This window comes from Crinia signifera, chromosome 4 (genome assembly GCF_055691185.1).
Source record: "Crinia signifera chromosome 4, ASM5569118v1, whole genome shotgun sequence".
NCBI lineage: Eukaryota > Metazoa > Chordata > Amphibia > Anura > Myobatrachidae > Crinia > Crinia signifera.
Genome location: NC_139220.1, coordinates 276,886,650 through 277,017,765, shown reverse-complemented (window position 1 = coordinate 277,017,765; position 131,116 = coordinate 276,886,650). Strand labels below are relative to the sequence as shown.

Sequence of the window (131,116 nt, the reverse complement as noted above, 5' to 3'; positions counted from 1 at the left end):
TAATATACTGGGTCGTTAATTTGCGGAATGCCTTTATGACCTGTGCTATACAGCGGGAGAGGGTTGGCTGTGAATAACCGCATGTTTGGCTTAAAGTGGGCTGGAATGTGCCCGACGCAAAAAAATGCAACGCACCCAACAGTTTCTGGAAACCGGTGAGTGCGTGATTGCCCCGTTTCCGTGCTACCAGGTCTGGCTCCATGAGATCGTACAGCATATGGATTGCCGCAGACGAAAGGCGATAATTAGAAATCACCTCCGCCTCGGTGAGATCACCCAGTTCACGCCTAGTACGAAAGTGGCGTGGACGTGGGACTGAAACCCGCACCGACTCACCTAATGGAGCTATCGCCGGAATACTAGTGTCATGTTCCATCATATCTACCTCCTCCTCCACACTGGCATTCAGCATGAAAACAACAATAGTATCCCTGAACAGCTCCATTACTGTAGTCAGTGTTAAAGAAATTGCAGTGAAATGCAAAAAAACGCAAATTACCCTACAAAAACGTTTCCAATACAGCAGACTGCAAAAGCTGTGTAATCTCCTCAAAGGCCAAACGAAGGAGTGAGGTGGGGAGGAGAATCATGGGTAAGTGAGGTGCACCATGGGTAAGAACAGTGCGTTGTGGGAGAAAAAAAAAATACCAGAAAAAATTAAATATATATTTGTATAGCACTTCTACGACCATCACATCACAACAGGGCAGCAAATAATAATACATTACACTTGCAGAGTTAAATTGAACACTTAAAACCAATTATTTCACAGGTTCCTAAAAAAGTTCACCATAAAAAGATGACGAGGGACACTCGGTGAGGAACGGCGATATGAAACAAGAAATAAGAATCGCCAACTTCTCATTGAATACACTTTTGGCGATTCATGGGTGATTCCCGTCGACTACCGGCGAATCCCCATGAAAATTCCTATAGACAAATACCGGCGATTTGTAGAGAATCACATTTGGCGATTGGTGCTTCATTCACCGGTCATCAGCGGCGAATAGACAACGTTGAATAGGGTGATTCGCTTATACAGCTCATAAAATCGCCGGCACACATGAAAAAAACACAGAATCGCCATAAAACTTGGCGATTCTGGCTCATTGAATACCGCCCTTAGTGTCACTCCGAAGATCTTCTAGTCTTGTATTCCTAATGTTCTGTTTAAAGATGATGGATCCTATTGATTATGGCTAAGTTCTCACATATTCCATGTTGCCCAAGGACTGAGACACTTTATTATTCTCATTACTCTTTGCTGAGACTGAAGCTAATGAATAAGATGCTTACTCACTCTAGGTCTTTCTTTTGGCTAAACGTGCTATTTGACGGAGTCACATGGGAGATGCTACGTCGGACATTATTTAGCCAGTTACAGTAGCATTACTTGTTTTTGTCCCTATATTAATTGTCCAGACATGTTCCTGGTTATCATTTGGACTGTTCTGTTACTGAGCATGTGCTCAGACCGCTCTATTAACGTAATATAATCCAGATAAGGCCTGACCATGATTCCTTGTATCCTTATACCCCTTTCACACCGGAAAATGCAGGGACCTCCACCTGGGAACTTGACCCAGGGATCATGCCGGGGCATTCCCGGGTTGGCCCCTTTCTCACCAAAAAAGTCCCTGCATTTTTTGGTGTAGTAAGGAGGCGGGCAAGAGGTGGGATGGTGGTGGCATCAGTGTGGACAGTACTGACCCTGGAATGCCGGTCCTCGGTGAAGGCCGGTGATCCACACAGACGGCGGGCGCAGATGACACATCTCTCTGGCTGCAGTGCGGGCGCTGGAGAGCTGCGTCATCTTCATCCTCTGCCTGTCCTGTCATCTGTACCCACCGCCTGTGTGGATCCCCAGCCTGACCGCACGCACTGAGGACCGGAAATCCGGGGGGAGTACCCCTTTCACATCGGCTAGGACACCGGGTTGAACCCGGGAACAACCCTGCCTCCATAGCAGGGTTGAAATCTCAGAAAATGTTGGCCCGGGTTTTAGACAACCAGCAATTTGGTAACAATTCTTTAATCAAGCCAACCTGTTGTTCTTCAGGAGTCAGCATGCCTTACCTTAGATTTGCTATTAGAGAATACTAAACTGTGATGGGGCCTGCTGGGATGTATCATTTCACAACCACCAGGGAGCCCCAGGTTAGCCAATACTGAAGCAGACAGTCCAATTGGGGAACAGGAAACAGCACCCCAACACAATGATGCATTTTGATACAAGTAAGTCTCCTTTCACTGTTTATATATAGGAATAGACTGTACACAGTCCCTGTGAAAAGGTCTTGCATTTCATTGATTAAAGGTTGACACATGAAAATGTTGGCACAAGTTTGATTTTTTGTGTCGATATCGACACCTGAGCACATGGACACCCAATTTGTGCACCACCTCACCTCGCTCACCATGCTCCACTACTGTTGAGCACTGCACTTTCCCAATCAAAGTCCTCCTGGATGGTAAAGTATAAATAGGTAAAAAGAAAACACTCATGTTGACCTATTTATGTGTCGACCTTTCACGTATCGACCTAGACATCCAGATTACCCCTTTATGTAATAGAGCCTGACTATTGTGCGGTAACACCTCAAGCTGTACTTACAATAGTATAACTCATGTTTTAAGAAGTATGTGCTCTCTGCGTACAGTGACATTGTACTGGTGACTGATGGTGTTGTGAACTCATTGGTCTTGAGTAGCGGGTATCCTGCATACTTTGAGATCCTGACACATACAGGATTTGGTGGGTACTGGTCTGATAAATGGTCCAAACAGAAAATCTCCAACATTTAGGAATGAAGTTAAACGATTCTGCAACCAGAAAGTGATTCTGGCCGCCGCTGGTGGACTTTCTGTATGAAGCTTCTCTAGACAGAATGTCACCGCCTTCTTGCATTAATTAAAAACTTTTCCATTAAATGTTGTTTATTTTATCTTAGGTGACGTTACAAAGCATTTGTCCAAACTGATTGCTCTGAAAACTGAATCCATAGCTCTGTAGGGCTTGATAGAACACTCTTCCAGAAGTAATATGGTATTTATCAAAATAACTCTATTTTTCTATCCATATTTAGTGGACCGCCGTCTTCTAATGCAGTAGTTCTCAACTTCAAGGGGGAATATTTACTAATACCCCTTTCACACCAGCCTAAATTCCCGGGTTGGGTCCGGGAACAACCCGGGACTAGAGCTGGTGTGAAAGGTTCCAGGGACAAATTCCCGGATAAAATTGGCAGCAATTCAACCCTGCTAGGTAGCAGGGTTGCTCCCGGGTCCCTCCAGGGTTACTGGCTGGTGTGGAAGGTGCAGGGACATGTCCCTCCTTCCCGTGTTGCCTCTGCTAATGCTGATTTGCTAGCAGGGCAACTTCCTGTTGTGGTGGACGCTCACAGACATGCCCAGAGGCAGCATACAGCGTGTAGGGAGACACTGCATGTTCTGTGGCACCACAGACCCCAGAAGTGCGTTTTAACCCCCTGAAAGCCAAGAATGTCTGCATTGGCAATCACACAGCATACAGGAAGACACTGTGCAAGCTCTGTGGCACAACAGACCCCAGCAGTGCTAGGTCAACCCTGAAAACCTGCAATGTCTGCAAAGGCCCTCCCTCTCTCCCTTTACCCCTCTCCCTAATTACCTCATCTTTGTGAGCCTAAAAAAGGCCATTTTCAATGATATTCTCATAGAAATGCAGGGTCATCCCGGCTTCAGTGTGAAAAGTGCCGACCCGGGTTGTCCCTGCTTCAAAAGCATGTGTGAATGGGTCCCAACCCGGGAATGTCCCTGGAATTTAATTCCCGGGTTGGTCTCTGCATTTCTGGTGTGAAAGGGGTATAACCGTCGGGTTCTAAATTCTGGCCGTTCTAATCATGTTTGTAGTGGGAGCTGTTGGCTGGGTGGAGACAGGATTAATTATTATATAGATGTGATTAGAGATCTAAGCAAAGGTCTGATTGGGCTTTGTGACGCAGGTTGTCACATATTCATTAACATAGTGAGGAGTCAGGAAGTTTCCCAGCAGCATTTGCAAACAACTTACACTGTGCTCACATGCGTTTACATCACATAAATGAGAGACAGGAAAAAGTCATAGAAGGGAAGGAGGGAAGGAGAAATCACATTGTATACATTCCCAGTATAGTTTTTTCCCCATCTAGTCAGCTGGCTGGGGTATTAATCCACCCTTGGATGGCTGCCATTCTTTAAAAGGAAATAAAAGTAAGCCCTTCTGGGGAAAGGATTCTCGTGAACGAATAGACATTCTTGCTATAGAATGCTGCCACTTTATTATAGATTATTTATACCCATTGTTCCAAAAGGCAGCTTGCACAGTAATGAATACCAATGCAATCAGGTTATGCGTTACCCATATGCTCCATTGACACTAACTTTGTAGTATATAAATAATATATTGCTTTAAGCAGGGCACATAGTAAGCCACACAAATTGCTGTTATAAATCGCCTCTGTTCACTTGCAGTAATTTAATGGAGACTGAGGACCTGATTTAAGTTAATTCGCTAAGCACCGGCCAAGCGAACACCCGCCCCCCCCTCGCCGCCGCTGAGGGAAAATACGCTCCACTATGTAAATGTATGTGTTCGCTCAGACAGCCATTCGTGTGCGAGAGTACGGCCAAAAAAATCAGTTGATAGTCGCTGACCATCGAATGATTAATTTTTAGGCATTCGCAAAAAAGTCAGATCAGACTGTCTTATTTGCCTCGGAAATATCTGAAAACAGGGCAGGCGCTGACGTCCTGTGCTGTCTTATTATTAGCACCTCTTATTATGTTTGAAATTAGGGTGTGCAGTCCTGCACCCCCCCCCCCCCCCCCATCCCCATTTTTTTCTACCGTATTTGTGTATATATTTTACACTTGAAGGTGAGACTCTTGTCTGGACTAGTCATTAACGACCACTCAGATGCTTTTCTAGACTGGCACTTCACTCTGGGTTCAGATGCCATTTGCGCTGTTCTTACAGTGGGCGGGGTACAGCACTCGCTCTGGCTTCATCACAGTCTCCCTGCGCCACGGTCGCTGAACAGAATGTTCCATTTCCTCTGGCAGTTGGTCTCACCACTCCACAGCAGTCCACACCTCCATTGTCATAGGACGCAGGCCTGTTTGCTCCTCCTGTCAGAATTCATACATGAGAGCTGCTCATCCAGGGGTAGATTTATTATAGCGGTGCCTATCGCGCCGCTATAACAGTTCCTGCTTCGCCTCATTAGCGAGGCGAAGCAGGAGGGGACACCGACAAGATCTACTAAGATCTTGCCGCTGGAGTGGGGGAGCGCTAACTCCCCCCTCCGGCGATGTCCCCTCAAGCTGACAGCACGTCAGTTAACACTGACCCTGAAGAAGCCTGACCCCAGGTGAAACGATCGTAGGTGATTTGATTTGTGGAGTGACGCCCTTACAGCGCGCCTCCACACAGCAGCAGTAACAGCCAGCAGCGTCTCAACCTTCCCGGGTAAGACGCACGCACACCGAGTGGACGAGACCTGACTACCGGTGCCCACAGCGGACAGCAGCAGCGTTCCGACCGCACAGACACACACAGAGAGGTAGACAGTGATAACAGACAGTGGAGGAGATCACAGGCGCAGCAGCGCGCCTAAAGGTACCATCCTTTTGCCGGCATGTGAATGGTCTCGCGTGCAGTACATGCCGACCAAATAGCACTGCCAGCAAATACCCACTACCAAGCCATATAGTCACCTCCAGTGTACCCCCCACTTTTGGTTTACCACCTGGACCCACAGTTACAGCATTGGTGGGAATAGTTACCTAATTCTAGGTGTCACACCCTATCATTGTCGACACAGGGACAACCACCCTTCCCATTTTTCTTTTTCTTTTTACCAACTTATCTCTTTCCGCCGGGATCCTTCAGTATCGCTCACCCTCCACCTCTGTACCCAGTCACATGTGGAGGACAGCAGCATACGACCCGACATCACCTTTTAGCCCCTCCGGGGTTTCTCCCTGCTTCGGGGGCCACTCACCCAGAATATATTCCTAAAAACCACCCTGTGTTTGAGTTTCTCTACACAGGAGGACATAGGGATATTACTGGACAGCAGTACCCCCTCTTTTGGCTCCAAAGCTAGGAATCCCCTTTACGTGCACACAGGCCCGCTCACCCGCCATACCCTAAGGGCCCTCCCGGACAGTACGGGTGGCAGCCAGTCAGTGGTGTTGAAAGCACTTTCTGAAGAAGGGAGACCTCTTCAGAAAACTATGTATTAATTCCACCCTGACAGAGAGGTATATAAAGCTGGGCAGCAGCCGCCTGTCACCCAAGGGACCGCTGAGCCAGCTGTATTTTCCCTGAGAACCCCAGGGGGAGGTATTCCCCCACAATACCCTTAAAAGCCCACCAAGGTGGCAGCTAGACCATTGGACGAGGGACCTGCCTGACGGAGAGGGAGACCTTGAGGTTGAAACCAGGCCCCACAACCTTTCTTGCTCGGGTATATAAAGTCGGTTTGGGAGCACCTCATTTCAACCCCAAAGGATCTTCAGACTTTCTCATTATACTTTTTACTTTGGTTTACCCCTTCCCGAAATACTAACGAGTGACACCTAAGAGATTGGCATATTAATCCACCCCCACATTAGACCCTGGGTCCACGTGGGTGAGTAAGCGGTTAACAACCACACAGTCATTTAAACAGACGGGAGTAGATACCTTATATTGATATCCCCCCAAAAAAAGTGTGCATAGATTTTTGTTATATATACTGACTGCTCTGCTGTACTGTATATTGGGTATAGAATTTTAGAGAATTTCATGCCCTCCGTGGCAGCAACAGGACCACAGTATGCAAGGAAAATTCCTTGCATAGAGAACCAATCAATGCATTTTTTCTTTTCTTTCCTATTGTGGTAGAATCCAGCTGTAATTGATTGTATTGAACACTGGTACCAGAACACTTCAATGGTGGTTGTTTATGCCCTCCGTGGCAGCAACAGGACCATCAATACAGAGGAGAAATTTATGATTATTATTACTATGTATATTTTTCTTGGTGTGTATATATGAGGGGCACAAGCTCTAATCAGCCTACACACTAAGCTACATATAGTAGCAATTCTCTAGCTAAAATTGTTGACTACATCTGGTACCAGATTATTCTGAACTGCGGTTATATATGCTCTCCGTGGCAGTGACAGGACCATTAATGCAAGAGGGTATTTTCTGACGTGTGTATATACCAGGGTTACATTCCTTTCCTATTTAGGAGTAACTGTTTTGGAAACTAATCTTGTTGTCAGAAATCTTTGTTGCAGGATTTTAGCAACATTTGTTGAATGTATCAAAACCTTTGCACACCAGATCCTCCTACACAGGCCCAGTCACATCTAAACTGAGGAACGCATTAACTGCTGGGACGTAGGTGAGTGTGAGCAGCCTTGCAAGGGGATCTCACACTCACTACACTCTCTCTCCCTGTTCCCATAGTCCTCAGGGCATATCTGGCCACACACGCGGAGACATACATACTGTTGCATACATGTTTGTCTAGATGTATATATGTCCATGTTTGTTTACATGTTTGTCCAGCAATTTTTTATTAAGTGCTCATTAAAAGTTATATTTTAATTAACTCTATCCTTACATAGACAGGACTAAGAGCTTGAGGGATCTCCAACTCTGCTCTCCTGTTAACACTGTTTATTAGTATTTACAGTCCGATGGCGTCTTGGCAGCGTAGCGTTGAGTGATTTGTGTGGTTCACCCACCCTCCATCCATGTGATATTTTTACAGTAACATTTAAACTTTAAATCATCAAAGAGTGCCCCAACAAAGAGAGAGTCTTTTCTCTTTCCCCTCCAGTAACACTGACGCGCTGTCTGCTTCTCCCCGGCCGGCTGGACTGCGCATGCGCGGGATCTCGCTACTCACGCGAGATCCCAGCGCAGCTCAGAGCCAGCAGCAGGGACAGCGCTGTCCCTGCTGTAGACATAGGGCATCGCCGCCTGCAGCTGTCGAAGTCGATAGCTGCAGGCGGCGGAACGGTCAGCGATGCTGACCGTTCATAAATTAGATATGCAGTATGCGCCCTGTACTAAAACTAGTACATGCGCTATGACGCCGTCCCCCCACCGCCGCCGTTACTGCACCGTGTGATAGATCAGGGGAAGCGCTATCCCCTGCCATAAGGCACGGGGATAGCGCATATACCCCTGATCGTCAGATCATAAATCTACCCCCCAATCCTTTATGCTTCCCACCTGACTGTTACAACCAATCATCTGGCACTGGCTGCTATAAAGCTATTCTGGAAATGCCTATCAAGCTGCCAGTTTTTTATGACTCCAGCCTAGCTGCATCATTGTAGTGTAGCGCCTACAGATTTTATCCTCTAAGATTGGTACCATTACATCCTGTCGCACTGCCTGGCTTCCGGTCAGTTCAGCTGTGCACTGTTGCCTCCAGCATCGGTATTTCAGTATCAAACTTTCTAAAAGGTGCTGTCTCATCGTTATCTCCAGCAGTGCATTCACCCCAGTGGCGCTACATTGGAATCTTGTATTCGGTATGAAATCCCGATGGTTAAAATCCCGACAGGGTCATAATACCGACAAGGACAAAATCCCAACAAGGACAAAATCTCAACATTTAAAATCCCGACATGGTCAAAATACCTACATATAGAATGTGCAGGTGAAACTGTCAACATGACTTTGTGTCGACAGGTCGCGAGGTCGAAATGGGTTTTTCAATGTTTTTTGACCCGAATGTCGACATGGACACAGTTGGAGGTGAACCGCAGCCCCTCGCAATGCTTCAGGCACACTATTTTATTCTCCCACCACACCCTAGTGGATGGTAGGGCATGAAATACCGCCTGTTGGCACGTCGGATCAAAAAACGGGAAAAACCCATGTCGACCTCGCGACCTGTCGACCCAAAGTCATGTTGACAGTTTCACCTGTACATTCTATATGTCGGTATTTTGACCTTGTCGGGATTTTAAATGTCGGGATTTTGGCCTTGTTGGTATTATGACCCATTCGGGATTTTGACCGCATCCCGGAATTTTACCATAGTAGTTTCCCACCATTGGTTTCCATCATCCCTCAGCATCGCTCCTGCTGGTGTATCTCCTCTGCACTGTACTACAGAGTCTATTGCTTATTTATATCATTGGTCATCTCCATGGATTGCTCCATCTTTCCAGCTGATTTGGTCAACTTACATTCTGTTGTATATTTTATATCTTATATCTGGACTCTCTAATTGTTTAACCATGCCTTCGGTTATTGCTCAGCTAGTGTGCATACCTGTATACGTGGAAGAACCTGATTAATATATTGTAAGCTTGCGAGCAGGGCCCTTCTACCTCCATGTTGGTTTGTTTCTACCCAGTTTGTTTAATCACTATTGTTTCCAATTGTAAAGCGCAACAGAATATGCTGCGCTATATAAGAAACTGTAAACAAAAAATTACACCTTCATGTTTTAATGTCACTCCAGCCTCAGCATCTGTAAATAACTCACGTCAGACTCAACCCTCAGGCGTTACACCTTCATAACAAATTTCTTTATAAGATTGACATACCCAACTGCAAATCATGGGACTGATTTTGGAGTTGTGGGTAAATCACATTTTTTCCTCAACTACAGTATATTGGCATTTGCATGTGCAACTGTGGCGAAATCAGTTGTACCGATCGCCACCGCATCTAGGTTGCTGCTTATTGGGCATTACAAAGGGAAGTTCCCACACTGTGTGTGATCCAAGAGTATAGAGAAGGAATTGTGGGCAATGGAGAGGTGGGGTACACAGATCCATCTTATTTCAGATAGATCACTAGCACCAAGTATAAATGCACATTGATAGTGGTAGTGGCTGCATAGGGAGGGTGAGGCTGACTATGAATACAGGCAGGAATCAGCATTGATTTTCAAGCACAAAATGCCTAGAAGCTGAGCGAGATCCTGAATCAGGCCTTGTGAGCTTCAGTGTCGTGCCCTAGAGGAGACCCACACAGAGCTCTGTTCTTTGTATCTCCTATTTTACTATAGTAGATTGTTAGGGTGGACTTGTCTTCCTTCAGTAACCTAGAGCCCACTTTGCTCTCCTGGTTACAAAGGGCCTAATTCAGACCTAATCGCTGGACACATTTTATTTGCAAATGGACAAAACCATGCTGCACTGCAGGTGGGGCAGATGTAACATGTATAGAGAGTAAAGGTGCGTACACACAGGGGCGATTTTGTGCAAAATCGTGGGAAATATGGTCGCTGAGCGACCATATTGCCCGCAATGGGAGTGTGCACCGGCGATATATCGCCGGGTGCGCGCTCCCATTTTTGCCCCTGTGGTGATCGCTGGTCGCAGGAACATGCTCCTGCAACCAGCTGATTACCACTGCCGGGCTTCCCCGGCAGTTTCTTTTTCATCAGCGACCATCTCTGGTCGCTGATGTAAAGTAGAAACTGAGCAATATATCTCCCCCGTGTGTACACAGCATTAGATTTGGGTAAGTTAGTTTGTTTATGTGCTGGGTAAGTACTTCTTTGTTTTTACGCTGCAATTTAGATTTGAAGTTTGAACACCTCCACCCCCAATCTAACTCTCTCTGCACGTTACATCTGCCCCACCTGGGGTGCAACATGGTTTTGTACCTTTGCAAACAAAATGTGCCTGCGGTCAGATCTGAATTAGGCCCAAAAGAAGTTTGTCCACATATTGACCACACATTAGTCGCGCAGGTGAATACTCGTTTTACAGTGGCCCATGATTTATTGCATAGTGAACCCCTCCACTCACATAACCTTAATTTATTGTTGTATATGATGTGAGTTGTAGAAGTTCTTTTGATATTTATACTTTTGCTAGTTTCTTGATTATATCAGGGCCACTTGATATAATCCAGGCATTCCCAACCACGGTCCAGGTTTGAGCACAGGTGACTTAATTAGTACCTGAGTGATTCTGATTAAACCATCTGTGCTGAAGCCTGGATATCACTAACACCTGCACTGTTGGTGTGCCTTGAGGACCGTGGTTGGGAATGCCTGATATAATCAAACTGATAACGAGAGAGACCATCTGTTATTATGAATAACAATCTATTTCACAATTAAAAAAACAACACGTTTTGACGAGTGCTGGAGCCCATAGTGCAGGATGGAGCGAGCGATGGAGCCCAGCAGCCCGTCCCGGCAGTGCATGAGCTCGGACCAGGTATAAAAATGTCTCATAGGATTAGACAGGGAGGAGGGAAGGCCTCCATCAAGTATACATTGCTCCATGCAGATTCTCCAGCCGGTGCTCCCTCTGCTGCCTTCGTGCCTGTAACCAAACCCACACACACAAAGAGGGTCATATAAATGCAGGAAGTGACTGGAGACCAAAAATATACTCTTACTTACGAAAGAGAAAATAAAATAGAGAAAATAAAATAAAAAAATTGAATAAATTAAAATGAAACAACATTTTGTCTAAATTAAAAAAAATGCAAAAACATAGATAATCTCACAGGTTCTCAAAGTCGGTCCTCTGAAACCCACACAGTGCATATTTTCCTGCTCTCCTCACAGAAACAAGTGAACTATTTATCTGGAAAACGTGAACTGTGTGGGGCCCTGAGGACCGAGTTTGAGAACCACTGGATTATCTGATTAATATAAAATTGGGTACATGTGTATTATCACGGCGCCCATCGCATCGCATACCTCTAATTAAGGTATGCGATGGACCCAATTTGAGGCTTTTCCCGGGCAGAGTGTACAATTTTAATATCGCGTTGCATCGCATGCCATTATAATGGCATGCGATGCGACGCGATTTCAATGTTAAATGCCCAGGCAGACCCGATTTTTAATTGTATCCCCACCCTGATGGGTAATAAGTATGTTAAATGTCCCCCCATTGTTAACGCCACCCCACTATCAACACCAACCCGAAGCGCGGCGAGCGCAGCGAGCCCGCGAGGGGCGGCAGTACGCATCCTCCGACCTATATAAAATCAACTCCACGCTGACGTGGATAGTGGGGGTATGAAAAGGTCGGAGGACGCGTACCGCCGCCCCTCGCGGGCTCGCCACGCTTCGGATTGCCGTTGATAGTGGGGTGGCGTTAACAATAGGGAAGCATTTAACATTGTCAGTACCCATCAGGGTGGGTGTACAATGTAAAATCAGGTCTGGGTGCGTGTACAATTTAAAATCGGGTATAATCGCGTCTCATCGCATGCTATCATATGGCATGCGATGCGACGCGATTTTTTGGTTGTACAATGGCATGCGATGGAAACGGGGGCGCCATGATAATACACAAGTACCTAAAATTGTACATTGAAGTGTTGCTAATGTAACGTGTGTGCCCGACATCGCTATCTGACTTCCTGTGTCTGGTCGTAGCGTGTTATTGGTTTGTCTTATAATCCCCACAAAGTGCAGTGCTGTAATGTTAACTTAAAAGAAAGTAATAATTCATAAATACAAAAAATGTCTTTACAATAAATCTTGTATATTGAAGAATATAAAGCTTGGGCATCAATTGCCAATGTTGTGTGTCTATAATTTAGGCACATGCATAGTGGTCACATTATTAGGTGCACCTTTCTAGTACTGGGTAAGACCCCCAAAAACCGCACAGTCTGAGTTCATGGTGGCATATATTCAGTGAGGTGCTAGAAACATTCCTTGGAGCTGGATCTTCGACATGTGGCACTCCAGCTGCTGTGCAACTACATATCTCACCACACCATACACAGTGTTTGCCTGACCGAATTACAAAATTGTGTCATGACATGCTGGGATGTGTGGTTCAGGAGAAAGAAGGAAAGACTCTTTTTTTGTCTGGTCACTCTTTAGCGGAGATTATGTAACATAATCTCTATTTTTAATGCATAGAATTGCGATGATGAATAGGACAGTACAAATGGCCAACTAATAAATGGGGAGTGTAGTTCCACAGCAGCTGGAGGGTCACATGTTGAATATCCCTGCTTTACAGTTCTGGCCCATGGTGACATCATGCAGTTGCTGGGATATAAGAGCTGTACAATGCAAACCTCTTCTCATTGCACCATATCCCAAATGTGTCCTACTGGATTGGGATCTGGTGAATGTTAATACTATTGGAGTATAATAAACGGTTTGCCATTTTTGTGTGCTTTGTGGCATTGTGCACTATGCTGCTGGAGGTACCCATTACTTGGGTAGACTACGGCCTTAAAGTGACACATGGTCAGCAACAGCACTCAGGTAAGCTCTGGGATGTAAACAATCCTTAATTTGTATAAAGTGGCCTGATGCGTACACGGTTGCGGCTAGTTCCTATTTTGTGAATGCAGTTTGGACCATGTGACCAAAGGAAAATACCATGTAGCATGCAGCACTGAGGTCATGGGTTTGATTCCCATCATGGTCCTAACTGTGTGGAGTTTGTATATTCTCCCCGTACTTGTGTGGGTTTCCTCCGGGTACTCCGGTTTCCTCCCACAATCAAAAAATATACTGATAGGTTAGTTGGCTCTGACAAATTGAACCCTAGAATGAATATGTGTGCATGTACATGTGGTAGGGAATATAGATTGTAAGCTCCACTGGGGCAGGGACTGATGTGAATGTTCAAATATTCTCTGTACAGCGCTGTAGAATATGTATGCGCTATATAAATAACTGTAAATAAATAATGTGGCAGCAGCAAGGTCGCTGCAAAACCAATTTTGTTATGCACACCACCACCGGTTTTTAGTGGGTGCCGGACGGCTCCCCGATAGTCGGGATTCCGACAGTCATTACTCCGAAGTCGAAATCCTGACTGCTCCCTCGTGGGGGTCCACGACCCCCATAGAGGGAGAATAAAATAAGCCCGCAAGGGGCTTCATTGCACTCCCCCCCGCTGTGCAGTCGAGATTCGGGATACGTCGGAGAAATGACTGTCGGAATCCCGACTGTCGGTGTGTCATACCACACCCGTTTTTAGTAACCAGGTTGTCAAGCGAAGCGAGCCTGCAAGCACTTTATGTGTCCTCTTAGCTACTTTCAGGCTCCCCCTGCCCTCCCAGCTGACTTGGTATATCCTGTCAGTTAAACATTTATTCAGGAGGATATATACACAATCTTGTGTGCACTACACCATAACACCACCAACCTAAATTGTTGGTGGCAGGATCGATCCTTATAGGGGAATTCGGTACTTGTGTATTTTGGCGGCGCCCATCGCATCGCATACCATAATGTATACGATGGTATGCGATGCGACGCGATATCGTACGATAGTGCACGATGGCATACAATTTTGAAATTGTTTCCCATTGTACATGGCATACAATGCCATACGATGCGATGCGATTAAACATTGTATAAGCACCCTAATGGGTGCTTATACAATGTTAAGCACCCAATTGGGTGCTTACAATGTTAAATGCACCCCCACGCCACCCCCCCACTATAAACGTGAACCCGAAGCGTGGCGAGCGCAGCGAGCCCGCTAGGGGCGGCGGTACGCGTCCTACGACCTTTTCATACCCCCACTATCCACGTCGGCGTGGAGTTGAGAATAGAATAGTGTGGCGAGCGCAGCGAGCCACCGAGCCCGAAGCGTGGCGAGCGCAGCGAGCCCCGCGAGGGGACGCGGATACCTGTGAAGCCCGCGAAGGGACGCGTTTACCTGTGAAGGTATCCGCGTCCGCTCGCCACGCTTCGGGCTCGCTGCGCTCGCCACACTATTCTATTCTCAACTCCACGCCGACGTGGATAGTGGGGGTATGAAAAGGTCGTAGGACGCGTACCGCTGCGCTCGCCACGCTTCGGGTTCACGTTTATAGTGGGGGGGTGGCGTGGGGGTGCATTTAACATTGTAAGCACCCATTTGGGTGCTCAAAAGCACCCTTTAGGGTGCTTATACGATTTTTGGTCGTATAGGGGGTCAAAATCGCGTCGCATCGCATCGTATGCCATCGGGTGCATGGCATGCGATGCGATCTGTCCGTCGTGCGACGGACATCGGGGGCGCCGTCAAAGTACCGGGAATTCAAATGCCGGCAGGATATGTGAAAATCCTAGCCACTGCAGTATTTTTCCTGCAGCCAAGGGGAGCAGCTATTCAATTAGGGGACAGAAAATGCTCTGCCCCCGTTAATTTTAGCAAAAACATCAGAACTTGTTCTAAGGAGAGACTAGTAAAGTAGAGGCTAATAAGGAGCATGGTGAGACTTTATCCACCCTCTAATCCCATCTTATTACCTTGTCCTGTTTGTATTCCTCATACTCTGGGCTGTCTGTGGGTAACTCATCTCTGCACAGGGGACATGAATTTGTCTGCAGATGAAGAGAAGTAAAGGTCAGGAATGTATGAATATACTTGGGGGAATTCAGCAAAACTGTCCTATAAGAAGCAATTAGGATGAAGAGAAAACAATATATTACCTTCCCAAGCCATGGCAGAATGCAGGCAGAATGGAAGAGGTGTTCACAGGGTAACTGCCGAACTGTTTCGCCCTCCTCAAACTCCAACAGACACACCGGGCATTTAAGCGCAGCATCTGCAAGCGACAGGTAGAATTCATAAGGATTCCCTTCCCATGTAACCTCCAATCAGTTATTCTGTAGTCGGCCCAATCATATTCATGAAAATTAAATTGGATGTCAATTGCTTCCATTATATCAGGGATGGGGAACCTTCGGCCCTCCAGCTGTTATTGAACTACACATCCCAGCATCCCCTGCTACAGTTTTGCTATTTGGCCATGCTAAACCTGTTTGCAGGGCATGCTGGGATGTGTAGTTCAACAACAGCTGGAGGGCCGAAGGTCCCCCATCCCTGCATTATATTAATACACTTCATTGCCATGCGTACTATTTCACCACAGAAAATGGCTGCCTCTACGTTGTGATGGCGACTGGCACACTTTGAATACTAGTTCTGCCTCTTACCTGCTTGCTTTGCTGTCACGGTAACCTTTGGCAAGTTTTCAACCACTTTTTTGGATGCTGGGGGTGGAAGCCTCTGGTCCCAATCTGTGAATTCCATAGCTCCAAGATCTATATCCATCCCGCCGAGGAGACTCCTAGGCAGAGATAAATATTTTAAAGCCAGATGTAATACAATGCCATGCAAGCTGTTCCGTTGTGTACGCGGATCCTGTAACATTTACTGGTATACTGGCAGACATATCCCTATCACTCAAAAGCCAATCTGTATACTTATTTCATGATATTTAAGTTTTAATTTTGGGCTTGGCATGGCCGCCTATTTTAGTCACCAGGTCTACATGCTGCCGACATGATTCCGAGTTCTCTCCCACCTTGAAGCTCCTGAATATATAAATTAGAGATGGACAGAATGATTTCGGCAATACTAACATACAGCAAAACGGCAGAGGTTTGTCACAGTTGTTCAGATTCTCCACATTGGATTCTCCACTGATTCCACTGGAGAATCTAGACAATCAGACTTCAGTGAACTTATGGTGTGTATGGTGCGATCAGATCGCATCGCACAGCGTGCATGCTATCTGCATACAACTTTGACTATATATAGTGCAGATCTGCACTATATAGTCAATGCAGCCAAGACTTTCTGCTTGCGATATGTGAACGCACATCGGGATCGCAAAGGGTAAAAAAAAAAACCATGCGATCCAGATGAGATTTTGACTATATTGTCAAAATCTCATGCTGATTGTACCCATGTGTACACAGCATTAAAGTAGCCAATCAGCAAGCATCAACAAATGTCACATGTCTCATTCCACCTGGATGTGTTCCGTGGCTATTAGCAGCCATGTTTACTTGTGACCCCTGGCATTTCCTGATTAGTAAATTCAACGGATTTGGATCCTCCTGAGCTGACTGATATACTGTAGTACAAAGTACGAGGTAGTATGAGGGGTTTTCCACCTTCTAATGACTGGTACGTGTCATCCTGCAACTTTTGATACCTTTTAAGCTTTTTCTTTCATCTCTCATTTCCAGTGATGTATTGAGGAAGGAAGGACCTCAAGTGATGGCATATTTTAACAATGATGCATTATGGTTTATCGTAAGATTTACAGCAAGTAGTTAAGAGAAGGGAAGTGGCTTAGGGAAAAAAAAAAAAAAAAGACTTCAAATAATGATTTTACCTAGGAAATGGAAAGAGTTGGCTCGTCACTGAAGGCAAAAGTGCAAGTGTAAGCAAGTGCTTTCCCCATGACAGCAAGGTTATCTGGGATACTTTCAGATCTGATATGCTCCATTCTAAACACATACACGAACATAGCTATTTGTCTAGTAACAACCTATAAATCATACTTGGCAGTACAGCAACCTCCTTGTTTTCATGATAAAAATATGGCTACTTCAATTTAATTCATGGAAAAGTACCATGCCAAGGACTCCTCCCTGGCAGGTGGCCCCACCAAGGGCTCCTCCCCAGCAGGCGGCCCTGCTAAGGGCTCCTCCCTTGTAGGCAGCCTTGCTATAGTTTCCTCCCCGACATGCAGCCCTGCTATGGGTTCATCCTCGGCCAGCAGCCTTGCCAAGAACTCCTCCCTGCCTGGCAGCCCCGCAAACCGCTCCTCCCCCGCAGACAGCCTCTCTGAACGCTCCTCCCCGGCCAGCGCCCCGCTAACTGCTCCTCCCTGGCAGGCAGCCGTGCAAAATGCTCCTCCCGGGAAGGCAGCCCCGCTAACCCCTCCTCCCTTTTAGGTATCCTCGCTATAGGTTCCTCCCCGCTATGCAGCCCGGCTAGGGGGTTCTTCCCTGGCCTGCAGCCTCGCTAAGGGTTCTTCCTCTGCAAAGGGCTCCTAAGTTAAATAGTACTTGTTAGATTACATTTAAATAATTATATATTTCAAATATATATATATATATATATATATATATATATATATATATATATAGACAGACAGACAAGGGGCATAGGCACTCGCGGGACTTAAAGAAAATGATGCAACAAGTCAAGGCTTTGTTCTTGACTTGTTGCATCATTTTCTTTAAGTCCCGCGAGTGCCTATGCCCCTTGTCTGTCTACATGTCAGCTTGGATTTATCCCTGCTGAACTCAGTGCACCAGGGCACATTACAGCTGTATCTACCAGGGAGTGCCGACCCTCTTTCCAATATATATATATATATATATATATATATATATATATATATATATATATATATATATATGTCTAGTATCTGTTTGTGTGTTATATATATGGAGTCAGTAATAAACTATTGCATAAAGGAGGGGGAAAAAATCATCAAATAATAAACTTAAAAATAGAATGTTATTAACGTGAAGATTTATTAGATAATATAGAACTATACAGTTTCCCTGTCCGACACACAGACAGTTAAGTCACTTGTTAGTATTATATGAAGTATTAGTACTCCATGGGGTTATGAGTGGGTTTATTCGAGCAGTATATTCAGGGTAACATCACCAGTATTAGGAGCACTCCTCATGGATTAGTAAACTCACTTTGTATTAGAATTAGACTACCCGGCCTCTCTAAGGTCTCATCCATGCCAGGCTGAATCTAACAGGTCGCTATGGCCAACACTTTACACATTTGATAATCCACACTTTAGTAAGTGTAATCCTAAAGTCCCATACGCCCTAGACAATTTACACCGGGAGCGATAGCATTAATGTTATCGTCGGAGCACCCTGAGCGAACGATAGAACGCATAATCCTTGGAGGATATCATTAACCCCTTCAGTGCCGAGTGAATTTGTCATAATTGGTGTGAAAATTGCCAAGCAAACATTTTTTGTTCATCATAATGACCTATAATAACTATATCGTTCAGTAATGTCACCCGCCCCTCCACCCCCGCTGCCTCGTTGACAATATTGCCAACAATGAGCATAAAACACAGGTGATGACAGGAAGGCTGTAGATAGTGATGTGTGGGAGCGGCGCATCTTATCGATATTGAGCATAATGATAGTGTAAACTAGATTGCTGAGAAGGTCCAAAACAGGATCGCTTAGTGTGTAACTTGAGTAAACATTATAAAGCTGGATACACATTTATTCTTATCATGAACACTTGTGGTTTGTGTTCACACACAAAAGACCCAGCAGTTCAGCCTTCAGCTCATATGGACAAATCTCATTACGGAGGCCAGCATACGGTCACTCGCACAGAGTAATGTTCTGTAGGTTGCTATATTGATTTATGTGCATTTTAAATATGGTTTAGAGGAAGTAATATTCCACATACTTCTTATAATTGCATACAGATCACGGTCATAGAACAAAACATGCTTGGGATAGGCATATGAATATCCTTACGAAGAAATAAGGATCAAAAAGGGTTGCGATTACCTGAAGGATAAAAAGGGGCAGACTAGATGGGCCATATGGTTCTTATCTGCCGTCAAATTCTATGTTTCTATAGTATACACTGAATGGCACCCATATGAAGCACGTTTTCTATATCCATTTATCGTGTCAGGGCATTAGGGTTCCCCTAGTGTTTCACTACGCTTGCATACAGTACATCCAATGAAGAGCTCAATTCGTTTTCCCTCACACCTAAGCTGTCTGGCTAAATAGATTTATTTTGTAGTGGGAATAGTGGTGTCATTCAGTGGATGCGGGCTGCACCTGGGTGTCACCCTCTGAGGGGCGACACAGTACAGGCTAAATTGAGCTATGGGAATGATTATATGGAACTGTAATTTACATTGGTTCCTTTATATACTGTACAATAACTTGTCAGCTAGTGACCCTTAAACTGTGGGTTAAACAGATTTGACTGCATGCAAGTCCAGAGAATGTTTCTTACTAAACTGTTCCAAAGGACAAAGAATTATTTATTTAATAAAAATACAATCTTTTTAATTAGAATCCACCAGTGGGAAAATATGTGCCCTTGCTCCTGCTCCCCTGATTGTGCGCTGAGTTCTCATGCTGCCTCTGAGGTCGTCTTCGGCCGTCCAGTCATGTGAGCCAGCACAAAGCCGACATTGTGAATGACTGTGCTTTCCTGATGCTGTACGAGGGAGGAGGGCAGCAGGGAACAGGCCCATTCATGTGCGATCCTGCAGGGATACAATATGATGTGATTCCAGCACAAGACTGTTAGCATATCATGAGACCCGCTGCATCAGAGATACTTCAGCTAGGTCACCTTTATTTCAAATCTGCCTTCAAATGAAATAATGCCCTCAATGATCCCAAAGGACCTGAAGAAGAGTCTGCTGTGGATGATGTGATACAATTACAATATCTGCCGTGATACGGCCCCACCTTTGGTGCTGGGATTTTGCTGTTAACTGACTCTTGCTGTAAACAGTAAAGAGTCTGATTCTCCCTATGTAATGCATATCCACCCAGCCCACCCCTACACTGGCACATCATGACTACCTCAACGCACTGATAGGTGGACAGACCTCGGTGGCTGCATGACATCACACGCACCTGCTGTGACCCAAAACATGGTGGCCCAGCGCCTGCCTTGCAGCTAGGCTGCGCAGGCAGGGGACTACCACTAAAATGCGAGCATTTCCATTACTCTCAAGAATAATAGAACCGGTGATACTTGAATTTAAAAAGAAGGTCCCCTTTGGAAAAAAGGTTCCACTCACAGTTATGGGCTGTATCAATGTAATCAAAATGTCTATTCAACAGAAATAATATATATATATATATATATATATATATATATATATATATATATATATATATATATATATATATATATATATATATATATATATATATATATATATATATATATATATATATATACTTACTCCCAAAAGGGAAAACAGCGCTCACCAGACTTCTGTCACTCAGGTTCATCAGCGTCGACGTCCAGTTTAATTGTTCAAAGGAAATAGCCTGCCGACGTTTCGGTCTATGAGGACCTTTATCAAGGCAGCAAAGTGTGCAATGAATACAGCAGTGGTCAAAGTATAGGGTATATACTTTGACCACTGCTGTATTCATTGCACACTTTGCTGCCTTGATAAAGGTCCTCATGGACCGAAACGTCGGCAGGCTATTTCCTTTGAACAATTAAACTGGACATTGACGCTGATGAACCTAAAGGTCCATACACACTGGGCGACTATGCCCAGCGCGTATGGACAGTGATGACCTCTGTCATCGCTGTGGGGAAAGCCGCTCAGTGCATACACACTGAGCGTATTTCCCCCTGCCCTGCGCTGACGGAGGGTGGGGGGAGACGGCGTTGCCTGGTGGAGCGCTATGCAAAGCCGTCCTGAAAGCCGCTCATCTGCTGGTATAACCAGCAGATGAACGGCTTTCCCAGCGATGTCGCGGGAGCGCGCAGCAGCGCTCATCGCCAGGCCATACACCCTGAGCGGCTTTGAGCTGAAAGCCGCTCAAACCTGCTGTTTTGAGCGTCTTTCAGCTCAAAGTCGCGAAGTGTGTATGGGCCTTTAGTGACTAAAGTCTAGTGAGTGCTGTTTTCCCTTTTGGGAGTAAGTCTGTATCCATATAGTAATGTATGTACACTACTATTTATACGGCACCTCAGCGGCTACCTAACATCAGAGGGTGAGTGCAGGTCTTGAAGTTCATGGGGACAGAAACGGGATGTCACTGTGTGGTGCACCCAAAGAATACGTATTAAAATGTAACCTTTATTTAATTAGATAGATAAAATGTTTCGAAAATATAACAGACACAAGACATTAAACACATAACATGTAGTAAAAATGGATATCTTTATCCATGCGACGTGGGACCCCCGTTCCCTTACTAGTAATGTATTCACTTTCAATTAGTGTTCTGAGAAACTGTCTTTTAAATAAGCTTTATTAGGTACGGTATATTAGGGAATAAGTCTCTGTATAGTTAACTGTGTATGTGACACAGAGTACAGATAGTAGCGGCTAGAGCGCAATCATATATGCGGCATAGGAGCACAATACACAGGACACACGGACCTAAAAAAAAAAATTAAATAATAATATATATATATATATATTTTTTTTTTATATTAATTAAGCTAGACAGATCAGAAATGCATTCAATGGGTAAGGGGACAAGGTCCTGACAAAGCTAGTGGCGAAGCGTACGCCGACCGTAGCCACGAAGGTACGGTCGGCGTACGCTTCGCCACTAGCTTTGTCAGGACCTTGTCCCCTTACCCATTGAATGCATTTCTGATCTGTCTAGCTTAATTAATATAAAATATATATATATATATATATATATATATTATTATTATTATTATTATTATTTAAATTTTTATTTTTTTTGGTCCGTGTGTCTTAAATAGCACCAGAGTCAGCGAGGGAAGCGCAGTGCGTGACGCGTAGCACTGCGACCCCCTGACTTCTGAGGCATTAACCGTCCGCAAGGCACAATCGTGATCGAGCATTGTGCTCCTATGCCGCATTTATGATTGCGCTCTAGCCGCTACTATCTGTACTCTGTGTCACATACACAGTTAACTATACGGAGACTTATTCCCTAATATACCGTACCTAATAAAGCTTATTTAAAAGACAGTTTCTCAGAACACTAATTGAAAGTGAATACATTACTAGTAAGGGAACGGGGGTCCCACGTCGCATGGATAAAGATATCCATTTTTACTACATGTTATGTGTTTAACCCCTTCCTGACAGAGCCAGTTTTTGCGTTCCTGACAGAGCCCTTTTTTTCAAATCTGACATGTCTCACTTAAGTGGGGATAACTTTTTTTTGCTTTTACTTATCCCAGTGATTTTGAGATTGTTTTTTCGTGACACATTGTACTTCAAATTAGTGGTAAATTTGGGTCGATACAGTCTGTGTTTTTTTGTGAAAAATACCAAAATATCGTGAAAAAATGGAAAATTTAGCGATTTGCAAAATGTTAAATTTTCTGCTTGTGAGACAAATAATCTTACCACTCAAAATAGTGAATAACTAACATAGACCATATGTCTACTTTATGTTGACATCATTATTTCAACTTCCTTTTAATTTTTTGGGACACTAGGAGGCTTACAATATGAATAGCAAATTCTCAAATTTTCAAGAAAATTTCAAACACTGATTTTTTTAGGGACCAGTTCAGTTCTGATGTGACTTTGAGGGACTTGTATGTGAGACACCCCCATAAATGATGCCATTTCAAAAACTGCACCCCTCACAGTATTCAAAACAGCATTTTGGAAGTTTGTTAACCCTTTAGGTGTTTCACAGGAATTAAAACAAAGTGTAGGTGAAATTTCAAAATTTCTTTTTTTTTGCAGATTTGCAATTTTAATACATTTTTCTAAGGAACACAGTACATTTTACTAGAGAAATGTGACTGAAAATTGATTCCCCCAATTCTTTTGTTTTCATAAATATCCTATATGTGGCCCTAGTGTGCACGGTGACCAAACCACAGGCTTCATAATAGAAGGAGCACCTACTTGATTTTGGAGCCTCCTTTTTATGAGATTATTTTTTAGGCACCATGTAGGTTTCTAGGCACCATAAGATGCTAAAAGTTAGGAACCCCCCCACAAGTGACCCCATTTTGCAAACTACACCCCTCAGGGAATTCATCTAGGGGTATAGTGTACATTTCAAACCCCCAGGGGTTTCACCAATTGTGGTACAACTGGGCAGTGAAAATGAAAAATTATTTTTTTTACACAAAAATACAGTTCTGGCTCCAAATTTGTCATTTTCAGAAGGTATGAAGGAGACAAAGCACCCCAAAATCTGTGCCCCAATTTCTCCCGAGTACGGCAATGCCTCACATGTGACCAAAAAATACCAGTTGGGTGCATGGCAGGACTCAGAAGGGAAGGAGTGATTTTTGGATTTTGCAGCACAGATTCTGGTGGAATGAATGGTGGGTGCTATGTTGCACCAATACAGTGGAACCCCCCCACAAGTCACCCCATTTTGCAAAGTACACCCCTCAGGGAATTCATCTAGGGGTATAGTGTACATTTCAAACCCCCAGGGGTTTCACCAATTTTGATACAAGTGGGCAGTGAAAATGAAAAATTACATTTTTTTACACAAAAATGCAGTTCTGGCTCAAAATTTTTCATTTTCAGAAGGTATGAAGGAGAAAAAGCACCCCAAAATATGTGCCCCAATTTCTCCCGAGTACGGAAATGCCTCACATGTGACCAAAAAATACCATTTGGGTGCATGGCAGGACTCAGAACGGAAGGAGTGATTTTTGGATTTTGCGGCTCAGATTCTGGTGGAATTTTGGTGGGTGCTATGTCGCATTAGCAAGACCCCCCAAGCACCAATACAGTGGAACCCCCCCACAAGTCACCCCATTTTGAAAACTACACCCCTCAGGGAATTCATCTAGGGGTATAGTGTACATTTCAAACCCCCAGGGGTTTCACCAATTTTGATACAAGTGGGCAGTGAAAATGAAAAATTACATTTTTTTACACAAAAATGCAGTTCTGGCTCAAAATTTTTCATTTTCAGAAGGTATGAAGGAGAAAAAGCACCCCAAAATCTGTGCCCCAATTTCTCCCGAGTACGGAAATGCCTCACATGTGACCAAAAAATACCAGTTGGGTGCATGGCAGGACTCAGAACGGAAGGAGTGATTTTTGGATTTTGCAGCACAGATTTTGGTGGAATGAATGGTGGGTGCTATGTTGCACCAATACAGTGGAACCCCCCCACAAGTCACCCCATTTTGCAAAGTACACCCCTCAGGGAATTCATCTAGGGGTATAGTGTACATTTCAAACCCCCAGGGGTTTCACCAATTTTGATACAAGTGGGCAGTGAAAATGAAAAATTACATTTTTTTATACAAAAATGCAGTTCTGGCTCAAAATTTTTCATTTTCAGAAGGTATGAAGGAGACAAAGCACCCCAAAATCTGTGCCCCAATTTCTCCCGAGTACGGCAATGCCTCACATGTGACCAAAAAATACCAATTGGGTGCATGGCAGGACTCAGAAGGGAAGGAGTGATTTTTGGATTTTGCAGCTCAGATTCTGGTGGAATTTTGGTGGGTGCTATGTCGCATTAGCAAGACCCCCCAAGCACCAATACAGTGGAACCCCCCCACAAGTCACCCCATTTTGCAAACTACACCCCTCAGGGAATTCATCTAGGGGTATAGTGTACATTTCAAACCCCCAGGGGTTTCACCAATTTTGATACAAGTGGGCAGTGAACATGAAAAATTACATTTTTTACACAAAAATGCAGTTCTGGCTCAAAATTTTTCATTTTCAGAAGGTATGAAGGAGAAAAAGCACCCCAAAATCTGTGCCCCAATTTCTCCCGAGTACGGCAATGCCTCACATGTGACCAAAAAATACCAGTTGGGTGCATGGCAGGACTCAAAAGGGAAGGAGTGATTTTTGGATTTTGCAGCTCAGATTCTGGTGGAATTTTGGTGGGTGCTATGTCGCATTAGCAAGACCCCCCAAGCACCAATACAGTGGAACCCCCCCACAAGTGACCCCATTTTGCAAACTACACCCCTCAGGGAATTCATCTAGGGGTATAGTGTACATTTCAAACCCCCAGGGGTTTCACCAATTTTGATACAAGTGGGCAGTGAACATGAAAAATTACATTTTTTACACAAAAATGCAGTTCTGGCTCAAAATTTTTCATTTTCAGAAGGTATGAAGGAGAAAAAGCACCCCAAAATCTGTGCCCCAATTTCTCCCGAGTACGGCAATGCCTCACATGTGACCAAAAAATACCAGTTGGGTGCATGGCAGGACTCAGAAGGGAAGGAGTGATTTTTGGATTTTGCAGCACAGATTCTGGTGGAATGAATGGTGGGTGCTATGTTGCACCAATACAGTGGAACCCCCCCACAAGTCACCCCATTTTGCAAACTACACCCCTCAGGGAATTCATCTAGGGGTATAGTGTACATTTCAAACCCCCAGGGGTTTCACCAATTTTGATACAAGTGGGCAGTGAAAATGAAAAATTACATTTTTTTACACAAAAATGCAGTTCTGGCTCAAAATTTTTCATTTTCAGAAGGAATGAAGGAGACAAAGCACCCCAAAATCTGTGCCCCAATTTCTCCCGAGTACGGCAATGCCTCATGTGTGACCAAAAAGTGGCAGGACTCAGAAGGGAAGGAGTGATATTTGGATTTTGCAGCACAAATTCTGGTGGAATGATGGTGGGTGCTATGTCGCATTAGCAAGACCCCCAAAGCACCAATACAGTGGAACCCCCCCACAAGTGACCCCATTTTGCAAACTACACCCCTCAGGGAATTCATCTAGGGGTATAGTGTACATTTCAAACCCCCAGGGGTTTCACCAATTTTGATAAAACTGGGCAGTGAACATGAAAAATTACATTTTTTTACACAAAAATGCAGTTCTGGCTCAAAATTTTTCATTTTCACAAGGAATGAAGGAGACAAAGCACCCCAAAATCTGTGCCCCAATTTCTCCCGAGTACGGCAATGCCTCACATGTGACCAAAAAATACCAGTTGGGTGCATGGCAGGACTCAGAAGGGAAGGAGTGATTTTTGGATTTTGCGGCTCAGATTCTGGTGGAATGAATGGTGGGTGCTATGTGGCATTAGCAAGACCCCCGAAGCACGGTGAAATTATGAACCTAATATTCCATAGATGTGTGGTATATTTTAAAACACTCCTTTATACATAGGCCGGGTTTGTCGGGGCAAGTGTCACACTGGAAAATAGTTTGCTTTCTTATTCCCTTTTTATAGCAAACTTTGCACCTTTTTTGTGTCCTGCCCTTTTTTCCAGTGGAGGGGATTTCATCAGGAAAATGCTGCCCTGGTACAATACGGGGGCCAGTACTAGAAGTACTGGGGCCCTCTGCCTGCTGGTTCCCAAATATTAGGCCCTTTATGACTTCCTCTTGAAAGTGCATAAATGTCCCCCTCTGGCCGGTAGAACGGAATAGCACGTAAGCGTTATACAGTGCCATCTGGATGATATACACGGCCACCTTCTTGTACCAGATTTTTGTTTTCCGCAGGGCACTGTACGGCTTCAGTACCTGATCTGAAAGATCCACTCCGCCCATGTACCTATTGTAATCCAGGATACAATTAGGTTTGGAGGTGTGGGTACTGGTACCTCGTACAGGGACGGAGGTGGTACTGTCTCCGTGAATTGTTGTCAGTATAAGGACATCCCTCTTGTCCTTATATTTGACCAACAACATATTTTCGTTGCATATTCCCCTGCTTTCACCCCTTCTCATTACTTGGGCAATGTGCGTTTTTGGGAGGCCTCTTTGGTTCTTGCGCACAGTACCGCAAGCTGCTGTACCTCTTGAACCAAGGGCCTTAAACAGGGGGATGCTAGTGTAAAAGTTATCCACATAGAGGTGATAACCTTTATCCAGGAAGGGGTGCACTAAATCCCAGACAATTTTCCCACTAACACCTACGAGGGAGGGGGGGCATTCTGGCGGTTGAATTCTTGAATCCTTCCCTTCATAAACCCTAAACCTGTGGGTGTACCCTGAGGTGCTTTCACACAGTTTATACATTTTTATGCCATACCTTGCCCTCTTACTGGGAAGGTACTGGCGGAATTTAACCCTTCCTTTAAAATGTATAAGGGACTCGTCGATACAAATAAATTTTTCAGGGATGTACACCTCTTCAAATTTGGCACTGAAATGATCAATGACCGGCCTGACTTTGAATAGCCGGTCAAAGGTGGGATCATCTCTGGGTGGGCACTGTGCATTATCGGTGTAATGTATAAATTTAAGAATTGTCTCAAATCGAGTCCGGGGCATGGCCATACGGTAAAATGGAGTACTGTACAGAACATCTGTACTCCAATATTGCCTAATTTCTGGCTTTTTTACTATGCCCATATGAAACACCAGACCCCAAAACGTCATCATCTCTACTGCATCTACAGGGGTCCACCTAGCAAATGATGACGTGGGGTTTTGAGCAATAAACTGCTGGGCATATAAATTAGTTTGGTCCACCATTAAATTTATAAAATCATCAGAGAAAAATAATTTGAAAAAGTCAATTTCTCTGAGACCTGTGGAATCAAATTGGATTCCTGGCATGGCCAAAAACTCAGGAACCTGGGGCTCAAAATTGTCTGGTGGTGGGGTCCATACTAGATCAATTATTGGGGGGGGAATCTCAGCTGATCTACGGGGGCGTCTTTGAGGGGGTCCCTCATCACCAGAGGAGGAAGAGGAGCTTAAGACGAATCCTTCAAATTCCCCGCTTGCATCACTGCCTGTGTCAGAGTCAGAGGCAAGCATGGCATATGCCTCCTCCACTGAATACATTCTCCTGGATGACTGGGAGGACATTTGGGAGGACATTTGGGAGGACATTTGGGATGCCATTTTTATTTTTGTGTTACTGGTAGTGAAATGTTTCAACACGTGTATAGTGTAGGGGGGGGTACAAACTTTATTTCAATCCGGGGGGTATGTAGTGTGTATGTGGTGCAGAAAAAAAAAAATACTTTATACCAATAAAAAAAAAAAAAATGAAGGGGTTAAAAATAAAAAATTGAAGGGGTTAAAAAAAAAAAAAAAAGGTCCTGCGCCAAAAATTGAGCACAGATGTTGGTCAGTAACGTCTGTCACTGAACAGCGCTCAAAGGCAACAGGAATCTGATCAAAAAAAAAAAAAAAATTGATCAACCCTGTGCCGAAAAAGCTGATCAGTGATGTACGTCACTGATCGGCGCACAGTGGCCACAGGACACCCACAAAATCAGTGTGTGTAAAAAAAAAATTAAAAAAAGACCCCACAGCACTCACAAAAAAAAAAAAAGGTGATCAGTGATGCGACACTGATTACCAGTGAGGGACAGCAGGTGCACAACCTTTGGTGCAACTGACAGTGCAACTGGCAGCAACTGACAGGTATATATATATAAAAAAAAAACCTCTGCGCCCCCAAAAAGTTGCTGATCAGCACAGATATACTGATCAGCACAAAAGGGGGGGTAGCAGACACAAAATATACACTCTCTATCACTCTCTGTCACTATCTCTCTCTATCTCTCTATCTCTCACTATCTCTCACTATCTATCACTCTAGGACACTGCAGCAGCAGCACTGACAGTTATATGTATAAAAAAAAAACTGCACCCCCAAAAAGGGGGGGTAGCAGACACAAAATATACACTCTCTATCACTCTCTGTCACTATCTCTCTCTATCTCTCTATCTCTCACTATCTATCACTCTATGACACTGCAGCAGCAGCACTGACAGTTATATATATAAAATAAAACCCCTGCACCCCCAAAAAGGGGGGGTAGCAGACACAAATCTCTCTATCTCTCTACCTCTCACTATCTATCACTATCTATCACTATCTATCACTGTATGACACTGCAGCAGCAGCACTGACAGTTATATATATATAGAAAACCCCTGCACCCCCAAAAAGGGGGGGTAGCAGACACAAAATATAGCTCTCTCTGTCACTATCTCTCTATCTCTCTCTATCTCTCTCTATCTCTCTCTCTCTATCTCTCTATCTCTCTATCACACTGCAGCAGCAGCAGGAAGTCTCAGGAAGTCAGATCCAGGAAGCGTCCAGCACGCTACAAGCAGTGATAAGGTGATCAGGTAAGGTATTTGCAAGGATCAGGTAAGTATTAGCAAGGATCAGGTCGGTATTCACGGCAGGCAGGCACGGTGACCGTTCTGCACGCTATTCCAGACCGGAATGGCGTCTGCAGCGCAGTCACCGTCAGTTTAAATGTCGCGCCTTGGCTGTGATTGGTCCGTGGGTCCCACGGACCAATCACAGCCTTGGGGGCAGGTGGGGTGAGGGTGGGGTGAGGTGTCATCGTCACCGATGACCCCCTCATGCCCCCTGACGCCCGGCGGTGATTGACACCTGTGTTACCGAGCGTCCGATTCGCTGGTAACACAGGAAAACGCTGTGAATGGCTGTTCACACTGAACAGCCAATCACAGCGATCGCCGACGGGGGGGCGACATCGCAGCCCCCCCTGGGCATGCAGGGACATGTCTGCTGTCAGGGACAGCAGACATCGTCCCTCTGTCACTGCGTCTCGAGACGCAGTGACAGTTTAAACTCATGACGTACATTTATGCCATGTGTCGGGAAGTACCTCCCGGCCATGACGTAAATGTACGTCAAATGTCGGGAAGGGGTTAATGTCTTGTGTCTGTTATATTTTCGCTACATTTTATCTATCTAATTAAATAAAGGTTACATTTTAATACGCATTCTTTGGGTGCACCACACAGTGACATCCCGTTTCTGTCCCCATGAACTTCTGCTCTAATCAGCTGTCCAGTGGTAGCACACCCTCCAGACTTTATTGAGTTGTACTCCCAATACATACATGAGGGGCCGATACTTATGACGAAAACTTACCTCCTGTGCGATTGACATACCCATTTCCCCCTTCTCCCCTTCTATTGTTCTATTAGTGCAGGTCTTGTGTTTTATAATATATATAGCTCTACTAGCTTTCGAAGCTTTGAGCAGGCTTATTATTATATGTATACACTTTTTAGAGAACAAAGGAAAAGAAAGCGGCCCTCTTCGGGCTTTTAAATAGACAAATATATTGCAATATAGTGCAAATGTACATCTTACGCCATTACAGCCATTAGCGTTTTACGGCTGCTCTGCCTTTTCTTCAGGACACAAGGCCGGTGTGCAGACGTGCCTACTGACTTACGGTGCAGGTGCACTTACTCTCTATACAGGGGGGTATCACACTTACTGAGGTGTTCGCACGGGTAGGGGAGGGAGGTCCAGACACCAGGCCGGAGCATGGGAATGCCCAGCATGTTATGGGCGGCCCCATAAAAGCCATTGGGACGGCTGGTGTTAAGCTGCTCTCTAAGTAACAAACGACGCTGCTTAGCGAGTGGTACTGAATCAGCCCCTATACGCTGCGCAAAACAAACGTGTTACTATAGAGATATATATATATATAATATATATTTGGCCCTTCCTTGTGCCGGGCAGCCTTCCCACATGCTAGCAACAGGAGCTGTCGTTTTGTGATTTCATGCTGAATCAGGCCTGTAATCCATCATCTAGTGTCATGGGCGTGTTTTGCACATGCAACTGATATCAGAAAAACAAAATATTACAATTGTTTGGTCCATTTCATGCCATTATAATGTCATTCTCAAACACCATTTTCATGGGAATGCCCATGAAACACTGGGTGTCCCAATGGGCGCCACCCATGTCTGCCTCCCCAACGCAACCTGTCCGCACTGCTGCGTGCAAACCTGTCGGCGAATAATACATTTGCTGCGGCTGCACATGCGCATAAAAGTTTATGCGCAGTTGCACAACATTGCCCCCCTGTTTGTACCAACCTGAATGAGGGCCAATGTGTATTCCAGGAATATGTTTCCCTCCTCCATGGTCTCCATACTGGCACTCCGCTAACACACCTACTGTGGCAGGTCTGGATCAACACAGTTATCATACTGTGGCCACATAGGACTTCTCTCCTCAGCACTTTGATCAGTGGTTCTCAACCTCGGTCCTCAGGACCCCCCAAAGTCCACATTTCCAGGTCACCCCTGCAGGTGCACTCATTACTCACTGACACATTTTAATAGATCCACAGGTGGATCTATCCACTTCACTTCGCTTGTGATTCTGTGTGGAGACCTGGAAAACGTGAACTGTCGGGCTGTCCTGAGGGCTGATGTTGAGAACCACTGCCTTAGGGAACCTCTCCACATACCACTAGCATGCCCTCTCCTCACTAAACCTGGTGCTTGTGTGTAGTAATATTATGAGAGCACTTCCTGGTATCTGGTGATGGGAAGGGAAACGCTGTGTGACAAGGGGTTGGGATCATTTGGTCTATTGCATTATGGTAGAAAGTCATTAGGTCGAATCCATTAGGTCGACATGCTAAAAGGTCGACATGATTCTAGGTCGACATGGGAAAAGGTCGACATGATTCTAGGTCAAAAGGTCATTAGTTCGACAGGTCATTAGTTCGACAAGGTCATTAGTTCGACATTGTCTATGTCGACATTCACAAGGTCGACATGGGGTTTTTCACTGTTTTTTTATCTGAATGTCAACACAGTCGACATGGACACAGTTTAAAGTGCACTGCATCCCCTCGCATCGCTCGCTGCGCTCGCTATGCGTCGGGCACGGTGCCTCGCTACGCTCGGCACACTATTTTATTCTCCCACCACGCCCTAGTGGATGGTAGGGCATGAAATACCGCCTGTCGGCACATGTTGGCTCAAAAAACAGTGAAAAACTCCATGTCGACCTTGTGAATGTCGACATAGACAATGTCGAACTAATGACCTTGTCGAACTAATGACCTGTCGAACTAATGACCTTTCGAACTAGAATCATGTCGACCTTTTCCCATGTCGACCTAGAGTCATGTCGACCTTTTAGCATGTCGACCTAATGGATTCGACCTAATGACTGTCGACCATAATGCAGTAGACCAAATGACCGCATCCCGTGACAAGTACATGCTGCTTGCTCTATAAACAGGAAATGTGGATAAAACATGGCTGGCAGTTCTGGCACAGATCCTCCCTGTAACAGAGGTTCTGCATGCTATTCTGGTCGATGGCAGACTTAAAAGAAAACAAACACACACACACACACAGGCAGAAAATACAAAAACTCCCTCCTGCTGCAAAAATTTCACAAAAAAGCACAAACCCTCACCCCAAAAATAACGCACACGCACACACATACACACACACACACACACACACACACAGAAAATGCAAAAAACTCCCCCCTGCTGCAAAAATGTCACAAAACAAAACACAAACCCTCACCCCAAAAATAACACACACACAGCCATAGTGTGAAAGGAAACATTAAAAATTATTTGTCTGCATAGAATACACCCTGATATAAGTTATGCAAGATATTCACTCTATTCCATACACCTGTCTAGTACTGGATAGTCCCTAAAACCCCCGGGATTCTGTGTGCCATGGATTCAGCACAGATACTGGTCCATGGTGACACAATGGCATCTCATCTGCACATGCTTGCGGTCAGTCTTCTCCACACCCAGAGTATACTCTATTACAGTGGTTCTCAACCACGGTCCTCGGGGACCCCCCAACAGTGCACATTTTCCAGGTCAGCTCACAGATACACAGGTGCACTAATTACTCACTGGCACATTTTAAAAGATCACAGGTGGAGCTAATTATTGCATCTGTGATTTTGTGAGGAGACCTGGAAAACATGCACTGTTGGGGGTCCCTGAGGACCGAGGTTGAGAGACACTGCTCTATTATATGGAAATCTAATGACTTGATGGACGATCGTCTTTTTTTCAACCTCTTCAACTAGGTTACTATGTTTCCCCCTTCCCAAACATGTGCATACACCAGGATCAAATATTACAATAAAAAATAAAAATGTGGAAGTATTTTCTTTGCTCTGCTCGCTCCCTGTGCACCATCCAGTCTCCCTGAACATGAACACAGGACATGTCCCGCAATAAGAAGTATACGTAGTGACTAATAACAAAGTGAGTCAGTAATGTATTATTACTTCTAAATGAATGCTTTAGAAGACCAAAGTCTAAATATACATCACCATAGTATATTTATGCTCCAAACAATGACTCTTATAATTGTACTATGTATTTTTGTATAAACTGATATCTGCTTCCTGATCTACTTCTCTTCTGGTTGATATAAATCGCACTCTGTGGGGTTTATTTATTAAGATGGGAGTTCTATTGCTATGGGCAACCAATCAGATTTGTGGTCAAGCCTCAAAAAGTTATAAAGTGGAAAATGATAAACAACCAGCTGGTTTCTTCATTCCTGGAAAGTAGTTTTGCGCGGTCGGATGCAGGATGGATTCCTCCAGATCAGCGAAAGGAGCTGTTATCCAATTTCTTTGCGCAGAAGGCGAGCAGAGAGCAATGTCTCGCACAGTGCACCATATTCCGGTGGTGTCAGCTTATGAGGCAGGACGCAAAAGCATCAAGGACTTGCCACGACACGGGCAGACGCACGTGGTCACCAACCCTGCCATGATTTTGGCTGTGGAGGATCTCATTCCCAAACGGTGCACCGTGCGAGACACTGATCAATGTACACCGCTTTCATCCTGCGATAAATTACCTGCTCTGAAGGAATCCATCATGCATCCGATCAACCAAAACTTTCCAGAACTGAAGATACTGAGGCAAAGCCGTTCACTACGCCATGCCATCTATCTGAAAACACAGTAACCCACTGTCATTAGATACAATGCAGCTACATCAAAAGTCTCCTTTTCATTTGGGCACACCTTATAATTCCTCTATGATGTTAAACATACAAAGGGCTGATGAGACACCAGTGGAGCCCTGGTCTCAGGGGGCAGTTTACTCCAGGTGCTATTTTTTCCCCTCAGAGCCCCTGTACATACAGCAGCAAATAATAGGGCAGATGTATTAAGCCTTAACAAGAGATAAATGCAAGGGTGATAAAGAGAGATAAACGCCCAGCCAATCACCTGCTAACTGCCATGTTACAGGCATGTGTTGGAAAAAGTCAGTTAGGAGGTGATTGGCTGGACATTTATCACTCCTTATCACCCTTGCATTTATCTCTTGTTATGGCTTAATACATCTGCCCCAATGAATGAAAAAATGCATAGCTATAAAGTCACTTACCTTGCAAGCTCCAGCAAGGCATTCTGGCGGTACTGTTCCTCTGCAACTGTGGGCTCACAGTTATGTTCATCGAAGTACGAGGCCATGACACGTTGGACACCTATAATGAACAAACAGGGACCGGGAGAAAGGTTTTTTTTGAGCCACATCAATGTCCAGTATAAATGTCATCCACATGCTGGTTCACTGACTCACTGGCAGTTGCTGTTGCTCCCCTATTTGACTGTTGGACTGTGCTACAGCCCCACCTCTGGAGCCACCACTGCTTATATCATATGTATAGGTCAATTAGTGAGTGTGGTCTTGCTGCAACAAGGGTGGCCATTCAGTCAAAGACTACAGTTCTGCGACCTGCACACCCAGACATTGGACACCACAAGGGGAAAAAAAATTCCTGATTCATGATGCCCCTTATATTATTTGTCATTTTTCCTCCTTACAGTGATGCCCATTACCAGAGCTGGATTAAGCCTCCGGGGGGCCCGGGGCACTTTAGAAAGGGGGGACCCCCACCTACTTGTCATTACTGGCCTCAAACTGCACGGGAGAAACACAGTAAAAGCAGTATAAATTTGGTCAATGGACAACTGCAGGGGGGGGGGGGGGGGGGGGGGATTAATATAAACACATATATACCTTTACATATACTAGCTGACCCGCCCGGCGTTGCCTGGGAAAACTTGTTTGTTTGATTTTTAATTTCCAGAATTGCTGTAAAATGTAATCTTTTGCTGTGCCAGAGGTCTAAAGGCCCCCATACATAGAGCCGACTTGTCCTAAGGACAAGTCAGACCCAATTCTCCTCCGAGCCGCCCGGCAGCTGCCCGGGAGGCTCACATACGATTAGGACTTGAGGTGCCATTTTTTACATGTGATAAATTGCATGCGATTTATCACATGTAAAAAAAAAAAATAACAGGGAGCTGCAGGGCGGTGAGGAGTAGTGGGGGCGGGCAGCGGCGGCTCTCAAATGAGTGGCCGGCTGGGGAGGAAGGAGTGGGGCAGCAGCGTTAATCAGACAGACTCACTGTGTTTGGCGCTGTAGCGGGCAGGCAGCGGCGGCTATTACATCTTCAAAATAATGTGTCAAATGACTCTCCGGCTTTTGATTGGCTGAGATAGAGCACTCTCAGCCAATCAGTGGCCTCCCTCTGCGGCCGCTGATTGGCTGAGAGTGCTCTATCTCAGCCAATCATTAGACGGGCAGTCAATTGACATGCTATTTTAAAGTTGTAATTGCCGCTGCTGCTGCCCGCCCGCTACGGCGCTGGACACAGTGAGTGCACACCGATGATCATTCTGGTCACCGCCGCCCTCCCCAGCACTGCACCCGCCCCAGCACTGCGCCCGTCCCACCGATTGCGACGGATCTTATGTCCCGCCGGTCCGACCCCTGGGGCCGGGTCCGATACGCACGGGACCGCGCATTGGACCCGACGCCATGTCATGAAGAAACGATTTGGTCCGATTTAATGGGCCGATTGATCGCAATCGGCCGAAATCGGACCAAATCGTCTCGATGTATGCCCACTTTAAGATTGTAATTTGTGAAAACCTCCACCATAATGTTAGAATGTGTTTACATTGATACTCAATGCCAGCAATGAAATCAGGTGTTGTATTGTTGTTGTTTGAAATGCACCCCTCCTGACTTGATAGCTGGTGTATGTTGATGAATTCCACATCCACTCCTGAGATTTAGCACCTATGATGCATTTTTTTATTTGTGTTTGTGTGTGTTGTACTGTTTTTGTGTGTGTTGCAGTGTATGTGGGTGTGTGTACTGTGTGTGGTGTGGTGTGTTGTATGGTGTGTTGTATGTATCTGTCCAATGTGTAAGTGTGTGAGGTGCGCTACGTATATATATATGTGTGTGCAGAGGTCGAGGTGGAAATTTTGAAGTGGGGGTATGGGAAAATGAAGGCTGAAGTTATGTGCACACTCCAGAAAAAGAGGGTGCCGCCACTCAAAAGGGGGCATGTCCTTGAGTGCAGTGTACCATGCCATATGTCCCTTATACACATTATGCAAACAGTAGTAGACCCCCTTACACTTGCCCCTTAAACATTATGCCACGCGAAAAGAGCCAAAATTCTCCTTATACGACACAGAATGAGCAAAAAAATAATCCAAAATTCAAATTATACCACCCGGATTGTGCCAAAATTCATGTTATACAAAAATGAAAGAGCCAAAATTCACGTTATGCTACATAAATTGAGCCAAAATTCATGTTATGCAACATGGATTGAGGCAAAATTCACATCATGCCATCTGGATTGAGCCCAAATTCACATCATGCCACCTGGAATGAGCCCAAATTCACATCATGCCACCTGGAATAAGACCAAATTCACATCATGCCTCCCGGATTGAGCCAAAATTCACATTATGACACAGTGAAAGAGCCACAATTCACTTTATGCCACATGGATTGAGCAAAAATTCACATTATGCCACCCGGATTGATCCAAAATTTACATTATGCCACATGGCGGGGTGACGCATGAACAGAGACGGTGGGGTGACACAGGGACAGAAATAGGGGGTGATGTAGGGACAGAGATGGTGGGGTGACGCAGGGACATGCAACTCTATGTCACATTCCTCCACCTGCTACCTGTCACATTCATCTGACCCGGCTCCTGTTTACATCAATGGGGGAAGCCCAACTTACGGGGCGCAGCAGACTGCGGTCAGTATGGAGGTTGGGTGGGGGTCGCACACAGCCTCTGCTGCACTGTACTCTGCATTGCATGCCTCTTATTCCTCTCTGTCCCTGTGACTCCAGCGGCCATTTAAAATCCATTTTTTGTCGTGCGCCGAATAATTTTTTAGACTTGCATCACTGGCTGGGGGTCATTGTTTCTCTGGCACTGCTGGGGGGGGGGGGGGGGGGGGGGGGTACTCTGTATCTGCCATTACTCAGGGTATTATGTAACTAGCACTGCTGGTGGCATGTGTGTATATATGGCATTTCTGGTGGCATTATGTGTATATATGGCACTGCTGCGGGCATTGTGTATATATAGCACTGCTGGGGGCAATAGGTGTTAAAAAAAAAGTTTATGCACCAATTGATGCCCCGCCCATTTAGTAGCTCTATCCACATCAACGCCCATCCACATCAAGTAAAAATACTTGACTGTCAAAAATGTATAGTCATTGAAACATTTTTAAGAGGTTGGCCTGTGGGTGTATGTGGCAAGTGTGCCATGTTGTGTTACAGTATGTGCGGTACTAATCCAATAAAAGATGCACATGCTATTCATATGTGAGATTTGAACCATTCATACTGAAAGATACGTCATGTCATATTATATCATATCACGCACCATGGGGCAGCCTGTATTACCTCTAGGGGTATTTGTGGGGATAGCTTGGCTAGCCTGGAAATATGTGGGATCACCAACCATTCATACATGTACTATACATGTACTACTATAAATCCAGGTAGTGAAGGCTCAGACACTTCCCAATGCCTGAGTACTAGCAAATACACTGATTCATTCTTAGCATGGAACACACACACACACACACACACACACACACACACACACACACAATGGGATCTTCCATTTTAATTATGACTCTTGCAATGTTCTTTTCTGGTACAGGATAGATAGATAGATAGATAGATAGATAGATAGATAGATAGATAGATAGATAGATAGATAGATAGATAGATACTCATTACTGTTACCTTCTCCCCGGTAAAAGGGTCACACAGAGGCGCTGTGAATAAATACAGACAGGTCAGATGCAGGAAGTCTCGGTACCTCCAGTTCCAGGAGGTGACACAGCTCCCCAGGACGGCTCCCGGTCTCAACCAATCATAGTGCTAGGATTTTTCCCATGACCCTATCAGACTGCAGAGGAGGCGTGTTCAGCTGGTGGACTCTCCATTAGACGATACACTGCAGTCATGTGATCGGACTGGGCGTGGCGTCATTGGTTTATCATGTGACTCTCCCGGTGACATCGGTGTGAGACACTCCAGGCAGAATTGTTTTAGTAATGTGGATTGTAATGTAGTAAAGGGGAGGAATATTATAATGTAAGCAAATATATGTGTGTGTAATGTGCTTGTTCTGCGTAATATGCTGCAGGATGCTGCTAATAATGTAATATATGCTTCAGGAAACATGATGCATGGGGTGCTAGTGATGTGCCACAGACTGTAGAGTAGGGGGTTGTGTAGTGTTCTGCAGAATGGATGGGGGGCTTTAGGCGCACGGACTGCTGCAGCTGTGTGAGTTGTAGGATTATTAGGGTGCTGCATAGTTGCCTACCTGACCCATCTCCATGAGGGAGAAAATGCTCTGTTCCTGGATTTCCCTGGTAATGTAGGATTGCCAGCACCTGTGGTGAAACACCTTTACCTAGCTCCCCACTGGTGATGGCAATCATACATTACCAGGGAAGTCCAGAGCATTTTCTCCCTCATGGAGAGGGTAAGTTAGGCAAGTGTGGGGTACTGGTGATGTGCTATGGGGTACTGTAAAGTGCATGCAGTGATATGATGCATGAGGTGGTACTGTGTTGTGTGCTGCGGGGCGCATGGGGTACTGTGTGATGTGGTGATGTCCTGCAGGATGCTGGGGGTGCTGTGTGACATGTTCTAGAATGCGGGGGGTGTTGGGAAATGTGCTGCAGGGTGCATGGGTGCTGTGTGAAGTATGGCTGGATGCAAGGGATGCTGTGATGTGCTGTGGGAGTGCTTTGTGATGTACTACACAATGTCTGGGGTATGAGTACTGTGTAAGTAAAAATGTATAGTCATTGAAACATTTTTAAGAGGTTGGCCTGTGGGTGTATGTGGCAGGCGTGCCATGTTGTGTTACAGTATGTGCGGTACTAATCCAATAAAAGATGCATTGGAACTATAATATGTGCTGCAGATTTTATTGCTAAGTAGTAGCAAGGGTGTAGGGGATATCTGGTCGCTGCTCTGTGCATGCAGATATATAGCAATGTGCAATGGCTTGTTTTATCAGTGGATGTGTTTCTAAAATAACAAGATATCTCTTCTTGCCCTCCCTCTATCCATGCTTTGGTCAGGATACATTGGCATTCCAAGCACAATCTTACGGTGCCGAACTTCCCATTAGGTACGTGCCTATGGACGGCACATGTTTGGGGGCGGCACTGATGGTACGGTCAGCCTGAATTGTACCAGTAGCTGCAAAATATTCCCACTGTACTGTACCATATTCCATCTTGAATATAGTGTAAATCAAAAGGACAAGCAGATACTGCCCCTGTAAGCTATCCTACAAAGTAAATATGTATGCATAATAACAAAAAGTGTCACCATTAGTGGCTTTTTGTTTTATTCTATTAAATTGGCTATAATGAAATGAGAGCTTATACCTAATTATACCTAATCAATAAAAAATAATACAATTAGGTGGGGGGGGCTGCCGATATTGTTGTGACTAGGGGCGCCCACACCCCTAAATCCACCCCTGCAATCTTTGCAATCTTATCAATAGTAAATAAAGTTATTGTTATAGTCAGCCAGTGCTCCTGTTTTCCATGACCAAGCGTGCCTCGGGGGTTAGGTTTAGGCAGTATATAGTGAGGTTAGAGTTAGACTGTGGGGGAAGGGGATTGGGCTAGGCTTCACTTAAAAAAGGTTAGTGCAGTACAGTGGCGCAGGCAGGGGGGTTTCTGAGTACCCAGAACCCCCCCCCCCCCCAGAAGTCTAATGGCCCTAGACTGAAAGCTGAGGGTCCCCTTTTTCCATGGGTACAAGAATTTTAAAAATCGTCCCTTGGGAACCGGAGATATCTGACTTCAAAGCAGTGGTCCCCATCCAAGCCTGTTACTTGCTCTTCCCAGTCAGATATTTCAGGTTCTTTCTGACATAGAGTTTTTCTGGTGGTATTTTCCAAAAGCTGGGACTCTCCCCCTTTGATGGACACGCAGTCCCCAGTGTATATATCTCATTTATACCATAGGACGTGTCTCTAGTCTGTATATCAGTATATAGAACGCAGTCTGCAGTGTATATATCTCATTTATACCATAGGACGTGTCTCTGGTATGTATATTTTTTCTGAGGGTATATTCCGAAAGCTGGGACTCTCCCCCTTTGATGGACACTAGTAGCGTGTCTCTACTCTTCCCAGAACCAGAGATATCAGCCTTCCAGCAGCTGGTTACTGCTCCAGCTCCACACACCTGGTATGTAGTTTTATATACTCGTTGGCAGATTGCTCTACCTCCTGAACTCTGATCCCCTAGTTCCAAGTACCATTTGGTAGGTGGGATTCTCTAGTTTTTAATTCCATTAACATCTAAGAAATCTATTTCCGGGAACTGGAGATACCTGCAGTCAAGCAAGCTGCCCTCCCACCAGAAAATTATGAATAATAAGCCCACTCCACTATACACCCCTCCTCTGCGTATTAAACATCCTCTACCACCCTGGAAGTTATGTATCAGGGCCCCTTCATTCAGCCCAATGCCCCCTTCTCCCACCATCTGTGCAGTAAAGGGGTAATTAGTGGAAATTACTGATCCAGGTCCTACATGCTGAGCGGTTAATATAATACCCCCTACCACCCGCGGGACATCAAAGCTTTCACTCATAGCACCCACCACCACTACCGCTGGATGATCGTTAGGGGACCCAATACATTGCTATGCCCAGGGGTCTACCCTGCTGTGGTCTATCTATATAACTGACCCGGCATATACTGGGTCACCTAAGTGTCCATCTCCGTGCTTTGCTCCGCCCCTCTCTGGAAACCCCCTTCCGAAAATCCTGCGTTTGCCCCTGCAGTGGTTCCCAAACTGTGCGCCTAGGCACCCTGGGGTGGTGGGCACCAGCTCGGAGCAGGGGAATGTCCAGTGTTTTATAGGCGTCCCCATGAAACAGCTGGGCGTTCCCCTGGGAATGCAGGGGGGCGGCTGATGTCACATGCGGCTTTCCATTAAAGGAGTTTGCTTTCACAAACCAACCTGAATAACCCCCATAATGCCCAAGTGATGTTAAGAAATGTACAAATGGCATTACATAATCTAGGTATAAAAGTGAGTTCTGCTGTCATTGCTCACAATGGGGCAGGTGTATTAATCTTGGTAAAGTGATAAAGCGGAAGTGATAACCCGCCAGCCAATTAACTCCTAAGTGTCATTTCTCAAACACAGCTGATTGGCTGGTGTGTTATCGCCTTCCTCTTTATCACCACTTTATCAGGCTTAATACATCTGCCCCGATGGATGGATTCCGATTTCAATAACATTTGAAAAGCGTATGTTATATAAGAGATAAATGCAAATAATTGCAAATATTAGATAGTTCACACAGAAAAAAACCTCACCCTGAAATCTAAAAAGAAAACCATGGGTGAGATTTAATAGGATGAGAGATCCAGAAAGTGAGAGCTTTGGTAAGAAATCTCCAGGTTTTTTTAAAGCGGCAATCATTAATACCCCTTTTACACCGCCGAAAAATCCAGGTCAGCGGCGGGTCAGACCCGGATCCTCGGCGGTGTAAATGGGGGGTATCCGTGTCCATTTACACGGGTCCTCTACCCAGGTCTTGACCTGGGTAGAACCCGGATGGGACCCGTGTAAATGGCGGTGTAAATGGTCCCGCTGCGGGTCCAGGCACCCGCAGCGGGTTCACAGCGTGCAGCGCTGGGGAAGCTGTCCCCAGGTGCTGCGGGAGGAGGGGGGTCCCTGCGGCTACTGAGGGGAGATGGGGTACCTGTCAGCGGCCAGCCTGACACGGCGCTGCCACTGCTGTATCTCCCCCCGGCGGAAATAGTACTATTATTTCCCCTGCGCCAGAGGGACCGCCGACACTGACTGTCCAACCGCCGCAAGGACCGGCCGCCGGGGGGAGATACAGCAGCGGCAGCGCCGGCAATCATAGTGTCAGGCTGACAGGTACCCCCTCTCCCCTCAGTAGCCGCAGGGACCCCCCTCCTCCTCACAGCACCTGGGGACAGCTTCCCCCCTCTACCCCCACAGCACCCGGGGACAGCTTCCCCCCTCTACCCTCACAGCACCCGGGGACAGCTTCCCCCCTCTACCCCCACAGCACCCGGGGACAGCTTCCCCCCTCTACCCCCACAGCACCCGGGGACAGCTTCCCCCCTCTACCCTCACAGCACCCGGGGACAGCTTCCCCCCTCTACCCCCTCCAAGCTATATATATAGATCTATAGATCTATATATATATATATATATATATATATACTAGGTGATTCATCGCGCCCTACGGGCGCTCTTCACACCGTCGTAAGGGGCTGCGCCCCCTTAATTTGTGAACGTTTGTATATGAGAAATATGGTTAGAATTGTATGAAAGATGCCCTGTATTGCAACTTAGGTGTCCGCGAATCGCGGGAGGGGGGGTCGCGGAGGGTGCCGCGAATTGCAGGAGGGGGGGTCGCGGGGGGTGCCGTGAATTGCAGGAGGGGGGGTTGTGGGGGGGGTGGATGCTGCGAATCGCAGGAGGGGAGGGATTGCAGAGAATCGCGGGAGGGGGGTCGCGGGGTGGGTTGCCGCAAATCGCGGGAGGGGGGTTACGGGGGCGGGGGTTGCGGCGAATCATGGTAGGAGGGGTCGCGGGGGGTGTGCCGTGAATCACGGGAGGGGGGGGTCACGGGGTGGGGTGCCGAGAATCGCGGGGGGGTTTTGTGTGCCGTGAATCGCGGGAGTGGGGGTTGCGGGGGGGGGTGGGGGGGGTGTGATGCGAATCGCCACAAGAAAAAATCAACACAGAAAGGTCAACACATGTAAATGTTGACATAAGTGTGGCACTTCATTGGTGTCCATGTCGACACATGAGAATGAATATGAAAACATTCAAAAAATGAAAAAAAAAACTTCAAAAACTCATGTCAACCTTTTTCATTGTCGACCATAGCCATGTCAGTGTTTCTCCTTCATCCTCTGGGGACACTGAAGTACTACGCTGGGGATAGTGTGGTGTTATGGAGGAGTTGGCACTTTAAGAACTTGAAGTGTGGTGTGGCTCCTCCCCCTCTATCCCCCCCTCAGACTCCAGTCTTAGTTTAGTGCCCGGAGGAGTAGGATCCCTGGGCGAGAGGCTCCCGCAGGGGTCTCTGGTTGTCCGTTTTTTGTTTTGTATAGAAGTGTGCAGGCAGCCTGAGTGTTAGACTGGCTGCCTGCAGTGTGTATAAAGCTCTCTGGGAGGTCAGAGCGGCACTGCGTGCGGTGCACGCTGCTGACCTCAGCCGCCTGCACTCTAGGTGTGGGGAAGCAGCCACAGCCGCTCGCGGCTTGTGTTACTGCTCCGTTGGCTAGTCACCCGCCGGAGAGATCAGGACTGGGGCGCTGGGCGCCGGGTGACTGCTGGATCAGAGTCACGCGCTGGTCCAGCTGAGGGGCAGACTGTGTCTCAGCGCCGCTGTCCTCAGCGCGCGCTGGGACGGAGGAAGGAGGAGGCGTGTCATGGGCGTCTCCTCCAGGTTAAAAATCCTCAGTGCAGCAAACGCTGCCTTCCTAATAGCCCACGCTGCCTTCCTCTGTTTGTTGTGCCTCTTCAGAGCCCTTCTGCTTCAGGACAGCAAAGCGTTTTTCATCCCAGACTGGACAGACTGTGTCACTGCGCTGGGTGAGTGAAGGGGTTCTCCTTTTTAGGAGTCCCCGCTTGGAGTATTCTGGTGGGCTAATTCGGGGAAGGTAAGCTCCTCTCCCCCTATTGTATTTCCTTCTTTTACACTGCTGGGTTTACACTGCTATCTGTGTGTTAGAGTGTGCTGTGTGAAAGTGTTTGTATTGGATTGCATTATGGCATCAAAAGCTTCTGGCTCTAAGGCTTCTCAGAAGCTGTTCACCTGCACTCAGTGTAATCAGCAATTTACACAACATGTGAAAGGTGTGTCACTGTGTAAGGATTGCTATAAAGGAGGGGCTGTTCAACAGCAAGCTGCTCTCCTTAATGCTGAAGGGGTTACAAGTGTGTTAGCTACCTTAGCTTCTGAGCTGGCAGCGTCTCGTAGGGACAGGGAGATTTTACATTCTCATCTGTCTACTATGTCTTCTGCTGAGCCTTCATGGGCCAGAGAGTTGATTAGGTCAGTGGATTCGCTGGTACAATCCACCGTTATGCCTACACAGTCCAGCGCCCCCCCTCCACCTAAAAAAAGGGGTGCTCCTTTGGTTTTGAGGATTGATACCTCTGATGAGGAGGAAGTTAACCCTCTAGAGGAGGGGGAGTGTCAGGTGTTGGATTATACCTTTGCACCTGTGGATGAAGAGCAGGGTGTTCAGGATGAGGCTCAAGGTTTAGAGGCCTTGATTCAGGCTATTAAGGTGACTCTTAATGTTGCTGAGCAAGAACCTCCTGCTCCGGTTTCTATTTTTGGCCGTCCTGTTAAAGCTGCGGTAACTTTTCCTGAGTCCATAGAGTTGGAGAAGCCTCTGTTGGACATTTGGAAAGTGCCTGAGAAAAAGTTTCAGTTATCCAGGCGCTTTAAGGCGTCTTACCCTTTTGCCCCGGAAGCCAGGGCGAAATGGGAGAACCCGCCGTTAGCGGACGCTTCCGTCTCTAAGCTTTCAAAGAAGGCAGCGCTTCCCATTCCGGGAGCGGTGGCCCTGAAGGAGGCGCCAGATAGGCGTTTGGAGGCGGGGCTTAAGCACATCTTTTCTACGGCTGGGGTTTCTTTGCGTCCTATTTTTGTTATCTCCTGGGTCAGCAGGGCCATGGAGAAATGGGCAGAGGATTTGTCCAGGGGCTTGGAGGAGCAGAGGCCTCCTGAGGAGTTAGCTCAGTTGGCTGATCAAATGCGGGAATCCGCGGCATATATTGGAGAGGCGGCCAGGGAGATCTCGGCTCTGTCTATTACAGCCAGACGGTCTTTGTGGCTTAAGTCTTGGCAGGCGGAGGCGGATATAAAAAAAGCAGTGGAAGCTCTTCCCTTTACGGGGGCCCAGAGCTGGATAGATTAATTGCTCAGGCGACAGGGGGTAAATCTACCTTCCTCCCTTCCTCAGCGCCTCCTCCGAAAAAACCTTACCAGGGTCCGGCTTTTCGCTCCTTTCGAGGGGCCCCGAAATTTAGAGGTAAGTCCAGAGGTTCCTTTACCTCGGGCCGTGGTAGAGGTAGAGGCTTTGGCGCCGCCACCTCCGCCGCGAACCCTGGCTCCCGGCGTGCAGACGCCAAGCAGCCAGAAAAGCCCGCGGCATGACGCCCTCCCCTCCTACCTGGGGGATCCCAGAGTAGGAGCGCGGCTTCTGGATTTCCGGCAGGTCTGGGAAGAATCCTGCAAGGACAAGTGGGTTCTCTCAGTCGTGTCTCGGGGATACAAACTAGAGTTTGCCGGTTCTCCTCCTCAACAGTTTTTTACGATGGGTCTTCCGCATGCGGAAAAAGACTCCCAGTTACTACTCCAAGCAGTTCAGCGGTTGTTATCAGCCGGCGTGGTAATGCATGTCCCAACCGATCAACGCAAAGAGGGGTTTTATTCTCCTCTTTTCCTGGTTCCAAAACCAGACGGGTCGGTAAGGCCGATCTTAAATTTAAAGAAGCTGAACGAGTACATTATGTACCACAGATTCAAAATGGAGTCGCTTCGCTCGGTGGTGGCAGGTCTGGAACCGGGGGAATATTTGGCATCCTTGGACGTCAAGGATGCCTATCTACATATTCCCATTTACGACTTACACCAGAGGTTCCTTCGGTTCGCAATCAAGGACCAACATTTTCAATTTCGGACTCTGCCCTTTGGCCTGTCATCGGCGCCTCGCCTTTTTACCAAGGTAATGGCAGTCATGGTTGCCTTTCTCCACACACTAGGAGTCAAGATTGTTCCGTATCTGGACGATTTGTTGATAAAAGCCGGATCCAGGAGTCAGCTGGAACAGGCTCTTCACGTGACTTGTCAGACCTTGATTCGGCATGGCTGGATTCTAAACTATGGCAAATCCCAGATGGTACCTTCCCAAAGGATTTTGTTTCTTGGACTGATTCTGGACACAGAAGTACAGCGGGTCTTCCTTCCCTTGGAGAAAATTGCCTCGATTCAGGACTTGGTGAAGCAGGTGCTTCGTCCTCGGAGGGTGTCGGTGCACCTTTGCATTCGGTTGCTTGGCAAGATGGTCGCCTCCTTCGAGGCTCTGTCTTTCGGCCGTTTCCACTCCAGGACTTTTCAACTCGATCTGTTGAGACAGTGGTCGGGTTCGCATGTCCACATGCACAGGACGGTAATTCTTTCACCCTGCAGTCGGCTGTCCCTTCACTGGTGGCTTCACACGGCCAATCTGTTGGAGGGGCGTCGGTTCGGAGTCTGGGAGTGGACTATCATCACGACGGATGCCAGCCTGAGGGGCTGGGGGGCGGTTGTGATGGGACGTCACTTTCAGGGCCGTTGGTCTCCGCAGGAATCAAGGCTGCCGATAAATATTCTGGAGATTCGGGCTATCCGTCTGGCTCTTCTCAAGGCGGACCTGTTCATCAGAGGGAAGCCGATCCGAATTCAGTCGGACAATGCCACGGCTGTGGCATATATCAACAGACAGGGTGGAACGCGCAGTCGGGCAGCTATGCAGGAGGTACGCCCGATCCTTCAATGGGCGGAGAGGAATTCTCTGGCCTTCTCGGCGGTGTTCATTCCAGGGGTGGACAATTGGGAAGCGGACTACTTAAGTCGCCAGGATGTGCACCCAGGGGAGTGGGCTCTGCATCCGGAGGTGTTTGGCCAGATTGTCAATCGTTGGGGGTTACCTCAGATAGACATGATGGCATCCAAACGGAATTGCAAGGTGGCTCAGTATTGTTCCAGGTCACGAGATCCGGAGGCAGTGGCGACGGATGCTCTGACCGCAGAGTGGAATTACCATCTAATCTATGTGTTCCCTCCGTTACCCTTGATTCAGTTAGTACTCAAACGGATCAAGCGCGAGAAGGCAACGGTGATTTTCATTGCTCCAAACTGGCCTCGTCGGCCTTGGTTTGCCGATCTTCAGGGGCTCCTGATAGATCAACCCTGGCTACTGCCTCAAAGAGAGGATCTATTGAAACAGGGACCATTCGTCTACCAAGAATTAAGGCAGCTGCGTTTGACGGCGTGGCTGTTGAGGCCGAGCTGCTGAGTAGGCGTGGGGTACCTAAAGAGGTCATTCCCACAATGATGAGAGCCAGGAAGGAGGTTACTTCCCGGCATTATTACAGGATTTGGAAGGCTTATGTGTCGTGGTGTGAACGACACAAGTGCCCTACAGCTGTTTTTTCTTTGTCCCGATTGTTGAGGTTTCTGCAATCAGGGTTTGAGGCGGGCCTTCGTTTAGGGTCCCTTAAGGTCCAGGTGTCCGCCTTGTCGGTTTTCTTTCATAGGCGATTAGCCTTGATGCCGGAAATACAAACATTCTTGAATGGGGTTCTAAGGCTGCAGCCTCCGGTAAGACCTCCGGAAGAACCTTGGGATCTTCCTTTGGTGCTGGACTATCTCAAGTCGGAGGTGTTTGAGCCTTTAGAATCTATTGATTTACGTTTACTTACCTGGAAGACGGTGATCTTACTGGCTTTGGCATCGGCTAGACGAGTGTCTGACCTCAGTGCTCTCTCATGTCGTTCTCCGTATTTGGTGTTCCACTCAGATAGGGCGGAACTCCGGACTAGATTGGATTACTTGCCAAAGGTGGTGACGGCTTATCATCTTAATCAGCCAATCGTGGTTCCGGCCTTGACAGGAGAGTTCGCTTCACTGGATGTGGTCAGAACTTTGCGGGTTTATGTGGACAGAACCAAGGATCTCAGGAAGTCGGATTCTCTGTTTGTCCTATACTGTTCCGCAAAACGTGGTTGGCCGGCTACCAAGCAAACTTTGGCCAGGTGGATTTGTCTAACCATTAAACAAGCTTATGTTCAGGCCTCCCGGCCTCCGCCTACTAGAGTTTCGGCTCATTCCACCCGTTCGGTGGGACCTTCTTGGGCGGCGGCCAGGGGGGTGTCTCTTTCTCAGGTATGTAGGGCAGCCACTTGGTCTGGGCCCAATACCTTTATTAAGTTTTATAGGTTTGACACCTTCGCGGCATCCTCTACTAGGTTTGGCCGCGCGGTGCTTCAGGATGCCCAGCACCTTCCCGCCCGTGGGGATGGCTTTGGGACGTCCCTAGCGTAGTACTTCAGTGTCCCCAGAGGATGAAGGAGAAAATAGGAATTTGGTACTCACCGATAATTCCCTTTCTCCGAATCCGAAGGGGACACTGAGCGCCCTCCCGGCACTGGTCTTCTGGTAAGGGAGGGGTTTTTACAGGTCGCATGTGGCCAGGTTGTGTTGCATGCGATGGTCTGTATGTAAGTTCTTTTGACTTATTTTTTGTTTCGGTGTCTTGTTTTCATTCTCTCTCTCTCTGTCAGAGGTTTCCTGGTCTCTTTTCTCCTCTCGGGCACAGTAACTAAGACTGGAGTCTGAGGGGGGGATAGAGGGGGAGGAGCCACACCACACTTCAAGTTCTTAAAGTGCCAACTCCTCCATAACACCACACTATCCCCAGCGTAGTACTTCAGTGTCCCCTTCGGATTCGGAGAAAGGGAATTATCGGTGAGTACCAAATTCCTATTTTTCCATGTGCAATTTAATTCTGGAGCTGCCGCGAATCGTGGGGGGTGCCGCGAATTGCGGGAGGGGGGGTCGCGGGGGTGGGTGCCGCGAATCACGGGAGGGGGGGTTACGGGGCGGGGGTTGCGGTGTATCATGGGAGGGGGGGTCGCGGGGGTGTGCCATGAATCACGGGAGGGGGGGTTAAGGGGTGGGGTGCCGAGAATCGCGGGGGAGGTGTGTGTGTGCCGTGAATCGCGGGAGTGGGGGGGGGGTGTGACGCAAATCGCCATTAGAAAAAATCAACACAGAAAGGTCAACACATGTAAATGTTGACATAAGTGTGGCACTTCATTGGTGTCCATGTCGACACATGAGAATGAATATGAAAACATTCAAAAAATGAAAAAAAAAAACTTCAAAAACTCATGTCAACCTTTTTCATTGTCGACCATAGCCATGTCAGTGTTTTCCATGTGCAATTTAATTCTGGAGCTGCCGCGAATCACGGGGGGTGCCGCGAATTGCCGGAGGGGGGGGTCGCGGGGTTGGGTGCCGCGAACCGCGGGAGGGCGGGGTTCACAGGGGTTCCGGTGGGGGGTTGCCGCGAATTGCGGGAGGTGGGGGGTCACGGGGGGTGCCGCGAATCGTGGGAGGGGGGGTTGCGGGGGGGTGTGACGCGAATCGCCACAAGAAAAAATCAACACAGAAAGGTCAACACATGTAAATGTTGACATAAGTGTGCCACTTCATTGGTGTCCATGTTGACACATGACAATGAATATGAAAACATTCAAAAAATGAAATAAATCTTCAAAAACTCATGTCAACCTTTTTCATTGTCGACCATAGCCGTGCCAGTGTTTTGCATGTGCCATTTAATCCTGGGGCTGCCGCGATTTGCGGGAGGGGGGGGGGTTGCGGGGGGTGGGTGCCGCGAATCGCGGGAGAGCGGGGTTCATGGGGGTTCCGGTGGGGGGTTGCCGCGAATTGCGGGAGGGGGGGGGGTTGCGGGGGGGTGCCGCGAATCGCCGGAGGGGGGGTTGCGGGGGGTGTGACGCGAATCGCCACAAGAAAAAAATCAACACAGAAAGGTCAACACATGTAAATGTTGACATAAGTGTGCCACTTCATTGGTGTCCATGTCGACACATGACAATGAATATGAAAAAATTAAAAATAAATCTTCAAAAACTCATGTCAACCTTTTTCATTGTCGACCATAGCCATGTCAGTGTTTTGTATGTGCCATTTAATCCTGGGGCTGCTGCGAATTGCGGGGGGGGGGAGGTGCCGCCAATCGTGCAAGGGGGGGGTCGCGGTGGGGTTCTTTTTGCCGCGAATCGCGGGAGGGAGGTCGCAGGGGGGTGTTTTTTCCGCGAATCGGGGGGGGGGAGTCACGGGGGAGGGTTTGCCGCGATTCGCGGGAGGGGGGGGTCGCGGGGTGGTGGTTATGCCGCGAATTGCGGGAGGGGTCGTGGGGGGGTTCGTTTTGCAGCGAATCGCGGGAGGGGGGGTCGCGGGGGTGTTTTTGCTGCGAATCGCGGTAGGGGGGGTCGCGGGGGAGCGGGTGTTTTTGCTGCGAATCGCGGGAGGGGGCGCACGGGGGGGGGGAGGTTTTGCCGCAAATCGCGGGAGGGGGCGCTCACCTGGTGGCTGTGGAGTAGCAGTGCTGGGCAACATGGGAAGGCAGTGGGTGTCTGGCACTGTCTGTGGGCTCACTGGGCTGGTTCTCTGTCACATACCTCCCAACATGACCCTCTCCAGGAGGGACACAATGCTGTTTCTAGACTTCCCCTTAATGTATGATTGCCATCACCTGTTTTAAACAGGTTAATTTCTCAGAAAGGTGTTCAGCACAGATGAAGGCAATCACACATTAAGAGGAAAGTCCAGGAACAGAGCGTTATAGACACAGACACCCACTTTGAGTGACAGATGTAGCCAAATATATAGGAGATATATATATATATATATATATATATATATATATATATATATATATATATATATATATATAGATATATCTATATATCCTGTGCTGGCTCCGGCACTCTGCTGTCCCCCTGGACTCACTTGCTCTGGTGCCTTCAGGTGTGGCCGCTTGGGTCCACTAGCATACAACAAAGATATTGCGAGCGGCACTCAGAGACTGGATACACGAAGTAACACTGCAAATACGTGTTTAATGCAAACTTCAACGTCTTGTGTGTGACACCTTGTGTTTATCCTGACGAAGGGGACCAGCGCCCCGAAACGTTGAAGTTTGCATTAAACACGTATTTGCAGTGTTACTTCGTGTATCCAGTCTCTGAGTGCCGCTCGCAATATCTTTGTTGTATATATCTATATAGATGTATATATCTATATAGATATAGATATCTATATAGATATAGATATCTATATAGATATATAGATATCTATATAGATGTCTATATCTATATAGATATCTATATATCTATATAATCAACAAGGAAAGGCAGGGCTGACCCAGGTTCAGTGTAAATGGTGCAGACCCAGGTCCGACCCAGGTCGAAGTGTGTGTAAATGCAGTATAAAGCAGGGTCAGACCCTGGAAACTCCAGCGTTCAAAGACCAGGGTCGGACCAGGGTTTTTGGTGTAAAAGGGGTATTACATGGCAAAGCAGGTTTTATTTTGCAGTGCAAATGATTGCCACTTTAAAAAAACCTGGAGATTTCTTACCAAATCTCTCACTTTGTGGATCTCTCATCCTATTAAATCTCACCCATGTGTACAACGATGTGTTAGAAAAAAGAGGAATGTGCCAGCGCTGGCTGAATGATAACAAGACAATTCTCTTTTAAAACATTGATCTTTAATAATAAAGGTACTTATGTTTTATTATATACCAAAGTAAAAAGTGATTGGTGTTAATTGAAACACAATCAAATAAAATGAATAATGAATATAAAACTAGAGCTGCATTTGTTTTATAATCACGTATGGTCGTACCGTTCACACTGGATGAATGTTAAATGGATGGATATTACCATGCATTGGCTGATGGAATCTAATGAGGATGGGAAGATGTTAATGCCTCATGTATGAATATGTGCCTCTCATGTCCTCCTTTGTGTGCACTTGAAAAGTCCCAAAAATTCTGGTATACATTTGCTCTTGAGGAAGCCGGAGTGCTATATATATCTGGAGAAACGCGTTGAGCATCCTTAAACCACCAACTGGCCTTTTACCTCCTGAGAATGAACCACTACACTACTGGACATTGCGTGTGGGACTATTACCTTGCCCCTAATTAACCAGCATAGCTAGTGGAGGGATGCGGTCAATTTACCTACAGTGAAAATACCGACAACAAGAAAGAAAGGAAAGTGGAGCGCTAAAAAGTATATTTAAAAATTATAATAAAGAGATCAATTGGGTATCACAAATTATAACATATTTATTAATTGTTCTAAAATAATGAATAAATCATTGATGGCCAACAGTTAAAATACTGAAATATTTGAAATACTGGACTGAGCAATATACTTATTATAATAAGTATATAATCTCCCGCTTGTGTCCATATCGGTCCCAATGATGGTTTTGTCCTCCTTGTTTTCAAATCTTACTGGAGCTTGTGCTGGTGGGTATCCATAAACCTGGCAGGGTTCTTGGCACTGTGTGATGGTACCTCTGTCCTCCTTGAATGGGGCAGGCTTCACAGGCAGATGAAAATGAAACCCAAGGATTGAGCAGGTGGTGGTGTCCCGATTGCTTGGTTCCAGTGGAGGAAGGTGGACCCAGACAAATGGTGGGGTTAGTAGTCCCAGTGGGGTATGTAGAGGGTTTGCTAAAAAGTCCAGAAAGGAAGTATAAGGCTGTAACCTGACGTGTTTCGGTATCTAAAGTTGACAACTTTTTCAAAGGAAAAAAACCATTGACCGACGGTCAAAATACCGACTTGTACATACTTTACCACCCCGGTGGACATGGAGGGGGAATATAATAGTGTGCCAAGCGTGAGTCACCGTGCCCGAAGCATGGGTTCATGTCGACCTATGTCAACATACAGACCCAAAAATATGAAAAACGTGTCTAATTTTTGACCTGTCTATATTTTAAATGTAGGTATTTTGACTATGTAGGTATTTTGACCTTGTCTGTATTTTGACCGTCGGTCAATTGCCGTTGGTATTTTGAACTTCGGGATTTTGATTGAAGGTAAATCATACCAAACCCCTAATGGATTACAAACCAGAATACCAGAATTTCTGGGACTTTTCAAGTGCACACAAAGGAGGACACGAGAGGCACGTATTCATACGTGGGACATTAACATCTTCTCATCCTCTTTAGACTTCATAAGCCAATAAATGGTAATATCAATCCATTTAACATCCATCCAGTTTGAACGGTGTGACCATATGTGATAATTCAACAAATGCAGCTCTAGTTTTATATTCATTATTCATTTTATTTTTTCTAATTCATATATATTGCGCGGAGTGACTACCCCATGCCAGCTGCTGTTAATTGCGCAACACACAATTCCTTTTGTACAATGATGTACACAAAGCCATAAACCAAACTACACCAACATACATCTCTTCTCTATCTCAAAATATCTTCCAACCCGACCTCTACGCTCCTCCCAAGATCTGCGTCTCTCATCCACACTCATTACTCGCTCCCATTCCCGACTGCAGGACTTTCTTCGGGCTGCACCCACCCTGTGGAATGCCCTCCCAAGCACAATAAGACTCTCCTCCAGTCTCTAAACCTATATGTGTTCCCTGAAAACTCATCTCTTCAGGCAAGCTTATCAAATTCCAGGACGAGTCACGGAACCTTGCATTTTGGTGGAATTGATGCAATAAAGAATACAGTATCTATCCTTATGTATCAATAACTATTTCCCTATAGATTGTAAGCTTGCGAGCAGGGCCCTCCTACCTTTTGACTGTCTGTAAATACCCAGTTTGTTGTATCACTGTCTCATTTTGTAAAATGCAACGGAATATGCTGCGCTATATACAAAACTGTTAATAAATAAATAATGTTGGCTGAGAAATCTGCTACAATAGGTAACAATGTAAAGGCTAGACAATCTATCAATGGAAAAATGGGCCACTCTACTGAATATTGCACCAAATAATAAGCCCACTCCACTATACATCCCTCCTCTGCATATTAAATATCCTTTACCACCCTGGAAGTTATGTATCAGGGCCCCTTCATTCAGCCCAATGCCCCCTTCTCCCACCCCATCTCCCACCATCTGTGCAGTAAAGGGGTAATTAGTGGAAATTACTGATCCAGGCCCTACATGCTGAGCGGTTAATATAATACCCCCTACCACTCGCGGGACATCAAAGCTTCCGCTCATAGAACCCACCACCACTACCACTGGATGATCGTTAGGGGCCCCAATACATTGCTATGCCCAGAGGTCTACACTGCTGTGGTCTATCTATATAACTGACCCGGCATATACTGGGTCACCTAAGTGTCCATCTCCGTGCTTTGCTCCGCCCCTCTCTGGAAACCCCCTTCCGAAAATCCTGCGTTTGCCCCTGCAGTGGTTCCCAAACTGTGCGCCTAGGCACCCTGGGGTGATGGGCACCAGCTCGGAGCAGGGGAATGTCCAGTGTTTTATAGGTGTCCCCATGAAACAGCTGGGAGTTCCCCTGGGAATGCAGGCGGGCGGCTGATGTCACATGCGGCTTTCCATTAAAGGAGTTCGCTTTCGCAAACCAACCTGAATAACCCCCATAATGCCCACGTGATGTTAAGAAATGTACAAATGGCATTACATAATCTAGGTATAAAAGTGAGTTCTGGAGTTCTGCTGTCATTGCTCACAATGGGGCAGGTGTATTAATCTTGGTAAAGTGATAAAGCGGAAGTGATAACCCGCCAGCCAATTAACTCCTAAGTGTCATTTCTCAAATACAGCTGATTGGCTGGTGTGTTATCACCTTCCTCTTTATCACCACTTTATCAGGCTTAATACATCTGCCCCGATGGATGGATTCCGATATCAATAACATTTGAAAAGCGTGTGTTATATAAGAGATAAATGCAAATAATTGCAAATATTAGATAGTTCACACAGAAAAAACCTCACCCTGAAATCTAAAAAGAAGAAAACCATGGGTGAGATTTAATAGGATGAGAGATCCAGAAAGTGAGAGATTTGGTAAGAAATCTCCAGTTATTTTTAAAGCCGCAATCATTTACATGGCAAAGCAAGATTTATTTTGCAGTGCAAATGATTGCCGCTTTAAAAAAACTGGAGATTTCTTACCAAATCTCTCACTTTGTGGATCTCTCATCCTATTAAATCTCACCCATGTGTACAACGATGTGTTAGAAAAAAGAGGAATGTGCCAGCGCTGGCTGAATGATAACAAGACAATTCTCTTTTAAAACATTGATCTTTAATAATAAAGGTAATTATGTTTTATTATATACCAAAGTAAAAAGTGATTGGTGTTAATTGAAACACAATCAAATAAAATGAATAATGAATATAAAACTAGAGCTGCATTTGTTTTATAATCACGTATGGTCGTACCGTTCACACTGGATGAATGTTAAATGGATGGATATTACCATGCATTGGCTGATGGAATCTAATGAGGATGGGAAGATGTTAATGCCTCATGTATGAATATGTGCCTCTCATGTCCTCCTTTGTGTGCACTTGAAAAGTCCCAAAAATTCTGGTATACATTTGCTCTTGAGGAAGCCGGAGTGCTATATATATCTGGAGAAACGCGTTGAGCATCCTTAAACCACCAATTGGCCTTTTACCTCCTGAGAATGAACCACTACACTACTGGACATTGCGTATGGGACTATTACCTTGCCCCTAATTAACCAGCATAGCTAGTGGAGGGATGCGGTCAATTTACCTACAGTGAAAATACCGACAACAAGAAAGAAAGGAAAGTGGAGCGCTAAAAAGTATATTTAAAAATTATAATAAAGAGATCAATTGGGTATCACAAATTATAACATATTTATTAATTGTTCTAAAATAATGAATAAATCATTGATGGCCAACAGTTAAAATACTGAAATATTTGAAATACTGGACTGAGCAATATACTTATTATAATAAGTATATAATCTCCCGCTTGTGTCCATATTGGTCCCAATGATGGTTTTGTCCTCCTTGTTTTCAAATCTTACTGGAGCTTGTGCTGGTGGGTATCCATAAACCTGGCAGGGTTCTTGGCACTGTGTGATGGTACCTCTGTCCTCCTTGAATGGGGCAGGCTTCACAGGCAGATAGAAAAGAAACCCAAGGATTGAGCAGGTGGTGGTGTCCCGATTGCTTGGTTCCAGTGGAGGAAGGTGGACCCAGACAAATGGTGGGGTTAGTAGTCCCAGTGGGGTATGTAGAGGGTTTGCTAAAAAGTCCAGAAAGGAAGTATAAGGCTGTAACCTGACGTGTTTCGGTATCTAAAGTTGACAACTTTTTCAAAGGAAAAAAACCATTGACCGACAGTCAAAATACCGACTTGTACATACTTTACCATCCCGGTGGACATGGAGGGGGAATATAATAGTGTGCCAAGCGTGAGTCACCGTGCCCGAAGCATGGGTTCATGTCGACCTATGTCAACATACAGACCCAAAAATATGAAAAACGTGTCTAATTTTTGACCTGTCTATATTTTAAATGTAGGTATTTTGACCTTGTCTGTATTTTGACCGTCGGTCAATTGCTGTCGGTATTTTGAACTTCGGGATTTTGATTGAAGGTAAATCATACCAAACCCCTAATGGATTACAAACCAGAATACCAGAATTTGTGGGACTTTTCAAGTGCACACAAAGGAGGACACGAGAGGCACGTATTCATACGTGGGACATTAACATCTTCTCATCCTCTTTAGACTTCATCAGCCAATGAATGGTAATATCAATCCATTTAACATCCATCCAGTTTGAACGGTGTGACCATATGTGATCATTCAACAAATGCAGCTCTAGTTTTATATTCATTATTCATTTTATTTTTTCTAATTCATATATATTGCGCGGAGTGACTACCCCATGCCAGCTGCTGTTAATTGCGCAACACACAATTCCTTTTGTACAATGATGTACACAAGCCATAAACCAAACTACACAAGCATACATCTCTTCTCTTATCTCAAAATATCATCCAACCCGACCTCTACGCTCCTCCCAAGATCTGCGTCTCTCATCCACACTCATTACTCGCTCCCATTCCCGACTGCAGGACTTTCTTCGGGCTGCACCCACTCTGTGGAATGCCCTCCCAAGCACAATAAGACTCTCCTCCAGTCTCTAAACCTATAAGTGTTCCCTGAAAACTCATCTCTTCAGGCAAGCTTATCAAATTCCAGGACCAGTCACGGAACCTTGCATTTTGGTGGAATTGATGCAATAAAGAATACAGTATCTATCCTTATGTATCAATACCCATTTCCCTATAGATTGTAAGATTGCGAGCAAGGCCCTCCTACCTTTTGACTGTCTGTAAATACCCAGTTTGTTGTATCACTGTCTCATTTTGTAAAATACAACGGAATATGCTGCGTTATATAAGAAACTGTTAATAAATAATGTTGTGTGCAGGTTACCTGGCGGCTGACCAATCTGCTACAGTAGGTAACACTATAAAGGCTAGACAATCTATCAATGAAAAATGGGCCACTCTACTGAATATTGCACCAATGTTTCAGCAAATATAAAATAGCATCCGCTGGCCAGGACTATTTGCAATGGGTGCCTCTAAAAAGGCCTGCCAGGATGCTGACACCTCTAAAAGCAGGTACAGCTGGCAATTGTTTCCTTCCCTTACAGGAAATCCGTGTGCTGATGGTCTTTCTAGTGGGGAGGGGGTTGGTTCCTATGTGAATGGCTCTGTGTGATGCTGCGCTTGAAGCTGGTTCCAATACTGGAGCACTTACAGCCCCTGGGCAAAATCTGAGTAACCTGTGCGGACTGAGGGCCTTATTCTGGTTGCTTCGCAACCACAATATGTTCGCACAAGGACCGATGGTGGCACATACACTCACCCAGGATGGGGGGGCGGAGGGGGGCTGTGGGGCGACTGGCAAACACATTAGCATTTGGGAATGCCCAGTGTTTCATGAGAGTTCCCATTCTCATGCTAATGAGGCCATGACACGGGTGCGGGCAGCTGATCACCGGATGTCAGCTGCCCACCCATTTCCTTCCCAGCATGCATGCATATGTAAGTGACTTAAAAGTCTCTTATATATGCGTGCATGTACAACATCAGATGTGGGCGTTGTCGTCACACACACACCCCTCCCCTGGCCTGCGAATGGATGTCATTCGATTTATCAAACAGATGTGGTCAAAATCGAATGATTGTATGCAATATCTCGTAAGTCTATGGGCTATGTAACACAGAGCCGCCTATCATATTTTATGTGGATTCTTCTTTCTATACATAACTGCGTCTCCCTTTTGTCTCTCGCGTGACTCAGTCTTTGTGTACAAACAAACACTGTACAAGGGCACATATTCATAAATGTCCATGGGGACAGGAGGAACAATGAGGGCACAGAGGAGAGCGAGACACAACCAGCATTACACTAATTCCAGCGTTTCTCAACCTCTTTCCTATGCGATATCTCTGTGCCTGGAAATGTTTCCGCAATAAGCACTTCAGCAAAATGTCACCTCTTTATACGCCCAGCATTCCTCACCACAACATATACTATCTGTAGAATAGTGCACTAATAATATTATTTTGATGCAGTACTATAAAGGATTCACAGATACTGATTGGTCATACAGTACATTGTTATCCATTGAACAGATTTGATAAATAAACTTCCATTTGTTTGTAAATGCTCCATAATTACCATGTATAAGTTTCTGTAGACATTATGGGGTTTATTCACTAAGATGGGAGTTCTTTTGAAAATGGGAGGTTGCTATTGGCAACCAATCAAATTCTACTTCTTTATTTAGCACCTTCTAGAAGATAAGAGATAATCCAATCCATGTTGCCCATAGCAACATGCCATTGTCAATAGAACTCCCGTTTTAGTAAATATACCTTTTTGGGCCTAATTCAGAGCAGCACACCATTCTGCTCCTCCTGTCTGCATGGCCCACATATCACACTGTGTTTGGTGTTCGCGGCATCTATGTGGCCGAACTAGCCCTGTACATCTGAATGGGGGATTTACATTTTAAAGGGCAGAATTGTACATGTGATGTATCAGCACAGCTACTGTAGTTTATAAAATCTTGTTAAAAAATGTTTTAATATGCCCTCATCACTGATTAGGAGCAGGGTGCTGAAGGTGACACTAGCCATGAATTGTTTTTGGGGTACCTCTCGCAGTTAGCACACCACAGACTGAGAAGCCCTGGCTCACAGTGTGTGAGAGTGGCCATCAGCACAGACCGACAACTATGTAGTCTCTAAACACTGTCCGGTGTGACCCGAAGCTTCTGTCTCACAAAACAGGATATGTGTGCGATGACTTGAACTTTTACACCATAATACTGTCCTCAGACATTATTTATGTCATGCTCTTATTTCTAGCGTCCTGTTTACTAACCTGCTCCCAGAGGACTCTTGTCACACATTGGGAAAGAGCACATTAGTGTACTGTATACTCTCATGTCGCCTGTGCTCCTACTCTCTGCTTACCACTGTTCTCTCACGTGCTGGTACACACTTTTCCTGGCAGTCTTCCTTCATGTTTATGGGGGAGATGTACGAGGGTAGTGTGATAACTGTTGGAAATTGCTATGAGATGGCGCCACAATCCCTTTGGTGATGTGATGCCTGGGAAGTTCCATCCGTCCATCTCCCCCTCCAGGGCATAAAGCAGCCAGAAGTGAAGTGTTGTTTATTTGCGATAATCGTTTGAAGTAGTTTACACAAAGAAGAACAAAAATAAATTCCGTGCACAATTACACAAATTGTGCTTCAAATTCATTCCCCGTCCACCCTGTACCCGAGATTTGGCCCCAAGCGACTTCTTCCTCTCCAAATTTGGAAAACTGGCTCAGTGTCAAGAAATTCTCATTGAATTAGGAAGTCATTGTCGCCACCAATGAGTATTGTGCAGGCTTTGAGACACCCTACTTTTCCGATGGTGTTAATAAATCGGAAATCGCTTGACCGAGTGTATCGCTCTGGAGAGACACTGTGTGGCAAAATGGAGGCAAAAAAAAACAAATTCCACAAAAATTGTGCTTTGCTTGTTTTGTTTTTTTCTGTAACCACACAAGTAAGCCAGTGCAGAAGTTGGTCATGGCGACCAATCAACTGCTAATTTTATAAAATGCACTTGACATATGTTACTTCAAAGCTGATTCATGATTGGCAACTTCTCCAATATTTTCACTGCACCCCCCCCCCCCCCCCCCACACACACACACATCTTTTACACAAACAAATAATTGAGGGATCTATCTGACCGATATTTATTGCAGATGAAGACACAAAGGGTTTTCAAGTATACACACAAAGGGGCTACCACAAAGGAGTTCCCTGCAACAATATATACCCCCTTATGTGGCACAACCCTGTATACATATATTGGCGTTCACATCAACAACACTACACCTAAAGGCACAGAAACAATTATTTGCAGGTCCATACGCAGAGAAGGCACAATGGTCATCACATGTGTACACAAGTTTGGAGACATGTGAGAACTTGTTCGCTGCTGATGTATAAATAGCAAGGAATGGCGGTGATGATATGCAGAACTATATGCACAATAGGGCATTGAGGAGGACTGTAAGGAGTAGGAGGGACACTGTGTAAGGCGCATTTGTTGTGCAGAGTCCTGTACATTGAGAGGCACGGGCGTTGGCCTACAAAGCAGCACGCACAAGAGTGGAGAAAACATCTAAGATCCATACACAGGACAGCAAAGTGTTGTACATAGTGGTTGATCTGTGGAGTGTTCTCTCCAGATGAACGTTGTTCTGCAGATCTGTACGCAGTCCGGTGCTGAGGAGTCCTATTCTTCTGTCTTCTCATTTCTGTAGTCACATGTTGGGCATTGCAGATAAGTTTGTTAGGGGTCTGCTGCTGGTGCCTCTGCTGCTGGTGCCGCTGCTGCTTGCCCCCCACTCAGCTGAGAAGCTATAATGATGATGATAATGATTACAATAACCAGAACAATTAATCCAGCTATAATGTACCAGCGCCATTTCTCCCATCGCGTTTTCCGCTCCACGGTCTTGGCTGTCTTCTGGAAGTTGCTGGCCTGTAGGGTAGAAGCATGGGAGTTAATGCTCATATTACTAGTATCTATATCACTGCATTTGTGCACGGGTGACATATGAGAAAAAGCTGCGTCAGCATACAAGCATGCGGCGGAATACAGAACACAGCAGTAGCACCATACCAAATACATGAAGTGTTACGTGATACTTATCATTGTAGCCAGGAAACCCCAGGGGCTGTAAAGATCACAATAGGATATGTTTCTGAAACCATGGAAACAAATGCAGGGGGGGTATTGAGGATCCTCTATTACATAACAGATACAATATACTTATAAATTAAAATGTTCCTTTCTCACCAAGGGACTTTTCAATGGAACTTTATTGACAACATATTTATGCTAGTGCAAATTAATTAGAGTTTTACATTTGCAATGTGGGAGCTTGTATAATAACGGCAAGGAGGGAATCCAGATAATAGGTCAACAAAGGGTTGCCTACCCTCCCGGATTGGCCAGGAGAGTCCCGGAAATCGGGTCCCCCTCCCGGCCCCCCAGAAATGTGGGCAATCCTCCCAGATTCCGAGGTGCCCATCCATTCACCCAGGGTCCCGGTATTTAAATAGCGCAACTCATAGTTTAAATTCCGCGATTCGTGGCTTTTCAGGAGGGGCGGGGCTAAAATGGGTCAACATAAACAAGAGGTTGACACGGCCATGGTCAACACATGGAAAAGTTGCTATGAGTTTTTTTTTCTTTCATTTCTTTCCTTTTTCACACATTATAATCCACACGGACTACAACTTGGAACAGTAAAGTGTGCCGAACAAAACAAGCCACGAAATGGGATGCAGTATATTAATTGGGTGTCTACGTGCTCAGGTGGCGACAATGAAAAAATCATGCTGACCTTTTGTCAATGTCCACCCACTGCCGTCGACTAAGACAATGGGGTCAATTCAGAATGATGTTGATGTTATTCTAATCAGTGCACTGCTAGGTCAGAGAAAGCCGGTGCTCGCAGGTGTTTAGTCAGAAGTACCAACATTTTCTGACTTAAGTGCCTACCACTATGCTATTTGTGCCATGCTAGGGCACAAAACAGCATTGCCGCGCTAGGTTTTTTTGGATTTCTGCTCACACCCTTTGGGCGGAATTCTCTAAATGAAAAATGTGGTAAAAACCCCATTATCAGCGCCGACACCCCCCCTCACCTGTGACCTCCTCCTCCCTGCACTGTAAAATCCTCTTCCGGGTGCAGGGAGGATGAAGAGAGCCTGCCGCAGCAGCATCTGGCTGGGTAAGGGAGGGAGGGGGAGCCGTCGGGACCCGCTGCACAACGCCGGCCACAACACAAAGGACAGCTGCTAACGCAAGAGCTGTCCTTTGCCATAATTATCGCATATGTTACTGCATATGTCTGCGGTAGTTGGCGATGTGCTGCGAAGCGTGGGTGCGGATGTTAGAGAATCCCGCCCATTGTGAGCTAAGCATGGCGAGTGACAAGGTACACTCGATATGGAGACCAAACAAAACTTGTTGGCCTTTTCATGTGTCAATCTTTTCCATGTTGATCTTTTGCTTGTGTCAACCTTGTGCACATTGACCAGTTGGTGCCGACCTATTGCCTGTCAATCCTATGATCCATACCCGTGTGGAGCAGATGCAGGAGATGAGCTGTGTTATACACTAGGCAAGTGGTGATTAGCTATATGGTGATGAAGGCTGTATTCGGGGACTTACCATGCTCTTCAGTTCATCAGAGCGTACTACTAGATTATCCAGTTTACCCTCCCTCTCCAGGACTTTCTCCACATTGTCTTTCATTAACACCTTCACCTCCTCCGCATTCTGCTGGCACAATTCCAAGGCTGCTGATGCCTGAAAATCAATGAGAAAAATGTAACCAGGAGAATGACAATTGTGCATTGGTTCATATAATGGCCCTGGGTGACCGATCCGAGCGTACAGCTGACCATAATCGGCAGCTGGAATAATGCATCCTGGTGGCTGCATTTACACTGTGATAGGAGGCTATACTGCACAGGTGTCGCATTTACTATCTATAATAAACCCGGTACTCCATCTCTTCTCAGTAATAGTACTTTCTGTTATGTAGGGCCTTATTCTAGTTCACTCTTAGAGGCAAATTCCTTCTTAGCTGGACAAAACCAAGTGCACTGCAGGTGGGGCAGATGTAACATGTGCAGAGAGAATTCGATTTGGGTGGAGTTTTTCTTCAAAGTGAGATCTATATTGCAGTGTAGAAATAAAGCAGTCAGTATTTTCCCTGCACAGAAACAAAATAACTCACCCAAATCTAATTCTATCTGCACATGTTACATCTGCCCCCCTGCAGTGTACATGGTTTTGTCCATCTAAGAAGGAATTTGCCTCTAAGAGTGAACTAGAATAAGGCCCATAGCCTCTGGTGAACATCTGATATGACAATGGGCAACACATAAAAAGGTTAGAATGGGTTTTCCATGATTTTTTTTTCTCCATTTTTTGGACTTTTTCATACTTTAACATCCACGTGGACTGAAGATTGGTAAAACTTTATCATACATACAGTATACATGGAAGTCTATGGCTGAAATTAGCAGCCGGTAAACTGTATCTGCAATTACAGTACTGTGCGATTTCACTGCATAAGACACTGCAGTTCTGTTCATTAAGCTAGATTAGTATATTATAGGTCCCATAGGGAATATAGATTGTAAGCTCCACTGGGGCAGGGACCGATGTGAATGTTCAAATATTCTATGTAAAGCGCTGCGGAATATGTGTGCACTATATAAGAAACTGTTAATAAATAAATAAAAAATAAATAGAGAACCTGCATTTACAGTTCATACAGCAACTCTGAAGAAAGAGTACAATCACTCACAACAATGTCACAAGGACTATTTCCAAGTGTTGTTCTAACCTTAACTCTCCCAGACCACAGCATAAATACCACCGTTGTGATGTGCGGTGCAAATAGGGTTAGTAAACAGATACATGTCTCATAGAATCTCTCAAGCAGACTGCTCTCTCAAGCAGACTGCTCCTACAGACACAACCAAATACACTTTTGCTGATACACCACAATGTCTTGTGAAATACTGTCTCTCTGGACTTTGGAGCACAACAATCCGCGTAATCTCAAGGCCCATCTAGTCTGCATACACACACTTAAGGTGCCCATACACGGTGCAAACTGTGCTATGTGCGTTTGTCACTAGATCACATCGCATGTAGTTCAAATCGCATGCGACACGCTACAACAGCATGCAATTTGAACTAGATGTGATGCGATCTAGTACAAAAAGCACTGCCTCCACATACTTATTTAGGGTTGCGATATGAACTACGCGGGAGCGCGCAGCACATCGCATTCCAAAATAAACACGTGCGATGTGAACTACACATGGGGGTTATTCTGGCTCATTTGCTCAGATGCGAATTCACATCCTTGCGAGTGAACCAGATCCCGCCTTGCGAATGGTGGTACGCCGGCCCACCATTCTCAAGGCGCGTACTTTCACAATGGCTGCGAATGGATGTTTTACATCCATGATGATGTCAGCTGCCTTCCCCCGCTTGTCCCGCATGTCCGTTACGGCCTCATTAGCATGAGAACGCCCAGTGTTCTCATGGGAACGCCCATGAATTCCCATATGCTAATGCACCCCCACCCCCACCCCGTACACAAAGCGCAAACTGAGTCCGCGTGCGAATGGACCTGCATAAGGTCCAAGATGCATTTTGAAATAAAAAGTTCAAAAAGCATCCGAGAATCACGCCGTGCGGGCTCCTTTACACACTAGGGTTCATTTTTTGTACGGAGACTAATTAACCTACCAGTATATATTTAGGGAATGTGGGAGGAAACCCAAACAAGTACAGAGAGAATATTAAAAACTCCACTCAGTTATGGCCATGGTGGGAATTGAACCCATGACCACAGTGCTATGAGGCAGTCATGCTAACCATTATACTGTACCATCAACCCCCAAAAAAAGATAAAACTCTTGAAGCAAGGATTAAGGGGTATATTTAGCAATAATCGCAATATTGTCTTGAATAACTAAAGAGCTGGTCTCTTCCTGCTTATGTCCCCTGAGGGTGCACATAATGCCATCTTGAGATGGCATTATGTTGTAGCTTCTCTTATTTTTAAAATACATATATGTACTAAGCCTTCTAGAGTGATAAAGTGGACGGAGATAAACTACCAACCAACCAGCTCTCAACTGTCATTTTCAAACACTGCCTGTATTATGACAGTTAGGAGCTGATTGGCTGATACTTTATCTCTCTCCGTAAAAAGACCCCACATTGTGTACTAGATTCCCATTGAAACCTATTGGGGGAACCAGTAGTTTTATTATTTTATCTGCATTTTTCTTTATTATAAATAGTGAGAAGCAAAATGAAAAGATTTCTCCAGCAAAAATACCGGAGGAGAAAAGCCTTTATTCCATTACTAAATAGACTCCTTGTTACACATGTAGCACTTCCTACTGTGATACCATGCCGGCTGGAGTTTCATACCAGGAGTTTCACAGCAGTTAAAAATCCAGTTTGCTTGCTCATCCTGTAGATTATAATTATCCTGCTGAGATATCTGTATTGACCAATTACCTTGTGTGCAAATTATTTCAGTTTAATCAGATTATTACTGGGTCTGTGTGGATAGAAGATGACCCCAATTGGTCTGTCTGTGTGTGTGTTGGCAACAAGATCCACTGACGTAAGAGATCTGGTGCTCTTCACTTGTCACAAAAGCCTGGATCTCATCCAATTTGACTTCCTCTGTGCATGGCTAAATTGAATACTGTAATTATTCTGCATGGCAGGATCAGCCCATGGCCCTTATTCAGATCTGATCACAGTACAAATTTGTTCTTAAAATGGGCACAGCCATGTGCACTGCAGGTGGGGCAGATGTAACAGGTGCAGAGAGAGTTACATTGGGGTGGGGTGTGTTGAAACTGAAATCTAAATTGCAGTGTAAAAATAATGCAGCCAGTATTTACTCTGCACAGAAACAAAATAACTCCCACAAATCTTAGCTGTGTACACACTTGTTCAATCTGCATGAGATCGAGTGCTATGCAATCTTTGCTATCTCTGTACTTTTAACATACAATTCATAAAATCAGCATTAAATCTGCACTATATAGCCATTTCTGCCCTGTCTATCTGCTGTCACGGGAGCGCGCATCGGGATCAAAAGTAAAACAAAACTGTGAGATCTGCTTACGATTTTGACTATATAGTCAAAATCGAATGCCAAATGTCACCGTGTGTACACAGCATAACTCTCTATACAAGTTACATCTGCCCCACCTGCAGTGCACATGGCTTTTCCCATTTTGAGAACAAATTTGTACTGCGATCAGATCTGAATAAGGGCCTATGTGTGGTTAGTATATACCACATTCTGCAACATTGCTTTACCTTCTAATGCTTTCCAATGCAGTCTACTTAGGCCAAATGGCATCCATTAATTAAGTAGAACAAACAAGGTTAGTTTATTATTAGCCAACCACCTCCTGCCACCAGTACTGTTATCACCTTGGGCCTTATTTTGGTTCATTCTTTCTGACAAAATCCTTCTTATGCAGCCCACACACGCATCGATTTTAGAACGCGTTTTGTACTTTTAAAGTACAAAACGCATCGTGCGTACAATTATCGGGGTGTATTCGTGCGGCGTGTGCGACGCGATGCTGTGCGCGTTCCCGGGGGCCGATTTTAGTTGTCCAAAAAAGTATGTGCAGCAGGTACTTTTTTGGACATTATCGCATAGCATCGGGCTCAGCATTATACAGGCATACGAGCCGATGCTATACGACGGGTTTTTTTTTTTTTGAGGGAAATAATTACATACAAATTGTTATCAACAACTTTATTGCAGGTTTAAAACATGTGAACTCGAACAAAATAAAGGCAAGAAAAAGCCAGTGAAAAAAATGTGCTTAAATCGCACAGCATCGCATCGCAGACAGCAAAATAACCATCACATCGGGTCATGCTTAATTCTGGCAGAAAAATTGTAAAGAACCATTGTACAGCCAAAAACGCATAGCACTGAAATCGGTGCGTGTGTGGGCACCATTAGATGGACAAAACCATGTGCACTGCAGGTGGGGCAGGTGTTACTTGTACAGAGAGAATTAGATTTGGGTGGGGTTTTACTTCAAAGTGAGATCTATATTGCAGTGTAAAAATAAAGCAGTCATTATTTTCCCTGCACAGAAACAAAATTACTCACCCAAATCTAATTCTCTCTGCACATGTTACATCTGCCCCCCCCCTGCAGTGCACATGGTTTTGTCCATCTAAGAAGGATTTTGTCAGAAAGAATGAACCAAAATAAGGCCCCTTGTGACATTACGCACCTACACTGTTCTTTCCTTCTATATAACCTCACTTCCTAGTTTCACTTTCATCCGATCCTCGCTGTCCTGTCTGTAGGCACCATACCACACAACATACTGCAGGGTTGCCGACTTTCAAATTCTCCTCTCCGGGAGAAGCCCGGAGAGGAGACTTTCATTACCCGTTCGGGGGCGGGGCTTGACTGTGACGTCATTAAGCCCCACCCCCACTATGGAAAATAGTCTAAATTACTGATCTACATGGAAGGGGCGGGGCTAAAACGACACAAGTGTGTCACTTTAGCTCTGCCCACTCCTCTGAAACCCGCGGATTGCGGCATTTAAATGCCGTGATCGGGGGGCTCAGTGGGGGTCCCCCTGATTCCGGGAGGGTTGCCCACCCTTCCGGGGGGCCGGGAGGGGGACCAGATTTTCGGGATACTCACGGTAATTCCGGGAGGGTCGGCAACCCTGACATACTGTTGTTATTATTATAGTTTATTTATATGGTGCCACAAGGGGTCTGCTGTGCATAACAATACATAAATGATCAACAACAACAAAAAATTACAGTACAAGGCAAGTAAATGGTAAGACGGTTGCATCAGGGGACAGGACACTGCAGCAATTATCAGGTTGGCAGAGATATATGTTCTATAAAAGCATATGAGGAGAGAGGGCCCTGCTCATGGGAGCTTACATTCTGATGTCCATTTTCTATTGAATATTTGCGGCAAATTCCCCCAAAAACACCCGTTCTTGGGGGTTAGCCGCAAATATTAAGTATCCCCTGCATGTATTAAGGAGGGGCTGCAGCAGGAATCTGGGGCAAATCCCAGATCCGACCTGGATTGGAACCGTGTTCCAAATGCGGTGTCGGATCCGGGATTTTACTGTAAAAGAGGTATACCAGTGTCGGCATTGTAACTTTAAGGGGGTATTCAATTAGCTGCTGTATGTTTTTGGGATGCAAACGAAGGGCTATTATCACAATTTTAGCCAGATGGTGCTATCTTGCTATCCAGTAATAGCCATTTCTTTTTTGGCCAAAAAAATTACCCAGATAGGATCCAAGATAAGTTTTTGTACCCATGTGTTATGGCTGGAAAAACAAGTCTCTAAGGCGGAATATTACTGCCCATTTCGTCCCAATATATGACCTGCTAGGCGCAGGGACAGGGCTCAGAAAAGAGCCCGTCCCTGCGATGCTCAAAGCCGGAAGGTCTGCACATGCCGCCCAGGCAGTGCGATGTGTAGCCATAAGCTACAATGGGTTATTGCCATATCAGAATGGGGATAGCCCAGGGGTGCGAAGCCAGGCTGCCCGATGTTGATACATCGGGCAGCTTCGCATCCCCCATAGAAACCTATGGGGAATGCGGCCGGCGGCGCTGCAGGGGGGGATCGCAGCAGGGATCGGATATTCCTGCTGCGGTCCCCTGTGATACATTAGGGGGATACTTAATATTTGCGGCTAACCCCTGGGTGTTTTTAGGGATTTAGCTGCAAATATTACTTGATAAATGCGTCCCTTAGTGCTAGTTATTGGGGATTTTGCTTTGCATGCCTCAAATCCCCAATAAGTGCCATCTATCTACTTATGTTGACAGAGACACAAAAAATGTATTAATTTATTAAAACCCAATGTCAACCTTTTTCATGTCCATCTTTCCCTGTCGATCTATTGCTTATGTCAACCTTTTTACCATGTTGACCTTTTTATGTGTCGACCTTTTGACTGTCAACAATAGCGGCCAACCTATTGACTGTCAACCCTATGACCCATGTCTACAGGATATACATTGACAAAATGTTATTATCCCCTACAATACGTGTACATGTCCTACCAGAGAGAAGAGAAGCAGTCGTCCCTCCTACCCCATGCAGGATGTAGAAAATGAAGCAGTGCACACGTATTACATCTGCATAAGCACATGAATACATGTCTTGAAAATAAAGCTGGAACCCAGCGATGATGCCTATTGGTGGAGCATTACGTTTCTGGCAGGTACTTGTAGGAGGTGCCCCCGATACCATGGAACACAGCAGCAAGCTGACCCTTTGATGCAGTTCACTGGTAAGCAGCAGTAAATTAGTTACCCTTGATTTAGATAGGTATTCCAATGTATATTTTCATCCACAACACTGTTTCAACATGCATTTTCAAGGATGTCACAGGGATTATGTGTTTATTTTGCCCATGTTGCCGCTTACTCCTGGAACTCTTCACCTCTCTGACTTTCCTCCACTCTACAAACAGGCTCAAAAAGACCCAGGGCCAGATTCTCTAAGCTTCAAAAGTGATAAAATGGAGAGTGATAAACAGCCAGCCAATCAGCTCCTACCTGCCATGTCACAGACTGTGTTTGAAAAATGTCAGGCAGGAGCTGATTGGCTGGCTGCTTATCACTCTCCATTTTATCACTTTTGAAGCCCCCAATTCTTTATTAAGACCGTGCAGCTTTCATCCTAACCCACTGCTTCTTGCTGACTCCCTCTGTGTCACTCCTATAAGTGTCCCACTCTTTAGACCAGCGGTTCTCAAACTGTGGGTCCTGACCCCAAAGTGGGTCCTGATCTTCTCAGCATGGGGTCACAACTCCATGTTGCTGACCATCAGGCTGATGACTTTTCTAAGCTCAGTCTGAAAAATCTGTTGAATTGTTTGTTATTTTAGAGTCCTCTCATCATTTTGTGCCTCCACAATGCTGCCATGTATGTGCTGTCAGCTGTGCTGTCTGCTGACTACACATGTGATGAGATGACCTTCTGTGGTAACTTGATGGGGTCCTGGAATTATTTTTATTGTCTGATGGGGTCCAGGAGAAAGTAGTTTAAAGACCCCTGCTTTATACTGTAAGCTCCCAAGAGTAGGGCTGGCCATCGGCAGGTCATCAATAGTCACCATTGGCATGATCATTACATATAGCATCAATGATGTGTAGCCATTCCCAATGGTTTTATCCATCAACGCTCGCCGCCATGCTTTCCTATTCACATAGCTGCCGGCCAATCAGTGCCCAGAGGTGGAGTTTTATGGCAGCATCGGGGGCGTAGCTAAGCTCTGTGCCTCGTTCTCTCAAGGGAGGAAAAATTATTTAATTGATCTTTATCATCAATAGGGGGGAACCATGTGGTAACAGTATTCTGCAATGGTCAAAGAGCGTCGATGATACTGTGCCATCGATGGACGATGGCCATCCCTGCTTATACATCATCTCTTCCCCACTGCATATAACGGTCTAACCCATGGGTTCTGCTGCTGCCCTACTGCTTGTTTGTGTATTATAACTGCTGCTGTAGCAATGTTTATAAACCATGTCCTGCAATGTTCTGAACTGTAAAGGTGCCCATACACGTATCAATTACCCGGTACTTTTTGTGCTAAAATAGCATCATTTTGCATGCGATGTGATGCTATTTTAGCACAAAAAGTACCGGGTAATTGGTATGTGTATGGGCATCTTTTGTCTGGATACAAACTAGGATGATATTGGGACAATTCGCCATATTGGAATGACAAATTGTCTACATCATCGTCCCCTTGACGAAAAAAAGAAAAACAAAACTATTCAGTTAAGCCTGATATCGATGGTGGGAAACCATTTGGTTCTCTCCCATCGATGTCAAAACTATTTGACATCGGCCATAAACCATTGATGATTTCTAATAATCGATGGTCGATGGCCACCCAGAAATCTGTGATGACCACAGTGGAGCAAGGCACCTACCCGCAGCATGGTGAGGGACACCAGCCATGCGGCAGGACATTGTACACTAATTGGGGTTTAATGTGCTAAAACCGACAAATTTACACTCCAAAAAAAAGCTAATGTCAACATTTTCATCTGTCGACCTTTTCAACCACATCCTTCTGTTTTTGTACTAGGTGTTGTCTGGGCCCCTTGTGGCATCACACAAATATAGGATGATGGTAATAATAAAAATAATAATAATAATAATAATAGGCAGCTGGCAAGTGACTGACGAATGCCAAGCATTAACATGGTTAGTAGTAGCAGCAGTTTTGGGGGCTATTTAAGAATCCAACTCATGCAGAGAGCTGGCTCCTATGCTGGCAGTGACAGAAAAGTGTATATACTGACAGCAACTCTGCCTCTCGCCTCTCCATACACCTCCGTGCCAGCCATGCAACACAACCCACTCAGTGCCCCATTCAGCCATATCTACAAACACGAAAGTGAAACTGCAAAGAAAAAGCTTCGTAGGTGATGGATAGAGGGCGAGACAAAGCTATGGTGGAGGGCACACTCACACACACACTTACCATAGTGTACAGCAGATCCGGGCAGCGACTTGTAGCAGCGACAGGCAGAAATCGGTGCGTGTGAGTGAAAGCAGTGTAGCTGTGTGTGTGGGGGGGAGTTGTTACATGGTCACTGCGTGTGTGTATGTGTATGTGTGTGCCAGTGACAAGTGTCACTTGTTGGAGTATGCTGTGCTCTGTAGTGAGTCTCTCTATGACAGCAGCAGCCCGGCCCCTGTGTACAGTATCTCTCTCCTCCGCCTTCTTGCTGCTGCTGCTGCTGCTGCCCCCTGTGCAATGTACCGGAGAGGAGGAGCCGGGAGCAGCTGTTAGGAACAGTCTTCTGCGCTGAGAGCCCGGAACCCTGCACTGGATCCCGTAACAGGCGGTACGGTGTAGTGACACTGAGCTGACATTAGAGGGAGCCACTGACCCCTGTATGTATACCTTGAGTAGGTTTACCCACAACCACTGTACATAGTGTAATGTATACACACACCCATTTTGTCCCATACACGCCCATGTAGCTATGTATATACTATATACCCATATTGTTAGCCATACATAACATACCTGTATTGTAACTTATAATATATAAACACCCATATTTTTTTTTTCTTTTTTATTAACAGTTTCTTATATACTGTAGCGCAGCATATTCCATTGTGATTTACAACAGGAGACAGTGACGCAACAGAATCAGAATCAGCTTTATTGGCCAGGTATAGTTATGTATACTAGTAATTTGTTTTGGATTGCCGTGCAACAGCCAGGTAGGTAACAAGGAGGATGCAGGGGGAGACAGAGGCAGGTATTCAATGCGGCCGGCGAGGGGGTTAAACAGCAAGGATTGCAGAAAACCAGCGATTCTCGCTGTTTAACCCCCGCGCTGGCCGCTCGCTCTATTCAACGTTCTGGGGAAATCCTTGACGTCACAGGACGGCGAGAATTCCCCAAAACAGCGAGACCCTCGGCTAATGCAGAAAACTTGCTGTATTTAGGCACGAGTCTCGCTGGTTCTGGAGCCGCATACGCCAGTTCCCCCTCGCTCAAAAAATGGAGCGAGGGGGAATTGGCATATGAGGGGGTGGGGGGTGCATTGAATACTGACAGGCAGGGGCGTAACTAGATATTCGTGGGCCCCATAGCAAAAGTTTGTAAGGGACCTCTATTTTGCATCTGATGGGGAAATGTATGTTAAATATATTACTTAGACAGGAAAGATGGGCCCCCTTCAGCTCTGGGCCCCATAGCAGCTGCACCCCCTGCACCTATGGTAGTTACGCCTTTGCTGACAGGGTGAGTGGTGACAGCGAGCAGGAAGTCCTGCTCGCTGTCGCCACTCGCCCACAGCATTGAATACCTGCCAGAGAGTGCAGAGGAGCACAGAGGGTCCCTGGTGCTCCTCGACAATTTTGACACCTACTTCTGAACTGATGCTGATTTTAGTTCTACCAGCTATACCCCTATTTATACTGTATTTTTCAACACACCCTGTACGTTACCTTGTCATTTGTTTTTTGTTTGCTATGTACGGCGCTGCGGACACTTTGCGGCGCCTTATAAATAAACATACTACTACTACTGGGTGCAGCATCCTCCAGCCGGAGACGGGCGCGCCACAGCCGCGGCCCCAAGCACGACCCCTCAGATGCGGAGACACCATTGGCCTGGGGACAGGAACATCCCAGCCAGAGGGATCACCGACCGTGGCCGCAACAATCTGGGTATTTACAGACAGTCATCCATATTGTTACATACTGTGCATCCATATTGTTACATACTTTATACACCCATTTTGCTTATCTGCCATACTGTTTTTAGTAATATACATTCGGCCGTGTTATAACGCCCCCAACGGTCAGTATACAAACATTGGAATCCCGTCTGCCGGTAATACGACGAGGGTTTGAGCGCACCAAAGCTCGCTTGCTCACAATAGTTTCTATTCTCCCTCTATGGCACGGGTGTCAAACACAAGGCCCGCGGGCTAAATCCGGCCCGCCAGACCTCGTCATGTGGCCCGCGCGAGGAGATAGCACGCAGGGGCAGTGTGTCTAAAAAAGGAGTGCTGCGGGCCGCGTCCACGTCCGCGGCCGCCTTACCTGTTCCTCCACTGTCGGCGGCCATGTTCCTGTAGGCACATATGTATGCGGCTACAGAAACATGGCCGCCGGCCTCCACGGCTATGTGGAGGAGGGCCCGGCCGCCTGTTCCCTCTGATGCCCGGCAGTGACAGACACTGGGTGGGGACGTCATGACGATGACGCCGCCCGCCCATGCGTTTGTAGAGAAGTAGGAGCAGGCAGGGAAGCTGGACCGGGAGTCGGGGACAGTGTGGCCGCAGCAAGCAGTGAAGAAAAGCTGGAAGCCGCAGCAGCTGCAGGACAGACGGAGAAACAGTAAGTGAGGATGAGGATCACACTCACAATAAAAAAATATATATATCTGCTGTTTCCTGAGGTGTCCCCGTGTATACTAATAATAATAATGCCATGACACCACAGGCTGCTCCTCCTGTATAATCATTTATGTGTCATGGCATTACTTTTATTATATTATACAGGGGGAGCAGTCTGTGGTGTCATTGCATTATTATTATACAGGGGGAGCAGCCTGTGGTGTCATGGCATTCATTTTATATTATACAGGGGGAGCAGCCTGTGGTGTCATGGCATTATAATTATACAGGGGGACCTACAGATACAACCGGCCCTTTGAGGGTGACCAAACTGCTGATGCGGCCCCCGATGAATTTGAGTTTGACACCCCTGCTCTATGGGTATCAGGGAGAATAGCGCCTGTAAGTCAGGATCCCGTAATGTTAAATTTACACTAATATAGTGATATATATATATATCCAAATTGTCTAATATACACTCATATTGTTACTTTTACACCCATATTGTTACTTATACTCACACTCTGTTACATATGCACCCATCATTTGACTTTTTATTATTATTATTATTATTATTATTATTATCCTTTATATGGCACCACATAGGATCCGCAGTGTACATAAATGAATAAGCAAATCAGAAAACAGTGACTTACAGCGATACAGTGACGATAAAGGACAAGTACGGGGTACATCAACAGCTGCATCAGCAGATTACACTGACATGAGTATCATGTAAACCCATACCGGTACATATATATCTATACATTCATATCCTATATAATAAATGGCTAAAATTGCTCCCTACATCTATGGGGGGAATTCAGCTGTTTTGCCACTGGAAGTATTGAATCCCATTTCAAAGAAAATAGTCTGATGAGTGATCTTAATGATATGAAGCACTAAAAAAGTCAGAATTAAAAATCAGAGTATGCCAGAGAGCTGTGTAGTATCACCTTTGTGTCACAAGTTCTGAATCTCCGGAACAGTTCAATGAAACATAAGCCCCATGAAAGTATAAGTCATGTGAGAGCAGCTACACGTCATGACAGGATGTGTGTAAATTCTCAGAACAGGTATCAGCATAAATTATACAAATCAAGTAGGAATCATACAGTTTATGAGAGAGAGCGACAGAGGGGGGAGAAGTGTCACACTGCGCATGTGCCAGGATGATAGTCCTGCAATATCGAACGCAATGAGCATTAAGCTGCAGTTTTATTTGCTGTCAGGGACTGAGGCATTGGGGAGTGGTGATTAAAGTGTAGACATGTCACGACATGTCAAGCTTTTGGAGCATATCGCATATAACACTGCATTGGTTCTGGCCCCAGCATCTTAAGCATAGGGTTACTCAGAGGTCTGATGGTGGGACTAATGTTAGCAATGCGTGACCGATGTTGCATCTTTGGATGGAAGTTTTGGACCTGAGAAGCTGCGGGTGGGCGTCACTATTTTCTGTTCATCTCTTAATCATGCCAAAAAGACTTCAGAGCTGCCAGGAAGAGTATTGCTGGAGACATCGTGGACGACGGGGGCGAAAGCCCTGATAAGCCCTCAGTGAAGCTTATTTTTCTTTCTTTATTCTGCTGCTGTACCACCACCGTCAGCACTAGGCTGTAGGCCCCATTGTTCCCCACTGTACCACTGTCAGCGCTCGGTCATAGGCCCCATTGTTTACCACTGTACTACCACCATCAGCACTAGGCCACAGGCCCCATTGTTCTCCACTGTACCACCACCGTCAGCACTAGGCTGTAGGCCCCAATGTTCCCCACTGTACCACTGTCAGTGCTCGGCCATAGGCCCCTTATTGTTCCCCACTGTACCACCACCATCAGCGCTATGCCACAGGCCCCATTGTTCTCCACTGTACCACCACCGTTAGCACTAGGCTGTAGGCCCCATTGTTCCCCACTGTACCACTGTCAGTGCTAGGCCATAGGCCCCATTGTTCCCCACAGTACCACCACTGTCAGTGCTAGACTGTAGGTCTTATTGTTCTCCACTGTACCACCACTGTCAGCGCTCGTCTGTAGGCCCCATTGTTCCCCACTGTACCACCACCATCAGCACTAGACCATAGGCCCCATTGTTCCCCACTGAACCACCATCGTCAGCACAAGGCCATCCATTTACCTGAGGTGCATCAGATATTAGACCCCGTACGCATCATCCGTAAGCAGTGCTAGGCCACAGGGGCTGTTATTATTAGGCCCCTTTTGGTTCGGGCACATGGTCAGGACCCCATTAAAGGTAGAATGTTGGCAATCCCCTCTCCATGGTTTATTTATCACCGTACTGTATGTGTGACTCTTGTCTCAGGCGAGTACAGGGAGAACACTACACTTAGCCCGTAGCACTGTGTTCTCTGGGGCAGTGAGAGGCAGGACCACCTCTTCTGGCGCATTAGACAGAATGCTGTGAGTGGAATATGCTAGGGATCAGTACTAGGGACTAGGAACAAAGTGTTGGCAGGCTGTTGTTTATGCTTAAATCACACGTGCTGAGAATAGGTCAGCCAGCAAAGGGACAAGGTCATTCCCACTGAGCATATTCTGTGACTTTTGTGTGTTTTCCCATCCCCAATAGTGGAAGCATCTGGAAATACAGAAACCTGTACAATGTTTCTAAAGGTTGGGTACAAACCCCAATGGGAACAAGGGCCCTGTCAGCCAAATCAAGATTCATTACAACCAGAGGGTGAAGATCTTAGCATTGCAAGAAGTGGTCTTTGATATGCCTGTCCATTCCCAACAGTGCGTCATGATCCAGTGTCTGAGAAACACTTATTTACCTTCTAAGTGTTTCTGCAGGCTTGCTGTGAGACTTTCTACTGCAGCCAGGCTGCGGCCTTCCAGCGTCCGTCCTCTGCAGGCGACTAGCGATAATCACATCATCCTTCTGGCGTTAGCGCCAACGCTGCCCACGATCCCTCTGTCAGCGTTACCCAGTATGCAGGCATCAGGCCTATTCCGGACCATGTCATTCTCACATGACTCCACAGTATCCAATTCGTAAGAAAAAAAACTAGAAAACATACAGCAAAATGATGTCCACAGAGTAGCTGTGTCCTTGGACTCTCCAGTGCTCCAGTTGTTCAGACAGGCAGCGTCAACCTGTTAGGTTGCGGAAATATGCAGCCTAGCAAACAGGTCTGAATCAGGCCCTTAGTTCCAGTCCAAATCTGTGAACTGGGGGATACTGCAGATCAGGTTCCAGTCAGGAAACAAGTCCAGAAGGGATATTAGGGGGGGTAGGGGGGTTCTGGTTAGCTCGATAAGCTGCGAAGCTCGCAGGGTACCGAACGCCTGTAAGGTCGCCACGCCAAATTGAACCCCCGCCTCTGAATCCCTGCGTTAACATGTGAGGGGATGTGTGAAGAAGACACTTCGCTTGCATGTCTCCGCTGCAGGAGAAATCATTCGATGGTCACCGACCATCAGATGATTCCCCATAGCTTCGCAAATAAAAGTCAATGCAGACAGGGCGGCCGACTGAAGTTCTGTGACGTGAGCGCCCACCCCCGACACACATCGTCCCGCCCATGTACCCATGGGAATGCCCAGTGTTTTCATGGGGACGACCATAAAACGCCAGACATTCCCATAGGCGACCTCTGCCCCTGGACCACCCCAATCCTTGTGAACGGCTCGGCGGATATGCAAGTTGCCGAAACCGATCACAAAGGTGTGCTGCACATACTGTATGCATAATATACCATCCGCATGTGCAGAGCCCCAAACATCGGAAAGGTGTCCGAATTTGCCCTGTACCGGATAAATCAGAATAAGGGCCATTGTTTTTGACCCAGACATTAGCAATACGGGTGGAGTCCAAGGATTAACCCACTAAATCCTGTAATGGCAAAATAATCCTAGAACAAATGGGCATTTCCTTCCCAGCTGGGAGCGATACCACCCAAACCCATCCAGACTGTACCAGAGACTTCATGCTCGCCGGTGGCACCACCATTACACGGAATTTAGCATTTCCTCCGCGTTATGCTTCCCTGACGGATGCTAGAGGTGCAATAGGGCATCTAGCATCTGTCGCCTCCTAGGTGGTGGCCATTTTTGGAGGAACATTTCAAGCAGATTTCCAAGCAGACGGCCAGACCATGGAATCTGCATCTGACAGGCGTCTGTGCCCCTATTGCTAGCTACACTCCTACAGCATGTTTCCGTTCGATAGAAGTACAGGGGTTTATTTACTAAGATGGGCATTTTATTGAAGATGGGATGTTGCTATGGGCAACCAATCAGAATGTACAACTTATTTATTTAGCACCTTCTAGAAGATAATAGACAGAATCTGATTGGTTGCCCCTAGAACTCCCATCAAAGGTCAACACATGAAAAGGTCGACATACGTCTTTTTTCCAGTGATTTTTTGGGACTTTTTCATAGGGAACGTCAGTGTGCTTCCCGAAAAGCGAGGCATTAGGCCCAAAACATGGCGAGCGAAGTGAGTCATGCGAAGGTATGTGTTACAGTAATTAAGGGTTCATATTGACAGGTGTCGACAAAAGAGAAAACCCGATGATGAAATTTTTCATGTTTCGACCTTTTTTGATGTCGACCTTTTGACCGTGTTGACCTAATGACTGTCTAGACCAGGGGTGGGGAACCTTTTTGTGCCAAGGGCCTTTTGTATGGGGAAAAAATCCTTGGGGGGCCATATGTAAAAATGTCTCTTACAAATTGTCCTGCTGCAGCTGTCCCACGCTCCGGCGGCTGCCGCTGAATAGGACTGACAGTCTCCGGCTGCAGACCTCTTGCGAGAATTCCCCTGTACTTGCAAAGCCACCGAGCTGAGGTTCCCCATCCCTGGTCTAGACACTGTATACAGGTTGAGTATCCCTTATGCGAAATGCTCAGGACCATGAGCATTCCGGATAAGGGATTTTTCTGTTTTTTTGGAATAATAATTGTTTTTAAAACATACTTTCCTGTTGCCTGGTGGTGCCCCGATGGTCCCTCGGCATCCACAGTGTCCCCCGGCGACCGCGGCAGGCCTTCAGCATCGTCTCCAGCATCTCCAGCGGTCCCAGGAGTACATTACGCGAGTTCCCAGGCGCGCTGGTGACGTCACCGGCACGGGTGCACACTCGCGCATAGCACTCCGGGGACCGCTGGAGACGCTGCTGAAGGCCTGCCATGGATGCCGGGGGACTTGGTAACTATAAAAAAGGGGTGGGGGACATACAAAAAAAATTCAAATTGTTCCAAAAAGCCACGGTTTTTGGAATCATTTGGATAATGGATCTCCGAAAACAAGATACTCAACATGTATCTAATAATCCACAGTTATCATACTCTAGGGCTCTGTGATTCAAGAAAATCTGGGAACTACAGTACTGACATGCTATATATCGTTTTTCTTGCAAATAATCCATAAATGTTTCATGATTTGGTTCTGCATTTGCACAAGATATTTCCCTCCTTTCTCAATGTAGTCTGACAACACCAGGTTTCCTCTTTTCTAGTTTCTGGTGGATATCAGATTATATTGGCCTGTATAATGACATTGTGCAAGGCAGGCTTAGGGAACTCAAGCAAGGCATCTAAGCTGTCACAATTGCCATTAGTCGGCACCAGTGGTAGCTCCTACCTGACATGTCATTACCGGCGTGAGTGCCGTATGACAGCCCTACAGTCAGGATCCCAATGGTCAGTATACCAACATCAGAATCCTGACGTTTAAATGCCTGACAGTCGGTATCCCGAATGACAAGAGCTATTCTTCTTGTGTGGGTCCATGACGCCCATGGGGGGAGAATAAAACCTGTGGCCAGCTAAGCATGCCACCGAGCCTGCAAGGGGATTCTTTGCCCTCACCTCCATCCTGTTGGAGCACTGGCATCATACCACACTCAACTGGCGCATGGACCCCAGTGGTTGCCGTACTTCCCATGCACAAAACACAGGCTCCTATGGACTGCATAAGCTGGCTAGGGCTGCTCAAAAGGTAGGGAGTGGCTTCATACTGGAAGCACGCTCTCTGCTATCAGCAGCCCGGTCTGGTAGTCCAAGAGATTGCTTCTGCAGCAGTGGCGACTTGGAGGGTCCGGTGCAATGAGTATGGGACTGTGCATTGCATCAGACTTCTGCAGGGGAAAATAACCCAAATTGCAGGTAAATCGTCCAGTGTATGGGGGCCTATTACATGTGTGTATCCTGCCCAGACAGTATTGCCCAGGCATTCAGAAGATGTTATTGATAAATGATGCTAAGTGGTTTCTGGTTAATAGAATACAGCTGTATTACAGCAGATGATAAGTAGGGCACAGCGACCTGCATCAATCTATGGACCCATGTCGTGATCACTGTAATGCACTGTGGGATATGTGTGCGCTAAATAAGTTACCATCCTGATATCTCCATATCTCCATAACTGTTGACAACTCGACAATCTACTCTATCCAACAAGCTCTGAACTGTCCTTTGTTCCCCACATTCACTCTGTTTCTCACTCATGTTACATGCATCTAGAAAACACATCTTGCACAAGGTACTGCTAAATCTCTTCTTATCCAACATGTATCTCTTTACTAATCTCTTCAAGGGCGGGATGTTATAACATCCGCTGCCCTACACCTCTCCGCACCTCTTTGCCGGGTATCACTCTGAGACCCGGGAATCCGTCTGCGTGTGTGCAGTTTGCTTGGACCGGCCACGGGGCATACTGGGAGGAATCAGTGATGGATCCCTCACACAGCGCTGTGGTAAGAAGCCCATAGGCTTCAGAAGGGAATCACTAGCTTTTTCTGGCGATTCCCTCCACAGCGCTGACACTGTGGAGTGGGGTTACAGCATACAGAGATGCAGTAAAAAACCTGATAACAGGGTTTTTACCACATTTCTGCTTAAGAGCATCCCGCCCAAAATCTCCCACCCCGACCACTTCGCTCTGCACAAGATCTGCATCTGTCTTTTGCACGGATCACTAGCTCCCATTCACTATTACAGGACTTTCAATGGGCTGCTCCCATCCTATGGAATGCCCTTCCACGCACAATAAGACTCTCCGTTAACCTCCAAACTTTCAAGCGTTCCCTGAAAACTCACCTCTTCAGGCAAGCCTATCATATATAAGTTCCACACACATAACCCTCTGAGACACTTATGTATTATATAGCTTCCCTTCTGGACTTGTAACTTGGTGGGACTGCTATGCTCTTACTCGTGCCTGTCCTTGTGTTCCATCCTATGTCCCTATAGATTGTAAGCTTGCAGCAGGGCCCTCCTACCTCCAAGTCTGTCTGTTGTTACCCAGTTTGTTCTATCACTGTCTACAATTGTAAAGGACAGCGGAATCTGCTACGCTATAGAAGAAACTAAATAAAGCTGGTAATAAATAAGTAAATATTAAATCACTGCTCAAGTCCTAAGTTTGTGTATTAACCATGTCAAGGCAAGTCCATGTGATGTTGTACCACCCTATGCCAGCTTTCTCTTCTGTGCCAGTTGCTATTTCTAGGGTGTGGAGGGTCTGGCATAGCATATACTGTACATGCTGAGTGTTGTCCCACTACAAACCAATAATCAAGAACTATTTAATACACGGTAGTCACTGTGCGAGGACTGGAAATCTAGGGACACTTCAATTCATGAATTGTGTACTGTTTATATTCTGAGTACTTTGAAACTTTTTGGCAAAATATTAAATAGTACAAAGATATCATGTATATAAATAGTAATTTACTGGCAAAGTACAACAGGACAGTATATTGCAGCACAAGATATGATATGAGGAAGGAACACGTATTATTATACCACGTGGCCTGGGTACCTTATTAGAATTGGTCCATTATCCCTCACTCCCCAAAATAGCTTCTTTACCCCTTTATGATGCTTCTTCTAGTCCTTCTATCGCCCCATGCCTATATTTTAGCTCTGTAAAGATTCAGGTCTGACTTGTGCGAGTTATAAGTCGGACCTGATTTCCCTTCATCTACACCAGCTGCTCCAGGAGGGTTGCACGCCCTTTGGCACTTGATGTGCCATTTTGTACATGTGATAAATAGCATGCGATGTATCGCATGTAAAAGACTCACAGGGAGCTGCTGGCCGTAAGGAGATTTGAAAACTACCATTCAAAAGATTAGGGGGCCGCTGATTTGTTAAGAGACATCTCTCTTAGCCAATCAGCGGCCCCCATTCTTTTGAATGGGAGTTTTTAAATCTCCTCCGGCAGATCATGTGTGCTGGTCATATAAGCTGTAGGCTCAGATCCAATGCGCATGGTTATGTGCATCGGAACGGATCTCAAACACATCCGATTTGGCCTATTTTCATCCGATACATCAGGCCGATTTAATGAATCGGATGAAAATAGGTAAAATCGGACCTGTGTATGGGTGCCTTAAGTTAGATCTACTATAATCTACAGTTTATTTTCTGTACTGCTTTTGTTCACCCCAATTTATATTGGTCCATCCTATTCATTCCATTGCCGACACCAAACGCACGTTCTTATCTGTTCTCCACCAGGTCCTAGACTCCTGAATAGGCGTAAGTGTTACCTTCATCGCGGGATCATGTGCTCTAACATGACTGGCTCATTCGCCATAAAAGTGGATCCTTGCTGGCAAACCTGCCAAAATAACCAACTCTACCAGGGAAACATTTGCTTGTGTGTAATTTCCTGCATAAAAATAATAATAATTATTATTATTATAAATTACTTTTTTTAACTACCGGAGGCAAAAATTATTGTTTTACTTTGAGCACATTAAAATGTCTCTGATAAAAATTATGTTGCAGCTGCAATTCCTATTCATGCCTTGAAAAGATCAATAGCCGAAAATGATTTCAACTACTGACGAGTTTTTATTAATTGTGTGTCAGAGGTTTGTGATATTAATTATCCTTTACAGGGGCCAAAAATATGATAAGACAAACACTGTGATGGCAGCCCATGGGCACAGAGATGGAGTGGGGGAATGTATTAATTACCCAGTTAAGGGCTTGATGGGGGGGTTGTCCACCTGCCTTGACAGCTCTTGGTGGGTCCCTTTTCCTTGGGTTTGCAGTCACCTAGAGCTAACCAGAGTGTTACAAATGTTTGCATTTCCTTTCATGCTGCAACCCATACTCTTTTGCACCCACAATTAAGGACAGGCCATCAAATAGTGGCAGTGTTGCCACTATCCCAGCCAGAGCAGCCATCGGTGGGAGGGGCAAAGACAGAAAGGGGGCCCAGGACTGGTGTTTATCAAGCTAAATGTATCATTAACAAAGTTCACGTTTCCCTTGAAGCAACGTAGAGGTTGTGCAGTGCATCCAGTGCTGCTAACACCGGAGGCCTCACCAGTCACGCCGGAGATTCAAGATGGTTAAAAGGGGCCCTGCCTATTTTGTCAGTCCTCGGTCCCACAATTTCTGATGGCAGTCCTGATCCCAGCTGCCTTTGAGATAACTTGAACCTATCGCAGTGAAACCATTTGATGAAACCATCAATGGGTCACTGATAAGTACACACCGCGGACACCGACTGTTTGTGCATAAGTAAAGAAGCTCTGTTGTGGACACTTCTTCCTGGTGTCAGCAGCAGAATAGAAGCCACCAGTCATTGGATGAGCATAAGAAGCAGCATGCAGTGGTTTCCAACCATCCCTTCCCAGCATCAGATGGAAACAGCCATTTTATTGGATCAGTAACACTGATGCTTGGCAACCAATGGCCATCTCTGCCCACAATGTCTATACTGCCTTAGCCACTGACTCTCTAGGTCAGGCATGTCCAATATGCTGTTGTGAAACTACACATCCCAAAATGCCTTGCCACAGTTTTGATATTAGGGAATGCTAAAACTATGGCAAGGCATGCTGGGATGTGTAGTTTAACAACAGCTGGAGGGCCGCAGTTTGGACATGCCTGCTCTAGGCATTTCACAGCTAAAATGATGGGACTGACATAAGCCACCTTTAAAATGATTGTGTAACAGAGAAAAGTGTAAAGCACAAAACACCTTATTATCCATGCTTGCCAGCTGTGCTGAAACCTCTGGGAGAATCTGGAATGAGGGGTTCTGTTAGCCTCCCACCAGAGTTGGCCAGTCTCCTGACATTGCCCCTTCACAGTTGAAGTATGAGACCAGGCTAGCGGCTGAGGCTTCTTGTCATTCTAGCCTGACCCTGAGGTAAAATACCACAAACTGAGCGTTTAAACCGCGGAACCACAGAGTTTTGAAGGGAAAGGTCATGGCTTGCATTCCCGTTTTTAGCAGTTATTATTTTCAAGTTTGCAATGTCACAAGTTAAACACAGCAGAGCAACAGAGTTAAATCTGTGCAAAACCAAGCTGATTAGATGTGGAAGCATAGGATGGAAAAAGAGTAGATGACAGGGATGCGTGCGGAGGCAGCTGTCACTGCGTCTGTCTCATCCCTTCCTCCATCCACCAGAATATTTACCCCACAATCACCTGTGAAAACAAACACTGTGACCCCAGAACAGGGGTGTTAGCACAGTGATCCTGGTGTACAGAGAAAGAGCAGCGGGGTCAGGTCTGATCAGTGGCTGGGGTGTATATAGCATAACAAGACATGTAGCAGATGTGCGCCTGCAGGATGTAGGGTCCTTAAAGATGATAGCACTAGGGTAGTGACGTTGTACTCTGTTGGTTGTCTTGCATATAAGCTTAGAAAGATATTATCACATCCACACCAGTCCCTGCCCCAGGGAATTTACAGTCAGTGCCAGATTAACAACAGTTCAACCAGGGCGGATGCCCAGAGGCCCCTGTACTTAGCATGGGGACACTGTTGTATATGTGGATTGGAGTTTCTGATTGATATTGGGCTTCAAAAAGTGATCAAATGGAGAGTGATAAACAGCCAGCCAATCAGCTCCTACCTGTCATGTTTCAGGCTGTGTTTAAAAAATGACAGGTAGGATCTGATTGTCTGGTTGTTTATCGCTCTCCAGGTTATCAGCTTGATACATCTGGCCCTTAATGTGAACTGGGGGCACATTTGTGGTGCTGAGTGTATATACACAGTATACCTTATTATGGCATCACCAGCACATCATCTTTTTAATCCAGCCGTATTTACACTCTTTATTCCCAATTATATAGACATACTGTGTATATACACACTAGGTTTATTTGTGTATTATTGTTAAGAGACACTTAACCAAGCTATATGTTCATGGAGTGCACCAGGAGGAAGCCCGCACAAATATCAGAGTACACAAAAACTCCACACAGACAAGGCACTGGTTGGTAAATAAACTCAAAACCTCAGTGCTGTGAGGCAGGAATGTTAACCATAATGGCGAGAGCTGTCCCTTGATGAATGCCCGTCGGCTCCATGCCTTTAACCAACAGTAAATAAATACATTTAACAATTATGAATTGTGGAACAAGAGATTTAAATGCTCCTTAGGGGTAAAGGGATCACATCTCAGGGCGGTTTAGGGTTATGAGAAGCATTTTCCTCCCCATAAAAGAACTGTATTATTTCTTGCCCATGAAAGGTTATAGGTCAGATGCATTGTGCGCCAAACAGATGTAACTTTATATGGGAAAATGGATTTTTATTTGACAAAAATTCACATTGCATTAGACAATGTAATAAAAATAAAGCGGACAGCCCTAATGTCCCCTTATCTGTATATTCCTTTTAAAGACATGAATTTATATAATTTGAAGAAGTTACAAAAGAAAAAAAAAACTAAATTATTTAAACTGTTGATGTGCAGACAGGACTTAACCTGGGCGCACACTGGTGAGATATCAAACAACATTATTATATTGCAACAGCGATGCAGCAAAGTCAATGCTCGATATATACATATAGATTGGCACATGTGGCTGTGTGTACGGGTGACCAACTGACTGCATTGAATGATGTCACAGCTGGGCGGGCAAGTTCAAACGTCGACACATGGGCCTAATTCAGATATGGTTGGAAGTATGTCACATAGTGCATAGAACCATTTTGAAGAGTGACGGGGCCAGGATCTCCATCGTTAGAGAGATTTCATGGCCTTTTGGAAGGAGCTACAGCCGCCAGCTTGCATGACCCCATGTGACACGCAACTGAACCAGCCTAGTGCATACATGGATCACTAATGCATGCAGGAATGCATCTTCTTATATCAGGTGCCTCCTGCTACATCACCATATTAGTACTTCTCAATCAGGCCCATTGAGTGCCCAATCTGTAAGTGCATATGCTTACCAGAATCAGGCACTGTCAAATTGCTTGGTGTTTACCCAGCACTCCCGAGCATAGTTAATGACCCCCTCCCTCATTCAGCATGTCTGGACGAGGGAGATCATCCTTAACAATGGCCTTGCAGCAGCAGCACGGGCGTCACTCCCCCGCCGCGGTCGCCCCATGCAGCATTGGCAAGTGTGTATGCTATTTGCCGGGTGGGAATAGCTGGATTTGAAAACATATTGGGTACTCTTTACCTAGGACGGCGCCCATCGCGGGCATCGCGTCCATCGCATGCACTAAAGTAACGGGTGCGACGCGACCGACGCGATGCCCGCGATTTCCCATAGGGATCAATGTTAAATTTTTCAATGGACCCGATTTTTCAGTTCAATGCCTCAATGCCCGCGATTTTGCCATAGGAAACAATATTAAACGGGCCACAGAGCCCAAATAGGCACCCTTAGCAGTGAAATGTCCCCCACAATTGTTAACGACACCCGACGATCCACGCGAACCCGAAGCGTGGCGAGCGCAGCGAGCCCGCGAGGGGCGGCGGTACGCGTCCTCCGACCTTTTCATACCCCCACTATCCACATCGGCGTGGAGTTGAGAATAGAATAGTGTGGCGAGCGCAGCGAGCCCGAAGCGTGGCGAGCGGACGCGGATACCTTCACAGGTAAACGCGGCCCTACGCGGGCTTCACAGGTATCCGCGTCCCCTCGCCACGCTTCGGGCTCGCCACACTATTCTATTCTCAACTCCACGCCGACGTGGATAGTGGGGGTATGAAAAGGTCGGAGGACGCGTACCGCCGCCGCTCGCCACGCTTCGGGTTTGCGTGGATCGTGGGGTGTCGTTAACAATTGTGGGGGACATTTCACTGCTAAGGGTGCCTATTTGGGCTCTGTGGCCCATTTAACATTGTTTCCTATGGCAAAATCGCGGGCATTGAGGCATTGAACTGAAAAATCGCGTCCATTGAAAAATTTAACATTGATCCCTATGCGAAATCGCGGGATTTTTTACACCCGATGACCGCGATGGACATCGTGGGCGCCATGCTAGGTAAAGAGTACCGTATATTGAAAAGACCGGATGCTCTGAACCAGCCAATCAGCGTTCAGCCAGTCTCTTCAAAATGTTTTCAAATTCAGCAACGCTTCCCTCCCGGCTTCCCAGCAAACAGCTTGTAGCACTATCTGCCAGGCAGTGGGGGCGGGAAGCGCCTCTGAATTTAAAAAGACTGGCCGGATGCTCTCAGCCAATCAGCGTCCGGACAGACTTCTCAATAGGTTTTCAAATCCAGCGCCCCCGGCAAATAGCACTGCAAGCGCCCAGCTGCAGCCCCCCGGATCCCCGCAGTCTGAACCTCACACCAGGAAATGCAGGGACAAGGGTGGTGTGAAAGGGGCCAACCCACGAATGTCACTGCTTGATCCAGGGACCATTTTCCCAGGTAGGTCCCTGCATTTTCTGGTGTGAAAGGGGTAGAACACATACTGTGGCAGAACACAGGCTCTGTATTTTAAAAACTATGTGCACTTTTTTCATTCTTACTTGAGCACAATATTTGGTTTTATGTGTTTATTTACAGTTTCTTATATAGCGCAGCATATTCCAGTGCAATTAAAATGTGTTGTATTTGTATGTGATTTTAACCCCTTACTTCAGTTTCGCATTCTTTTCCCCTGGAGGTTCATTAAATAAAAGACAAACAAAAGGGATCTTTTTAAGAAATTTTTATAAAAGTTCAATATTAATTCACAATGATTTGAGGTGTGCATCCAGCTCTACAACTCCATTTTCCTTTCTCCCACGCATAAATAGAACATGGGTAGGAAGGCACCCAGAGTACTTATGCTGGGTGTACAAACCATAGCACTGGGAGATTTGGAAGAAGCTGGGGTTGGGGTGAAACAGTATATCAGGATACTGGATGCAGAATACGCAGTACTGTAGGGGAAAAAAGGCATTACAAGATTTGGCTGTATCTACAGGTAGTACAAATAAAAAACCATATGGTCGTATTGTCGACCGCAGTTAGGTCGACAGTCATTAGGTCGACACCGTTGGGGCGACAGGGTTCTAGGTCGACATGGGTTTTTTCACTGGTTTTTGAGCCGACATGTGCTGACAGGCAGTATTTCATGCCCTACCATCCACTAGGGAGGTGGTGTGAGAATAAAATACTGTGCTGAGCGCAGCAAGGCACCGTGCCCAAAGCATAGCGAGCGATGAGAGGGGCTGCGGTTCACTTCCAACTGTGTCCAAGTTGACTGTCGACATTCGGGACAAAAAAAACTGAAAAAACCCATGTCGACCTAACGACCTGTCGACCTAACCCATGTCGAACTAACGTATGTTCGAACCTAAACCCATGTCAACCTAGACACCTGTCGACCTTCACCCATGTCGACCTAGAACCCTGTCAACCTTCCCACCTGTCAACCCAACGGTGTCCACCTAATGACTGTCGACCTTACTATGGTCGATAAAACGATCCACACCCAAATAAACAGCTCTTGTGTTGCAAGCAGCAATGCAGTCCAGGACAAAGTAGTAGTAGTGCATAAAGTTAAATTGCCTCCCATCAGAGGTGGTAGAGGCTAAGACAATAGAGCAGTATGAATATGCGTGGGATAGGCATATGAATATTCTTACAGAGAACTAAGGATCAAAAGGGTTCAAATTAAGGATAAAAATGGGGATTCTTATCTGCTGTCAAATGATATGTTTCTATGTTAAAGTAAAACAATGTGCAATGTAAAAAGACCACAAAAATGAAATAATTAAACTCTTTAATATGGAGTCTCATAAATAAATGCTGTAAAATCATCAGCAATAAAATAACAGCTTTAGGCTTATCTTTGTGCATGTAGACAATATATCATTATGAACTTTGTATTTAGAAGGCACCACAAGGTGCATACAGCAATGTATAAGGTATACATAGAAACAGATATGATTTCTCTGACAGCTAAATGAGTAGGAAGAGACCATATATATAGTTTCTCAGAAGTGTAATCAAGGCCAATCCCCCATGGAGCATATTGCATTGCAGGTTACTCTAGTCTAGAACTTTGGCTGACATGTTGGGGGAAATTTACTAAAGGAAATGTGTAAAAAATAGGTGTAAAAATAGGTGTATTTGTATCCAGAAATACACTTATTTTTGACATTTACTATCCCGAAAATACGGCAATTCGTATTGATGTGCTATCAATACGAATTGCCGTATTTTCGGGATAGTAAATGTCAAAAAAGTGTATTTCTGGATACAAATACACCTATTTTTACACCTATTTTTTACACATTTCCTTTAGTAAATTTCCCCCGTTAGGTCTTCAAATGCAGCAGTCTGATTTAATATTGCACCACTGCCCTCTGCTGTATGGTAAGAGCACTGCAGGCATGTTTTGTGCGCAATTTGAAACTTCCACAGTGGTCAACAGCTGTATTACACTTCATTATTCCGCAATAAGACAACTTGGTTATATCATTTGATCACATTGCTGCAGTTTAATAGTCTATTTAGTTTCTTCATTAGTTATAGAAGTTTAAAAAAAAAATCTATTGTGCAGGATTTCCCATCTATGGGATCTATTTCCTAAGCCTTGGGAGAGAGGAAGCAGACAGATCAAGTACCAGCCTATCAGCGCCTAACTGCTTTGTCATAGGCTGTGTTTGAAGAATAACAGCTAGGAGCTGATTGGTGGTACTTCATCACTGTCCACTTTTTCTCTCCCCTGGGATTAGTAATTAGACACCAACGTTCTACGGTTCCCCTTCAAAATGGCCTGGTTACATCTAAATTTCAGTTGGCACAAATAGGCAGGCATGATTGCGTGTCATTTTCATAAACTAAAACACATTAAATCATGATTATGCAACATTCTATATTCCATTACACTTAGCCATATTCTGTAATAGAATTGCCATGTTGATTCCCATTGGTGTGTGCTAAAGTGGTAAAAGCTTCCAAAATGTTACATATCAGATCTGTGGTAATATGCTATTCAAGATGGAAGACTGTCACTAGAGGCCCACCATAAGGCTGCGGTACCAGGAAGGTTCCCTATTGTTCTGCAGCCCTTGTAGAACTACAAATTCCAGCCTATTTGCCATAACATCTGCCACAGACCATCATACCCTCTACTGACTGCAAGAGAGACAGCACAGCAACATGGCAGCACAATAACATTGACAAAAGGATTCATTTCAATATATTTTTAGAAAACACATCACTGCATACTCCCCCTATTTACTGGAGTTGAAAAATATTTTCCACAAAAAAAAAAAAAAAAATATATATCACCTCAAAATCACACCCAAGGAATCCTGAAACCTTTTCCTTAAAACCATTCCTTTATCTGTTCTCAAGAACAACGTTACAGTACCAGCAGGTGAGCTGCCAGAGAGGATAGTGTGGAGTCATTTCATTTATTAGTCATTACAATACATTTCACTAAATTACATTTTCATTTAAGTGATACAAGTATTTTGTGTTTATACTCCCCCTTCTTCCTCACCCCCGGTATATTAACAGATACAAATCCCCCACTAGTCCACCATACTCTACAGCACTACATAGAACACAGTGTATTACAGGTTGCAGTAAAACTGCCTATCCAGAAGAATCATAGCACAGCAAGGACAGGATGGATGCGAACCAATATTTTTCACATCCTTGTTACAAGGAGGAGCAGTATACCTAAATCTAATGCAGTGATGGCTGACCTTGACACTCCAGCTGTTGTTGAACTACACATCCCAGCATGCCCTGCTACAGGTTTACTATTTGGCCATGCTAAAACTGATGCAAGGCATGCTGGGATGTGTAGTTCCACAACAGCTGGAGTGTCAAGGTTAGCCATCACAGACCTAGTGTATGGAGTAAGTATCACCGATTAGTCAAATGGTTAAAATTAAGAAATGTGGCAATTAAAATGCTAATTGCTTCATAGGCAGTAAAACATGTCCCCGTAACATGCATGGATAATGTATGAGCCAGTACTCATTAAGATGCATAATGTGATACGGCCAGGGGACCTCGACATGATACAATTTCTGGGTCACCAATTCCCAGAGTATTTATAGGCACTTTTGGCTCCGCCCATAACATGGCTGCCTCCCATGTAGCCATTGGTTACATGGAAACAGTATTGCACAGTTAGATTACAAAATGTTGTCCTTCACAAGCCTAATGTATCCCATTTTCACACACATATTAACTAGAAGTAGGCACTAATTGTTTTTGGTCAAAATGGCTACATCTTAGTCAAGACCTTTGTACATAGACAGCATCCCTTATACAGCTACCCATAATGACAGAACTGGTGTATACTATAAAAAAAACAGTGCGTGTATCTATGTATACACATAAGTATATTGTATGTTATCATAGGTGGCCGACGTCACAGTTTTGAGCACAATTCAGTTATTCGGTGTCATACATTTGGGGGTCAGTGCGAGTCTTCAGCGGGGAGCAAGAAGGAAGAGGACAGAGAATACAAATCTATGTGGGAATAACGCCAGTGGCAAGGAGGATGATGAGGAGGAGGATAATCCCCACCACAACGCAGATTATGGCGATCATCTTTGCATTCTTCCACCAGTACTTTCGGGCAACTTTCTGTGACGTGGTCTTGAAGTGTTCAGACTGCGGGAGAGACAAAAATAGGTGTGAGAGAAAAGTGTTTTATACCCAGAACACATGTGGGACAAGGGCAAGCCCCCTCTGCACCAATTATCCCCAGTCAAGTACGCAACAATGGAATTAGACCATGTATAGGGAGCGCTCTTATTTAGCATTCTCTATTAAATTCAATGTAAAATTCCAAGTGACACCCTGTCTCCTATTGTTACTTTCATACAAGTGAGGCGATTTGGAATTTGGAGCAAAGCCAGACACAGGGCGTAAAATCTGCAGCTGTAAACACCAAATAGTGCTGCAGGGTGGAAAATGTATAATGCCCAACCTGATTTAGTGCCCAACCCTACCCTAATATGTGGTGTATAAATAGAGATGTCCAGTACATGCATGCAGCTTGCAGGACCATGCACTCTATAGCTTAATGCCAGAGATTGCTCAGCGCCCGGACAGATCTGCAGTGTATTTGGTGTTTATTTATTGCCATGTATAATGTCTGTAAAGCAAATATATATATATATATATATATATATATATATATATATATATATATATATGGATACAGTTAATCTCAGAGGTCGGCGACAATTATTATAAATTAGGACTATTGATTATAATGAATATAAGAATTTATTCAATGAGGGGGTTTTGACATAAAAAAAAAAAAAAAAAATTTTTGTAACAAGTTCACAAAAGCATGTATCAAGGCTGGGGGGTATATAAAAAGGTTAAAAAAGTTTACATGAAAAAAACAGACAAAAAATACTATGGAGGATTATATGTTTTAAAAACAATGCATATACTGAATAAAAAACGTAATTTGATAAATACAAGATAAAGGAGAAAAAAAGTGCTTAGCTCATGTGCAGAAAGTGAGGTAGGTTAGAAGCTTCCCAACATGTTTCGTCTGTATGAAAGCACTTTTTTTCTCCTTTATCTTGTATTTATCAAATTACGTTTTTTATTCAGTATATGCATTGTTTTTAAAACATATGATCCTCCATAGTATTTTTTGTCTGTTTTTTTCATGTAAACTTTTTTAACCTTTTTATATACCCCCCAGCCTTGATACATGCTTTTGTGAACTTGTTACAAAATTTTTTTTTTTTTTTTTATGTCAAAACCCCCTCATTGAATAAATTCTTATATTCATTATAATCAATAGTCCTAATTTATAATAATTGTCGCCGACCTCTGAGATTAACTGTATCCATATCCTATTGTTCTTAGACGGCCCACCACCGTTTCCCTCTCAGTAATTGAGCCGACACCCCGATAACATAGGGGTTCTTGTTATTTGGGACATTATAATATTCACTTTTACGCACTGTTTTTGCACATCTTGGCGCTGAATCCCCTCTCTTTCTATCCACATATATATATATATATATATATATATATATATATATATATATATATATATATATATATATATATATAGCTATATGCCAACATTTAAAACCCTGTTATTATTATTATGTTTAAATTTGGAGCATAGATCATGCTTTCTCAGCCGAAATGTTATTGTACAGAGGGAGAGAACTTACACTGGCCTCCAGGTCCTCTGTTTTATTCCTCAGTTGGTCCAAGTTTTCTCCACGAGCTAAGATTCTTTCCACGTTTTGGGACATTATGTTCTTCACTCCCTCCACCTCACTCTGCAGGTCCCTGACGCGCTCAGTTCCCGCCGGGGCTTGTGCCCCGCCCATCTCCTGATAATGCAGAAACAAAATGGCATCATTATAAACAACAAATCCATAGGTCACATACAAAGACAGCAAAGATAATTCACACACACACACACACACACACACACACACACACACACGTCCACTGAGTCATAGCTCACGGGACACAATGAAGTACACTTCAAAAACTAGACGTGTCCCATTTCCCATGCTACCATCTGTTCTGCAACCATTTAATTGTCCACCTTAATGACATGAACAAAAGTATTAATGGTGACATCATAGTTGGCCAAGATCAGATGCACTGCATACATCAGAAAGGCTTCGTCTTGAAGGCGGATAATTGTTCGGTCATGGCGACTTTGCATGCAAAATGCGTTAATAACACTGTTAGTTCGCACGCACTTATTTCCTCAGCAGATGTGTGTGACCAGCCCTAAGGATAGATCAGCTGCAGGATTATTGGTTCAGCCCATGAAGTTCCTAGTTGCCAACTGTCCCCAATATCCTGGGGATATTCCAGCTTTCAGTTTTGTTACTGGAAAGATTTTGTTTTTTCTATACTATTTAGTGACGGTCTTCTAAAGCAATATTTTTTTTTTTATAGATCTGATGTAACCTTTAGCATCTATTTTTTTATTATGAATGCTGTAGATGTTCATTTTTAAATCTCTGTAATTGAAAGTATTCATACGGAGCTGCAGCCGAGGCACTTAAATACCCTTACTCAAATGCAACGTGGCCCTGTATAGACAGCTATAGAAATGCCACTGATGCATATCTCCCAGGTGTACTGATCGGGATGCGTGCCCGAAGCATTGTGAGGGCAGAGAGCGATGGGAGGGTATGCAGTGCACATTAAACGGTGTCCATGTCGACCGTGTTGACATTTGGGTAAAAAAAACGAATGACCTTTTCCCTTGTCGACCTAGATCCATGTCGACCTTTTCCCATGCTGACCTAATGGTGTCGACCCAATGATCCCAACCCGTTCTGATCTAGGTGGCACGATACCAATTTGAGGTGTTGGTGTGGCCTAGTGATTGGATAGCATGCGGCAAGCCTCCAGCATAGCCTGACACTGACATCTGCAGCAAAACATCATCACTACACAACTGCTCAGCAGCTGCAGATGCACATCCTGGCAAACGCTGCACCCTGCCTGGGTCACTGATGGGCCTTCATCCAATTTTATGTAAAACTATCTATCACGCAGCCGATCTGTTCTGCACAGGAAACCATAATGGATGTGAACTTAATTATCGCAGAAGACACAGGGTGGGGAGGAGACATTGAAAATGAGGAAAGAATCCAGCAAGCGTTAAAAATGTGGAAACTAGTTCTGTGAAAACGGCTTCTGTACATGTATGTGAGTGGTGACAATCGCTTATAAGCGTAGTGATGAAAGTGCTATTTCATGGCAGATTACAGGAATACCACAAGTAAATATGTTACTTCCTCGCACGATATGTCGACAGACTGATGTCGGCCTTGTTGCCAATGGCTTGCTGTTCAAGTTGGAGAGATGACAAGTAAAAACATGAAAATGCAGATTTATGGGGCCTACACCCAGGGCATCTCACTAGATCGCTTAGAAAACGCCCATACATCGCTCCTTGTGTAGGGGCGATAACCATGCGCGGCCCCGCGAGTCGCTATCGCCCGGCGATTAGTATCCAGCATGCTGGATAAATCTAGTTACTCACCAGAGAACACTGACAGATTGCCCACCACACAGCGCTGACACAATGCTGTGCAGTGCTGTGTGCAGAGGGATCTACATCGCTAAAATCGCTCAGGAGTCTCACCCATGTATAGACTCAGTGGCGTAACTATAGCACCGCAGCCCCCGCAGTCGCGGGGGGGGGCGCTGTGCATATGGGGGCGCCGGGGGGGCTGCGGTGCTATAGTAATCCTCCCGCCCCCCATCCCCCGCAGGCTTACCTGTCCGCGCGTCCCGGCTCCCCTCCTGGCTTCAATCAATGCTATGGAGACGGACCACAATAAAATGGACGCCCCATAAAGCAGACTGTTCTCTGAAACTGTCTGCGGTATGGGGGCGGCCATTTTATCGTGGTCCGTCTGCATAGAATTAATTGAAGCCAGGAGGGGAGCCGGGACGTGCGGACAGGTAAGCATGCGGCAATGGGGGGAGGGGGCACGGGCGGGGGGGTGCCCCCCCTATTAACGGCGGGGGGGGGGGCAAACAAAGCTACGCCGCTGTATAGGCTCCTTTAGGGGCCAGATGTAACAAGCTTCAAAAAGTGATAAACTGGAGAGTGATAAACAAACAGCCAATCAGCTGCTACCTGTCATCTTTAAAATCCAGCCTGCAACATAACAGGTAGGAGCTAATTGGCTGGCTGTTTATCACTCCATTTTATCACTTTTTGAAGCTTGATACATCTAGCCTTTAGAGACACAATAGTCCTCCCCAATGTGTTATACGTGATTACATATACCAAGCCAATACTTGTCTATAAATATGTATTTGTTAACTTCCCATTAGGAGGTATTTTTTAATTTAATATATACTAATAGATGTAAGGGTTTTATTTTAAAATGTATAAGATGCCTAGAAAACCTTGAAGGGGGGGGGGGGGGGGGAATACAAAACACATAGGGCAAGATGAACTAAGCCTTGAAAAGTGATAAAATGGAGAGTGATAACACACCAGCCAATCAGTTCCTATCTGCCATGTTACAGGCTGGGTTTGAAAAATGACAGGAGCTGATTGGTTGCCATTGATCACACTCCATTTTATCACTGCACACTGTGAAATCATTAATTCTTATGTGCAGTACACAGATCCGTAATGAAACTCACAATTAGATGGGAGTGTTTTACTCACACCTGTATTTTCCATAACATGTAATCACACAATTATAAATGCTAGGTTGAAAGAGCTGGAAACTATCAGGAACAGACATCATACAGGAGCATACCTCCCAACTTTTGACCTGAACAAATAGGGCTAAGCCGCGCGAGCGCCCGAAAAGGGGGTGGGGTGTATGCAAATGAGGGTGCGGCTTATGCTAATTAGCCGCAGCCTCATTTTCATACGAGAATAGATGCTGTGCGCATGCACACAGCGTCTATTCTACTAGATTGGGGGGTCTCCCAACTGCCACCTCCCGCAGCGGGACAATGCCTGCCGCGGGTGGGACAGCGGGACAGGACCCGAAAATCGGGACTGTCCCTCTAAAATCGTGACAGTTGGGAGGTATGCAGGAGGAGTCTTAGGCCAAACACTACTAAAGGGAAAGAAACACACTGTGTTTTAAAATCTGGGATTTGCAGGTTGGTTCTGACTGCATATGTAAATTCCCTGTACACAGTGCTGGGCCTGTGCAGTGCATGCGCTCAGATAAGTGGTCACCTAATGAAAGTGGCCTGGCTGTATGGCTCATGTACACATCTTGGTATCAAATCTGAGTAAGTCCTATAAAGTGCAGAGTTAGTGCACCCACGCTTCTACCAACAGCAGGTCTGCACTCTGTAGGGACCATCCGATTAGGCTGTGTGTTCAGTACTTCATCGCTCTGGTAATACCATTAGGAAACTACCTAGTTGCTACAACGTGTTGCATTTGCTCGGGCCAATGTTCAGGTGGCCATACATCTACAGATCGATTGTCAGATCGGGCTGGTTGGAACAAAATCCTGGTAATGGATGAGAGCAAATGACAGTTGACCATTTGCTTTGAATTGCTGAAAAACTGTCAAAAACGGTCATTCAGATATTACCAGGTTTTTGTTCCAACCAGCCCGTCTGACAATCAATCTGTGGATGTATGGCCAGCTTTACTTTGTAAGTCACAGGGGTGTAGTCAATGCTCCGCCGAGCACGGCACAGTGTTCTCTATTTTTTGTTCGCTGTGCATTCTCCATTTTTTCTACCCCTCGCCATGCCTCCTGCTCACCCTATTCAACTTGTCAGCTGCTGCCGCCCCTGATGGTGAGCACTGACCAATGCGGTATACGTGGAGTTAATGGTTCCATTTGTAGGTAGGGTTCAAGTATTGCAGAGATATGCAGAAAAACGCATATTAGCCTTAATAAAACAAATTCCAAGCTGTGTATCTCCTCAAAGGAAAAAGGGGTGAATCATGGGTAGAATAAACAGTGAGAAAAAAAAATGCATCATGGGGGGGGGGGGGGGGGGATAAAAAAAATACCACAAAAAGACTTAAAATATATTAATGTGGTGCTTCAGATCATTTATATAAAATAAAAAAATAAGACTTCTAGACACCAAAAAGAAAAGAAAGTATATATTTTTTATAAGTAATCAACTCCCAACTGTCATTAACTTTGTTCCTTGGCTGGTGCTTTATCTCCAGTTTATCTCTTCTCCAGGCTTAATACATCTGTCCCATTGCATGAAAAATCGGTCTAAATAGTACAACAGCTGATCGAGCTCTGTAGTAATTGTGTACCATGTAAGTCTCAATGGACAGAACTTCCTAACGACTGCGAGAGGGACTCACCATCTGTCCATGGTGCGGGATACACTCTAAATTTGGGCCAACAACAAAATATCAACCAGGATGCCCTATAATGTGTAGCTTAATGTTGGGTAGACACTAGCAATGTACCCAGCATCGGCAAGTGAATATACAGGCCGGCAATGACAGAGCGGGGGCAGGTGCTATACTGCATTCCGCAGCATGGCCCTCATTTGCAACGTTGTCCATCATCTTGCATAAACAGACAATGAAGGATGTCGTCGATGACGCATATGGTTATTGACATAGTGCGTACACATTAGATCAGGCATGTCCAACGTTGGCCCTCCAGATGTTGTGAAACTACACATCCCAGCATGCTTTGCCACAGTTTTGCTATTAGAGAATGCTAAAACTATTGCAAAGCATGCTGGGATGTGTAGTTTCACAACATCTGGAGGGCCAACGTTGGACATGCCTGCATTAGATGGTATGAAGATTTAGTCTTTCCCACCCATCGGAATTTGCTAAATCGTTCGTATAATCATCTAGCGCAGGCCTGTCCAACCTGTGGCTCTCTAGCTGTTGTAAAACTACACATCTCAGCATACCCTGCCACAGTATTGCTGTTACAAAATGCTAAAACGGTGGCAGGGCATGATAGGATGTATAGTTTCACGACAGCTGGAGAGAAACAGTTTGGCTAGGCCTGACCTAGCGTGTACCCAGCTTAAGCCAGAGCAAAATTAACTACCGCTAGCCAATCTTGTCTCTCCAATAACCCAGTGTCTTTTACAGAAATTAATAAGACTGCTTTACCATGGCCTGTTAGGTCAATGGGATTATTTTACAATGGGAATTATTTTGAGGACACTGGGGTATTATACAGGACAATTAATACGGTCCTGGAAAACCTTGAAATAGGGCACTAGCCCTAATTCAAGGTTGGTCAAGTTGCCCATTGTGCCTAGTTTTCATGAAAATTAATCGCCAAGGCCAGGAAACAAACTTTGGCGGAATCCAATTGCAGGTGAAGGAGGAAGAGTTGCTGTTGTAGCGGCATTGGATGTAGCAGCGCTGGAACACAGTCACCGGCAACACATCTTGTACAAGACATTGGGCGGTATTCAATGAGCCTGATTCGCCAGGTTTTTATGGCGATTTTGTGCTGTTTGGCGAATTTCTGACAAAAACGGTGAATCACCCTATTCAATGACCAGATGGCGAATACATTTCAAGGTTTTTTTCGCCATGATTCACCGAGTAGCAATCGCTATCTTTTTATGGTGAAGTGGAATGTGAACTTTTAAAATAAAGTGTTTTGTTTTTTACATTTGGTGTCAAAAAATCAGGAATTTTATTCTGAGGAGGGGCATGCTATTTTTATTCATGTGCTGTAAGCACATGAATATATATTTAATTTTAAAAATAATATATTTTTTTTTTACACAGCATCCAGCAGGTGGCGCCAGAGCGGAGCCGCTCATTACATATTCATATATTCACTGCACGATGTGTGTTGTGAATATACGCTTGCCTGCTGGCACCCCCGGGGGGGGCAGCCTGTGCTGCCTGGCACCCGGGGAGCACACCTAACCCCCCACAAAGGTCTGGGCTAGGCAGAGAGACTACCATCTCTCTGCCTGGCACCGTCCTGAGGCTCCCTGCGGCAATCGCCGCAGGAGCTCATATTCGCCAGTCAGGGGCTCGCTGCCCCTGACTCGTTGGGCGGTATTCAATGAGGCAGAATCGCCAAGTTTTATGGCGATTCTGTATTTTTTTCGTGTGTGCCGGCGTTTTTTGGAGCTGAAAAAGCGAATCACCCTATTCAACGACCTCTATTCGCCGATGACGACCGGTGAATGAAGCCCCAATCGCCAAATGTTATTCTCTACAAATCGCCGGTTTTTGTCTATAGGAATTTTCATGGGGATTCGCCGGTAGTCGACGGGAATCACCATGAATCGCCAAAAGTGTATTCAATGAGAAGTTGGCGATTCTTATTTCTTGTTTCATATCGCCGTTCCTCACCGAGTGTCCCTCGTCATCTTTTTGTGGTGAACTTTTATCGGAACCTGTGAAATAATTGGTTTTAAGTGTTCAATTTAACTCTGCAAGTGTAATGTATTATTATTTGCTGCCCTTGTGTGATGTGATGGTCGTAGAAGTGCTATACAAATATATATTTAATTTTTTCTGGTATTTTTTTTTTCCCACAACGCACTGTTCTTACCCATGGTGCACCTCACTTACCCATGATTCTCCTCCCCACCTCACTCCTTCGTTTGGCCTTTGAGGAGATTACACAGCTTTTGCAGTCTGCTGTATTGGAATCGTTTTTTCAGGGTAATTTGCATTTTTCTTGCATTTCACTGCAATTTCTTACAGTACTGAAGCTGTTTAGGGAAACGCCGGATTGGCTGAGAATCGCCGTTGGGGGCGGCGATTCTCAGCCACGTTGAATAGGGTGACACAGCTAGTCCCGGCGACTCCCGACGCTTGGCGAATCGACGTAAAAAAACGGTGAATGGCTGGCGAATGTAAAATCTGAATCGCTGTGACCAACGATTCAGGTCATTGAATACCGCCCGTTGTATACCGGAGCCCGCCGGCTCCGGAACGTGGCGAATGTGCAGCGAATCCAAAAAAGGATTCGCTGCACCTCGCAGGTATTCACATTGAATACCGCCCATTGAGTCTCATAGAATTGAAGCAATGTTCATCATTAAGTGTCTATGATCATCAATCAACAGTCATCGCCCTTTTAAACCTTCCTCTTACACCTCTACTTTTTTGCTGTTGCTGTTGAAGTAAAACACTATTTAGACTGTTTCCACCTGTAATCAAAGCACAGCCACATTTAACTCTCCTCCCCTCGACCACCACATTTTTAAACTGTAAAGTTGCCACTCCGCTAACCCCACTTGGATGTCCCAAATACATTCTATATAGGGGTGTCCATATACACTCTGACAAACGATGCACAAGAGTCTCAGTGTATGTTGGTGAAATGTGGTCTTGTGGAAATGGGGTGTGGGCAACTCCTGTTTTCCCAAGAAGAATTTTTATTGGTCGATTCACAGTTATACACAAAAACTGCATAACCTCTAACCGTAGAAAAAATGAAAATACTTAAACCAGACATGTCCAAACTGTGGCCCTCCAGCTGTTGTGAAACTACACATCCCAGCATGCCTTGCCATAGTTTTCGCATTCCCTAATAGCAAAACTGTGGCAAGGCATGATGGGACTTGTAGTTTCGCAACAGCTGGAGAGCCATAGTCTGGACATGCCTGACTTAAACTATAGCAAGCACATGAGTGAATATTTTTTTTTTTGTATGACAAGAATAGTGCAAAAGAAATAAAAAACTCCAGGTGTACGACATGGCCAGGCAGCAAAGAGGATTAAGATAAAGAGAAGTGCAAAGAACAATATAGAGAAAATAAGGGGGTGCGAGTGGGGAGATCCAGACAGCTTTTGCAAAATATTGATACATAGTTTATCTAGCTATAGAATGGGGAGGTGGCATGTTGAGAAGCTAGCCAGGATGCCCAGACTTTATCGAATGCCTTAGCAGAGTGTCTAATGATACCGGTCATATACTCCATTCTATAGATATACCAAAATGTGTACGATGACAACTTGTAGGAAGGGGGGGGGGGGGGGTGTCAAATTTCCAGGCCTTTGCAATGTGGCATGTTGTAGCAGCAGCGACGTGACCCAACAACTTTTTCTGATGTTTATTTAAAGTCTGGGTTTCCAAAAAGGAGATATTAAGGGTCTAAGGGGATTGGAGTAACAAATAGGAGCTGTACAAATACTTTCCACATAAGGTGCTAGTTTTGGGCAAGCCCACCATATATACATATAGGTCTCTTCAGAAGCACAACCCCTCCAACACTTATCTGAAACGTCAGTATACATAGCTTTTAAGCGAGAAGGCACGTAATCCCAATGATATAGTATTGTATACACATTTTCCTTTATCTTAACACAGATCGAGCTAGAGGATGCGCCACCCCATATCTCTCCCCACTCATCCTCATCTGAAGTGACACCCAGATCTCTTTCCCAGGCCAACTCTCTGATCTCTGTACCAGCAAGGCATAGATTAGAAATGAGACCTGTGGAAGAGATCATCAAACATAAATTTTCAAGAGCAGTAAGAGAGGCACGGAGGAGAGAGTGGGATGGACCCTGGAGTGGAAAGGTCTAATTTGGAGGTATTAAAACAATTCACTATTTGGGAAAGGAGACTTTGTCTGAATCTATGCAAACGATGGAAAAGCAGTAGTAGAAGTAGAAGTGATGTCATTAAGAAAGTAAATATTATCCTGTATCCACAGAAGAAAAAGTCGTTTTAACCATTCCCGGTGGAAAGACAGGTTTAGGAAACAGTAGTATGAGAGTAGACGTGCAGGGGCCAATCGCATCCTCCCAGCCACATAATCCCACATATATAAAAGGAGCAGTCCGCCTCAGGGTGAGATAATATGGCAAGACGGTGCGAGGATCTCGGAAGCCACAAGAGGGATGAAAGTGTGGAGAGTCCCAGTTCACAGCCTCAATGGCTGTTCAAACCTTCTCTGCCCCAGTGCCACACTACTGAACACAGAAAGCCATCTTGGCTGTGTAGTAATAGTGTTTAAAGTTAGGTATACCTAAGCCACCACACATGGCTGTCCATTGTAATAACTAAAGCTTAATTCTTGAGCCAACTCCTGTTTTGCTTGCAGATGCAGAACGCCCCCCGACACTGCTATAGCTGTATATCTGCTCCTACACTGTTACAGTGCAGTACTGTCTCCTGCCACTGAGTAGGAGTCTACATTTCTGGGTCACCCATAGGAGTGGTGACACCTGGGTGCAGCCAGCACCCCCTAGTGGTACCACTGATTGTACAGCTAAACATGCCTATCATCTTTTACTGTCAATATCCAGCCTTACTCCAGATTACCGCACAGTTGATAACAAGACTCTCTTCATGTTAAGGTCATGGCTCAACCTCTTTGGAGAACGGTCAGTATTACTATTTTTATATAATTGATCAGATATTGCCCACTTGCTATTTGGGCTGGTTTACCCTGGGCCAGGTACCAATCCCCACCCCTCCCTTCCCAGGTCTGGTCTCCACCTCCATCAATGCATTACCAAAGACAGCACATCTATTACAATCATGAGGTTCCCAAAACTTGCATCGTTACTTTTATTATATTGTGACAACCTCCTGCTGTACAGCTTCCCCACCATAAACCATGCTCCGAGACTGAGCTTCCTCTTGTTGCTCCATATACTCTGCACCACTTTGGAAATGGAAGAGTTTATCAACAAGTACTTATTATCAATCAATGAAGGCATGTATATTCTCATTACCTATCCAGGAGTCCGTCCTCAATAATGACATTATTGGAAACAATTTGAACTATTTTTACATTTTTTTGCTTGGAACCAGAAATATTTGAGATATCGGGTGTTTCTGTAGTTTGGAATATTTGCATCCTTTAAGTAGATATCTTGGGGATGGGACCCAAGTCCAAACACAGAATGAATTTGCGTGTCATATACACCATGTATTTTATGCGTTAAACAAAGTTTGTGAACATTGAATGATCAGAAAGCAAAAAGAGGTCACCATCTCAGCCATGCTTACAAAAAAAAATAATCCGGAATTTATCAATATTCCATATATTGGAATGTTTGATATGGGAGACGCAACCTGTACTTTTTTTTTTTTACAGGCTCATTTGATTGCATCAGTTGAATAATATTGCAAATATGTTACAAGCAATTTAATAATCTCTTAGCTGCATATGTTTATAGCTACTTATTTGTTTTATTTCTGATAGTTATCTATTGTTTTTATATTTTGTCTTTTGTTCTTTCTTTCTTTTGTTAATACATTTATACTGCTTTCACATTGCAGAAATGGGTAATGACACGGTATTCTTAAATGGGAATTTAAAACGGGTCTGAGCCTTGAGACCTTTCACATTGCAGGTGAAAACCGTTTTAAAAATCATTTAATACCATTCAAACATTCAACCCGTTTAACCCCCAAGGGACACGTTTCAAGCCATTGAAATAGAGCTGTTCAAACTGCCAAAAAAACGGCTTTAAAACGTGTAGGACTATTTTTAACCGTGTTGAAATACCGGTTAACTTTAACCGGTATATCAACTCTGGCACTTTCACATTGCAGCCTTATACGTTTTAAAATGGAAAAAAAAACGGCAATATACCGTTTTAAAAGTGCGATGTGAAAGGGGTATCATTATTTTGGATATGTTTACTTTTTGATTCTTTAAAAAGGTCCTTGACCCTTGATTGACATTCATTTTTGGAGTTTGAGGCTACCTTTTTTTGCCTGTCTATCAAAGCTATTTTTTTTGCTGTACTGATTGTTGGTGAACCCTTAAGTTAGTTGCTCGCCCCCCATAGCTGGAAAGTTAAATTATTGCATGCAATCCCATTCCCTGATGCCAGGAGGCTGTCTGAGTTGGGAGTCCAATCTTCAAATCCGATGCACAAGTGACCGCATTGATCAGATGTCAAACACCAGCAATTTAGCACATACATCGTAGTAGAGTGAAAAGTGGTCAAATCGCACAAGTGTATGGCCAGCCTCCACCTGCCTCTGCTGCTTTCTACCTTTGGATATCTGAATCCCACCTGATGAAACTCTGTTGAAACCACTATGTCAAACACTCTCTCATGACTTATGTCACCATAGCTTTTTCTCCCCCATCTCCTAAGCATATGCATGCTTTATCAGTTATGGTAATCTCCCATTGCCTCAGCATTGCAATCCCTTCTACTCAGGAACCCCCACCCACAGATTAGGAAACCTGTTTTGTCCGCTTTATTCTAATTGTCTTTTATAAAGTTCCTTTACTCTGATGAATTTGGTTCTGCAGAGTTTAGTGATGTCTTAAAGATAAACAATTATCGCGCCACCGATGATGCCAGACACCCAACAATAAAGCTGGGTCGCTGTGAGCGTCAAACAGTGCAAATGCCGGGTCGCTCCCGTGCCAGATCCCAGCATCTACTATGTTAAAGGGGTACAAGACCACCTCGCTCTCTTATGGGGCCTATGAACGTAGCAATTTAGTGGCATTGTCTAAGCGATCTCAGTAGATTGCTTATAAAATGCTCCTATATCGCTCTGTGTGTAGGGGCCATAGCGATAGTGATGCGCGGCGCCATCGCCCGGCGATTAATACCCAGAACGCTGGGTAAATCTATAATCACCGGTGTCAGGGACAGTGTTCTCACCAGGGAACATTTGCCCTGACCGATCGCTCAGCACACAGTGCTGACACATGGCTGTGTGCTCAGCAATCTAGCATCACTCAGAACCCTTCAGCATCTCTCCGTGCGGGACCCTTTACACACGCCTGCAATATGCTGATATGTCAGCTCAGCAGACTAGCTGCACACAAACACATGACAATGTAGATTAGCTGAACAGGAAACGCTTTATCTGTACTAGGTCTCATCAGGGCATAGTCCTAAATATATGGTAGAGCTACAGCGATCAGTAATGGAGTGATATTTTAATTATTGACAGAGCTGCTACAGAATGTCCCTTTAATGTACTTATCGTCATATCTGACTGGATAGAGATACACATGGTCTGCAAAGCAAAGGGGAAGCATTCCACCACCCCCACCAAAATCATCCATCCACCCCCTTCCCATGCTCATTCAACCCATGTGCACTGCAGGGGGGAAGATGTAACTTGTGCAGAGAGAATTAGATTTGGGTGGGGTTTTACTTCAAAGTGAGATCTATATTGCAGTATAAAAATAAAGCAGCCAGTATTTACCCTGCACAGAAACAAAATAACTCACCCAAAGCTAAATCTCTAACATTTGACATCTGCCCCCCTGCAGTGCACATGGTTTTGTCCATCTAAAGCTGTGTACACACAGGGGCGATAGGGGCTGAAATCGCTGGAAATATGGTCGCAGGCGTCCATATTGCCAGTGATGGGAGTGTGCCCCAGCGGTGCACGCTCCCGTTTTCAGCCCCGCTCTACTCGCAGGAGCTTGCTGATTACCTCTGCGGCACTGCTGGCAGAGGGTCCCTTTTATCAGCGACCATCTCTGGTCGCTGATGAAAAGGAGAAACTGAGCAATATATTTCTCAGCAATGTATTGCTAGCAATATATTGCAAAACAATATATCTCACCCCGTGTGTACGGGGCTTAAGAAGGATTTTGTCAGAAAGAGTGAACTAGAATAAGGCCCTAAGTCACCTGTGCCTATGTATTGGGAACCAATATATTAAACAATATTTTCATTTTATCATTCTAGAACCTCTAAAATAAACACGTCACTAGAATAATAGGACAGCCTGTACAGATCTTGCTCTTTGTACCGGGAACAACATTGCTGCTGATTCTCCACTGTGGGAGGACACACCTTGCCTTGTACCGAAGTGATGTCACTAACTTGTGAAGTGATTGGCTGCATGCTTATGAATACTGGTTAAGTCCACAATATTACTGCTTGCAATGATGTTGCTATAAACACTTAACCGCCACAAGTTAGTTATCCGCGTGTTTACTATTGGTGCAGGGACCCCCCCCCCCCTAAATGCATAAGGACATTGATAGTCTATATAATGACGTAAGCCGTTACAGACTATCAGACACTTTGGGGGAGATGGGAGAAGCGGTGTAAGGACGGGAACACTGCAGAAGTTGTCCATAGCAACTCAGCTGATTCTTCCTATCATTTTTATAAAATGTATTTGATACTAACGAATATATGTTGTTGGTATTTAACATCTCTTACTCATCCCGCGCGGTTCAGAGACCTCTGCCTTGGCGACATTCTTACTTTTGCTATCCTGCCAGCGACATGCTGCTGTGTCAGGTGTCATGTGAACCCAGCAATGCCCCAAAGGTTTTGCTGAAGCAAGAAAGGCTGATGCGGGGTCCCCATTGTCAGCAATGGGGGACATATTGCTCTGGCCATCTATAGATGGCGTAAGCGGTACACTGGCAGTAATTTTAGATTATTGCCGTTTGTTAAATACTGAAAGGAGGACATAACCCCTTTAGTGAGTGCTAAAGGAGTCCTGCTGTTAAATGGGGCCCACAGTAGGATATGCTAAAGGTAAGCTTTGGTACAGATTAAGTAAGACTCTGTTAAAGCAGAGGCAAAGCAATGTGTGTTCCTTATATGTTCAGCTATCAGGGGATTTCACACCGCAGTATAGAAAGCCCTAGAGCAGGGCCATCTTACTAGTATTGCAAGCCCTGTGCAAGTTATGCACTGGGGCCCCTACACACCCATTCATGGGAGCCAATTAAAAGATGTTTTCATACAGTAAAAGGATTTACACATGCTGATTGGTGGATAGCTCTATCTATCAGCATGCTTGCAGCCATCCAGTGTCTGGCTGCAGGGTTGGACGCAGGCCAGGCAGAGAATGGTGTCTCGCCTCTCTGATTGTCTGACCACCACCCTCCCCTGCTTGAAGGTCCCTAGTTTTTTGTGTCACCCTGAGCAGCTGCCCAGTGTGAGTATACGTTAAGATGGCCATGCCCAAACAAAACTTCTAACAAGCTCTCAAGACCCACTTCACCAAACCAAGCCAAATCTCACCCCAACTCTGTTCTATACTTACGTCTACTACATCTGTGTCACTGTTTGTCTGGCCCTCCCCTTTACAATGTACGTTCTCACGAGCAGGGCCCTCATCTGCTTTTCCTTCTTCTACTTAAACTATATTTGGTGGAACCAAATCCTGTGGTTTTCTGCCAGGTTGATACTTATCTCATTGTCCTCTGCTGCTCCAGCCATGGTTATGTAACCTGTACTTGTCCTATTCCTGTATATTGTATCACTGTTTTGCGGATTCATACATTTATGTACTCTGTTATTAGGCGGTGCGGATCCCTTGTGGTGCCATATAAATATGGCTAACTTTCAGAAAACTTGCTCCAGATAAAGTTATGGAAATTAGCATAATTCTTATGTGTGCCAACTCTACTGCTTGTCACTGTAGCTAATACACAAAGCCATTCACAGGTGGATATGGAAAAATACATAAAGACACTAAGGTTTACGTGGCTAGATAACAAACCTACAAAGGAAGTTCATATACTGCCTTTGTATACAGACTTTTGTACTTGTTAACATATACGGTTTCATCTGCTTTCTAGAGCAGAATAAAAATAAATAAAAAGAAATCGGTAACTTCACACACTTATTCATTTACTTTGTGTTTATAAGAGAATACAAGACAGATTCCCTCTTCCTCTGTGGCCTGCGGATTGATTTTAAGACAATGACGCACATTACATGACCACGCCCCCAACATCCATTCATAACAAACAGGTTGCTTAGTAAGAACAGCTTTGTTCAGATGAAAATCTGAATGAACAGCCCAGCAACCAACAGGGAGGGAGGGAGGGAGGGTGGCAGGCAGGTAGGAGAGAGCTGGATAGCAGATAATAAATGGAAGCAATAATCAAATTCCCTCCATTAGTCCATCCAAGGTGCTTACTGTAAAAGTTTACGATATAGCCAAGTAATAATATTACTGACATTAATGGCTACTCTATTTACGTTGGCAGGAGGTGAAGACACTACTCACTGGCCACCATGTCCTAAACAAGATACCTACAATCCAAAGGGTTTATTTGAAGAAATGTAGCATGTAACATGGAAGTTAGGATCTGATTGGCTGGTACATAGACCTCTTAAGCTGGTACACACTACACAATATTTTCAATGATTAGGTAGATTCTAACGATTTGGAATGACAAAATAGAGCACTCAGTAGTGTATTCCCCCTAGTGCTAGCCTGGCAGGAGGTGTCAATAGTTCTTGTCCTACACTGCCCGAGCAGAAAGGAGTGGAGTCTGGTGCGTCCCTTCTTCCTGGAAGAGTCAAACTGCAGGGACGTGCAGCCTACAGTCTCCTGCAGTGTGAGAGACTTCAGCTCATCACAGCCACATACCGCTTACACCACTTTTACACCAAAACTGCCGGGTCGCACCTGGGTTTTGGGACCCGGCAGTTGTTCCCATTTACAACGGCGTCCCCGGCATCATGCCAGGTGGGCGACGCCAGTGAAGTCTGGCCCCGAGCCGGCGCTTGGAGAGGACATCATCTCCAAGCACCGGGAAACCCGAAGACCGACACCCCCGCAAGGCCGACAGACACCGCCACAATGCTGACCGACACGCTGGGGCAAGCCCAGCACCCAGGTAAGCTGCTGGGCTGCCCCCAGCCTCTGTCAATGAGGTGAATGGATGCCGCACACAGGCATCCATTCACCTCTGCCCAGCCTCCGCTGCTGTCTGCATAGTACTGCAGACAGCAGCGGAGGCTGTTTACAGCCCCTGCCCAACCTCAGGGCGCTGCGGTCTGGAGGTTGGGGCTACCCGATTGGAGGAAATGGGTCCCTGGTCGGATGACCCGAGTTACCCATTTACACGCCCCCTGACTCTGGGGAAGCCCGTGTCCGACCCTGAACATTTGCCGAGTCGGACACCGGTAACAGGACCCGGGATATTTATATATTTTTTACCCCTTTCACACCAAGCCCTGGCCCGGACTAGAGCGGCAATAACCCGGGTCGCGGCTCTGGTGTAAAAGGGGTATTAGTTATAGCTGCTGTGCAACTACTGTATCACCCTGCCCGCCCCTCTGTGTATAAGTTCCTGCTGTTGCAGAACCTCTTCTATCTTTTTACAAGCTGTTATCTCCTGTATTAATATCATCTGGTTTGTATGCTTTATGTTGATGATATTGTGCGTTCCCATGCGTCGTTAGTAACATCCTCTGTCATCTGTAAGTGCAGTACAACAGAGGACATCACAAGCAAGGGCCGTGCGGCACTTGCCGATGCAGACTTCCCGCCACTAAGGAGGTCGTGCTGCATACACATCGCCTAATCCAGGGCTGGCCAAACCGGTCCTCGAGATCCACCATTGGTCCACGTTTTCCAAATCACCTAGCTGGTGCACAACTGTAGTCATTACTAAAGGTCCATAAACACTGGGCGACTATGCCCAGCATGTATGGACAGCGATGACTGCTATCATTGTTGGGGGGGGGGGAAGCCGCTCAGTACATACACACTGAGCGGCTTTCCCCCTGCCCGGCGCCTTCAGCGGAGAGAGGACAGCTTTGCATAGTGCAGCAGATGAACGGATTTCCCGGCCATACACACTGGGCGGCTTTGAGCTGAAAGCAGCTCAAACTTACTGTTTTGAGCGGCTTTCAGCTCAAAGTCGCCCGGTGTGTATGGGCCTTAACTGTCACATTTTCAAACATGTTACATTCATTCCTACTCTAGATCCACAGGTGGCCTGACATACATGAACAGTTGGTAGAACTTGAGGACAGTTCGCCACCCCTGTCCTAGTCTGTTACCTAGCATAAGAGTGAAAGGGCTTTACCTCCCCTTACAAATCATGGTCTAAAGAGGTTCTTCTTAATAGAAATACCCAGGGGTAAATTTACTAAGATGGGAGTTCTATTTTACATGGGATGTTGCTATGGGCAACCAATCAGATTATACTTATTTATTTAGCACCTTCTAGAAGATAATAGATAGTATCTGATTGGTTGCCTATAGCAACATCAAATAGGCGATGTCTACAAACATATTAGAACCCCTTGTTACTATGGGGCAGATGTATTAAACCTTGCAGATAGATAACGTGGCGTCCCCGCTCGGTGTCTGTATCACTGTCCTATGCTATAGTATGGGAAGAGCAACTCATAGGACAGAAAGATGTTTTCATATTCCCCATCTCAGAATGGCATCATCTGAAGTTTGATAAGAAAAGGGCATAGAGGGTGAATACTTCAATGTCTTTCTGTCCATGATCTGCTCAAGCTCCGACAATTTCCCAACAACAGTATAAATAGTATAGCATACCAAAAACGTTTTTGTACGGGTCCTTCATTTTTTTTTTCCTTTTATGGCCCACCCCTTTATAACCCAGCAGCCACTGCAGCCCAGACAGTGGGCCTGATTCTGGTTGATTCGCTAAGCTGCGAAGATCTCAGCTTACGGAGGCCCAGAGTGCCCTCTCCACAGCCCTGCAGAAAAAAACAAATCCCCTTGCATGCAGCTGTAGCAGGAGAAATCATTCAATGAAAAGACGGGGCTGCAGCTGACAGGCAATGTCAGTCGCCCGCCACTCTGCATCACGCCTGCATGACCCAGCGCAGAAAAACGCCCCCAACACTGTGGAGATGTTGTGGAGGGGACTGTGCAGATCAGCGATGGCACCCGCACAGAAGCCCTGCACATGCGCACATGAGAATATGTGCAGCGGCTTAACATCGGTACCCCATGCGGACACGCGGGGGGACCGATGGAACCAGAATGAGGGCCTATATACGATAGCAGCCAACTACACATGCGCAGAACACAACTACTGTAAGAAGCATGTGCTTTTTAATTGGATGAAATGACATCCAATCAGAAAGCACAGCAAAAACAAAGGAACGCAAAAGAAGATTTCAATTGCTGAAGCCCTGGTTACTACATTGTATTGCTAAAAATAAAAGTATACATGATTTAAAACAAAACAAAACATATCACATTAATCTAATGTGTGTGTATATAGTGTAAAATAACAAATGGGCTTTGGGGAATTACATAAATAAATCCCTTTCTCACTTTATCACTCTCCAGACTTTCATGAAATGTTATTTCGTTTATTCTTCATCCTGCTGGTGGAAAGTTGCCATCCACCCCTACATAGGTGCCAGTGCATGTGATCCCAGCTGTCTGTTGATCTAGGATTCATAGGCCTTCTGATGCCAGCCTATACGGTTACAATATGGATTCAAACCAACATGCATAATTATGCTGACATGTGACAGTTAACTATCTGCTGCAGAGATCTTGCCGTTTCAAATACCCCTGTAATAAAATGTAGCAGCGGTCTGGGTGAGAGGTTGCATTCAACGATATTGTTGGAAGATCGGATCAGTGTACTTGTACCATGCACTGAGGACTGAACAGTCATATCAGGCAATAAAGTCATTTCTGGCAGTGCAGGAGTGGCAGCACACTGCTTGACTGCTTGTAATTGCCAAACAAACCTGACGTCATTACACGCACACGCCTAATCTATGTCCTGGAACTTCTACCGGTGTTTTTACTGTCACAGAAGGCAGTATTTAACTCCTGCACTTTCAGGGCCTTTAATTAGGGCCAGGCAGCAGTGACCAAAAACACTTCCTCTATAGCTCTTGTCACTCCTATCAATGTACTCTAGGGGAAACCACAGTCAGCTGTGAGTTGTCTTCTTACTAATTATTTTAAGTTCTTACAACAAAAACTTTTTTTTTCTAACACCAATCTCACCAGTGAGAAAACAGAGAAGTGGTGGGCTTCGACAGAACCCGCCAATATTAGTTTGCAGCATGGCCCTGTAGGGCTGTGCTCCCAGTTGTAAGAAAAGCTGGGGAGAAGAAAAAGTAGGAATAACAAGAAAACATGTTATTGTGCGCTATATTTATTAACAGTTTCTTACATAGCGCACACATATTCCGCAGCGCTTTACAGAGAATATTTGAATATCCACATCAGTCCCTGCCCCAGTGGAGCTTACAATCTATATTCCCTACCACATGTACAGGCACACTCATTCATTCCAGGGTTAATTTGGATATGAGCCAATTAGCCTACCAGTATATTGGATTGTGGTAGGAAACCGGAGTACCCGGAGGAAACCCACGAAAGTACGGGGAGAACATACAAACTCCGCACAGTTAGGGCCATGGTGGGTATTGAACCCATGACCTCAGTGCTGTGAGGTAGTAGGGCTAACCATTACACCATCCCTTAATAAAGGTTATCCTCCTTTTTTGCACACTCATTGTTACATCACTTTAAACTGGTTGTTCACAAACATTAACAAAGAGGAAATGTACCTAAACCCATTATAGACAATGTACATAGAACAGCATAGACAACTCTGGTAGCTTCAGGTCACTGTAGGTAAAAAGCTTACAGGCAATATACAAACACATATCATATACAGCAACTGCTGTATAACATAACAACCACCAGCACACACACAGTACACACAGTATAATCTACACAATGTCCCTCTGTCTGTAATCAGAAGTAAACATCTCTATCCAAAGTCCAGTAATAAGCAGCCAGAGTCCCTGATCCCGACACCTGCTGCTCCCTACCCTCTGCCCTGTCTGCCAGGAAACCTCCAACTCTGCCACTGTTGTGCGCTGTGCTGGGTCTTGTAGTTCCACAACAGCTGCAGAGTGGCCTGTTATACACTGTATGTGACACTATCGTTTCCCGACACTATTATGAACCTCACTTCTTGCCTCTCACCCCCAACCCAAACTTATCTGCCCCCCTCCTATACTCCTAGCGGCTTCACCCCCCACTCATCGCCCCCCAGATGAGCTTTCCAAGTCCAAACTTTCCCAAAGTAATTTAAAGTGACCTTAGACCCCCCTTGTGTCTCCTCACTCACTGTGATCCCACCTACCCGGGTGTCCCCTACTCACCGGCCTCCTGTCCATGGCTGTCTCTGTGTCTGACCCCCGGGTCTGTGTGTGTGGCTGGCTGGTCTGTATTTGCAGCAGCCTCTTCCTCCTCTCTGTGTGACTGGGTTATGAAAGAGCAGCAGCCCAGGCTTCCTGCCCCCCTCCCTTCTCCGTGTGAGGGAGGGGTGACGTGAGCTGCTGCTGCTCACCTTCCTCCAGGTACATTACCCCGCCTCGGATACATTCCTGCTCCCCTGCCTTCATGCTGGGAATGTGGTCATACAGCACGGGCTGAGTCATCATGCTGCTGATAAGTTACCTGTCCTGAATGTCTGAGCTGTGGCAGCAGCAGGGGGAATACGTAGCTGCACATTGCATAGTGTATGTACTGCTGGAATGTGACAGAGCAGAGTAATGCACATATGATTCACAGTCACTCAATAAATAAGGAAATTAGCCCTGACCAGTTTCACTAAGCTAGTATGCACAAAAACATTTTAATATACAGTATTTTACTACTGCTCATGCATGCTCATATACTCCAAATCCAGATTAAGGGCCTGATTCAGACCTGATCACTCATTTGCAAAGCGCCCCGTTGAAATCTGCGAGTGAATTGCGAAAATATCGCTATCTGGTATCCTGTCGCACATCCGTACGCAATTCACCATCTAATGATTTTTCCAGCCTTTCAAACAGAAAGGGACCAATGGCGATGAAGAGGTGTTTACCGTCCAATGAAAAGATAAAGAAATATGATATCAGGTTAGAACCCTTAAATATCAATACTATCGGTCACAACACAGGAGGGGGTTCTTCGTAAGCGTACCCGTACTCACACTCAGAATTGAGGTTATGTGCTCATAAAGGTATCTTTTGTAACACTAGGGAATTTCACCACGAGTGGATTTCGACAACCAAATGCGTACTGTACTCACAAGTCGGAATTGCTGGTACAGGCGCATAAAGGTTTCTTTTTCTTTGAAGAAAGAGGTCCAAATCTCTCATTTGCAAAATGTTCTCAGCATTAACACCATATAAAAGACAAAGAAGCCTCTTTCAGGAAAGGGGAGTACATATTTATTGATACAAAATAAAAATGGGGAGCACCAGATGTAAAAAGCACGGTACCTGGTGACTGGGGTATTGGCCTTATACCCCAATCAAAACCGCAAGCAAGTGGTACAACTCCCCCAAGGCAGTACAGCAAGGCTCCTCTCCTGCCTGCAGGAGAGGAGCCTTGCTGTACTGCCTTGGGGGAGTTGTACCACTTGCTTGCGGTTTTGATTGGGGTATAAGGCCAATACCCCAGTCACCAGGTACCGTGCTTTTTACATCTGGTGCTCCCCATTTTTATTTTGTATCAATAAATATGTACTCCCCTTTCCTGAAAGAGGCTTCTTTGTCTTTTATATGGTGTTAATGCTGAGAACATTTTGCAAATGAGAGATTTGGACCTCTTTCTTCAAAGAAAAAGAAACCTTTATGCGCCTGTACCAGCAATTCCGACTTGTGAGTACGGTACGCATTTGGTTGTCGAAATCCACTCGTGGTGAAATTCCCTAGTGTTACAAAAGATACCTTTATGAGCACATAACCTCAATTCTGAGTGTGAGTACGGGTACGCTTACGAAGAACCCCCTCCTGTGTTGTGACCGATAGTATTGATATTTAAGGGTTCTAACCTGATATCATATTTCTTTATCTTTTCATTGGACGGTAAACACCTCTTCATCGCCATTGGTCCCTTTCTGTTTGAACTGCATCCACGTGGGGTTGAGTGGTGACCCCTTCTTTCGGACCGGCAGAAGAAGAGTGACTGCGCCTTGGGACTGATTATTTTTTGTTTTTTTTGTTTGTTTGTTGATTTTTCCAGCCTGTAGACATGTAAGTCTGACATCGCAGCTATGAGCGACAGGCGGATCTGTATATGTCCAAACATTACCCCCCCCCCCCCTCTTATGGGTGGCATTGCCATCGGTTACAGCGACTCCTCAAAGTCACGTATTGTGACTTTATGCATTTTGTGCGCATTGGGTAAATTGTGCTCATGGTACTGTGAGTTATAACCCAGCCATGATTGTAATGGGCCGGCTCCAGGCATGTTTAAAAGGAGCGACTATGCTGGGCACCACTCTGAGAGGGCGTGCTGGAGCTGGCCCGGTCTGCAGCGGGCACAAAGAAAAACCCACCCGGCAGAACTGAAACAGTCTGACAGCCAGGCAGAGAGCGGTGGGCTGCCCGGATGTCTTCAGCGCGGGTCCGCTCAAGCCGGTGTTAGTAGCCCCCGAGCCGGCCCTGATAATGGAAATTTTTATAGTTCTCCCAACACAGACTGTTAAGAAAACCAAGGAGGATGTGGGCTATTGGTGAAGGAGTGCTTTGTTGTGGAACTATAAGGATCAGCAACACACACTGCTGGTTGTCCACTTTAAGGGCGGGATGTTGTAACATCTGCAGCCCTGTATCACCGGGCATCGCATTATTAATAACGGCATATGCTCTAACATATTTATTTATTTATTTATTAACAGTTTCTTATATAGCGCATACAGATTCCGCAGCGCTTTACAGAGCATAGTTATTAGCAAAAACACATAACAAATTACAGTACAAGACAGTTTAGGACAAGTACATGGTTAATATGGATAGTTGCGCCAGGGGACAGGACACTGAAGCAAGCATCAGGGTGGCAGAGGTTTATATATTCTAAGAAAGGCACATGAGGAGAGAGGGCCCTGCCCGTGAGAGCTTACATTCTAAAAAGGGAGGGTTAGACAGACAGGGGTGACACAGAAGGGAAAGAGGTGAGCATAAACAGGTTAGGATGAGAGATGGTCGGGTTTTATGTAGGAGGGTGGGAAGAGGTCAGCTTAGTCCTTGATATTTTAAGTCTAAAAAAGAGCTGGGTCATCCAGGAGTAGACAGCAGAGAGACAGTTGGAGATATGAGTGAGGATAGAGGGAGAGCGGTCAGGAAAGGAGCGGTAGATTTCAGTGTTATCAGCATAGATGTGATAGTGGAAGTCGAGTGAGCAAATAAGCTCACCCAGAGAGGACGTATACAGATAGAGAAGAAGAGGGCCAAGAATAAAATTTTGGGGGACACCTAAAATCAATGGAAGAGCAGGACAGGTGAGGGCATTAGAGGTACAGCTTGGCATTTTCAAAACTGACAGTGCAAATACAAGCATTAACAGTGATAGTAAAAGTTGTTTGCAGATGTAAAAATGATGATATTATGGTTGAATTGCCAGATTAAGCAGCCACAGGTAGTATGTTGTGAGAAGAAATTGAACTCACTCAAAGCAGTCTTTGGTTTTCTCAGTTGTTGCTTCTGTCCTTCTGTTTCACTTCAGTGTAACGCCAGTATAACGCCACAGTTATATTTAAATTATGCCGCACTTTAAAAATGATGCACTTCAAAACTATTATGCACACAGCTAAACCATGCACACAGCCTATGTAATGACCATTAAATGCATCTGCACTCATTAATTGAACTTTCCCCACCCAATCCCAACCCCCCCTACTACAATGAATGGTAATAAAAGGGGCTTACATAAACATCCATGCATTCCAAGATAGCATGTGTCATTAAGAGTTATAAGATATTCCTCCCTTCACATAGGTAACAGAGATTTGCTTTTTAACTTGCAAAATTAAGTTTGTCAAAAGCACATTTCTGATATCTAAAGCAGTGTGCAGAATGATCAATTACCAAAGCATTTAAATACATCCAGCACCTGAGGTGTAATCATCTGCAGCCCAGCCAGACCAAGTATGTAGAAAGCTGGTTACCTATGACAATATCAATCAATCTAGGACAGAGGGTAGAATCATCTGCAGCCCAGCCAGACCAAGTATGTAGAAAGCTGGTTACCTATGACAATATCAATCAATCTAGGACAGAGGGTAGAATCATCTGCAGCCCAGCCAGACCAAGTATGTAGAAAGCTGGTTACCTATGACAATATCAATCAATCTAGGACAGAGGGTAGAATCATCTGCAGCCCAGCCAGACCAAGTATGTAGAAAGCTGGTTACCTTGATGAAAAGAGATACATATGCGGCTATTAACGCAAGGGACAGCTCTTGCGATAAGAGCTGTCCCTTGCGATGCGGTGCCGGCACTGGACTTCCGGGTCTGTGACCCAGGAGTCCATCTGCGCATGCGCAGAGTGACGCGCCGGCCGCAGGGCATGCTGGGAGGGATCTGTGACGGATCCCTCAAACAGCGCTGCGGTAAGAAGCCCATAGGCTTCTGCAGGGAATCACCAGCTTTTGCTGGCGATTTCCTCCGCAGCGCTGACACTGCAGAGGAACAATACAGCATACAGAAATGCGGTAAAACCCAGATAACAGGGTTTTTACCACATTTCTGTGTTAGAGAATCGCCCCCTAAGGGAGTAGCTTCATGCTATGAATGGTCCATTCTTCTGCTTTCTGTAGCTTGCCTTTCCACCACACCAGTGGCAAACGCAGGAATTTTAGAGGGGGGTTTCCTATTGTAATCCAAAATCTCCCACTCTGCACTGCATTGGAGTAAAGGGCCCTACACATGGAGAGATCTGTGCCAGAGATTCATAATGGGATATTCAGCATGAGAGATTTCAAATCCACAATGCGGCATACAGTGTGGGTTGGATACAGTGTGGGTTGGATACAGTGTGGGATATAGAATGTGTTGGATACAGTGTGGGTTGGATACAGTGAGGGATATAGAGTGTGTTGGATACAGTGCAGGTTGGGTATAGAATCCGTTGGATACACCCATAGGCCCTTATTTTAACCTGTTCGGATCCCCCGCACGTTGGCATGGCGGACCGATGTTGGGCATATGCGCATGCACAGGCACATGTGACCACGGCAAACAGAATATTCACCGGGTGCATGCTCCCAAGACTGCGGATGGGGGGCGTGGGGTGGTGGCAGATAGTCATGCCCATGGGAACAGCAAGTGTTTCACGGGCGTTTCCATGAAAACGCTGGACGTTCCCCTGGTGAACGGCCATGACGTGGGTACCGGTGATGTCAGCTGCCCCCACACTTCCTGCCGAATGTCCATGCATATCTACGGTTACCTGAGTTACCTTAGATATGCGTGGACCTTCTACATCATTCGATGGTCGCTGACCATTGAATGATGTGGGTGTTCCCCCACAGCTTGGGAATACATGGTTCGGCTGTAGACTTCTTGGACCTGGCAGAGTAGTTCCGATGGCCAGCTTGGACTTATGCAGATGGCTGAGGGCTGCGACCATTGCAGCCAGTGGTCATGATGGTTATCTGTTGCTGGCAGGAGACGTCTTTAACCCACAGACTCATCCTGCAGCAATAGCATATGAGTTGTACGGTATTGCACTGCCACATACATACCTGCGGCTCTGCAATATTGTAATATCAGAATCAGGCCCATTGTCTGGTATGTTAATAAAAGGGTAACGCCAAAGTAAAGAAAAATTTACATTTATGTTCCACTCTAAGAAATATAATTGGTAAAAGTCTGGTGTGAATATTCTTACATGCAGGGCTTATATGGATGCCTGTCCTCTTTACTAATGGTCACCACTGGAGGGCAGTTATTAACTCCATTGCTCATTGTGCCGACATGTCAATACTCAATGTATCTTCTTCAGAAGAGATGACATGTTCATATATATATTTATACTCTATTCTCCCACTTAACAATCAAAAATATGTTTCATATTGTATGGCTTTAAGATTGAGCTCTGCACTAGAATGCCCAGACAGACTACCAATGGCGCTACTTCCTACTAGGGCCCTACTGTGCATGCATGGTGAATCCAGGTGTAACAGAATAACTTTAATCACTGGCCTTTCCTAGTGTAGCAATAGGTAAGTAATGATACACTCTTCTTTCTGCTTTTCGTTATCGCACAGCAAAAGTAAGACACTTTGCTTGGTTTTAAATACAACCTTCACATAGATTTATTTAGTTTTATAGAATAACTTATTATAAGAACATATATTACTTATGGCTGCTATGGGAAACTTGACACGTTTCTCTCTTCATTTAACTTCTTGTTGCTCCGCTAACTCCAACTTTGAAGCTACACTGTAACATTACGTTAATAACAAAACCCTTTTTTGATGTACAATATCACTTTACAATAATATGAGAAAATGTTTAACACTAAACATTCCAGAACACCATATTTACTTCTCCACAAATAACTCATGCTTTCTATTGTGCAATTCCCCTTTACAGCTAACCTCAGAAGTCCCTTTTTATGTGCACATAAATTAACTTAGGTACTTGTTTCCTAGCACGGCGCCCACTAAGCAAATGAAACAATGAAATATCACATAGGATGACATGGCACCAAATACGATACGATGCGATCCGATGTGATATTTCATTGTACAAGCACCCATGCCATGAGATGTGATGGGTGTTTTGCGTCACCCCCTGTATCCACGCCACCCTGAAGCATGGCGAGCGGCGGCGGGAGGCATCCACCGACCTTTTCATACCCTCACTATCCACATCGGCGTGGAGTTGATTTTATATAGTGTGGCGAGCACAGCGAGCCACCGAGGCCGAAGCGTGGCAAGTGCAGCGAGCCCCGCGTGGGGACGCGGAATACATGTAAAGTAATCCTCATCTGCTCGCCATGCTTCGGGCTCGGTGGCTCGCTACACTATATAAAGTCAACTCCACGCCGACGTGGATAGTGGGGGTATGACATGGTCGGAGGACGCGTTCCGCTGCGCTCGCCTTGCTTCGGGGTGGCGTGGATAGTGCTGGTGTTTTACGAACACATTCACACCTGCACATTCATACAGCTGACACAGTAATGACGACATGTGTTAACTAATAACTAATTTACTTAACAAATTTGATTAATGTAGCATAAATAATTTAAGAACATTCATTAGTGAAAATTGCATCGCATCGGATTGCATGCTAGTACTATGCGTTATGCGATGCAATGCGATTTGACTACGTTTGCATACGTAGCAAATCTGGGCGCCATGCAAGGAAACAAGTACCTTAACTTATGTTGATGCCTGCGTTTTGAGTCCATAAACAGTCTAAAAAGGTCCCTTTCCTCTCTCTACAATGCAGAACATTCGCTCATTCGGTCCTCCGTGCATTCGCATGGAGGACCGATGCTGCGCGTGTAGGGTGCATGCACCCAGCGAACCGAAAGATCCATGAGGGACTTTTATTAACATATAACACATTTAATACTATATACAAATAACATTAAAATAGACAAAAACAAATACAAGCGATCCAAATAGTTTCAGTGTATCACACAGACATCTAGGGCCGGCTCGTCCAACTCTTCCTCTAGGGATTCAAGTTCCAGATTGTACACTTGAATTATACATTAAACATATGCATGCCTCACAACTGTCCCCAGGGCCGGACTGGCCATCTGGCAGTTCTGGCAAATGCCAGAAGGGCCGATGGCCTTGTGGGACGATTTTGTGCAGAACTTTAGCTGCAGTCATACGGCACCTGTGCCCGCCCCGCTGTGATGGGTGCTGCATCATTTGCATATTGATGCAATGACGCCGCAGCGTCATGACATCATGACACGGTGGCCGTTCCTGAGCCCGCCCGCTGCCTCCAGTCCTTGCTGCCTGGCCGTCACAATCATGACGCCGCCGCACCTGACTCGCCGGCACCACCACATCCACAGTGACAGTCCTGAGGAGGGGGGAGCTGAGGGGCAGGACTGACTCATCAAACATCATTTCCAGCAGCAGGAGAATCTGCAGCAGGGCGTCATGGAGGTGGGGTTCTATGTAAGCAGAGGGCCAGGCAGAGCCAGTCACATGGTGACTGTAGTCGGATCCGTCCTGCAATGCTAGTGCCACAGTGAAAGCCAAGACTAGTAAGTGTCCTGCTCTTGGTTTTTGTCTATGGGGCATAACTAGGGTTGCCAATCCCGGAGCATTTTTTCAATCCCGGAATTCGGGATTGAAAAATGCCCGATCCCGGGATTCCCGGGATCCCGGGATTGGCTTCCCTGATTAAAAAACCTGCCCCGGCCGCCCCGCATATTTACTTACATGTGCGGTGCGGCCGGGAGGGTGGTCGGTGTAGCTGGAAGGCTGATTGATGCATTGCCAGGAGGCGGGCGGGTAAGCAGCAGGAGCGATACAGGAGCCGGTCGGTCGGGCGGGCGTGTCATGTTGGACGCGTCATGTTGGACGCGTCTGTGTGCAGCTGCTACTTGGCCTGCGCAGCGTGACCTCTGGCCTCGTCACGCTGCGCAGAGCCATACTGCCGGGTAAGGGAGAAGCCGGGCAGCGTCTGAGCACACGCTCAGACGCTGCCCGGCATTAGACTGCGCATGCGCAGTCTAATCCCGAAAATCCCGGGATTGGAAACTCCAATCCCGGGATTGAAATCCCGGCGTTTTAGGGGCCAAATCCCGGGATCCCGCCGATCCCGATCCCGTGATTGGCCACCCTAGGCATAACTGTGTGCAGCATATTGTGTAATGGGCATTACGGTGTGAAGCATTATGTGGAATGGGCATAACGGTGTTCCATAATGTGTAATGGGCAGTGTAATGCCTCCTTTTTGTGATGCCACGTCTCCTTTCCATGAGGCCACACCCCCTTTTCGCAGCACTGCTTCGCCGCGCAAGGGTCCCGCCTACTGCAGGTGGGCCTGTGTGCTCTAAAAATGCCAGGGCCGGTCCCAGGCCGGCCCTGATTAGAGTGTGATAGTCCAATTCATCGACCGCAGTGTCCCGAGGGTGGTGGGGCAGGTTGGGGGAGCTGGTAATAACTGCTGCTCTTCTGAGAAGCGGGTGATCACTGAATAGATGCACATGCATCTCTCGGTGTAAGGAGGGGACCCAAAATAACAGGATTGGGGGTCAGATGCCACGCCCATCCCTCACATGGTCCACTCCCTTTTCGGGATGTTTGTGCCACTGGCGTGGAAGGTCCAGATTCAAAGAAGAAGAAAGTTGGGAGGTATGCATTCTACTGCACAGAACCTTGGTGCATTTTTTTTTTTCAGGGCATTCACAGTATCTGGTGACCTATCATGTATGGAAAGGACTCAGACCATACACTATATAAGATTAGGCAATCCTCTGGAGGCTGGACAGACACCTAAGTACTGGTACCTACCACTTCATTGTCCTGGTGGCCTATGCCATAGCCCAACACTGTGTGTATTTTCAGCTCCATCCCTCATGCTAGGGGGATATGCACCTGAGAATCTCCATATATAGGGGTACATTTACTTAGATGTGAGTTCTACTGAAGATGGGGTGTTGCTCATAGTAACCAATCAGATTATAGCTATTATTTTCTAGGAGGTGCGAATAAATACGCTAGAATCTGATTGGATCTCTACAGAAGAACTCACATCTTAGTAAATTTACCCCAAATAGTGAGACACCATTACAAAGGCCAGTTCCCCCTGCACCATCCTTGCATACACAGAACCAGTGAGCATACTCCACTGCCACCACTGTATGTACAGACACAGGTGTATGTTTCAACCTGTCCCATACTACATCACTTATTTGTTCCTGACTGGATCTGTCAAATACATTATATACTATGTAGCTCCATGTACCTGTTAAACGTAACTGCTCCATTGACCATATATTATTGTGTAAACCTATTTTTGTCTTGTTTATAAACCTAGGGGTGTCGGACGCAGTCCCGACAGTCATTTACCCGATGTCGGCATCCCGACTGTCAAAATGCCGACAGACAGGTGCCCGAAAATAGCCACCAGCTATTTTCCCTCATGGTGGTCCACGACCCCCATAGAGGGAGAATAGAATAGGTGGCTCGCGTAGCGAGCCACCGTGCCTGTAGCAAGTGCAGCGAGCCCGCAAGGGGCTTTGTTGCGCTCACCATGCTGTCTGGGCATTCGGGATCCCGACGTCGGGCTAATGACTGTCGGGATCCCGACTGTCGGAACCCTATACCGCACCCAAACCTAGGACCTGGTTCATTATCTACAGTACCGTTATCTACAGTACCGTGTGAATATTATATGCTGAAGTTTCAGGTTTGAGTTATGTTCTACGTGATATTTGTATTGTACATAAAAACAATGAAAAGTAAATTAGTAAAATAAGCGAAGCATAGCAAGAGGTTATAAGAGAGGTTATAAAAAATTCTAAGCAGAAAATGGGCCTTATTCTAGTTGAAAAGCTGCAAAATTAGCTGCTTTGTGAGACAGTGAAACGCCACCTGCTTCCCGCCCCCCTCTCTATTCTCAGCTTGCGTGCGGGGAGGAAATCATTTGATTGGTTGCTGACCATCGAATGATTTCTACAGTGCTCGCAGCTGTTAAGACACCTCTCTGGTGTCTTAAATCTGCGAGCACCCTGTGCAGGCAGCTGACATCCGCTGTATCCGATGTCATCTGCCCCCCCGCCCCCCCCCCGCACCCTTGTCATTGGGAAATCTGGAGTGCCAACAAAATGCTGGGTGTTCCCATAGGTGCAGCCCATCGCCGCCACCCCACACTACTAGGTGCGAACGGGTTGGCAAACAAGTAGTTTGCCACACCTGCTCACACCAATTGGCTGCACAGGCGCATAAAAATATATATGAGCATGCGCAGTCGCTCACCATCTCTCCCCTGCGTGAACACGCAGGAGAGCGTGGTGATTGGAATCACCCTCAATGTGTACAAACAACTTTATCTCAAAATCTAAATGAAAACCTTTAGGAAACTATCAGTGCAGGCTCAATCCCTTGGCCGTTCCACTGACCGGAAGCTCCAATTAGTGGGCACCGATTATCTGCAATCCGTCAGGGGATCAGGGATCTGCATGTTAAAAAAACATGGGCTTATGTGATTGCCCCGCAACACGGCTATGTATGGAAAATTCCCGGGATTCGGGATTGAAAAACTGTCAATCCCAGGATTCCTGAGATTGGCCTCCTGCTGCCCAATCCTGCATTTGATACCTCTCTGGCCACAGGAGAGGTGAGTGAGCTGGAGCATGGAGACAGCCAGCTGCCATGCCGTGTACAGGGCGGCGGGGAAGGAGGTGAGGTTACTGCATCAGGCCGGCGAGGATGCGGCTTACCTCTAACCTTACCCTTAGAGATGTTGACCTCTAACATCACGATGTGCAGCCACACAACCTTGTTGCCAGGCAGCGCCTTCGCTGCATGGGAGAAGGGGATCAAAATGCGCATTTGCATTTCCATCCTGTAATCCCAGGAGTCAAATCCCGGCCAAAAATGCCATAAATCCCGGGATACCGCCGATCGTAGGATAGAGCACCCTGTGCAGGCAGCTGACATCCGCTGTATCCGATGTCATCTGCCCCCCCGCCCCCCCCCCGCACCCTTGTCATTGGGAAATCTGGAGTGCCAACAAAATGCTGGGTGTTCCCATAGGTGCAGCCCATCGCCGCCACCCCACACTACTAGGTGCGAACGGGTTGGCAAACAAGTAGTTTGCCACACCTGCTCACACCAATTGGCTGCACAGGCGCATAAAAATATATATGAGCATGCGCAGTCGCTCACCATCTCTCCCCTGCGTGAACACGCAGGAGAGCGTGGTGATTGGAATCACCCTCAATGTGTACAAACAACTTTATCTCAAAATCTAAATGAAAACCTTTAGGAAACTATCAGTGCAGGCTCAATCCCTTGGCCGTTCCACTGACCGGAAGCTCCAATTAGTGGGCACCGATTATCTGCAATCCGTCAGGGGATCAGGGATCTGCATGTTAAAAAAACATGGGCTTATGTGATTGCCCCGCAACACGGCTATGTATGGAAAATTCCCGGGATTCGGGATTGAAAAACTGTCAATCCCAGGATTCCTGAGATTGGCCTCCTGCTGCCCAATCCTGCATTTGATACCTCTCTGGCCACAGGAGAGGTGAGTGAGCTGGAGCATGGAGACAGCCAGCTGCCATGCCGTGTACAGGGCGGCGGGGAAGGAGGTGAGGTTACTGCATCAGGCCGGCGAGGATGCGGCTTACCTCTAACCTTACCCTTAGAGATGTTGACCTCTAACATCACGATGTGCAGCCACACAACCTTGTTGCCAGGCAGCGCCTTCGCTGCATGGGAGAAGGGGATCAAAATGCGCATTTGCATTTCCATCCTGTAATCCCAGGAGTCAAATCCCGGCCAAAAATGCCATAAATCCCGGGATACCGCCGATCGTAGGATAGGATTTCCTACACCCGAGCTAAATTGTCCAAATCCTGTCAGAAGCCGCTCACCATAAAATGATTTTTACACTGTGCACCAGTCATCTCAGCCGTAGCCCAGGACTTACTCAGTGGCTGTTATGAATCCTCCCTGGCTCTCCCTGTGTTTTTCTTGGCACTCCCATGAAACGTCAGTTCCCACCCCCATACGCCCACTCCCTATCAACCACCGTGCGTACGGGCAGTGAACAGAAACATTTGCAGGGCTTGATCGCAGTGGGGCATCCCGCACTGCGGCCCATGCCATGCGCAGTACATCAATAATCGGCCACTGTGCGGATTCTAGGCCATGTGATTAAGGGCCAGATGCACTAAGCTTCAAAAGTGATAAAATGGAGAGTGATAAACAGCCAGCCAATCAGCTCTGACATTTTTCAAAAACAGCTTGTGACATAGCAGGTAGGAGCTGATTGGCTGGCTGTTTATCACTCTCCATTTTATCACTTTTGAAGCTTAGTGCATCTGGCCCAATGTCTGAATCAGACCCAAAGTACCAATCAATCTGCTCCTAACTTTCATTTTTCGAACACAGCCTGTAACATAACAGTTAGGAGCTGGATGGAGCTTTATCTCCATCCATTTTATCTTTCTTCAAGGCTTAGTACATAGACCCCCTAGACTCCAGATTCATAGGTGGACGCAGTACCAATGTTTGTGCAGTTTAGCAAATATTCTCTACTGCACATACAGTATAAGGTGTCACCTTTAGCCTCACCTTGGCCCTTATTCTAATCGGCTCGGTACGGCCCGCGTGCGGCCGTACCGCCGATGTTTTCTCTCTGCACATGCGCAGAGGTCACTCTGCGCATGTGCAGGGGAATTCTCCGTGGTAAAAATTTAGACGCCGCAAAGGGGGCGTATAGGGGCGTGAGGGGCTTCATCCCCTCATTTCCCTATGTGTACGCCCCGCGTTTCATGGGCGTTCCCATGCAAACGCGGGGCGTACGCATGGTAATGAGGGCATGACGCCACTCATGGGGGCGGAAAGCTGACGTCGCCGGATGTCAGCTTTCAGCCCCCATACAAGCTACCACACGGACGATTGTCCGTGTGGTCTCAGCTTGCGGGAGCTGCCGCGGCGTGCGGTCCTGCCTTCGATGGTCGTCGACCATCGAATGCAGGGGGCAGCTCCCAGCATGGTGGAGGCGTACGCCTCCACCATTTTCGTGCGGTTCGCCAGCCGTCCGTGTACGGACGGCCGTGGCGAACCGTATGGTGGGCGGGGATTCGTCTGGTGCGGTCGGAGCCGCATATGCGGCTCGACCGCACCAACCAGAATAAGGGCCCTTACGTGGTGGACAAAGGGCCGTCTTTTCGTATGAGCTTAATGGGCACTTGCCCATGGAGCCCCAGGTATATAAGGGTCCTATGCTGATAGCTGAGGATCCCCTTTTTCCAGGGATACCAGAATTTTGAAAATCGGCCCTGGGGAACTGGAGATATCCAACTTCAAAGCAGCAGTCCACATCCAACATGTTAATTGCAATTCCCAGTCATATTTCTCGGGTTTTCTCTGATGTAGAGTTTTTCTGAGAGTATATTCCAAAAGCTGGGACTCTTTCTGGCGACACTAGTGGCCTGTCTCTATCATGCCCAGAACCAGAGATATCAGCCTTCCAGCAGCCGGTCCCTGCTCCAGCTCCAAACGTCTAGTGTACAGTTTTATATTTTTTTGTCAATGGATTGCTCTGGCTCCTGATCTCTGATCCCCAAGTTCCCAGCACCTCCTGAAAGTTGGGACTCCAGATTTGTCCAGATAATGGTGATATCTGCAGTCAAACAAGCTGCCCTTCCACCTGAAAATGACGAATATTAAGCCCACTCCATTATCCAACCCTCCCCTGCGTATAAAACACCCCTTACCTCCCTGGAAGTCATTTACAAGGGACCCTTCATTCAGCTCAGTGCCCCCTTCCACACGTTAGTGTTCTCCCTCCCACCACCTGTGCAGTAAAGGAGTAAGTTACTGCTCCAAGTCCTACATGTTCAGTGGAAGATAGAGCACTCCCTGCCACCCGTGGGACATCAAAGCTGCTGCTGATAGCACCCCCACCCCTAATATTGGAGAATGGGTAAGGGCCCCAGTGCATTGCTTTGCCCAGGGTCCCACACTGCTGTTAAGACGGCCCTGGGTGGACACAGTTGTACTTCCGATTATCCACATGTTTTATGTTGGCAGCCACTAGCACTGGTGTTGCCCATCACTTCCACCATAAATAATTGGATTTGGTCCTGGACCGCCAACCGGAGGCACCACTTGATGGAGCCTAGGCACACAGTGCAGAAGCCACTGCCCTATTGCACATACATTTCCTAATTATATGACTCCGTATGATGTTACATACATTAGTCATTATTACTTGTAACTCAAAGAATGTTATTTATTACTTGGAACGTAGCTGTGGTTTATTTTATGTGGGCAAAACCACCAGAAATCTAAAGTTAAGGTTATCTGAGCATGTGTGTAATATCCAGAAAGGTTTAGAAACCCACACTGATCATTTTAAGAATATCCATAGTTCTAAGGAATGCCATCTCAAATCTTTCTGCGGAATAAAACAAGTATCATCTACCTGGGGAAATAAAAATATTGAGTTAACGCAGAGATGAGATGGATTTTTACACTGAAAACACTCGTCCCAGATGCTCTTAATAGAGAATTTGAAATTAAATGGTTCTTTTACATTTCTAATTTTTATGGATACATTTTAAAAGTTCACTGTACTGTAATTGTATATTAATTTGATTTACTTTTTCTTTTATATGTATGGACATATAATTGACTATGGACACTATTTGAAATATGGACTCTGGATTCCGGACCTCCGAACACCCATTCATCGTAAACTGTGAAGAAAAAAAAAATGTTGTTTTATTTGGAATATCTCTAAAATTCTTTTAAACTTTTTTATATATGTGATTTGGATATATTATATACTGTATTGCATGTAAGGATGCCTTCTGGGTCTGGAAATTGAGGCTAGGTGCCATAGAGTAGGACGATCGGATGCACTTCAATCCCTAGGTCTTAAAGACACAGCCCTCTCTTGGTTCTCAACCTACCTATCTAACCGCTCCTTGAGTGTTCTTTTCTCTGATTCCACCTCCTCTTCGCTACCTCTATCAGTTGGAGTACCTCAGGGTTCAGTTTTAGGTCCTCTGCTTTTCTCTATCTATAACTCTGGCAAACTAATAAACTCCTTTGGATTACAGGATCATCTGTATGTGGATGATACTAAGCTCTACCTATCCTCCCCGGACCTGTCCCCATTTGTATTGAGCCGTGTCTCTGAATGCCTTTATGCTGTTTCATCCTGGATGTCATCTCGCCACCTCAAACTGAATATTTCTAACAGAATTAATTATATTTCCGCCCATAAATAGTAGTTACCAACCTGATATCTCTATAGCTGTTGAGAATTTGGCAATCACTCTTGCCTCTTAAGCTCACTGCGTAGGTGTCATTCTTGACTCTGAACTTTCCTTTGTTCCCCACATTTTTGTCTCAAAATCATGCCACATACACCTAAAAAAATTTAGTAAAAAAATTTGCCCTTACCCAACACAAGACACTGCAAAAACTCTAATCCATACTCTCATCATCTCACGCATTGATTATTGCAATAGTCTCCTTATTGGCCTTCCCCAATGCAGCTGCTAGGCTGATCTTCCTAGCCAGACGTTCATTGTCTGCAAAGCTACTCTGTCAGTCACTTCATTGGTTACCTGTATTCTACCGTACTCAATACAAAATTATTTTACTCACACACAAAGCCATAAACCAAACTACTAGTGTAAGAAAAATGGAAGTGTGCCAGCGCTTGCTGTTTTAATAATTGATAATTCCATTGAAAACTTCCATTTTTCTTACACTAGTAATTTTGGGTTCTTGACAAAGCCCTGTGCCAGCTGCTATTAATTGCGCAACACACACTACTTGTTCTATTTTTCTTTTTTGATTTGTCAAGTGTGTAGCAGCAATTATGAGCTGTTTTTCTAATTTTTCAGAAAGGAAGGATAGGAGGCAATCATATATGTCACAATGGACAGATGGTAATGTTGTTGATTCTCATCATGAGAGAAATGACTGGTTCAAGGATCTGTACAAAATAGAGGATCTAATGAAAGCAGAGTCAAGGAATTGGCTAGATGCTACTAATCTCGAACATTATGTCGAGAAAAAAATGATCCCTAGAGGATTACGTATCCTCAAAAATTCTATTTTTCAAGAGTCAACTGAATATCAAACTGAATGGGACCAGATCCTTGATTCTTGTTCATTCTCTCTGATGAGACTAATAATTAAGTATAGGATGAATAGGGTTAACCAACTGGAGAAAGAAATTGAGGAGGTGAAAAAATCTCTGGACAAACACAAAACGGAAACAACATTTATTGAAAAAAATAAATTGATAAACGAGAGAATATTAAAATTTGAAAAAGATCTAGCCTTTACTAAACAAAAAAAATTCAAACGTGATCTTTTTGATTACCAGAATAACAGTGTGAGAACCTTTAGAAGACAAAGGGTTAACACTAATGACAATAGGAGTATGGAGAGACCAGAAAATAGGAGATTTAATTATAGGTCTTCGGATAGATCCACAATTAGGAACTATCAGTCACCACATAATTCATATAGACAAGATCACCAACGAAAACCCTATAACGATATCCCTCGTCATCATGAAAATAGACCCCAAAAAGAGACTATTCGTGAAAAATCAGAAAATTTAATATCGTCATCTTTTTTGGGGGCACGACCAAAAACAATGAGATGGGATCTCAGTTACTCCCAATCCAATCGGGACTCACCAAAAAGACGAAGGGAAGGAAGTATAGGGGAAAACGAGGAGGCAAACGCCAAAAGAAACCAAAGATACATCTAATCAATGATAATAAAGATCCAATCCCATGTGTATTTAATTTGTCCAACAAACAATTAAATGAGAGTCACCTTTCGGTTCTCCAGAAAGGTTTAAAATTTAGCCCAACAAGCCAACCTAACATGTTTGACTTGTTTGTTGAACTAAATAGATTTGTGCGAACATTATGTAGGAAACGTTATTTCGCACAAAAAGAACTAAAAAACAAAAAAGATGACTCCATTCCGATTGTTTTGGACAAAAATGATGCAATTTTGTTACAGA

The 131,116-nt window shown here is 45.5% G+C and overlaps 3 protein-coding genes across 3 annotated transcripts; all 3 read right to left on the bottom strand.

Annotated features, from left to right (window-relative positions):
• Window positions 1-9,473: 9,473 nt before the first annotated feature.
• On the bottom strand, window positions 9,474-38,415 carry RNF181 (ring finger protein 181). Its single transcript, XM_083184644.1, has 6 exons — window positions 38,261-38,415; window positions 34,558-34,657; window positions 15,924-16,057; window positions 15,417-15,532; window positions 15,234-15,308; window positions 9,474-11,328 (listed from the first exon to the last, which is right to left on the bottom strand). Exons 2-6 carry the CDS (start codon window positions 34,641-34,643, stop codon window positions 11,269-11,271), a joined length of 471 nt encoding a protein of 156 aa, XP_083040770.1. The 5' UTR covers window positions 34,644-34,657; window positions 38,261-38,415; the 3' UTR covers window positions 9,474-11,268.
• A 22,067-nt stretch (window positions 38,416-60,482) lies between these two features.
• VAMP5 (vesicle associated membrane protein 5) lies at window positions 60,483-72,049 on the bottom strand. Its single transcript, XM_083184643.1, has 3 exons — window positions 71,918-72,049; window positions 63,002-63,139; window positions 60,483-61,300 (listed from the first exon to the last, which is right to left on the bottom strand). The coding sequence occupies exons 1-3, from the start codon at window positions 71,918-71,920 to the stop codon at window positions 61,109-61,111; spliced, it is 333 nt and encodes a 110-aa protein (XP_083040769.1). The 5' UTR covers window positions 71,921-72,049; the 3' UTR covers window positions 60,483-61,108.
• Window positions 72,050-90,895: 18,846 nt separating this feature from the next.
• Window positions 90,896-113,976, bottom strand: VAMP8 (vesicle associated membrane protein 8). Its single transcript, XM_083184642.1, has 3 exons — window positions 113,786-113,976; window positions 93,669-93,833; window positions 90,896-92,130 (listed from the first exon to the last, which is right to left on the bottom strand). Exons 1-3 carry the CDS (start codon window positions 113,798-113,800, stop codon window positions 91,987-91,989), a joined length of 324 nt encoding a protein of 107 aa, XP_083040768.1. The 5' UTR covers window positions 113,801-113,976; the 3' UTR covers window positions 90,896-91,986.
• Window positions 113,977-131,116: the final 17,140 nt, after the last annotated feature.

Excerpts from the sequence above, each read along its gene's own strand:
- RNF181 (XM_083184644.1), bottom strand. The coding sequence starts at position 34,643 with ATGGCCTCGTACTTCGATGAACATAACTGTGAGCCCACAGTTGCAGAG. Across the intron at positions 15,533-15,923 it reads CGTGACAGCAAAGCAAGCAG|ATGCTGCGCTTAAATGCCCG; the intron begins GTAAGAGGCAGA and ends TGTCGCTTGCAG. Across the intron at positions 15,309-15,416 it reads TTCTGCCATGGCTTGGGAAG|ACAAATTCATGTCCCCTGTG; the intron begins GTAATATATTGT and ends CTTCATCTGCAG.
- VAMP5 (XM_083184643.1), bottom strand. Across the intron at positions 61,301-63,001 it reads CTGATGAACTGAAGAGCATG|GCCAGCAACTTCCAGAAGAC; the intron begins GTAAGTCCCCGA and ends TCTACCCTACAG.
- VAMP8 (XM_083184642.1), bottom strand. Across the intron at positions 92,131-93,668 it reads CAGAGGACCTGGAGGCCAGT|TCTGAACACTTCAAGACCAC; the intron begins GTAAGTTCTCTC and ends TCTCTCCCGCAG.